A 121,896-nucleotide genomic window follows, 5' to 3' on the forward strand; every position below is an offset into this window, starting at 1 on the left:
TGATACCTAAAGCTTTGATGGTATCATCAAGCTTAATCTCGACACTTGGTTGATTAGTTTTTTCCGAACTAGGAATATTCTTCAACACGTCAGGACTGTTGGATGCCCATTTGTGCATTTCAAATTTCCCTTTTGCCATAGCTTGTGTGATACGACTCTGTAACTTAGTTGCTTGTTCCACGTCATTCGCACCAGTGAGTAAGTCATCCATATAAAAGTCATTACTTATAATTTCAACTAAGTCTGGGAATTGCTCTTTTTCGTCTTGTGCAAGCTGCTTCAATGTGCGAATAGCGAGGAACGGAGCACATGACGTACCATATGTCACAGTTAACAAACGTTTCTCGACGATTTCATCTTGTGGAGATGAGCGCCACAGTATGCGCTGATAGTCAACATCTTCTTTAGCGACGAGTATCTGGCGATACATTTGCTTTACGTCAGCAAGCAAACAAATCTTGTGAGTACGCCAACGAACAATGAGGTCTCGCAAGTCTTGTAATAGTGATGGTCCAATAAGTAACTCGTCGTTCAGAGATGAGCCATTTGACGGCTGTGCAGTTCCATCAAAGACCACGCGAAGCTTTGTTGTGCTGCTGGATTCTCTTATCACAGCGTGGTGGGGGAGATGATAGACTTTGTGAGTTGGCTTATGTTGTGGGTCTACATCTTCTAGATGATTCAGCTTCTGATATTGATCGATGAAGTCCGCATAATCCTTCTGAAATTTAGGCTTGTTTGCGAATCTTTTCTCCATGTGCATTAGTCTCTGTAATGCGATCTGTCGAGAGTCGCCTAAGTTATTTTCGTGATCATCTTTAAAAGGTAATCGTACGACATATCGTCCATCATCTTGTCTATAGTGGGTTTCTTTATAGTGCTCTTCACATTGTTTTTCAAGATGTGTTATCGGTTTCTCATGTGGCTTGTACTCTTCAGTCTCCCAGAATTTGCGTAGGAGTTGATCTACCTCGATGAGTGCGTGGTGAGCTACAATATTGTGAGGTGGCAGATCACTTCGTGATTTAGACGCTCCAGAGACAAACCATCCGAGTTTCGAGTTTTGTGCTATAAGCTTGTCATCGTTATATTTGTGAAGTCCGTCTAGCAAAATAAATGCATAGACCTCGGCGCCCAGTAGAACATCAATAGGTCCCGGCGATTGCATGTGAGGATCCGCTAGTTGCAATTGGGACAGGGCAGGCCATTGTGAGATGTCAAACTCCTTTGAGGGTAACCAACCATTTATCTTCGAGAGTACGTGAGCGTTAACTTGCATTATATAGTGAGTGTCTATCGGTGAGTAAATATCTAAGTTAACGACGTGTCGTGGCAATGATGCTTGATCTTCGAGACCTGTGATATTAGCTGGCTGCAAAGTCTTCTTTAGTCGCAGTAGTTGCACTGCAGACTCCGTAATGAAGGTTCCTTGTGAGCCTTGGTCAATAAGGGCTCTGAGTTGTACGAGAGAACCACTGCTATCTTTCAAGCATATCTGTGCTGTGGCTAATATCACTTGTTTTCCTCTTTGTGAGACCTTCAGACTTGTGAGTTGCTTGGTTTGTGTGTCATCAGGTTCTGTGGGTTTCTCCATAGTGACTGTATTCGCAGTTATACTCTGGTGGTGTAAAAGCGTATGGTGTTTGCGATTACAGGTTCTACATGTTGTGGCTTGTCTACAATTCCGTATGGAATGTCCTTTGACAAGGCAATTGAAGCATAAGTTGTTGTTTCTTACAAATTCTTTGCGTTGATCTATGTCGAGTTGTGCAAATTCCGTGCAGTGGCAGATGTAGTGACTTTTCTTACAATATGTGCATTCCGTATCAACTTCAGCGGTGAAAGATCCCACATTCTTTATTTTAGGTGCAGTAGCTGGTGGTTGAAATGTGGTCTCTTTCTTATCTTTCTTCTGTGTCGCTTGTACCATTTCCATCGCTCTGAATCGTCCCTCTAAGTATGATGTGAGCTTCTTATACGTGGGTAACTCTATAGATGAACCAAGCGATTGCTCCCAAGCTTTGTGAGTTTCACTATCTAACTTGGATACCACAATATGCACGATTATCGAATCCCAAGTAGTTGTATCAATCTGCAAATTTGCTAGACTACTGAGACACTGGTTTGTAGTATCAAGAAGATCCTTGAGGTTTTTAGAGCATTCGTACGTGAGTTTCTTCTGATTGAGCAGGCGATTCAGTATGGTATTAGCTATCACTCTATCATTGCTGTAGCGGCAGACTAAGGCGTTCCAAGCCTTCCCATAATTTGCGGCTGTGAGTTCGAAATGACGGACTACTTGTTCTGCTTCACCCTTCAAGCTTGACCTCAAATAATGATGCTTGTGTATGTCACTCAGACCTGGCTCATTGTGTACCATAGAGATAAACAAATCCTTGAAGTGCATCCATTCTTGGTAATCACCGGAAAATGAAGGGAGGTTTATCGGTGGGAGTTTACTCTTTGTGACAACTTGAGGTTGAGATGCATGAGGCACTTGAGGTGAGGCACCTTCTTGTATTATGACAGATTCCGTCAGTTCCAATAAACTAGTCTTGAACTCCATATAGAAATCTTCAACATCATTATAGAGTGCTTTCAGTTCCTTTTTCTCTTCGACGCTTACTGAAGACTTAAGAATTTCTCGGTGTTCAGCAAGGAATTGATTCCAGTATTCTTCAAGCGACTCTATCCGTATTTTCAAGTAACTTGCTGTATAACGCGTTGACGAAGTTTTCTTGTGATTAGTGTGAAGTCTTTTAATCTGACTAAAAAGTTCTTCTTGTGATGCTATGTTAGCCATTATTGTTTTAAAATTTGCTAAGTGAATGACAGATTTCAAAGTCTATTTGATTCTAAGTTTATTTTTGAACACAATTTTTCAAAGTGTTTTTTCAACCGAAATTACGCTAAGTCCAAGAATTCACAAAATCGACTAAGTCCAAAATTTAAACAAATTATTCTAAGTGTTTTTTCGACGGTTTTTTTCTAAGTCCTAAATTCACTCGAAATTGCACTATGTCTTTTTTCACACGAAATATTCTAAGTGTGTGTTACCGCGAAAATTGACTAAGTCTTTGACACTTCACATTTCCACTGTCACTGTACTCACGATTATCCGGTTCGAAGGACCAATGTTCACTCCCTACACTGCACTGCACTTCCTACCTTTTGTAATGAAACACTTCACTTGACAACTTAATACTCATTTACTCAGAAACCAAATTCACCTTATAAGGGGCTGTAGAAAAATCTTAATAGCGTGAAGTAGCCGATAGAACAGCGACATCTACTGTGAAATTGGGCAACTATAAAAACTAAACATACTACATTTAACAGTGTCACAGTAAAAAGTGCTACTACTGTAAAAAGCAGGGACATTTAAAAAGTGAATGTTGGTTTAGGAAAAATAAAAACAAAGAAAGTAACGCGTTTGTGAGTACATCTGGACAGTTACAAAAAGCACAGTGGTTAGTGGACACTGGGTGTAGTGATCATATGTGCCCTGATCGGGATTTGTTTACAACATATACTCCAGAATTATCGAACAAAACAATCACTGTCGGTAATGGTCATTTGTGCAGTGTGCATGGTTACGGACAGATGGCGGTGCAAGTCTATGACGGCGACAAATGGATTGACACGACCATAGACAACGTTATGTTTGTACCGGAATTAAAAACAAACTTATTATCTGTCAAATGTCTTACAGATCGAGGTTATGTGATGATCACCGATAAAAAGATTTGCAAAATTGTGAAACAAAATAAAGTGTGTGCGGTAGCGTATCGTAATGGACCTATGTATTTATTGGAAGTGCATTACAAACACGGAGCAGCGAACGTGGCTCAGTCGGAATCAAGTTTAATGGACTGGCATAATAAACTTGTTCACCAAAACATGCAACACGTCAAGACCGTGCTTAAAAACAATAATATCTTAGTGAAAGACGATACGGACGTAAAGTGCGAGAGCTGTCTGGAGGGCAAAATACACCGTTTGCCTTTCAGTGCCAGTGAAACCAAGACGACAAGGACCTGCGAACTAATACATGCAGACACATGCGGGCCAATGGAGGTGCCGTCTGTGGGAGGATCCAGGTACTTCGTTATCCTAAAAGATGACTACTCAAACTTCAGATCTGTATACTTTGTAAAAGGTAAGGATGAAGTGAAGAAATGCATTGAAAACTTCATAAACAGAGCTGAGAATACCACCAACAATAAAGTGCTTTACTTCAGATCGGACAACGGACTAGAATTTATGAATAAGGCTGTGCAAGACATATTTTCTAAACGTGGCATAATACACCAAAGAACAGTGCCATACACAGCAGAACAAAATGGAAAAGCAGAACGCGAAATTAGAACGTTGTCTGAGGCAGCTAGAACAATGTTGTGTGCGGAAAGTTTGCCAAAGAAGCTGTGGGCAGAAGCTGTTAAAACGGCAGCTTATGTTTTAAATAGAACCAGTAACAGCAATGAAGTTGGAAAAACCCCATATGAAACATGGACCAATAAACACTACGACATAAATAATTTAAAAGTGTTTGGTACTCCTGTTTATGCTCACATCCCGAAGGAAAAGAGAACAAAGTGGGATTCAAAAGGAGAAAAGGGAATACTGGTTGGCTATGGAGAAGATGTTAAGGGCTACAGAGTGTTTTTCGAAAAGTACAACTGTGTTGAAACCAAAAGAGATGTTGTGTTTCTGGAACAAGGTCAGGAAGAGAAGGGACGGATAGTTCGGCTAGATTATGACACAGAGTTACCCGCAAGTGCTAATGAGGATCAGGAGAGACCTGTGGAAGGAGAGGTCCCACCAAGTGAGAATGTGGAGCGACTGGAGTCCGGAGAGGGTGAGCGGCCATCTGGCCAAGTCGTGTCTAGCCCAAATAAATCCACAGAGACATTAGAAAGCAATGGAAGTACATATGTTCCATGCACCAGCGATGAGGGATCTAGTGATGAAGTTGAAGATCACATACCACGATGCCAGAGAGCTACTCGTGTAAGAAAACAGACTTCATTCTATAATTGCCATCATGTCTCTTCAGAAGTAGGAGAGCCAAAAACATACAAAGAAGCTATGCGCAGGAAAGACGCCAACAAGTGGCAGGAGGCTATAGAAAAGGAACTGCAGACCCTGAGAGACAACAATACTTGGGAGTTTTGTGACAAGCCTGTCACTGAAAAGACTGTAAGTAGCAAGTGGGTTTTTAAAATTAAAAATGGTGATCAATATAAAGCTAGGTTAGTAGCCAGGGGCTTTGAACAAAGTGAAATGATTGATTTATGCGAAATATATGCGCCGGTAGCTAACCTATCTACCTTTAGGTTGTTTGTATCTGTAGCTACAAAATTAAACTTACCCATTTACCAGATGGATGTAACGGGAGCTTTTTTATATGGAAATATTGAGGAAACTGTATTTTTAGAATTACCAGAAGGTGCTTATAGTGGTAATAAAAATGTTGTTAAATTACAGAAATCATTGTATGGTTTAAAGAAATCACCAAAGTATTGGAATGATACATTTAATTCCGTAATAGTGAAACAAGGTTTTGTAAGGTCTCAAAGTGATACTTGTTTGTATACAAAATGTTCTGGTAACACCAAAACTTATGTTTTATTATATGTAGATGACTTACTCATTTTCGGAAATGACGAAATTGAAATATGTGGCCTTAAGTCACTGTTAAATAGCGAATTTAAGATGAAAGACCTAGGTTTGGTGTCAACATTTTTAGGAATACAAGTAAAACAAGATCTGAAAAATGGTGTTACAGAACTAAACCAGAAAGAATATCTTGAAAATGTTTTGAAAAAATTTGAAATGCAAAATTGTAAAGAAATGTCAACTCCTATGGACCCAAATTTTAATACCAAAATCTTTGATGGCAGTGAGTCTGTGATTAATAAAGACATAGAAAATAAATGTAGAAAAATTATACTAATTGTACTAGGCCAGATATTTGTATTGCAATTTCGATTTTAAGCAGATATCAGAATAATGCTAACAGTATGTTGCTAACGGCTTTAAAGAGAGTACTTAGATATATAAAATATACACTAAGCTATTGTTTGACATATAAATGTAACAATGATATGTTAATTGGATATTGTGATGCAAATTGGGGAGGTGATTTAACAGATAGGAAGTCGACCACTGGTTATTGCTTTAAGTTTGCTAACTGTTTAATTAATTGGTGCTCAAAGAAACAGGCTAGTGTCAGTCTGTCTTCTACACAGTCAGAGTATGTAGCAATCAGTATGGCTGCAAGTGAAGCTTGCTGGCTTATAAATTTGTTAAGAGATTTTAATATTGAGAATGTGTGTCCCGTTGTAATGCTTAGCGATAGCCAAAGTGCCATAATGGCTGCAAATACTGACTGTGTTAAGCGTTTAAAACATATAGATATAAGGTTCCACTATATAAAAGAGTTAATTAAAAAGGGTAAATTATTGTTGAAATACATAAAAACAGAAGATCAGACAGCTGATATGTTTACAAAGGCATTAACTAAAAACGTGTTATCTAAGTTTATAAAAAGCTGTGGTCTGTATGAACAATAAGTCCTTTTTCATGTCATGCTAGAATATATAGGTATTGGTAATGTAGGGATTACATTGAGGGGGGGTGTTGGTAGACTGCAATGTAATCTAGTTTAGTCGTTTACTCATTATTGTTATTGTTGGAAATTGTATTCTCAACACTGGCAACACCTGTGTTCATTCTGTCACTTCTCTTCCTTGATGGCTTACCATGATGGCCGCTGTATGTGAGTTATGTTAAACTAATTTAATATTATAATGAATAGTAGAATTGTGTTATCGTGTCTCCTGCTGTTACCCGCCTGACAAACATGAAGTGGATGTATTGTATATAATACAGATTGCTTCATCTGCACTATGTGAGTTTTATTTAAGAAGCCAACCTCCTAGCTAGCCACTAACACGCCGTATTTCACAGCGCCGATCTCTCCTACAGTTTATGGCCCCAGATATGTGGCATATGATTAGACTTATTTGATAAATAAAGAGGCAGAAGGCTATAAGCGATTGGCTGGAAAATAACTTGAAATTCGAACTCACTTAACCTCATTTGCAACGTGCTTGGTGTGGTATAACCTCTAATTGTGTTCGTCGCCGCGCAAGATGGAGAACGCTCATGCTAATCCTATAACTTCAAGCTTTAGCGGCGGAATGCTTATCGAGAAATTGGATGGCCTTGGAAACTTCACGTCATGGAAGTTTATGTGCAAAAATGCATTAATATTGGAAGGACTTTGGCCATCTGTCACGGGGGACGACAACGATCCAATAAAAATACAGCGTGCCTTAGCCAGAATATCTTTAAGCCTAAAACCCACACTTTTTCAATTGCTTCACGGTATAATTTATGGTTAAAAGAACTTACCTAAGTGAATTTCAACCAAAATTTTACGAAATATTGCATCCGAGAGATTTAATTACCATGTAGTCCGTTTTTCGACATACTGCATCGTCACACAGTTTTAGAAATTAAAAAAGAAGACATTATGACCTTTCGATCACTCATCCATTCACCGACCGGTCAGTCGCAACCAATCTTGTTCATTCGTTTTAGAGCTATAATTATTAGCCCAGACTTTTATTCTGCAACATGGGGTTCTATTCTTTGGGGTTGGCGGGATATTAAATCTCTCGGATGCAATATTTCGTAAAATTTTGGTTGAAATTCACTTAGGTAAGTTCTTTTAACCATAAATTTTACTTCAATATTGCATCCTCCAGATTTAATTACCATGTAGATGTTTAGCGCTGGTTGCAGAATGAAAGGCAACATAATAATGATTAATGTTACGTTTATTATTATTATGCAATTGTGTTCAAATTTAATGAGAAATAATATTTCCAAATTATACAAATATTAATGATAATCACAGATTATTCAACTAATCAGTTAAGATAATGAACATACCTAGTTCAATTATTTAAGACCGCTCGAGCAAATATATAATCTTCCTGTGTATTTATTATTGGTCGATTGTAAAAGCGGGCAAAACAAAGAGAATTTCCCGACCAACCCGCTGTTCTTTGAATTATATCTGTGGGAATACCAGATCGGCTAGCTAAGGACGTCGAGGCGTGCCGGGTGCTATGAGCGGTGAACGTCTTGGTGTCCACTCCGCTGTTACTTAGCGTTTGCTTTATCCAGCGGCTGATAGTTTGGGAACTAGCATTATGAATTGGTTTTTTGATTGTCAAGATCAATCTGCTCGAGTTTATAGAGGATCTAAATTTACAAGTTCTTTCTATGTAACAGGATAATGCCGATGCTGGACAAATAGTGACTTTTTCCTTAAAAAAGGGTAGAGTCAGTCTTGGATTATGTTTGTTAGGCGCAGACGTCTTAATAATCTCATTAATGTCAATAATAATACGGGTCTCTTGTATCAGGATATCTGCAACATTTATTAAAGATAACGTCTGCACACGTTGTCCCGTTGACAACGCGAGAAGAGTTACCAATTTCTTTGTCAAATTTTCTAACGTTATCGACTCATTGGGAAAGAAGTTAGACAGGTAATCTAAGACTAAATTAGGGTCCCATATAGAATTATATTTAGGAAAGCACGGTTTACTTTTGAAAACGCCTTTGAGGAACCTCGAAACACAATCATTATTACAGCGGTCTTTATCCATAATCAAGGATAAGCTGGATCGAAAAGAATTTAATGTGCCATAGCTGGCGTTTGCATGGTACTTTTCTGTAAGAAATTTTAAGATGTCAGCAACAGAACCATTATACAAATCAATATTATTCACCTGACAAAACACAAACCATTGTTTTAACCCTACATTATATTGGGCAAGAGTATTCTTTGATAAAGATTGTAACATTATTTCAATACAGTCATCTGGTATGCCGCGTTTTACGTAGGCTTGTCGTATAATACTGCGCACGCCAGGGTAAGGCTGCGCCAAAGGGGGTGACACTCTCTGTAAGGTGACAGTAAAAGATTTTTATTAGGTTTCAGATAGATAATTTCTGATTTAACTAGGGACAGGAACAACGGAAACCATGGCTGTCCCGGCCAATGAGGGACAACCAGGATACCCCTTGCTCCATCGTCGACTATTTTTCGAAGACATTTTAGAACAAGCGCAAATGGAGGGAAAGCGTAAAAAAAAATAATTGCGCCATGAAAAGGTAAACGCATCTATTTCGTAAGCACCGGGATCCCGTTTCCAAGAAACGTATCTTCGACATTTGTTATTTAGACGAGATGCAAACAGATCTATGTCAGGTTCTCCCAAGTGATTACGAATGATTTCAAAACTTTTATAGTTAAGTTCCCATTCTGTGTCAATATTGGTATGTCTAGAGGCTTGATCGGCGTCGGTATTGTCACGCGACTTAATGTAAGACGCAAAAATAAATATACGTCTCTGTTCACACCACTCCCATATCGTTCTTGTGATTTTGTTTAGATGGGGGTACTGTATACCACCCATCCTATTAATATAAGATATAGCTGTGGTGTTATCGATTCTGAGTAACACATTTAAATCACGACTATATTTACAAAATGATTGTAAGCCTAAGAAGGCAGCCAAAAGCTCGAGATAATTAATATGATTTTGAGCTTCGGCACCCGACCAATGCCCCCTAGTAATTTCGCCGCTACAAGCTGCTCCCCAGCCGGTTAGAGATGAGTCAGTAAAGATTTCGAAATGATAAGTATCTTTTTGCATATTATTTTGAGCTTTGGACGCAATATTAGACCACCATTTAAAATCATCCCGTAAACATGATTTAAGAATCATCTGTGAATCGTAATTCTCGTGAGATTGTTGAAGGGCTAAAAATTTTTCACGTTCAAATAGCTTAGTATGCGCCCAACCATACGCCACTGCAGGACAAGCGGCCGTGAGTGTGCCTACGAACTTTGCAAAATCACGTATACTTGTATAAGTTTTAGCTTGCATATTTTTTGTCATTTCTGAGACTTTTACAACTTTATCATAAGGCAATTGTAATTGCATGGCTTGTGAATTAATTACTAAACCCAAAAATTTACATTTTTGAGCAGGAGTAAAAATACTTTTTTCGGAGTTGATCACAAAACCAAGTTTCTCCAAATTGTCTATTAAAACATGTACCGTGTGTTTGCAAGCTTCTCGGGTATTTCCTATACACAAGATATCGTCAAGGTAAGCTACTAATATGTGCCCCCGACTTCTTAGTAAGGATAGAAGCGGTTTCAATAGCTTAGTGAAGACAAGGGGCGCTGAGGTCAACCCATTTGGCAAACAATTGAACTCATATAAGTGGTCATATCTAAACCTTAAAAATTTTCTATACGATGGATGTATTGGGACCAGAAAGTAGGCGTCCTTTAGGTCAACTGTAGCCATGAAGGCGCCTTTTGATATTAACTTAATAGCTGTGCGAATATCTTCCATTTTGAAATGGTGAGAATAAACAGACTTGTTTAATGTTTTCAAATTCAAGATAAACCTAAATTCACCGTTAGTTTTTGGAGTCAAAAATATAGGTGAAATGAATTGACCAGGGTTATTTTCATTACATTTCGTTATGGCTTCTAAGTCAATTAATTTAGCTATTGCTGTATCCATTTCTCTTTTTGAAAAGGGAGGGTTATTGGGTTCGGTGCTTTGTGAAATCGGCAAGGCAATTGGAATTTTATATCCTTGTACAATAGATAATACCGACGGATCGTCGGTGACTAATAACCAATTATTATAATAATATTGTATGCGCCCGGCATGCGGTACCTCTAACGGCGGCTCCGGTCGTTCGCTTTGCTGCTCGAGTAGTGACGCCCGCGACGCTGGCTCGAAGTCGTCCTCCTCGCCGACGTCGAGGACTGAGGCTCGTAGTATCTGCCCGTCGTCGGTGCTGGTGTTGCTTTCGGCTTGTATTGGCGAGGAGGAGCTCTCGCGTTTCCCGGCTGCGCCGCTTGCTTACGATGCTGGAACGCCGGGTTAAATGTGAAGGATTTTTTAATCTGTTGGCCCGATTTTTCTATATCTTTAGAGTTTTTGATTTTATCGCCCAGTTTTTCACCGAAAAGGTATTCGTCTCTTTTAACCCCTTTTATTGTACTCCAGAACTTCTTATCTAACAACGGAACTAGGAGTTTATTCCTGTTGATTGATTCTTCATAATGAAGGTCTAGCAGGACTTGGGTAACTTCCGAGATTTTCTTTGTAAAAGTATAGGGAACACTTCAATAAAACAACGAGATCGAGCAATGACTGACTGTATATTTTTAGAGACAGGTAGACCTCACAAATGCAAATCCGCTGCATACCCACATACATAATATGACATCTTCCCTTTTCAAAACAAAACAAAAAAAAAATTAGTCGCATTCAGCATGCATATATATATATATATAATTTTTTTTTACATTTTAGATTTCAATTCAATACATTAAAGACTTCTGAAATAAATTTAATTATTTTACAGTGTCTATAACTAATAATAATAGTAGGTAATTGCACAACAATAATGGCACATTGGGTTACAAACTTGATTTTATTTTAATGATATTATAATAAAGAATACATTTTCCCTAGTAAGTACTACCTCACTTCCAATAGACTGACAGGTATATAGCGACAAAATACAATAAATCTCATTCAATATTAACTGCATTGATAACACAATAACTGTGTCACTAGGTATTTAAAATATACAATAATGAACTTCACATATTAAGGATTAATTTTTGTTTTTACACAACAGATTATTCAAAACTCGACCAAGTTGGCAATAAACAAGGTTTACATTGCTATGACCTCAAATTTGACTTGCGTACTTCATAATAAATTATTAATATGTACATATAAAATATAATTGCAGGTTTTGTGTACTACTTGGTAATTAAGTTTTAGTTATAAGTTATAGACTATTACATATGACTAAAATGTCGTTCATGCATAATTTGTTGTATTTATAATAATGACATAGTATAGGTATTCTATTTTGATTATTTTAGTACATATAAGTTATGTACTTAGGATGCGTTTCCATCCTCTGTGGAGCACTGACATGTGTTGTTAGATCCAGTCTCCCCATCTATCTGGAGCCCTCACTATCCTGCCGGAACGAGTAACAATATTATTACCATTATTTGGTACAGTGTTGTTTACAAAGCGCGGGGTGGCGCTTGATGACGGGGACGGCATTACGTCATCTAAATCAAAGAGTAGGTCCAAATCAGGCGCGTCATTTCTGTGCGGCGAGTCTCTTATAATATGCCTACGATTTCTTATTATTTCATTACCATTAAGTAACTTAATTTTATAGCTGCGTGGGCCTATAACTTTTGATATTGTTCCAGATGACCAACCTTTTTTATTTGGATCCAATAATACTTTAACTTTATCCGCTACTGATAAAGTAGGCAAGTTTTTCGCGTTACGATCGTAATATTTTTTCTGTATGTGCTTTTTATTAAGTAACTTGTCTTTTACATAATTTTGAATTTTTGGTTTTAGAAGCTCTGGACACATTGGAATTATACTTCTCATCTTTCTACTTTGAAGTAGTTGAGCTGGCGATGCTAAATCATAAGATAAAGGCGTATTTAAATATTCTAGAAGGCCTAACCTGTAATCAGTGCGATTTTCACTTGTTTTAATTATAATATTTTTCACAGTTTGAACTGTCCGTTCTATCTGACCGTTAGACTGTGCATATCTTGGAGACGACATTTTATGTGTGAATTGCCATTCATCAGCAAACTTTTTGAAACTCAAAGACGTGAACTGTGGTCCCCCATCTGACATCACTACACTAGGTATCCCTTGGCGACAAAATATATCCTTAAGAGATGATATTACGTAATCTGACGTTGTTGACAATAACTTTGTAATTTCTATAAACTTGCTATAATAGTCGACTAACAGTAAATAGTCGACCCCATGTATCTGAAACAAATCCACACCTATCTTCACCCACGGTTCATCTGGAATTTCATGTGGAATCAATTCTTCCTTTTGATTATGTTTCCTATGCGACAGACAGATATTACAATTATTTATTAAATTATCTATGTCATTAGTGATGCACGGCCAAAACATTATTTCTCTCGCTCGTAATTTACATTTTTCCTTGCCCATGTGCCCTATATGTAGTTTTGTTAACATATCCTTTCTTAGGGACCTGGGTATAACTATCCTATCACCTTTCCAAACTAACCCTTGTGCCACAGTTATCTCATCCCTATAAGTCCAATAAGGCCTTAATACGTCTACTAAATCTTTCCTATCATCGGGCCACCCTTTTAAAATACATTTTCTTAACTGCACCAGTTCGTCGTCGGTGTCAGTTTGTTTTTGTAGCGCGACAAACTGGTGGTCGGTGAAGTGGTCGTTGGCGACCCCGGCCAGCGCTCGCTCCACAGCACACACCTCGTCGTGCAGCGCCTCGCGGCCAGCATGCTCGACGCTCGCGCTCGGCTCGTATGCGCGCGACAGCGTATCCGCTATATACAGATGTTTACCCGGCTTATATACCAATTTAAAAGTATAACGCTGCAACCGTAATAACATTCTTTGTAGGCGAGATGGCGAGTCTACTATAGGCTTTTTTATTATACTAATTAATGGTTTGTGATCGGTCTCGATCGTAATATCCGATCTTCCATATATGTACGGATAAAATCGCTCACATGCAAACAAACAAGCATACAACTCCTTTTCAATCTGTGCGTAACGTTGCTCCGTTTTAGTTAACGACTTGGAAGCATAGCATACGGTTAGGTTATTTTGCATCAGACAACAGCCAAGGCCACTTTTACTCGCATCTACTGAGATAGTTATAGGCTGATTCATGCTATAATACTGTAACACTGGTCTCTTCATCAAGCATTCTTTTAGATCACTAAAACATTTACTCTGCGACTCATCCCAATGCCATTCAACTTCCTTTTTTAATATTTCTCTTAATGGTTGAGTCTTATCTGATAAATTTGGTATGAACGTTCCTACGTACGTAATAAGCCCTAAAAATCGTTCAATATCCTTCCTATTTGTAGGTGTAGGCATATTTTTTATTGCTGTTATGTGCGAGTCATCCGGGCTCAGACCGTCCTTTGTTATGCGATGTCCTAAGTACTTTATCTCTTCCAAACCAAACCGACATTTATTTCTATTAAGTTTAAGGTTCACTTTCACACACCTCTCCAACACATTTTTCAACCGCTGATCATGCTCCTCCTTGGTACGGCCATACACCAATAAATCATCTATGTACATACATACCCCTTCAATATCATCAAAATTTTCATATATCTTTTTGTGAAACACTTCAGACGCAGAACAGATTCCATATGGCATTCTTAAAAACTTATACCTTCCAAACGGCGTATTAAATGTACAATACCTACTAGTCTCGTCTAGCCGCACCTGCCAGAAACCTGAGCTCGCGTCAAGGGTACTAAAGTACCGCGCGCCTGACAAATTGGACACAATCTCATCGATGGTGGGAAGCCGAAAGTGTTCTCGCTTTATAGCATTATTTAGCTCTTTAGGATCCAAACAAATACGCAAATCTCCGTTAGATTTTTTAACTACCGTTATACTACTAACCCAGTCCGAAGGACCCTCAACTTTAGCAATTATACCTTGAGCTTCCATCTCTAACAACTTATTTTTGACCGCATCCTTTATCGCAAATGGTAATTTCCTCGGTGCATGAATTACCGGTACCGCATCTGATTTTAATTGAATTTTATACTCGCCAGGAAGACAACCTATGCCATGAAAAACATCACTGAATTTCTTTATAAAATCCGGATCATTATCATTAGACTGCTCCACAGACATAACTCGCCTGACCAAATTTAACTCTTTACACGCATACCGTCCCAGTATCGGCGCAGAATTTAAATCAACAATTTTAAACTCTAATACATATAAATTATTTTTGTATCTGACTCGCAAGAAAATCTTTCCTATGACATTAAGACCAGCACCAGAGTATTCAGTAAGTCTTGTATTTGTTTTTGACAAATCCTTACTCGAAATACCTAATTTTGTCAGATAACGTTTAGGGAGTATGTTAACCTCTGCTCCCGTATCTAATTTAAAACACACAGGTACATTATTTATTTTTAATTCCGTGTTCCACTCCTCACAACAGTCACATCGGTTTTTAATATTATTTACCTGGTCCTCAGACTCTTCCACCATGTACACCCTGCACATCCTGGCAAAATGATTTGGTCTGGAACATTTCATGCAGCTCCTGCCATACGCCGGACAATCGTACTTTTTGTGCACGCCGCCGCACTGACCGCACCGCCCTCCGCGATATGCGTACGGCGCGCGGTGCTGAGCGCCGGCCGGGCCTGCAGCGCCCGGCGCGCCACTGCGCCCCGCGCCATGCGCCCCTCCGCGCCCGCGCCATCCTCGTCCGGAACTCATACCACGACTCGATTTTGCTTCGACTTTCGCACCTGACCGATTCAACTCGTACACTTCTTTGTTAGCTACCGCACACACTTCGTTACCTTTTGTCTCACTAGTACACTCGCGTTTAATGTCCTCCGAATACATTTTCGACACTATAGCAGCCCGACATATTTCTAACGCTTTATTTAGCGTTAGGTCGTCTTCGCGTAACAGTCGCTCTCTAATCGCTGCGCTCACGATTCCACATACGAGTCTATCCTTTATTAATCCGTCGTTTAAGTTACCAAACTCGCACGACTGAGCCAACTTTCTCAACTCAAAGACGTATTGGTCTATGGACTCGTGTTCACCTTGTTGACGAGTAAAAAACCGATGACGCTCGACCGTTACATTTTTTTCGCTTTAAAATGATTATCGACTTGACCTATTAAAGCCGCTAATGTTGTACATTTCGTCGTACTTTGTTCTATTATCTCACGGCACTGTTCTCCTACGACGTGTAAAAAAATGTTCATTTGTATTTCTTCTGTTTTCTTATTAAGTTCGCATGCCTTAACGTATATTTGAAAACCATTCTTCCACTTCTCCCAAGATTCACACAAACTGCCAAACGCCATATTGGTTACATTTTCCTCAAACTTAAACGGCAAAGGGGGAGTAAGAACCGATTCCATCTTGTTTTTTTTTTCCGAATTTTCTTACTATCTTCACTTTCTTGTCTTCTGCTTTTTAAATTATGCACTTTTTATCACTTTAACCGGCTGCGCCATGTAAAAGTATAGGGAACACTTCAATAAAACAACGAGATCGAGCAATGACTGACTGTATATTTTTAGAGACAGGTAGACCTCACAAATGCAAATCCGCTGCATACCCACATACATAATATATCAAGTTTATCCAACTCTGATTTTATAAGATCATTTGCTAAATTGGCAAGTCCAGCGATGCCCCGGCCCAGTTGATTTTGAGCTTTTTCTAAACGTATGTCACGATTTTTTGCTGATTCATTAATTACTGCTGCCACCTCCGGATTTAACTTAGGCGCGCGAGCTAGTAAAAAATTACTAGGCATCAGTATTTTATCCACGAGGGACTGCTTCACGTCCTTGGCCAGCCCGTCCGTTAATATTTTCCCCCAGCGTTCAGAGAGCTCATCAGGAATACACTCACCGAGTGGTTCATCTAGCTTTTTTGCCTCTCCCAGTAGACATAAGATCTCTTGCGGGAGTGTGGTTGTAGATTTATCTATTTCTGTGGGTAGTACAGACTGAGCGGGGTTAGTTTGAACCGAGGCGGCATGGTCCGGCGCTGGTACGGTAGGTATTAGCGGCAAAGATGGCGCTGGCGCTGGCGCCGCTGCGATCCGAGGCAAGGGGCTCGCTATAGGGCTGTTCACCACTGGTTGCACCTGAGATGCCAAGCTGCGAGTACTGTCATGAATCTCATCATCCATGAAGGCTTCTTCACGAAGCATCCAGTCTTCGCCATACTCGCTATTTCTGCCCTCAACATCTTCGACATCTGGAGATTGTCTATCATAGTAAGAGTTTTGTGATGAGCCTGACGTCGAGCAGTCAGATCTTCGATCCAAATCTAAAATAATAATAATACATTGTTACTTTCAGGACGATATCACGGTATCATCACTTTAAGAAAGTACATACAATAATTGGCCCAGGGCAATATCTCGTACTACCACATTAAGGAGCACAATAGTTATTGTTTCAGGGCAATATCTCGTATTACCACGTCAAGAAACAACTAATTATTAACTGTCAGGATAACATCTCGTGTTACCACCTCAAGACAATACTTAATTTACGAAACGTATTCACAGGAAAAGTAACAAAATCAAGAAATCAATAAAATTGTTAAAATAACGGGTAGTTTTACCTTTGCGCCTATTGTATCGCAATTTATCCTCCAAACGTTGAATCTTGCGACGAATATCCTTATCATTATGTTTATGTTTACGTTTTCCCATGTCTCGTACGGTTTTTAATGTGTAGTTATAATTCACTATCAGATATACCAGGATACGATGTTGACGATGCTGCACACGAAAAACGAATGAACAAGATTGGTTGCGACTGACCGGTCGGTGAATGGATGAGTGATCGAAAGGTCATAATGTCTTCTTTTTTAATTTCTAAAACTGTGTGACGATGCAGTATGTCGAAAAACGGACTACATGGTAATTAAATCTGGAGGATGCAATATTGAAGTAAAAATACAGCAAAAGATGCTTGGGAAAAACTTAGCTCCGTTTTCGAAGACAAAGGTTTATTTAGGCGTGTGAGCTTACTTCGCCGATTGCATCGAATAGAACTGGGACAGTGTGCAAGCATGACAGCTTATATTGATAATATATTCACATTAGTTTCCCAATTGGCAGATATTGGCAAAACAATTGAAGATGGAGAAATAGCGGAGATTCTCCTCGCAGGGCTCCCGCAAGATTATGACACTTTAGTTTCAGCTTTGGGAACTGCTTCAATCTCACATTCTTTGACATCCGAGTTAGTTCGAGCCAGGCTGCTTCAAGAAGATTTCCGGAGAGTTAGCACAGATACTAATGGGAATAGCGCATTTGCTGTTAGCAATAGTAGTTATAAAAAGAAGATTGTCTGTCACTATTGCCACAAACCAGGACACATTAAGTCAAAATGCTTCAAACTCAAAAGACAGAACAAGAAGGAAAACCATAAAGAAGAAAAGACTCTAGTTGTTTCTTCGTTCATGGCTTCAGCGGAAGAACCTGTTGTGGACTTTATTGTGGATAGTGGAACGACATCTCATATGGTTAATAATTGTGATATTTTTGATAATTTAAAGAACTCTAAAATAAACATTAACTGTGCTGACAAATCTTCCAAATTAGAAAGCTGTGGTGTCGGGGTTCATGTAAGCATTGATGATTCTATTAGAGTTATTAGGAATGTGATGTATGTGCCTCATCTGTCTGAAAATTTGCTGTCCGTAAGTAAGATGTGTGAAAAGGGTTTGGTAGTGGTTTTTAAAAATGATGGCTGTTTTATTTATGAAAAATGTACTTTAGAGGGCAAACCTGTTATGTCAGCTGATTTATGTAAGGGTGTGTACCGATTGCGAGGTATTTATGCAAAGGAGCAGTCGATGGCTACTCTGCATCAAGTGCAGGGATCACAGACTGCAAAGTTAGCTGTGTCAGATGCAAAGAAAGCATCGCTATGGCATTCAAGATTGGGTCATCTTGGTTTGAATGGAATGCGAATGGTGAGAGAGAGTGCTGCACGTGGTGTCTCTTTTCAGATGGGCGATGACAGCATACAGCAGTGCGTCGCGTGTCTTAAGGGGAAGCCAGTGGCCAAGGCTTACCCTAAGGATGGCGCTAGGCGTGCTAGCAAGCTTCTCGAACTGGTGCATTCAGACGTCTGTGGCCCGATGAGTGACGACAGCTGGGGTGGTGCGCGTTACCTCTTGACCCTTACTGATGACTACTCAAGAAAGACCTTTGGATATTTAATGAAAAAGAAGTCTGAGGTAATGTCTTGCTTTGTTAATTTTAAGAATGTAGTCGAAAAGCAGACTGGTTTGCAGATTAAATGTCTACGCTCTGATAATGGTGGTGAGTACTGCAATGAAACTTTCAAGGAGTTTTTAGCAAAGGCGGGCATACTACACCAACTGACAGTACCTTACTGTGCTCCCCAGAATGGTGTATCTGAACGCCAGAATAGGGTGATTTTGGAGAAGGCTAGGTGCATGCTTCTACAGGCAGGTCTCTGCAATCGATTTTGGGGCGAGGCTGTTATGACAGCAATTTACCTCAAGAATCGCAGCCCTACCAGGGCGTTGGCAGGACAGTTGCCGGAGGAGGTCTGGTCCGGACACAGTGTTGATCTTGGACACCTTCGAGTGTTTGGTTGCATAGCATTTTCTTTGTTGCCGGAGCCTACTCGCACTAGTAAGTTGTCAGCTAAGTCAAAAATGTGTATTTTTGTTGGCTATTCAGAGACTACAAAGGGATACAGACTTATTGAGCCATCAAATCCCACTAAGGCTATTTTGTCAAGGAATGTAGACTTTTTAGAAGATAAATTTTATAGGAATTTTAAAAATGAACTAAATAATAATAATTTTATTGATCACTTGATAATTCCTTGTGTGCAATATTTTAATGAATTGAATGGAACTAATAATGATATATGCAATAAGGAAATAAATATTGAACAAAGTGCAAATAATGATTTAGAGTCTAGTCAATCAAATGAAAATTCTAGTCAAAATGTAAATGAATTGTCTGATTCAAATGATGATGAGCAGAACAATACTTATAATTTTTCGTATGAATTTACAGATGCTGAGTCTGGCAAAAACGACAACGGTGAGGAAGAATCCTCTGCCGAGCAGTGGTCACCTGATGCGGAGCTGCTTTCGGAGCCAATGCCCGCAGGAAACACTGCAGTTCGAGGGGAAGGCGCGACTAGTTCAGGGGAACCTGTAACTGTCAGCAGCCGCCCTGTTCGAGCCACTCGTGGTAAACCACCGACTAGGTATGGTGACTATGAATTGGGTATGTTTGCCAGCTCTATATTAGATGAACCTCAAACATATGAAGAGGCGGTAGCATCATGTAACTCTTATGAATGGAAAAAGTCAATGGAAATTGAATATAATTCATTAATTGAGAACAATGTGTGGCAGTTGGTTGATAGACCCACTAACACAAATGTCATTAAATGCAAGTGGGTTTATAAACTTAAACATGACACATCGGGTAATTTTGATAGATATAAAGCTCGCTTAGTTGCTCGCGGCTTTACACAAAAAGAAGGTATAGATTATATAGATACATTCTCTCCTGTCGTGCGTCATTCAACGATGCGTATTCTATTCTCATTGGCTAATGAATATGATATGTCCATAGAGCATATTGATGTCACCACGGCATTTCTGAACGGCGACTTGAATGAGAGGATCTATATGGAGCAACCAAAAGGTTTTGTGACTGATGAACGAAAGGTTTGTTTATTGCGAAAGAGCATTTATGGCCTAAAACAAGCCAGTCGCATGTGGAACCTGAAAGTTCATGATTTGCTCTCTAAAAATGGTTATATACAGAGCAAAAATGAACCTTGTGTTTACATACGTAAGCGTGATGATGATCTTACCATTATAGCTCTCTATGTGGATGATTTTTACATTTTTTCTACATGTAATACAAAGGGTTTATATAATTTGTTGCAGCAAAATTTTAATGTAAAGCATTTAGGTTCATTAACAAGCTGCTTGGGAATGCGAGTCACTAGAGATAAAAATGTATTAATATTAGATCAAAAGGAATATATTCGCAAATTGCTTAAGAAATTTAATATGTCACAATGTAAAACTGTTTCCACTCCTTTAGTACCGAACTGTAAATTAAAGTCAGACACGGAACCACTAGATGATGATGTTTATAAATACAGGCAACTGGTCGGCTGCCTTATGTATCTTTCTGTGTGTACAAGGCCTGATATTACATTTAGCTGTAGTCAGCTAAGTCAATTTTTATGTAACTTTGATAAAAGTCAATGGGTGGCTGCAAAACGTGTTCTAAGATATTTAGCGGGAACTATAGATGTAGGTCTATGTTTCTATAAAAGTAAGAGCTTAAATATAACAGCCTATACTGACGCTGACTGGGCTAACGACTTATGTGATAGAAAATCATATACAGGCTTTGTAGTAAAGTTAGGCACAAACTGTGTGAGCTGGGAATCGCGAAAGCAGCGTTGTGTGGCCTTAAGCAGTACAGAGGCTGAATATTTAGCGATTAGTGATGTAGCGAAAGAGTTGTGTTTTATTAAGAATTTCCTGTGTGAAATTATTGATAAACATTATAATCCAGTTATCTTTAATGATAACCAAAGCGCTCAAAAATTGTTATTGGCAAAGGAGTATTCACACAAACGCACTAAACATATAGACATTAGATATCATTTTGTAAAAGATCTGATTCAACAGCATTGTATAAGTGTAAAGTATCTGCCTACAAATAACATGACAGCCGACATATTCACCAAACCATTATGTACAACGAAACATTACACTTTTATGAAGGATTTAAATTTAAATGATAAACATGACTTATTATGACTTTGATATTTTATTGGAATGGTAATGTTAAGTGGTTAGTTTGCCTGCAAATATTATTTAATTTCTGTGTTATATTTGACATGCAGAATGTTGTGAATTTATGAATACATACATATTGTGTTAGATATATGTATGGTAGAATTTTATTGGGATATAAGTTCATGTGTATGTTTTAAGACATAGTTATTTTGTCTATATGTTGCTATTGTTGAGAATAAGGGGAAGTGTTGGAAATTGTATTCTCAACACTGGCAACACCTGTGTTCATTCTGTCACTTCTCTTCCTTGATGGCTTACCATGATGGCCGCTGTATGTGAGTTATGTTAAACTAATTTAATATTATAATGAATAGTAGAATTGTGTTATCGTGTCTCCTGCTGTTACCCGCCTGACAAACATGAAGTGGATGTATTGTATATAATACAGATTGCTTCATCTGCACTATGTGAGTTTTATTTAAGAAGCCAACCTCCTAGCTAGCCACTAACACGCCGTATTTCACAGCGCCGATCTCTCCTACAGTTATGACATATGGTGGCAGCACTGTCGCGTTTTCTTACTGTGTGTATCTATGGTGGCGGGTTAAGTTAACTGCAGTGAATATAAAGTAAAATACATTTATATTTGTGAAAAGAATCACTTGTTTTACTTAATTATAAAATGTGCTTTTGAGCAGACATCAAGTAAATTTTTTTAAAGTAAATTTTAATGTTTTGTAATACTAATGATTATTGATTAATAATGTGCACGTCAGCGACACGCAGTATTAAGGCATTTTAATACCATATTTATTGGTATAGTGTTGTCAAATGTTTTAAATAAATTTAGGCATATTACTTAACATCAGAAAAATGTAGTTTAAAAAGTTAATTAAAATCCAAATTATGATATAATTATATTAGATGCCATTATTTATTTTAAGATATTAATGATCAGATCATCACAAGTGGTTTATAGCGTTTTGTAACATGCAAAAACATTTCATTGGTACAGAACTACAGACAAGTTCACAAAAATCTTTACAAGCCAAGAATCCAAAAATAATGTTGACTTAATATATTTTTTAAATGTTGGCTTGTAAATATATTTTTGAAACTTTTAACATTCCATGTTTCTTTACTTTTATACAATGTGTATGTAGCTGGAATGAAAGAATTTGTACATTAACCCCTCAACCCCCAAGAGTTCACATGTGAACTTTTTCTAAAAAAATATTGCACACCTGATTCTCACAGATCCTGGTGTTTTTGGGTTCTTTCAAATCAGAATCACTAGCATATTCAATCTTGATGTAAAAAAATGTCCCACAAATTTTAGTTTTCACTATGTCACACTGAAAAGTTTTTTCACACTATGTGACATAATGTAATTGAACAAACTTAAAAAAAAAAATGGTTGGATAGAGAACGCTAACGATTCTGAGTAGAATGAGCCCAAAGTCCAGATTTGTAAAAGTCCGGTTTTCATTATTAATTTTAGAAAACGCCCAAAGTTTTAAATTTAGAACTTCTAGAAATTTTTATTTCTGTTGCTGACCAGATATTAAGTTGGTGGGAAGCATGGGCTTTATAACCTGTATATTTCCATACTAGAATTTCACAGACTTCTTGATAAGTATTTTACTTATTGGACTGATGCCTGTTGTAATGATGTAGTTAAGATCAAAAATCATAATCTCAGTTCGCATTTAAAAAGGTGCTTTGGGGTATCTTTTAGTGTTTGTCATAATTAGCACATACTCAAAGTTATCCCAATGCACCTTACTACCTTTCTTTACGCTTAAATTAAGGAAAGGCAAATCAAGTGCTTACTTAGATCGAAGAGACTTTGAAATAGGGGTGTATTGTCAAAGAAAACATTGTAGTGACATTAATTTATTTTATTTTGTTTTGTTAGGGAAACTTACAGCTTAAGTTACAATAATTATTATGCTTATAATTATGTTGCTTGACAGTGAGACTGGGTTTAACCATTAAACGAGAAGAACAAAAGAGAAATAAATACAATGGAATTGCATATATAAGTGTGGGAGAAATCTTAGTTTACATATTGAACTAAAGCTATCACAGAACAGATCGATGTGATCATGATGTTTGCAAAGCTGATTAAAGGACTTAGCAGCTCTTAGAAAAAATGAGTTTTTCCTATAATTAGTATGAATGAAGGGAATATGGAACATCCGTTTGGTGCGAGAGGATAGGCGTGAATTTACTGCCATCTTTTGACACATAATTAAAACTTTTAGAATGCCATTTGACTTTGATCCTTATTATTTCACTGATATGTGTTAAATTTGTTAAATATCAAAAAGTAGTGGCATCTTACTGGGCATAACGCAAAGGTTAAGGCACCATCGCTCGAAACGATGCCACCATACCTTTGGCCTTTGATCTATTAGATGGCGCCACTTTTTGATATTTAACAAATTAAACACATATGTTAACGGCACCAATCATGGGACATTTAAGAGAAATTTTGGAGTAAGTTTGATATTTCACCGACATCTGCAAAATTTGTACCACTTTATACTTTAAGAGTTGAATGTTCAATTCGTCCTTTATGTTTTCTATGTATTTAATGAAAGCTACTGCAATTGGTTTCAATATTATTAACCAATTAAAACTGGTGCCATTAATTTTCAAACTAACAAATATTAAATTAAACTTAAGCAGCTCTATGGCTCTTGTTTATGGTAAAATGTTGCCAGCGATTAAAAACTGATGGTAATTACTTGTTTCATAGGATTTGTCTATACCAATTCCATTACTGATGCCTGTTCCATTATAGGGGTGTTTACTATATCAGTGAAAGGATATGAAATAAATTTAAGTGGCATTCTAAAAGTTTTAATCATGTGTCTAAAGATGGCAGTAAATTAACTGTGGCTACAAAGTTTTCTTTGACAATCCACCTCTATTTCAAATTCTCTTTGTCAGTAGGTATAGTAATAGCAGTAACAAAGTTAGTTACACAGATATACCAAGTCCACCACCATATAATATACTGACAGATTTTAATAACCCATTCCCGTGGTCATAAGGAACAAAATCTAGACACGCGGTAGCGTGTCCAGCCAAGTTCAAAGAAAAAGAAACTGGCGACGCAACCGTGTGTAATATTACATGAACCATTTTGTACCGTTCGATGAGAGTTGTGGGAGAATTAAAACTGCAGCGTTCATGCAGATAGGTAGTGCAAGACAATTTATTAAAGTAAACAACTATACTCGATGACATTTATTCACTCGCCTCACTGTGACATCCCTCAAAAATCCTTTCAAAATGAAACAATGAATTAGATTTACCGAAAGAGGGAGTGAGACAGACACGCGCCGTGCTTCAATAACACCTCATCGAAAATACGTTAAAAATGAAACACGAAAGAAAACAAGCGTAAGCGTCCGCAAGCTTACATACATATTACGTCATTTTGATCCTAGCATTGCTAAGTTACTTGTCAAAAGCGAAAAATCTAAGTCATCAAAGAACCTACCGAAGAAAGTTTTTTCTCTCTGTCGCACTTGTAATTTCATACGTAAGTGCGACAGCAAAGCAAAACTTCGTGGTTCGCGGTAGGCCTCCATATTTGTTAGCTATTATTGTACTAACGCGCATACCAGTATAACCTGACCTCAAGACTCATATTGCTGGTGTCATGTATAATCTGAATCAATTAGACTGGACAGTGAAATGGTTACTTGATAAGCGATTGAAATGCCAACCAAGTCTCACTGGGCATTTACGAAGCTAGCTTAGTTAGAAACAGTTATCGTTTAAGAGACCAAAATATTATTTAAATTATTGAAATATAATATAGTGGCGTACACAAAATATGATATTTTACATTAGTTTATTAATAAAAAAGTAAATATAATTTGTATAGGTGAAATAAACATGTACATTTTAACGATTTGAATTTGTAATACTTTTTGTTAACGTGCTTCGTATAGTATTTCGATCATTTATGATTTTGACATATTTATAGTACGAGAAACTCGAAAAAGTTGTTCGTAATCTTTAGTTGTGTTTTATAAATAGTGATCAGTGACCATTCTTATAATTATACCAAAATAACAATATATTAACATTGTTTTCGCGATAAAATATACCTGTGGGTCTTTCTTTGTGTCTTTTGCATACAAAAATCAAGTGTATATTACACGCCGGTGGCATTACCGCGCGAACGTTATTGAGGCTTTCGTTTGTTATCATATTACAATGCTATTATTACTGATAAATTATGAGGTGGTAAGTTAGTAATTTCTATATAATAATGGTACAAAAAATATTGGATTTGTTCTCCTTAGTTTGTTAATTGTTTGTCTGGCAGTTTATGGTTAGTATTTATTTCAATATATGAATGTTAAACTTAAAATGATATCAAGTAGCAAGGATTGATACTGAACAATCTAACAATAAAAATAATAAACTGCTAAATTAGAACAAGTTTCATAAAAGCATCATATTAAGTTGCAATAGGATGTATGTACTTTAACTCCTTAGTTTGATTCTTAAATGTATGTCTTCTGTTGTTAAAAGTTCTGTTTTAAACCTCCAGAATTGCACTCCAAGTAAATATTTAAAAGGAAGTTTAGCAATGCCTAAATATGTATTTACATTAAATATGGTTTGCTGCCGTTGGAGTTGATGGAATAGTCGATGCTGCAAAAGTGCTAGTACCTCTCCTCATTTGAAGTAAGACATTGTAACACCTCATTTTAGAGAATGAGGTACTCATACAAACTCATTTTAAATTGATGTCCTACCCATCACTACCCGTAACGCCATCTGTTCGCGGTAATGAGTTTTAATACATAAGATAGATAGGTTCACATGCAAAATTAGGACTTTATAATTATAGTGAATACATAGTAGATGGCGTAAACAACTAAAAGCATTAATTAACTTGAACATACTCCCCCGGAAAGGACGGAGTCCTTTACACAAGGTAAAACACATAATTTAGTTATAGATCTTTGAATAACACCAGAAATTGTCCGTATTTCATATGTCCGAGTTAAGCCATCAGGTCCTGGATGCTTCCCTATAACACGGCCCATTGGCCAGCTTCCAGGCGGGAGTCGTTGATCTTTGACCAATACCAGATCGCCTATGTCCAGATCTTTGGTTACGCGGTTCCATTTAGGACGTTGCTGAAGACGGGTTAAGAACTCCTTCTGCCATTATAATAATAATAATAAATAATAAAAATGTTTATTGAGTTAGCACAAACAAACGTGATTTTGACTGGGCTGGTGCCTCTTTTTAAGCGTACATGACACTTGTGTCAAGAGACACCGCTCTCCCGTAGGTGGTAACAGAATTTTTACATATAGGTACAATAGCTAGGCTTAAGACTTAAAACGAACATTTTTTTTTTGCCATTGTCTCCAAAAATCTTGCAACATCTTTTGCGTAAGCTGCCATCTAGATAGCTGGTGAATCTTAGAGTCCGTATAGTCATCATCAGGGATACTAACAATCTGTTCAGTGGTCAGAAAATGACCTGGGGTTAATGGTTGTAATGAGTCCGGATCGTCATTGAGAGGGTATAAAGGCCGAGAATTGAGGCATCCTTCAATCTGGGCGAGTAACGTCGTCAATTCTTCAAAGGTGAGCGTTGAGTTTCCTATTACCCTTTTCATATGGTATTTGATTGATTTTACGCCGGCCTCCCATATACCACCAAAATTAGGAGCTGCAGGAGGGATATATTTCCATGTAATCCTCATATTATCTAACTGGGCTGCAAACTCATCTGGGATTCTTGCTTGACCTTGACGCCACATGGCTATCAAGTCCTTCTTGGCTCCAATGAAATTTGTGCCATGGTCGCTCCACATCTCTGCGCATCGTCCTCGTCTAGATACGAATCGCCTTAAAGCCGCTAGAAATGCCTGTGTACTTAAACTACTCACGAGTTCGATGTGAAACGCTCTGGTCACCATGCAGACAAAAAGAGATATGTACGCCTTAGTGGATTTTGCTCCACGGCCTTTGCTCATCCGCACATTTATAGGTCCTGCAAAATCTACTCCGCTGATCAGAAAAGGCTTTGCTGGTTTTACTCTTATAGCAGGTAGATCTCCCATTAGCTGATTGCTAGTTTCTCCTCTCTGCCGGATACAAACGATGCAGTTGCGTACATATTTCTTTATTTTATTAGTCATGTTGATTAGCCAGTATTTGGATCGAAGATACATCACCATCAACTGTGGACCGCCATGAAGAGTGCTGCTGTGTGCTTCTGCTAGAAGAAGAGGTAACAGAGCATTGTCCTTCGTGATTATAATGGGGTGCTTCTGTTGGGCTTCTAAATCAGCATGGCGAAGTCGGCCGCCTACTCTCAACACACCCTTTGGATCTAAAAAGGGGGCGAGTGACAACAAACGACTTTTTCTTTTCAGCTGTTTCTTACTCTTTAAATCATCAATTTCTTCTTGAAATTCGATTTCCTGGGTTCGTCTTAAGCAAATGGTAAGTGCTTCATCTCTCTCTTTAGTCGTCAGGTAAGTTGGTAAGTGATCTTTATTTTCTCTCTTTCTTTTCAGATGCAGCATCCATCTTCGACAGTATGCGATTATTCTCACCAGTTTCCCGAGCGACGAGTATTTAGCAATCAAGGTAAGTATTAAATCCTCTTCCTTTTCTTTAGTTGTAGTAACCAAATGTTTTAATAACTTTTCTGCATTCTAAGTCTGTTTCAGGTACTACTGTTCCCGGCAGTTCAAGGGCTGGCTCTTTGAGAAACGCCGGTCCATCCCACCAGAGTGTATTTTCCAAGAGCTTTTTTGGCATAACTCCTCGTGAGGCTGGGTCTGCAGGATTGTGTTTAGTATTGACGTAATACCACCCGTTTATCTCATTCATTTTGTTAATTTCAGTGACTCGATTTTTTACAAAAGGAGTCCATCGACCTGGGTCTCCTTTTATCCATGACAGAACAACTTGTGAGTCCGACCAGGCAAATACTTGATGTTTTTGAACTTTTAATATGCTTACAACGTGTTTCAGGAGTCTACACAGCAGAACAGCTGCGCACATCTCTAATCTTGGCATGGATATTTGCTTCAAAGGGGCTGTTTTCGTTTTAGCCGTGAGTAGAGATACTTGTACTTGCCCGTCTGTGTCGATGGCTCGGATGTATATTACTGCTGCGTAAGCGCTCATCGAGGCATCAGAAAATCCATGAACCTCAATCGAACTTCTGTCTGCATTTGTGTGTACCCAGCGATTTATCTTTACTTCTGTCAGTGCAGGAATCTCATTTCTAAACTTCATCCACTCTTCCTTCACTTCAGCTGCGAGTTCTTCATCCCAACTAACACCTAATTGCCATAATTTCTGCATGAATGTTTTAGCGATGACTACTGCAGGCGCCAGCCAACCCATCGGATCAAATAATGATGCTATATCTGCTAAAACATTCCGCTTCGTGGCTGGTTGTTCAGGTAAGTCTTTCAAATTATTCGTAATTTGCAATTTGTCTTCTTTAGTGTTCCAAATTATACCCAAAGTCTTAATACTGTCTCTTCCATCTACTTCTCTTTGGGCCTTTGGAGATCGTTTTACAGGTTCAATCTCTTGCATGAAGGCTTCACTATTTGAACTCCACTTTTGAAGTTCAAACCCACCCTTTTTGAGAATTGCTGTAATTTCTTTCTGATTTCTTTTAGCTTGCTCTTCTGTTTCATGCCCCGACAGAACGTCGTCCATGTAGAAATCTTCCAATATGATACGCTGTGCTTCAGGATACTCTTGACCCTCATCTATCGCAACTTGACGTAAGGTTTTGATGGCCAAGTAGGGAGCGCAAGAGGTCCCGAAGGTAACGGTAAGTAATTTGTAATCTTCTATCGGTTTTTTAGTATCGGTTCTCCAAACGATGCTTTGATAATTTGTATCTGCCTCATCAACTTCAATCTGCCGATACATTTTAATGGGGTGCGTCCTATAATATATACGCACTTTTGGAATAATTTCAGTTTACAAACGTTAAAAATGTATACTAATCTTATGTATAATAAAGTAAACGTATACTTTCAATTAGTATAACATAAAAATAATATAACATACGACATACATATGGCTGTTTGGTATAATATACATATAAGTTAAGCTCATTTCATATAACTGTCATAATATATACATATTAAAATATAAATATCATCTTATATAATTAAGTAGTAAAATTAGTAGGATGACCTAGAATTTCAAACCTCATAGAACACACTACTAGAAAAAAAACTGCTAAAAGTGGGTTAGGTTAGGTTAGAACTGTGACCCCTTCGATTGCTGTCACCCCTTCGATTGCTGTCACCCCTTCGATTGCTGTCACCCCTTCGATTGCTGTCACCTTGCCGTGGTGAAGGGGCTTGCGTGCTCCAACGACCCTCAGGGCTATGCCGGATAGGGCCTCCCAAGCCGGACAGGCCTGAGGAGAGGGGCCAGACTAAGAGCAGCACACGGGGGGCGGCTCCGCGTGTCCCTCTGAAACCAGCAGAGGGCACAGTGCGAGACGCCAGGTCCCACTGGGACGGAGTTGGCGCTCATAATCAAGAGATGCCATATGTGGCTTAGTCCACCTGGCGCGATGTTGTGGCTACGGCCACCGTCGGGCAACTCGTAACCCGCACTGAGCGGACCGAGGACCTTTCTCACTGAGAGGAGGGTCACGTGGAGTTAACCACTATAAAAAACCCCAATCCTAAGGTGTGGCTGGCGTGCCGATGGGATGCATGGCTGGGGGGAGCCCAGTCCCAAACGTCAGAAGGGGAGCATACCCCTTTAAAAATAGCAAACAAAATGAGTGGCCAGAAATGGAAGAAACTACCCCAGGAGGTTCCAATCCTCTGTGTCACCACAGAACGGGCAAGTGCCCGCGCTGTGGTGACATGCCGCCCACCGTATTCTGGGGGGGCACACCACTCTAGGACGGACTCAAACGACCATGGCAAATGTTTACTGGACATCGATGCATACGGATTGGTTTTAAGATTGCGCGGAGGAGGGGACGAGGATGATGCGACAACATCTCCAAACCCCCCACCGGTGGAATTCCGCCCTGTCCGGGACAACCGAGGGCGTTTCATAAGCCATGCCGTCCCCGATGGCGAGGACGGAGAGGAGCTGGCACCCGTGGTACCGCAAGAATACGTGCGGACTCCCACACCGATACCCACGAGGGTGTTCTGTGGGAGGAGAGCTCGTGCCGCGGAGGTCATCCTCTCACCTGGGAGGGAGGAGTTCTTCTCCCCCACAAGGGTGGACAGCCGTGACCTGCCCAGTGGGGGAGAATTCTTCTCCCCCCGAGAGTCGGACGTCGACATCGGTGATACCGAGGCCCCAGCGGAGACGAGCGCCCCAAAGGTGTACGCAGAGAAGCCTGTTGCGGCACCAGTGCGAGAGTGTCGCGTGTCACTGGAGCGCATCGACATAGCAAATGCGAGTCCCCACGCAACCACGGCAGTCGGACCCACTCGTTTGCTGGAGTCTGACTCTTCTGTGGTTAGCATAGAAACGGGAACACCTAAAGGAGGCCACCCCGCCGGTAAGTACTGGCGCAAAAGGGGGAAAAAACGAGCGGCTGGCGAGAGGACCCCAAGCTCCGAGAGCGATCGCGACTCCCACAACGGGTCTAGCACACCCACGCGACTCGGAGCTAGGAAATTCCTGAAGGCTGAGCTCCGGGCTGAAAGAGCGCAAGCCAAGCAGCTCGAGTCGGAGAAGGCGTTGGTGTCCTTCCTTGCGTCATCCGAAGAGGCGGCGAAGGAGAGAGCTGACCGCCGTGAAAGTAGGCAGCTGCCTAGCCACGGCCAGGAGGCACTAACAATGGTGGCGACCGAATCAAAGGTCAAGGATGCTCTGAGTGCAGTGAAACACGTGATCGCTACGTCAGGTCATCTGAAGGGCACGCACCAAAAGCTCCTTAATCAGTCTGTAGCGACCATCACTGACGCCTTCGAAGTGCTGAGAACACGCACTGCGACGGAAGAGGTTTCGCGCTTGGAGGCGGCAAACGCACAGCTTACTTGCCAGCTGGCGGAGCTGCGTAGGCAGGTGCAAGAAATACGCAGCCAGCCAGCCATGGCCGCCGAGCCGGAAATTAAGCGGATCGTGGCAGAAGCACTGCGTACGAGCCAGGCTCAATTCGGGGACATGCTCGACGCTCGACTGGCAGGCATCGAAAGTCGCCTCCTTCCAGAGTCAAGGATGCGACAACCACTGGCCTCTGACCGGTGGGCTGAACAGACACCTACCGGAACGAGTGGCCAAAACTCGAGTTCCACGCCTGTCCCACTAGGTCCAGCGACGGCAAAGGAGACGAAACTGGGAACTGAGTCTCAGGCCGCCCACCCTGAAGGAAAACGGAGCGCCAAAACCAAAAATAAGCGCAAGAAAGTAAGCCTGGCTGCTAAGGAGGCAGCAAAAAAAATACCACAGGCTCCTACTGCATCCACCGCGCCTACTCCCCCTCCTCTGCAGGATGGATGGAAGAAGGCGACAGGGAGAAGGGGCAAAAAGACGACCGGTGGTCAAGCAGCTGACGCTCCCAAAGCTTCACGGAAGCCTAAACCAGCCGCGACTAAGAAAAGTGAGACGCAAGGTCCAGTGCCAGCGCGACCGAAGGGTCAAGCAGCGCGCAAGCGCAAGCTACGGCCACCTCGCTCCACAGCCGTTGTCATATCCTTGCAGCCTAAGGCTGAGGAGAAGGGTATAACCTATAAGAGCCTGATCGCAGAGGCAAAAGAAAAGGTGAACCTTGCTGAGCTAGAGATCCAGTCAGTCCGGTTCAAGGTGGCGGCCACCGGGGCCCGGATGCTTGAGGTGCCGGGTGCAGAGAGCGGACCCAAGGCAGACAGATTGGCTGAAAAGCTTAGCCTTCTGTTTAGCCCGGAGGAGGTTCGGGTGACGAGGCCCACAAAATGCACCGAACTTCGGATATCTGGGCTAGATGACTCGGTGGCGGCCGAAGACATCGCCGCAGCTATAGCTCGAGCTGGAGGTTGTCCAGACCGGGACGTCAAAGTGGGCGAAATTAAGGCGGACCCCTGGAGCCTAGGTACGGTTTGGGTTCGCTGCCCAGTGGCTGCCGCCAAAAAAGTAGCCGTAGCGGGTAGACTGCTAGTGGGCTGGGTATCAGCGCAGGTCAAAGTGCTTGATGCCCGCCCCCAAAGGTGCTACAGGTGCCTAGAAACAGGCCATGTGAAGGCGAAATGCCCTTCCGCCGTAGATAGGTCTGATCAGTGTTTCAGATGCGGTCAGCCTGGACATAAGGCGAAGGAGTGCTCAGCGACGCCTCACTGCACCGTCTGTGCGGCTGCCAACAAAGACGCTGGTCACGTGGTAGGAAGCAAAAGCTGCTCCGCCCCACCTAAAAGGCGGAAGGCCACGGCTAGTGATGGCTCCCGAGCCCCCTCTCAGCCGACCCACCCATCCACTGCCATCGTGGACGCGGTACAGGAGGAGCCAACAGTAACTGAGGACTAAGATGGCCACAAGGATTCTACAGGCGAATCTTAACAGGTCCGCCAAAGCCCAGGACCTGCTGGCCCAAAGCCTGGCGGAATGGCAGATTGCGGTTGGGATCATTGCCGAGCCCTATTCCGTCCCACCCAGGGACTACTGGGCCGGTGACCTGGATAACCTGGCGGCCATTGTCACCAACTCATCCGCTGGTTCTCCGCCGCTCCAAAGAGTGGAAAGGGGCCATGGTTATGTCGCGGCATGGATTGGCGACACAATGTTGGTTGGGGCGTACTTCTCACCGAACCGATCCCTGGCCGAATTCGAACAGTTTCTGGTCGAAGTCGGGTCTGTAATCGGCAGAAATCGCCCTGGCAAGGTGCTTGTGGCTGGTGACCTCAACGCCAAGTCCAAATCCTGGGGATCGCCGGCGACAGACGTCTTTGGGGCCGAACTGGAGGAGTGGGCTACGTCGAATGGGCTGATTGTCCTAAACCGAGGGTCATCCAACACGTGCGTGCGGCAACAGGGCGGCTCCATTGTGGATGTCACATTCGCCAACGCTACCCTGGCGCGCTGTGTTCGAGGCTGGGAGGTGCTGGAGGATGTGGAGACGCTGTCGGATCACCGATACATCCGTTTCGAGATCTCCACTCTTCCAGCCGACCCGAGCGGCCTGGGGCGACCCTGGCGAGAAAATGGCCCTCGCTGGGCAATCAAACGACTGGACCGGGAAGTATTTGAAAAGGCAGCCATGGTGAAAGCCTGGCTGCCGATTCCCGAGGGCCCTGTTGTGGTAGACGCGGAAGCGGAGGCCATGGGGAGTGCAATGGTGGAGGTGTGTGACGCGGCCATGCCGCGTGCCGGCCCGATTCTCCCAAGGCGAAAAGTATACTGGTGGTCCGCCGAACTTGCGCAGCTACGCGAGTCCTGCGTATCCGCGAGACGCCGGTATACACACTGCCGGAGGCGGCGCATACGAGACGTGCCTGAGGAGGAGCGACTATACGCCGCATACTCGGTGGCCACCAAGCTGCTGCAGGGGGCAATCGCCAGGGCAAAAGACCAAGCCGAGGAGGAGATGCTGGAGACTCTAAACAGCGACCCGTGGGGAAGGCCGTATAAGATGGTGAGGCGAAAGCTCCGCCCCTGGGCACCACCACTCACACAAAGTCTACAGCCGCAACTCCTCGAGCAAGTGGTCAACGCCCTGTTCCCGACGAGCCCTTGCTCCCAAACTGACTGGAGCGGCGTCAGCGCTCAGTCGGCTCCTGCCCAACGTTGGGGGGCCAAACGTGGGCTGTCGGCGGCTGTACGCGGGAGTGGTGAGGTCGATGGCTCTGTACGGGGCGCCTATCTGGGCCGACTGCCTGACTGCCGAAAACCAAGCCCAATTGCGGAGGCCGCAGCGGGTCATGGCAGTCAGGTTAGCGAGGGCATACCGCTCCGTCTCCCATGGTGCAGCCTGCGTGCTGGCGGGGACTCCACCCTGGCACCTAGACGCTGAGGTTCTGGCCGATGTTTATTGGCGTGTCGCCGAGGCGCGGGCCAGGGGAATGCAACCACTTCTGGAGGAGGTAAGGCAGTGGAGGCTTGACTCCTGTCTACTGCTCCTTCAGAAGTGGAAGGAGAGTTTGGAGGCCCCGAGCGCGGGCCACTGGACCATTGAGGCCGTCCGGCCCGTCTTGGAGAGGTGGGTCGGACGAAAGGAGGGGTTCCTCTCCTTCCACCTTACACAGATCCTCTCGGGACATGGCTGCTTCGGGAGGTACCTGTCTAGGAGGGCAGGACGGGAACCGACGACAGAATGCCACGAGTGCGGCGACGCCGAAGATACGGCGCTACACACGCTGGCGGTGTGTCCCGCATGGGCTGAGCAGCGGGCCGCACTCGTGGCCGTAGTCGGAAATGATCTCTCCCTGCCAGCTGTGGTGGAAGCCATGGTCGGCGGTGAGAGATCGTGGAAGGCGGTAGCCTCCTTCTGCGAGGTCGTGATGACGCAGAAAGAGGCGGCCGAGCGCGGAAGGGAGGAAGATCCGGCCTCCCAGCCAATGCGCCGCAAACGCGTGGGGCGGCGGCGGTTGGCTTACGACCGTCGGCTTCCCCCATAGGGGTACCTGTGGGCGGCAGGCTCGGGTCGCCTGTCGCCTACACAATGGTCCCTGCGCGGATGGGTGCATCACAGGACGCATCCACTGAGGAGGACAGAGAGGCATACACAACTCTCCTAAGCCGGGTCCGGAGTCCGGATGGCCGCTGGCGAGGTCGCGGAAGCGTGCTTTGGCGTCCCTGGGGCCTCGCCATATAGCGTGGAGACGGCAAATAGAGGGGTTTTTAGTGGGTACACCATGGGTAGGGAGTCCCACATAACCACCGGGGCCCGTCCCAACGCCTCGGTGGTATGTGTAACGCATTTTCCCCTCTTAAAAAAAAAAAAAAGGTTAGAACTGTGACCCCCTAGATAAATAAATTGTTTCCATAATAGGTAGCAGGTTAGGTTAGAACTCTGAGGCTTCGGAAAAAGAAACTGTTAACAGAAAAGTGGGTTAGGTTAGGTTAGAACTGTGACCCTCTAGATAAAGAAATTAGCACCAGAATTACCCCAGCGCTTATTTTTAATGTATGATATTTGTTTTGTATGTTATATTATTTCAACGTTATACCTTTCTAATGTTATCGTAAACAATGATATATGTAGTGTTTATTATACAATTTACAATTATAGAATTCGTTGTTATACATATTGCATGTTATTGCAATTGAATGTTATTCCGATCAAAATTATACAAATTGAATTTATACATTCAGAGTGATATATTATAGGTTTGTATACGTTCTATTACTTACCCATTTTAATGATGTCTGCGACATATGCGATTTTGTGTGTTCTCCATCTCAGCAGTATATCGCGTAAATCTTGTTGAAGAGTAGGGCCTATGAGTAATGCATCGTTTAAGGTAGCCCCATTAGTTCCAGCACATGAAGCATGAAATACAATTCTCACTCTTGTAGTTTCTTTGTCTTCCCTTATAATAGCGTGGTGGGGGAGATACACGCAATTCTCGGTTATTTTTTTATCATCTACTTTCTTCATGTGTTGTAGTTCTAGGTACTCTTTTAAGACGTCGTTGTAATCATCTTTCAATTTTGGATTCTTATCTAATCTTCTTTCTAGCGACATCCATCTCTTCACTGCTATCTCTCGTGAGTCACGTGGTAAAACAGGTGTATCATCTCTAAATGGCAGCCTGACCACGTAACGACCATCTTCTCTTCTTTTGTGCGTCTTCTCATAAATGTCTTCTGCCTTCTTTTCGTCTGAGGTTAGTGTATGGCTTTCTTCTTCTATGGTTTCTAACTCCCAGAACTTCTTCAGCATGTTATTAAGATCAACATTAAGATGCATGCTGACGATGTTTTTTGTGGCAGTGTGCTCTGTCCTCACATTCCCGCAAATTATCCACCCCAGGTGACTGTCTTGTGCTATAGGTGTTCCTGAGGGGCCATTGATCGCTCCAGGTTTAATAACTTCGCTCCAAATTTCGACTCCTAAAAGCAAGTCGATGTGACCTGGAGTGTGACATGTTGGATCAGCGAGGCACAACTTCTCGACATGTTTCCAGTTTTCCATCTTCACTTCATTCTCCGGCATAATGTCGGTGATGTGATGAACAACGTATGTAGTTGCTTTCATTTTCATTTTCAGCTCGATTCTTGATGAGAACTCTATTTCAGTTACATACTTAAGTGTAGTCTTCATCTTCTCAACCCCTGTTACATGCCCACTGACTGAGGTACGTCGTAAACGAAGCCTTTGTGCCGCGGCCTCAGTTATAAAAGACTCTTGTGAGCATGGATCCAACAGCGCTCTCATCAAGTGTTTTTCTCCGTTCTCAGCGTATACTTGCACTAATGCAGTTGGCATCAGCCGCGCTTTACTCCCCGTAGTGAGGTGAGATATAATTATCTTTTTATTTTTATCTTCTTTTTCTTCCTTGATATCTTCTTTATTCTCTAAAAGCGGCGCTGATGACTCCGGAACCGGCGCAGAGGTCTGAGACTGAGGGCTCCACGTGTTATGCAGCAGAGAGTGGTGTTTTCTCCCACATTGGCGGCAAGAAGATCGATGTTTGCAGAACTTAACTGAATGCCCCGGTACTAGGCAATTAAAACAAAGCCGCCAGCCTTGCACATATTCCACTCTCTTTTCTACTGCAAGTTTCGTAAATTCCTTACAAGTGTATAATAGGTGGTCTTGGTTACAAAAAATGCATTTTTGTTCGCTTTTATTTATATGAAAACTTCTTTTATTTACAGGTGAAGTCGACGACGGAGCTTGTATCATTTCCAAAACACGAAATCTTTTTTCCAGGAACTTGGTTAACATGTTTAGTGTTGGTAATTCACTGATATCTAGGGACCCGAGCTCGAGTTCCCATTCTTTATGTGACTCCGAGTCTAATTTATTTACAATTAAATGAATTACCAGTGTATCCCATGTATCAACTTGTATATCTTGATTCTTCAATTTATTCAAACATTCACTTGTGGTGTCTAACAAATCTCGTAACCCTTTCGATGTTCCCGTAGCTAATTTTCGTTGATTTACTAATCGTGTCAAAATTGTGTTAACAATTATTCGTTTATTGTTGTATCTTTTTAATAAAACATTCCATGCCATGTCGTAATTACTCTCGCTGATAGGTATATGCTTAAGTAACTGTTCCGCCTCACCCGATAAACAACTTTTTAAATAATGCATTTTTTGCACTTTATTGAGTGTGGTTTTATTGTGTATTAGCGATGTGTACATATCGTGAAACGAAGTCCATTCGTGATAACTGCCAGAGTACTGTGGGATATTAATTTTCGGCAGACGAACTTCATCACTCATACTAGTGGCATTTGGAGGGTTATGTGAACTCGATGCACTTTCTCCGCTTCGTGAATTTAACTTCAATAACAAATCCATCATATCTGACCGTAACTCGATGTATTGTTCTTCGACTTCCATAAAATAATCTTTTGTGAAATATTCATACTGTCCGCGATCTTTTTTAGATACTAATTTCAACATTTCCATGTGATTGCTGTGAAACCGAGTCCAATATTCGGTCAATATTTCCATCCGTAACTGTACATAACCACTAGTTAATCTTTGTTTCGGTGATTTCTTGTAATTAGAAATAGCTTTCACCAACAACGCGTACACGTTTTCTTGTTCCTTTATATAGTCCTCCATAATGAAAATATACGCCCACCAACGTTTGTATACACTTATCAAGTCTATTTATCACTTATTATACAGTTTTTTCACTTAAATTTCTTCATTAATCCATTTAAATTCGTTAAAACGTGAACAACATTTGAGGTTAATTTCGCTGTCACACTAAAATAGTTCTTATATCCGTTCGGTAAGGACCACTTTTGTACCGTTCGATGAGAGTTGTGGGAGAATTAAAACTGCAGCGTTCATGCAGATAGGTAGTGCAAGACAATTTATTAAAGTAAACAACTATACTGGATGACATTTAGAACCCGTAACGCCATCTGTTCGCGGTAATGAGTTTTAATACATAAGATAGATAGGTTCACATGCAAAATTAGGACTTTATAATTATAGTGAATACATAGTAGATGGCGTAAACAACTAAAAGCATTAATTAACTTGAACACATTTCGAGCTACTTTTGACCCCTTCACAACTTGAAACCTATTTAACCTACACACATGAAATTTGGCACAGTTATTCAATATAATATATTGCTTCTCTCTTCCTTGTTGTATCCTCATGGCTGAGGGACGTGAAGACTGGGGACACTGTGTGTATGTGTGTGTGGATAATATATTACTAACAGCAACTAACATACTTGCAATCAGACATTTTTTGCATAAAGAACAGAATATCATTTATTCAATTTAATATATTTAATATGTAAGAAAACATACTTGGGAGTCAATTTGTCAATTCTTGACACATTTATGTCACTGTCTGTCAGTGAATCTACCATTGAAAATACGGAAGGTGGAGATAAGGAACGAAATTTCCATGTACCAAAAAGTGTCATCAAAAAACTTTAAATAGGTGGCGCTTTAATACCTAGAGTACTTGAACAAAAAAATCAAATCATAGACAGCGCACTTCACTCCGTCAATAACGCCTAGGTTCTTAGCTACTCTAGTGCTACTCTGGAGAGATTTGGAACTATTATTTATAGCTGACAGCTGGACACTTTTGCAACAGTTCTACCATAAGAGATGTCACTCCTCTTAATTCCACACTCCATAATTGAAAATTATTGAAAGTGACCGATGTAAACATGAAGAAAGATTGTTGTAATTATAATCTATATGTATATCTTATACCTTTAAACGAGCAATTCTTGTATATATATATATATATGTATATATATTTCCGGGATCTCGGAAACGGCTCTAACGATTTTGCTGAAATTTGGTATATGGGGGTTTTTGGGGGTAAACAATCGATCTAGATTAGTCTTATGTTTGGGAAAACGCGTGTTTTCGAGTTTTCATGCCTTTTTCTTTCGACGCAGAATATGATCGCTAATTTCGTGTTGCCGGCCACTGTCCATCTGGTCCAGCGGGTTAAGACGCGGACTGCTAAACGAGTGTTATGGGTTCGAATCTCGCCCGATGACTAACTTTTTTTTTTTTATATGTTCAAGTTTATATATAATTTTTTAATTTTTGTTTTAGACAAGTTTAATTTAGTAAAAAAATGTATATAAGATTATCACCTATATACCACCATATTATTACAATAAATACTTAGTTATAACCGAGCAATGCTCGGTCGCCCAGGTACTAAATGCACGTGTCCTGACTGACTCGTCAACTCAGGAGTCAAAATTACAAATGCTAGCAAGTTGAATTTTACACACAATTTAAGTACAAGAGCTAAGAAGCGATTTTGAGAAATTCAACCCCTAAGGAGGTTAAAAAGGGGATGAAGGATTGTATGGGGTTCAAGTTTTATTTTAAGGTAGGAACTTGATACTTTGTAAAAAGTTATTCTATTTAAATAGAATAAAACTAAATTTCAGCGTTTTTGAAAATTCATCCCCTAAGGTGGTGAAAAAGGGATTGAAAGATTGTATAAGTATTTTTTTGAGTGCGGGATTTGAAACTTTGTACGTAGGCATATTATTAAAACACAAGAAAAGTAATTAACCGGTCAAATGCGAGTCGGACTTGCGTACGAAGGGTTCCGTACCATTACTCAAGAAAAGGCAAAAAAATCACGTTTGTTGTATGAGAGCCATAGACAACGTCAACTATTTAAGTTTAAGTCTACCGGAAAGCTCCAGCTAAAAGTTAAACTTTTCATCAAAGCGTCACCCAAACAATGAGTTATTTAGACCTCTGACAATAGAAGGTAGAGGCAAGGAACGCTATCCACATAAGCAGAACTGATGCAAAATTGTCCAGTTGTCAGCTATAAATAATAGTTCCAAATCTCTCCAGAGTAGCGCTAGAGTAGCTAAGAACCTAGGCGTTATTGACGGAGTGACGTGCGCTGTTTATGATTTCATTTTTTTTTCTGAAGTATGCTAGGTATTGTAGCGCCACCTATTTCAGGTTTTTTGCTAACACTTTTTGGTATATGGTGATTTCATTCCTACCTCCACCTTCCATACCTCTAACTACTGCAGCTATATATGTAATACCTAATTATTGATTATGTATCTGATCTGTGTGATTTGTGGCTTTGCCACAGATTGACAAATTGTCTCTCTAATTTCCTTAAGTCAGTCTTTGTTCATCTAATTCTAAATCAACTGCTATTTTTTGCTGCATCAATTGAAATATGTTCATGTTGAATTACAGCAACTATGGAAGGTGATAGCAAGGAACAGAAACTCCTTAGGCAGAACTGTTGCAAAACTGTCCAGCTGTCAGCTATAATAGTTCCAAATCTCTCCAGAGTAGCTAAGAACCTAGGCGCTATTGACGGAGTGAAGTGCGCTGTCTATGATTAGATTTTTTTTTCTGAAGTATTCTAGGTATTGTGGCGGCACCTATTTATGGTTTTTTGTCGGACAATTTTTGGTATATGGAGATTTTGTTCCTTGCCTCTACCTTCCATAATAGCAACCAACATCGAAATCCCCTTGACTTAAAACTTCATACAATTTGCAAAAAAAGAAAAGTTATGTCAACATTGCTTGGATATAAAACTTATAGGTACGGAAAGGAAATAAATCTCCATGTACCAAAAAGTGTCATCAAAAAACCGTAAATAGGTGGCGCTACAATACCTAGAATACTTGAACAAAAAAATCAAATCATAGACAGCGCACTTCACTCCGTCAATAACGCCTAGGTTCTTAGCTACTCTAGCGCTACTCTGGAGAGAATTGGAACTATTATTTATAGCTGACAGCTGGACACTTTTGCAACAGTTCTACCATAAGAGATGTCACGCCTCTTAATTCCACACTCCATATTATAGGTATCTAATTAAGATGTAAAATGTTCAAAATAAGATTCCACGCGGAAGAAGTCGCGGGCAAGAGCTAGTTAACAATACGTCAATGTGAAGAAAAGATTGTAGGGGTGTTGTAGGGAATTTCATTTATCAAAATTAAATTATGAAAGCATTAACCATAAGGAAACGATGTATTTTAAGATTCCGTACCCAAAGGGGAAAACGAGACCCTATTACTAAGACTTCTCTGTCCGTCCGTCACCAGGCTGTATCTCATGAACCGTGATAGCTAAAATATTCACAGATAAATAAAAAATAAGAAACCCTCGGTGGGCGAGCCCGACTCGCACTTGTCCGTTTTTTTTTAAATATCTTGTCAGGCTTTAATTGTACATAACTAAATACCTGCACTATGGAGGGTACTTCTACCCTCCATAACCTACACACTACTAACTGAACCTGACGGCCAAGAACGCGACCGCTACCGCTCGCACCCATCCCAACCTGTACACGTTCCATCGTCTCACAGACCGCAAAGTAAAGTTGAAGCGAGAATGCAGAATATTTATTTCATTAAACAATACACGATTGTGTTTGAAATTATATAACACAGAACAATAACAATAAAAGACAAAGTTTATACAGAGTAACTATTACACTATATCTATGTCAAAGACTAGGACAAGTACAAAAATATCCAATTTAAATAACAAAAACAGGTCACAAGTAAGAATTAACATATTAATATTTAGATTTAAGCATGCACAAATTACACTAGATTTATATAATTACTTAAATTCTAATGAAACCTACAAATTTACATAATCACTTAATATTAACATAAAGTGTAAATGTTGCTATGGCATGTCAATCAATTGCACTAGTCATAAATTCCTCTACTGAATACAGGCACTGGTTTAGCAGGATTTTTTTAAGTTTATTACCAAATATGTATGAATTTGCTACAGCCTTTAGGTCCAACGGCAACTTATTGAAAAGAGTTATTCCCTGATATGTTTCAGCTTGTTTCACAACTTTTAGTCGAGTGACAATAGAATTAGGCAAGTTTTTACGTCTTGTGGCCAGTCTTAGATCCCTTTCCACAGGAGATTCGATTTCATATAATTGTTTTACCAGGTTTTTGAGTACTACAAGAATGTAGAGACTTGGAACAGTCAGGATTTTGAAATTTTTAAAATATTCTTTGCATGAGATCCACTGAGGAACTTTTGCCATAGTTCTAATTGCACGTTTTTGCAATATAAAAACAGACTGTACATTACATTTTAGACTGTTGCCCCATTGCTTAATACTGTAACGTATTTTTGATTCAATTAACGCAAAGTATACCAGTTTAAGTTGACACAACATCAGTTCATCTCTTAGACTTCTGAGTGCATAGCATGCTGAGCTGAGTGAGGCAGTCAACGAAGACGTCTCTTCTTTCCAGCTCAGCCTTGAGTCTATATGTACACCAAGAAATTTTACTAATTCTACTTGGTCAATCGTAGTACCTTCAAGATTAATGCTCAGCGAATCGTTATTTCTTGCTGTGGTGCGAAAAAGTAGTGCATTTGTTTTTTTGCAATTGAGCCTGAGACTATTAACTTTGAACCATGTGCTGAATAATTCAAGAGCTTTGTTAACCCTCTCACACAATTCCATAATTTTGTCAGCAAATATCAAAGCATTTGTGTCATCAGCAAACACAACTAGCTGAATACATGGCAAGGAGTTGTACATATATTGTATCATATCGTTTGTGAATAAAATAAACAGGATTGGGCCTAGTATAGATCCCTGAGGAACGCCCTTATACACCGGAGCAGTTCTTGATTTAACACTTTTTTCAGTAAAAACTAGCAACCACTTAATTTCTACAAACTGCTTCCTGTTACTGAGATAGGATCGAAGAAGAGATAGCATTTTGCCCCTTACGCCATAGTGCTGCAATTTGAGTAAGAGTATGCTATGATTCACTGTGTCAAACGCTGAGCTGAGGTCCAGGAAGAGACCCGCGACTTTCTTTTTATCATTTAACTGTTCAGTAACATCTTTAATTAAGGTGCTTATGGCTTCGTTAGTACCCTTACTTTTTTGGTACCCATACTGACGAGTATTCAAAATATTGTATTTACATAGGTGTCTTACAAGCCTATCTTTTATTAATCTCTCCAATAGCTTCGATAGAGTAGGCAAGAGAGATATTGGCCTATAGTTATTAGGATCCGACTTTGAACGCTTCTTGTGGACTGGTATTACTTTCGCTATTTTAAGTTGATCAGGGAACGAACCGGCATCAAAGCAGTCATTGAAAAAACAGGCTAACGGCCCCGCAAGTAAGTCAATGTTCTCCTTGATTATTGTAATTGGAATTTCATCGTAACCAGAGGAGGTTTTAGATTTTAAATTTTTCACCATAATTTCTACCTCGGATGGTGTAATTAGACCACATTCTATGTCATTTTCCACCCTGGCTACGTGAGTCTGTAGAAGTGCCTGTGCTTGAGCTGCATTTTCAATCATGTCTGCATTGTCAACCTTGGTCAAATTGATCCAAGAAAGTATCACATATATCAACAGGCTTATCCAATATCATTGTATCACCGTTTTCATTAATGATTTTTAGCGTTATGTTATCTTTAATCCCATTTAGCATTCTATTACGATGCTTATGTACTACTTTCCAGATCTCTTTAGCAGAATTCTTGGCTTTTACGATGTGAGATTGCACTGCCAAGCGTTTAGCATGCCTGACAACACGTCTATAAATACCTACATACTTTTTCTTGTATCGCGCCAAAGATTCAGAAATCGGTCCTTTATTTACGACAAGTAGGCGCTTCATGACACTGGAGACTTTCACCCCTTTGGTAATCCAGTTGATTTTGGACGTACAATGAAAAGAAACTTTTTTCTTACGCTTTACGAAACTTTCCTCAAAAACTTTGTTAAATTTTAAAATAAAGGAATTAATACCAATATTATATAAATTTTCTAATTCTAGTTTTTCACGGAATTGCATTTTTCCCTTCGCATTAAATTTCCTTACAAGTTTCCAAATTTCTACTCTGTTTCTGGCTTTATGATTCTCATTAACGGTAAAGGAACCTAATAGACCAGCATGACCGTCAGCCAGACCATTGTGGTCTACCGTACAGACAGCAGCACAGTCATCAGATAGATTTGTCAAAATATTGTCAAGACATGATTCAGATCCATTGCGTATGAAAGTAACAGTCGAGACGAGCCATCTAAACCTGTAGCATGCTAGTAAAGCTGAAAAATCGGAGACGTTTTTATCATTTCTGAGCAAGTTAATATTGAAATCTCCGCATATTATACATTTCCTGCTAAAAAAGTGTTCCAACAGCAATTCAAAAAGTTCCATGAATTCTTTAAAGTTAGCATCATTGGGACTACGATAGCAGCAAATTACATTGACATTAGAGTTCAGGTCTTTTACTCCACACACCTCAAAAAACTCGTCCTTATGCAATTTCTTACATATAGGTAGATCCTCACATTTCCTACTATTATGTCCTAAAATGAGAGTACCGCCCCTTATTTTCTTAGACCTTGTATTATACGCTACTAGTTGATAATCTGATAAGCCAAAAAGTGGTGCCGATACTGGTGTAAGAAAGTGTTCGCTTACGCATACATAGTGTTGTTTTTCGCTAAGATCGTGCAAATATAGTTCAAGTTCGTATTTTTTGTTCGTAATACCACATAAGTTTTGATGAAAAATACATAATTTTGTTTGTGAAGTTTTCACGGAAGTGTCATTTTTTGACGATGCAACTCTAAAAAAGAGTTCACCTGCTCTACGTTAGGAAGTGGTGGCACTACTCTAGGCTCCTCATAGGTACAGTTAGGAGTTATAGAGTCCCCTAAACAAGTACACACCTCCAAATGAAACCCATTTATAAGCTTTTTAAGGTCCTTAAGTATTAAAAAAAGTGCTTTATTATTTATGAAGCCTGTTGTTTTCCAGTACATATACAGAGGATTTAGCAAATTCCTATTTGTGTCCAAGATATATGCATACTCATAATTAATTATGTCCTCATATAATAGTTTATTAAAATAATCAATTCTTTTATTAAACAGAGTATTATAGTTATTCCAACGAAATGTTGGACAGCCAAGCACTACATTAGTGTGCTTTAAGTATTGGAGCTTTTCCCTAATTATATACACTAAGTCTGGATAGTCATTTGTAGTCAAAAAATCATTGTGTCCTATCAAGATAAAACAACAGTCTCTTTGAGTAAAATCACGAAGTTTAATGTCAATTCCATTCAGCAATTCCCTTACTCCTCCGTTAGTAGATATAAGATGACAAATCTCGGACCCACTGAAAATATTTTCAGCAATTCTACGTACCGAGTTTATGTTGTTGCTACTCACAATAAGTAATTTCGGAGGTGAGACCACGGGCATATCCAAGTCTTCATCTTTTGACGCTTCCGGTTTAGTATTCCTATTGATAGTTGGGCACCGAGGTTTAATAGAGGTTTGTTGTACCTTTTTCTCTTGCTGGACGCTAGATGGCGCTACAGTCGGAGATAGCAAATAATCTGGTGCACTAGGCGAATACTCTGGTTCATTCTTAGGTCTGTCCACGTTGTTTGAGAAGTCCAACCTTGTGCGTTGCACAGATTTATGTATATTATTAGTTTTAGATGACTTCTTTGATGACGTAGACTTACATATATTTGTCAAAAGCTTAATTCGTAAATCAGATTCCTTTAATTTTTTCGTAAGTGTGTAGTTTTCTGAATTTAATTTTTCTATTTCCATTTCAGCGATTTCCAGTTTAGTAGACAAGTCGCTAACCGTTGACCTCAGATCTTCCACTATATCACTGTTATTTAGTTTTAATTCCGACCAACTACGATTTAGTTCACACTTTGGAGTCGATTTTACCGACGAGTATTCCAAGTTCTCAGAGTCTGGCAAAGAGTCAAACGAGTTTTCTGTAGGTATGTTTATTTCATGAACAAGATTTTTAGGAGTGCCAAATAAAGGTGTTGTTTTTTCCTCTTCCGGTTGACGCTCAGCTGTAAGAGGTGGTGATTTCTGCCGTGATCTATCATTCCAAGCTACCTCTGATTCCGAATTTGTGTTCTTTAAACAGGAAGTAGATGCCTGAGGGGTACTAAGAGGATTACTTATACCTCTCCTCGTTGTCTTAGTGGTGATAGTATCCTTATTCAAGTTTTCAGCATGTTTTTTGGTTTTAAATATACGCGAGGAGTTTTTTGCTGAACGACATTGTGTGCATATCCAATTTGTTCTATATTCCGCTGACATAAGTAAATAAAGTCTTTTTGATTTTCCTGCGCATTTTATATCGTATGTATGTTTACATTTCGCACATTTTAATGATTCCTTACATTCTAAACTTTTATCGCATTTTGCACATACAGGTGGCATCTTGCGGTAATGTTGCAGACTATTTCCTCCAAAAGTTTGTGTGCGTGGTTGCACGAGTTGTAGTTTGTTATGCCTACAGTAGATGGCGTGATAAAACCAATGCGCCCGAGTCTGTGGAAGCGCGTATAAATGGTTGCAAATTGACGTATTAATTAGTTGCTGCGATAGATGGCATTGGAGTTCAATAGCTAGTTCTAGTCACCTTTGTTAGATGGCCTCGGATTCTGACAGCTAATCGCACAGCTGATGTGTCGTCACCATATATGACTGATTGTTTACAATTTTAATACATTAACGGTAGGATCAGGAGAGTCATTTTACACATATCAGGCACTTGTTCGATTATTGTACACTGGTCACTGCTTCCAACGTTAAAATAATGACTAAGAAGATCTACTTTTTTCCGCACTTAACACTAAACAGTGTATATTAGAGATTATAGTCCAGTAAGAAAAAAAAAAACACATCACACCAAATTGTTTCTAGGATAACTTTTAACCGTGAAGGTATTTTTTGCAGACAACGCTCCCGGCAAGTGATTAGGTAAAAATTTACACATTTGTCACGTTTTTTCTCAGATATACTACTATTAAATAATTTTATTAAAGAATTTATACGGAGCTGCTGTTGACCGTGGCAGTGGCGCCATCTCGAGATTACCGGTCTCACAGACCTGACGGCCAAGAATGCTACCGCTCAACCATCCCAGGCTTTTCGTGAGACCTCAGATTTATAACAACGCATCGGGCACCTTAAAAGGTCCAAAAACCCTTAAATTACAAGCTTTTATTTAACTTGCAATGTATGTAAGTATGTACCTTTATCTAAATATGTTTGTACGGATTTCCGATGAACCTAAAAATTTTCATACATATGTAAGTCAGGTGACAATGCAACTTTATGGAACAATCGAGGCAAGCTAATGATGGATACATGAGGTGGTCATAGGAAAGTTTTTAATAAAACAACACAACATAATTTTGTTTATTGTTTTGAGAATTGTATAATATCAATTTTATAAGATATTTTTGTTTACAGACCAACAATGTCAAACAACGGCACTCGTAAGCGTTCCCTGCCGTCGGCGCCGCGCGGCAAGCCACGGAAGCCTCGCAAGCAGGTCTCTGAAGACGAAGACAGCAACGACTCGGTGACGTCAGAGCCGAGAGAGCAGCAGAGGACGCCGTCGCCGATGGGGGACGAGCCTACTGTGAAGTTACCTGAGGTATAGCTTATTCCGAAGGGATAGGGTTCAGTTAAGGGCTATTGTTAGCTCAAGAAGACATCAATGACTCGGCGACATCAGAGCCGAGAGAGCAGCAGAGGACGCCGTCGCCGATGGGGGACGAGACTACTGTGAAGTTACCTGAGGTATAACTTATTCCGAAGGTATAAGGTTCAGTTAAGGTTGCACCCGACGCCAACGACCTCGCGCGAGTCGGCAGGGCTTATACCCTTCACCGCACCACTGCAAAACATCGAGCGCGCAGAACTTATGCATTTGAAATAGAATTTTGCTTACTCGCGCTCGCAACGCAGCACAGGTCCATGTTTTTAGGAATTGAGGCATAGTTTTATGAATTTGCAAAAGGCAAGAAAACCAAATCATATTATAGTGTTTAGTGAGAAAGATTGTAAAGTTGCATATATTTTCGATAAAAGTTGCAGTAGTAATAAGGATACAACTGAAAGAAATAGGAGTGACTTCAAGTTTTTTTTTCTTCACTTGTTTAAATTAAAACATATTTCCAGAAAAACTATAGCATTGCTCATATCTTGTAGATTGTTATTTTTTTAGTAGTATTTATTTAGTTTGCGGATGGAAGAACCTTAAGGGCTACTGTTAAAATGTAGTCATTTTGTCAATGTCAACATGTCAATGGAATTCAACGCATCTTGATAGCATCCTGTCAACAGGAATTTGCTCTCGAATAATATCATTTTGCGCATTGCGATGGCATGACGAAATGATGGCATTTTAAAGTTTATAAACTGTGTAGTGAAGTCTTTTTTTTTTCTTTTTTATATGTGTTGACGTGTGCGTAACTGCGTAGCTTATCTCTAGGCTGAGACTTTCCGCCGAGGTTAAGCGGAGAAGACATGAGCGTCGCCAAAGGGTGGCAGTCTAGAGAACAAAATATTTAACTATATGTATTCCCCTTCCCTGGGGCATCGGCCATATGCCTGCTCATCTGCGACTAGTGATATGGCACCCAAGCAGCACATTAGTGAATTTTGCAGCTTATCTTATAGCTTTATGTTCTAAATGAGTGGTTTAACAGTGTTTGATAAAACTTATACCTTTAAACACAACTCAATATTGTATACGAGTTCATCCTGTCACTTGTAGTTGCTTAGGAACGTTTATTGTTTCTACTTTATTACTTATGGTTGGGTAAAGTCGATTTTGCTACTAAAAGTTGCATGCAGGTTTTAATTGTCACTCAATAAGAAGCAATAGTGCTATATAAGGCCCTAAAGTCACTTATAAGCAACTTCTACATATAAGTGGGAACATACCCTTATTTGGAACTTTTTATTCCAAATGACTAGTATAATAGAGTAGTATATCACCAATAGTGGCTAAAGAGATAATTTTACGGCCCTTTTGGAATCTAAAGTGATTGCAACTTTAAGGGCTAGAAATACTCTTATTGCCACTCCAACGCATAATTAAGTCTCAATAGGAGGTTCTTGAAAACCAAAAGCAGTTATTTTCACTTATTTCAAACCACTAACGATCTAACAGTTCCAAAATTAGGTCATATGCATAATATCCTATCAAAAACATTTTCATGAAAATGTTGCCAAGACGAAACCATAAGGCTCGCACTGTCAAAATGTTATCAGATTTCTCGTAGAGACAAGCTTCTAACTCTACAAGCCCTAACTTCAGAAACTCTACAACAAGAGTCAAAATATGTGGCATGGCCGTTTAGCTACTGTCACATGGGCGTAAGGTGCAAAATTTATTCACTAAGTATACTTGTAGTAACGAAACGGCCAAGCCACATATTTTGACTAAGGTGTAGAGTTTGTGAATGAAGGGCTTGTAGAGTTAGAAGCTTGGCTCTACAAGAAATCTGATAACTTTTTGACAGTGCGAGCCTTATGGTTTCGTCTAGGCAACATTTTCCATGAAAATGTTTTTGATAGGATTTCACTTCTTTTTGTAAATGTCTTCTTTGTGTATTGTCATAAGCATGACAATCTTCCATCCCCTAATATAAATGGTAAAGTAAGTAGAGTAAATACACTTTATTGGACCACAGAAGAAAATTCAGTAACAGATTTACAATGTAAATGTAAATAAAGGTAGCAACAGGCGTTCTTATCGCTGTGAGCGATCTCTTCCAGACAACCTTAGGGTAGCAGGATATAAAGAACAAAAAGCTTTAGTGACAGGTAGTGCACGAATACATTACAGGAATAAGAAGATTACACATTACAATGAAATACATACCAATGGGTACAACCAAATAGTTAAATATTTATCACATACATATATAATGGTTGGGGGAAATTTACTATTAAAAATCCCGAAATACGTATCTGGGGGCATCTTTTATACAATCTTCTTTTTATACTGATCCCCCCTACAAACTTTCCTCTATTCCCCCTAATGCCCTTTTCCTTCCCTTTTCACCTTTACGGGTGATTTTGGGGTTGATAACTATTCTATATCCTTCCCTATAGGAAAAACTATCTACACACTAAATTTCATCTAAATCGGTTCAGCGGTTATTGATTTCCCATACAAAATTCTTATGGGTTCCACCCCCCTTTTCACCCCCTTAAGGGCTATAAATTTCCAATTTTTTTATTTCTTTTGTTGTTTGTATACTAATACTATGCTACAATACAAATTTTTGCTTCCTAGGACTTCAGGAAGTACCCCAAGGGTTTTGGTGATCATCAGTGAGAGCTATGCATCTGAACTTTTTTATGCTTAATAAGTCCACTATTGACATTATATCCCGAGAATTTTGTTTATCTGGTATAATATGCGCTTTTTTTTACCTATAAGTTTAATCATAGTCATAGTCATTTATTCAAATAGTATAAATATAAATGATATTGTAAATTATTTATGTAATTGTTTGTTGTTTTTAGAAATTGTATAGTTAATGGTATTTTGTCGAGTATGAGTATAGCATATTAATCTTAATGTTAAACTTGCTTTGCGCTTCAGGGCCCCAAGATACAGGCTTAGCCTAGTTTGGGTTCCACCAGATATTTCTTATATGGAAAAATTGTTACTGGTAAACAATAAAAAGATTTTGATTTTGATTTTTTGAATCCAAACCCAAGTTATGAGGGTTCAAAAAAACGACGAAGCGCTTTTAGAAAAGGTAGGCCATGCGCTTCGCTTTGCTCGTCTTGGCGGGGGCACTACCCTGCCCCCAGATTTATTTTTCCTATTGCGGCGCCTCCTCTGTCAATAGCATTCACTGCTTTGCCACTCGCAAGATACAAATAAGTGATCTTCAGACCTGATAGTTCTAAATAGAGAACAAATAAGTGAAAATAAACACTGTAAAATATTTTTTGTTCCGCCATGTTTACAAATGGAGTCCTTGAAATCAAATTATTTTAAACAGAATTTTATAACACTGACGCATAATCACAGACCTTTGATAGTTGTGACGATGTTACTTTAACATTGTACGTAACCTACAATCATTAGGTCAGGTTTTTAACAGTTTTATTACTTATCAGTATCAATTCCTCATTTGATTTAGCACTCTCCTTTTAAATATTCCGGGATCAAATCAAAGGCGCATCGAAATTTACAAAGAAACCATACTATAGTTTCACAGTAAAAAATAATTCGCAAGGATTTCGTGCTTATTTCAATTCCTGTATAACGTGAAGTTTTCATCACTTTACCAAACAGATATGTACATCCAAAATTAAAATGGCAGATCACATTCACTTTTAAAAAACACAACTTATTGTCTTAATTGTTGCCACGCCACTCAAAGGAAATTGGGCATCTCATTTATCACTCCTTGACCGAACTGAAATTGTAATACATTCATTCGTTCAATATAAATCGTTCACTGCGCATAACTGTCACCCATAGTTCTAATTGCCACTTAAGGTAATCGAGAGATCTCTTATGGATTCAATTTAGAACCAAAAATAGGCTGCAATTTTTCTCCTTTTTGGTCTATATTGGGTCTATATGGGTTCTCTCCACCTATATAGAACTTAGTCATGGCTATATATTTCACTTAAGTATCTAAATAGATATGATATACGAGCTATTTCCCACCCCGTGTGCTACTTGGGCAGCCCTACGGCGCAATACATATAGGTACTTTCAACAGACAATGTTCATAAGATTCTGTTCCACAGGAGCTCCTGAAGACTTTCTACAAGACTCCCGGAGTGCTGATGATCTCCGGCCTCGTTTCTTGGGACCTGACGGCCAAGAAAGAGAACGCGACCGCTCGCACCCATCCCAACCTGTACACGTTCCATCGGCTCACAGACCGCAAGGTATAGTTGAAGCGGACCTGACGGCCAAGAAGGCGAACGCTAGCACTCAAACATACAACTCTACTTGTACACGTTCCATCAGCTCACAGACCGCAAGGTATAGTTAAAGCGAGGTCTCCGGTCTCGCGGACCTGACAGCCAAGAAGGAGAACGCGAGCGCTCACAACCAACGCCACTTGTACACGTTCCATCGGCTCACAGACCGCAAGGTACAGTTGAAGCGAGGTTTCCGGTCTCGCGGACCTGATAGCCAAGAAGGAGAACGCGAGCGCTCACAACCAACGCAACTTGTACACGTTCCATCGGCTCACAGACCGCAAGGTATAGTTCAAGCGAAGCTAGGGCGAGGAGAAAGGGAGGCCCACAGGAGCTGAAGACGTTCTACGAGGCTCCCGGATTGCTGAAGATCTCCTTGTGTCGCCCACTCCCAAGATCGTCCGTTTAAAAGTAATCCTCACCCAGCAAGTAGCTACTTCTGAGTCGACAATAATGTACTATTCTCGCTTTGGAATTTGGAAACTTTAGCTTCTCAATAAAGATTAAAAATAGATAGAAGTCCGAAAATTTGTGTGCAGGATGTTTTTTATGTAATAGGCAGCAAATGAGCAGACGAGCCGCCTGATGGGAAGCAGTCGTCGCCGCCCATAAATAAATAAATATTATAGGACATTATTACACAAATTGACTAAGGCCCACAGTAAGCTCAACAAGGCTTGTGTTGAGGGTACTTAGGCAACGATATATATAATATATAAATATTTATAAATACTTAAATACATAGAAAACACCCATGACTCAGGCACAAATATCCATGCTCATCACACGAATAAATGCCCTTACCAGGATTTGAACCCGGGACCGTCAGCTTCGTAGGCAGGGTCACTACCCACTAGGCCAAACCGGTCGTCAAATAAATAAAAGTAAACAAACAATTTATACATTTTTGGGTAGTTAATATATTTATTGGTTAACCAACCAAATACAAAACTGCCCGGATCTGTAGTGACAGACCTGACTATAACCTACATTATTTGATCATGTAATGGTCCCGACCATCGGCTTCGTAGGCAGGGTCACTACCCACTAGGCCAAACTGGTCGTCAAAATGGACATCGCCCATGGACATAAGCAACATCGGAAGAGCCACTTATGCCAGGCATTTGAGAACCCTAAATGCCAGCCAGGTATTTAGGGTTCTCAAAACCCTAAATACCTGCTTCTTGAAGAACCCCATGTCATAGCGCAAGGGTAACACCTCAGAAGGTAGCTCATTCCACAACTTGCACGTTCTGGGCAACAACGAGCGAGATGCCCGCTTGTTCTTGATTTGTCACGTGTAGAGAAAGTGAGGATGAACTTTGTTTCTTCTTGGGGTCTCTGGAGGCTTTTTAGGGTTCCGTAGTCAACTAGGAACACTTATAGTTTCTCCATGTCTGTCTGTCTGTCCGAGGCTTTGCTCCGTCGTTAGTGCTAGAATGCTGAAATTTGGCATGGATATATAAATCATTAAAGCCGACAAAGTCGTACAATAACATCTAAAAATTTAATTTTTTTTAGGGTACCTCCCCTACACGTAAAGTGGGGGTGAAATTTTATTTTCGCTTCAACCCTAGAGTGTGGGGTATCGTTGGAAAGGTCTTTCAAAACTAATAGGGGTTTTCACGAAACATTTTTTGATAAAGTGAATATATTCGGAGATAATCGCTCTGGAAGAAAAAAAAAATGTCCCCCCCCCCCCTCTAACTTTTAAACCATAGGTCCAAAAAATATGAAAAAAATCCTGGAATTAGAGCTTAAGAAAGACATTAAGTGAAAACTATAGCAGACATGATCAGTTTAGCTGTTTTTGAGTTATCGCAAAAAGTTTCCCCTTCATAGTAATAGACTTACTTTAATTAGATACTGATTATGCAAATTTGCCTATTTGTTTAACTCGGGTGAAAGGTACCGTTTCATCCCTTGGTTAACAATTTACTATACTTTAAGCTCCAGTTTAGCTTATTGTGACGGAAGAGTAACTACGGAACCCTACACTGAGCGTGGCCCGACATGCTCTTGGCCGGTTTTTATTTAACATTTTAAATGTGTTCGTGTTTTAGTACCGCCTGATCGTGAGCTCTTGCAGCGCGGGGCACTCCATCCTCATTGGTGAAGATGGTACAGCATATACATTCGGTAAGTTCATTTCATTTGGACAGGCGTCGGCTAGCTAGCATAATTATTATAATGAAAATGAAAAATGATTTATTTAGGTATCAAAATTGCAGCTTATTACACAGTAGAAAAACATTACATTTTTAGAAGCATTATATTGTTGGAAAGCCTAGGAATAGTGTCCTGAGCCCTAAACTAGGTAAACCTGTCTTATAGGGATCAGGGAACCACCCTTGGTACACAAATCTAAAAATTGGGTAATCGTTTTGCTTAATTAAGTATATACGTATACAATATCAGCTATTGTTTGTGACAACATTTTCAACTACCCGTATTATATATGTTTATATATATATATATATATATATATATTAATTTATATTATTAAATTTGTAAATTTATTGTATATTTTAGTGTAGTTATTCTTTAGTGTCTATTTCTATTATAATGTGTGTGTTGTGTATATACTGTACAAATATGAGCCAAATAGCTTGAAATATTTTTATTTTTTTTCAATGATAGAAGAGAAATTAGATTATTTTATATTTTGATTATTACAGTAGATCCTCGATCAACCAATCTAATTGGGACCGAGACTAGTTCAAATAATAAAATGCTCAAATAATAATAGGGTTGTTTCCATCTACAAATCTTAGGGCAGAATTGTATCCCAATAAATTCTTTTGGATTATAAGAACATGTTAAACTACTTTTAGGGGACCTGTAATGACCATATTTTTGTAAATATTGCATTTAAAATATCTTTTGTCACACGTCACGTGACCAAACTCGAAACGTCATTGAAGATTCTGATGACGTCACAACTCTCGGATTGACACTGTTGACAGTTAGGCGATAAACAACAAATGACAAATGTCAGTTGACAGTTCGTATCTTCTACGTGTGTAGTTAGTTATGTGTCAAACCGTAAACTGTGACGTCACACAATTTTCAAAGAGCGTTTTGGGCGCGAAAGCATCCATCAAAATATATTTTGTTAATTGAACATATTTAAAGCCGTTTTTAGTATAAAAGTTGAATTGTAGGGCAACTTTTAGTTAATATAGAACGTAATACGAGCATTTCAAAAAATTGGAAATAACCCTATTGTTGGTTTTGAGAGACGTGATCATACAATAATAGCTCATTTTACAAAAACACGGATAACTGAGGGATCGCACAATCGAAGTTCTACTATGCGAGAGTTAGGAGCGAGAAACGACTCCACACAAATTCCATAATAGTTAAAAATTCGAAATAACCGTTATAGGGACCGTGCGCGTTGGAGGGTCTGCCATCTTGTGGTCTGAATCGGAACCATAAACATGCACATGTACACGTCACGTGTTTTCTTGTGTATAGCAGGTTCTGCCATCTTGTGGGCTACATCGGAACAATAAACATCAAATTTACGCCTCGCGCCAAAAATCTGACGGCTCCTGTGCTGCCTCCTACAGTTCATGCACGCTCTCTATACCATCCAGGTCGCAACGGCAGCGGTCAACTAGGCTTTGGGGACACAACCACCCGGAACGTGCCTGAAGCCGTGCCGGCTCTGCAGGGCATGAACATCATCCACGCGGCCGTCGGGCGACACCACTCGCTGTTCGTCACAGGTACTGAATACTCCAGTTTTACGCTCGGGTATTGTAATTGTTAAAGATTATTAAACCTATCAACATCCATTGCGATCTATTTATTATTATTGGAGTTTGTGGGCCTTTGAGTGCCACGTCGACCAGGCAGTGATCTATTGTGACAGCCCTTTAATAGAACATTACTATAGAGGCCGGGAAACGTAGCCCCGTTTCTCGCCGAGATTTGTATAGTTAGATTTGTATGAGACGCAAGTCGCTTGAGAGTAGCCTCGTGAGCGGAGGGCCTTAGTAGCATGGCGTCTAATTAGCGTCTGATTCCTAGTTATGAAACGAGAATGATCATTCCTATTAAGTAACTATACTTGACAAATTCCTAGTTGGCAACTATAGTTGTGTAGCAAGAATAGACATTCGTCTTTGGCAACTGGTTGTCTAACAAGAATATTCAATACTTTTCAGCAACTGGTTACCAAACTCGGTTGCCATCGCGGCCGGAGGGGCTTTTCTCAAACTTGCAATTAAAACAAAAATGTAGTCAATTTGTTTTGTGGCGAACTACTCGGCTCGCCACTCTGCCAGCGGTGCCCTACGCGCGTAAGTCCGCGCGCCTGCGCGATGCGCACCGCCGTTGCTTAGCAACGAATATGCACAACAAATCACCGTACCGTACCTATATTTGTTGATGGTTGAATGCCAAGACGTTGTGTCACAATTTGACGTTAAAAAACAAAAGAAGGTTGCTTTACAGTCCTAGGTGTGTAAGGCTGTATGAAATTCCTTTACATATCATCTTCACTCATCGCACCTGATATGTAGTTTTTCCGGACCTAAATTGATGTAAGTCATGTCATCATTTCATAGCAAGTTTGAGAAAAGTTCATTACTAATACCCATTCAATCCAGGAAATTCCAGATTCTTTGGGCCGTAACGTTCTGTACCTCATAGGGTTGCAATACGTGCCGCCCTAAGTGGGTACTTCTTTTTGACATTAATGGTCCACAGGAACAGAGAATGTGCATTGCAGTCTCCTCTGACTCCTGGCAGAACCTGCATGTCGCATCTTGTTTCTTTCCAATTTGAAACATGTTTGTTCAACTTACATTGTCCAGTCAATCTGGGTATAGGTTATGTGTCTTGCTACCTAATTCACGTGTTTTTTATTTTATTTTATTAAAAACTGATCGGCGATTGGCTCTAGTCACACCTGATGGAAAGTGAAGACAGGGCCTAAGATGGAGCTCACCGGTTCAGTAGTAGCCTATTCACTCTTGCTTTAAAGAGACCGAGGTCATATTTATCAGGGAATACAGATGGCGGGAGCGCATTCCATTCTTTAGCCGTCCGTAACAAAAAAGAGGAGGCAAACCGTTTAGTGCGAACAAATGGAATGTGTACCACGAACGGGTGCATTCGCTCCCCACGCCTGGACGTCCGATGATGGAAAGGGGAAGGTGGGATATCTATATATCTTGCCACTGCAGGACACCGTCACCACCAAGGGAGTGATGTTTTATTTTATTTTCTTTATTAGGGGAAAAAAACCTATGTCTATAGGCAGATGATACAAAAAAGAGGATATTGATTTTTATATTATAAGTGCAACCTACACCCTGAGACAATTCTCACTAAAATTTATGAACTAATAATATTTAAGTGGCATTGTCCTCGGATTGAGGTAAAATAGGATTGGTACACTGACGATAATATTAGTAATTACAGTGCTGACAAGATTTAAACATACAACATTCAAAAAGCGAAACAAGGGACTACACATGTATACGAGTAATGATAAATTTAAGAAGTGTTTCGGCGGTTCCGGGGCAACTTGCCGAATCCTACGCCGAGTCAGACGACGCTAGGAGCCACGCCGGTACGTCGTCTAAATCCAATGTTTAATGTTAATTCTTATATATTTTTTATTTTTATGTTTTGTAGTTCGCATTGATTTGGTAGTAATACTGTAATGCTGTGTAACTAATTTTAAATATATAATAAATAAAAAATCTTCAGCAAATATTTAATGCATCTGAAAGTTCGAATCGGACCGTCACATTTAGTGCTAACTGTATGAGCTCGCAATAAACACTAATCTTTTTTTTTTACTAATCAATGTGTAAACAGGCCCCAATATTAGGCCAGCGCCATTATCCGTATGCCACACTTACCCGTATTGACCTTACACATTTTCTTTGCATTGAGCGTAACTTAGATTTTATCGCGGGGCCCATATTCTAGTGACAATCCTTCGAATGCCACGCCTATCGTCATTGTGGACGTTGTAGGAAAGCATGAAGGTTAATATTTTGTCTTGGCGGTACTTGAGTTAATCTTACCTTATTCTCCCAGCACCTATAATCCTAACTATATTCCAGGAGCGACAGCAGCAGCCAATACTGGATGGGTGCCGTCCGAGACCCGCAGGACCCGAACAACTGGAAATGGGTGAACGGGAACGATGTGTCCGTCTCTTTCTGGAACAGCGTGCCGGCGGGGGGCGAGGGGTGCGCGCGGTTCGACGGCAGCAAGGGCTGGCTGTGGGCCGACACCGACTGCCACGCCAAGTTGAACTTTATCTGCCAGCACCGTAAGTTTATTTTACTTTAGGCTAAAGATATTGTATTTATGAAATCATTTCGTGAAAACAAACATATGAGCGCACTTTAAAATACTACGATTTTGGGTGTAATGTTTAAAGGCTTGAGAGGAAAGGGGACGGCCGCTTCTCCGTACAAACGTTGTCCCCATTTTCCTCCCTGGATTCTGACATGGATTTTTTTTACATAATTTAATGTATATTAACCATAGCTATGCCCCTTACTTTTTCGATTTTTTGATTATTGTATAAATGAGGAGCAAAAAACAAATTTCATACAATTTTTTAAATGCTCCTAACTCTTATAATAATTTAACATTCGAAAAAAATCTACCGTAGGAGCATAGCAGTGGTTGATATACAACGAATTGAGTCAAAATAGTTTCAATTATGTTAATATCCAGAGAAGAAAATGAGGTCTACGTTTGTATGAAAAAGCTATTTTTATTTACTAATTGGCTGTGCCAAAGTAAAAGTGGATTTTCATGCATTCACAGATAAAACTAAAATAGTTTTTACGACAATTTATCAGTAATTAATCTTTTGTATGCACAATAAACACAGGACCTTTTCTATCGGGCAATTTACTGTTTGTCATAAATCGAAAATGCTTTACTATAATACATCTTTTGTTTATGGCGTTATTCTATTTGCTAGCGAATATTCTATTTCTTATGCTGCGTTTGCGATTTTGCGATTTTTGTTTTTTAATTTAATTGGCATTTTTAATAATTATTATTAATTGTTTATGTTTTTACTCTATATGTAACCACAGAAAAAATTAAAGTACTAGTGTATGACTAAATAAATATTATGTTAAAAAAACATACGGCGTACAGTAGGTACATGGCCGATGGGGGCACAGCAAAGTGTGAGGGTGTCATCGTAATAGTTATATTTTCAATTTGCCAATTATAATGACCTCTTAAACTTGTCATTAAAAACCTATGTAGACCCTTTAAATACCTGTACACTCCTTTTTTGAAGAACTCCATACTGTAGACCCCCGGGAAAACCGCGGCAGGGAGCGCGTACCAGTCGAAGCGTCCACGGGAGGAAGTTCCTCTTAAACCGCACAGTACGCGACCATTTAGGTTCTAGGGTGTGAGGATGAACACCCTGCCGACGGCGGGCGGTGCGGTGATAGAAAGCGGCCGTTGGCATCATGTCAAACAATTCTTCAGAGCATAATTAACCCACTGTACAGGCGGTAGAACACACATAAGGAGGCAGTCTCAACATAATATTTACTGTCATATTCTAGTACTTGAATGTCATTTACTGGACTCGGTTTCCCTAGACTTCTCAATACCTAATATTAAACAAGGGTCCAAACTTATCCGACCGGTCTGGCCTAGTGGGTAGTGACCCTGCCTATGAAGCCGATAGTCCCGAGTTAAAATCCTGGTAAGGGCATTTATTTGTGTGATGAACACGGATATTTGTTCCTGAGTCATGGGTGTTTTCTATGTATTTAAGTATTTATAATTATATCGTTGTCTGGGTACCTACAACAGAAGCTTTATTGAGCTTACTGTGGGACTTAGTAAATTTGTGTAATAATGTCGTATAATATTTATTATTTATCTGTCAATAACCTCTTCCCCAGAGCCGAAGGCCTGCGGACGTCCAGAGCAGCCCCCCAACTCGACCATGAGCACCGAGTCCTTCGAGGTGGGCGCTGCGGTGCAGTACTCCTGCGACCCGGGGCACCTGCTGGTCGGGCCCACGGTCCGGACATGTCTGGACACCGGGTTCTATACGGAGTTCCCGCCCGTATGCAAACGTGAGTGAAACCGAAGAGAACATTTAGTAATAATACCTACTTAAAAGTTAGGTACCGAAGTTATTTTTTTTTATGGTAGAGGAGGCAAACGAGCAGACGGATCACCTGATGGTAAGCGATTATCGCCGCCAATGGACACCTGCAACACCAGAGGGGTTGTAAGTGCGTTGCCGGCCTTTAAGATGGGAGTACGCTCTTTTCTTGAAAAAAAAAAAAAAAAAAGGGGTTTGAAGGTTATGGCGCTTAGTTTAATGAGATTCTGAATTAACATGAGAAGTGAGATGGACATTAAAGTAATATATATCTAGAATTGTAATACAAGTAAAATTAGAGCGAGAAGAAGTTTTTACATAGGTAGAATACTGTTGGTTTTATGAACCTTGTCACCGAGCTAGAATGGTGTTCGTACTAGACTAGAGAAAATGTACTCAATCCGCCTAGATATACATTCGTGACACGCACACATTGAAACCGTCCGCCATTGCAGTGTCACAGCTGGTCGTCAGTGGCGCGGCCTCCGTCAAATTGTTCCTCTATGGAAAAAACGATAAAAATAAACGAACAGTCACTACATTTTAGCTACTCAAAACAGTAAAACTTAGACGTTTATGTACAGTTAAATTTACTGCTTTTTTCGATAGGCTCATATGGAACTGTTTAAAACATTAAACGTTAATGCCATTTCAATTCGGAGTATTACTCCAATGTTTTGACGCCAGAGTGCTGCACTAGCATCTTTCATAATATCGATATTTGGCCAAACCGCTATTCGTTACATCTCTAGACAGAGCTACCTAACGGACCTACCTATGGTTCCGAAGGTTTAGCAATGCCATTTTACGTTCCAGGAATCGAATGCGGCTACCCAGCTGAGATCGCGCACGGCACGTACACGCTTCTGAACGACTCCGTGTCGTACCTGTCCCACGTGCAGTACGAGTGCACCGAGGGCCACGAGATGGTGGGCAGGTCACGACTCGTCTGCGATATCGACGAGAGATGGAATGGGCCCCCGCCGCGGTGCGACGGTACGTTATTAGTTGTGTAGGCAGGTCACGTCCAGAGAGCCTACAGCAAACCACGTTTGATGTCTTGCCTCTCTGTCGCACTTGTAAATTCGTATGTAAGTGTGACAGGAAGGCAACAAGTCGAACGTGGTTCGCGGTAAGGCCCTCAGGAATCGAATGCGGCTACCCAGCTGAGATCGCGCACGGCTCGTACACGCTCTATAACTACTCTGTGTCGTACCTGTTGCACGTGCAGTACGTTTGCACAGATATAGTGCATAATTGTTTTCCATCGTATTTTCTCGAAAACTTTCGTATGCTACTTCAATCAACCTCCGTACTTTTTGTGCCGAGACTGACTGAAATAGCAAGACACGTTCGTACGTTGCCGTGCAAATACGATGGAAAATAATTATGCACTACATCTGTACCGAGGGCTACGAGATGGGGGGCAGATCAGGGCTCGTCTGGCGATATAGAAGAGAGGTGGAATGAACGCAATTGACGAAATTCTATTTTCGCGGTTATAGCCCTGTTCTTCATTTACAGTTGTCCACTGCGAGCCCCCGGCGCAGGTCCCCAACGGGCGCGTGACGCTGTCCCACAACGCGTCCGTGTTCGGCGCCGTCGCGGAGTACGCGTGTGTCCGCGGGCACCGCCTCGTCGGCGCCCGGCGCGCGAGCTGTCTAGCGAGCGGCGTTTGGGACCAGCAGCCGCCTAAATGTCAACGTAAGTAAAAAAAAAATTAATATTCTGTAACTTAAAGTAAACAGTTCAATATCCATGCTGGTGCCTGTATTTAAGTATTCAAGATACCTGTATTAAGAGACAACCGCTCTTCCACAAAAAGTGAGTACTAAATAATAAGGTGTTTTCAAAATTTTTGAAACGGTTGTAATACGTTCTATATTAACCAAACGTATGTCCTAAAATTCAACTTTTACGCTAAAAAGGCCTTAAATATGTTAAATTAACAAAATATCTTTAGATGGATGCTATCGCGCACCAAACGCTCTTTGAAAAAAGTGTGACGTCACAGTTTACGGTTTTACACAACTATGTACATACATACGTAACACCAAGGTCTGTTCACACACATTTACCTATATGCACACATACACAGCTTGCCCATTACCAAAATGGCGACGCTTGAGTATTCTCTAAAGTCTTCTCGATGGGCATTTAAATCTTGCACCCTAAAAACCAACATTTATCCTCCAAACAATACGTCCGTAATATTTGTGTTATTATTCATCCCACAGCCGAGGAGCGCTCAACAACGACCACCACAACGCTCCCTCCCCCCACCACGGCCGCCCCCACCACCCGCGTCACGTCGCGCGCGCCGCCGACGCGGCCGCGCTCCACGCCGCGCCCCGCGCCGACTCCGTTCGTCACGCCGGAGACGCGCCGTCCCCGCCCAAAGACCACGGAACGGCCGACCACGAGATATGAAACGAGGGTCACGGACGCGCAGGAGTCGCCGACCAGCCATGTGCCGCATATTATTGTGGCCAGTCATCCTAGGGAGAACCAAGTAAGTACACAAGGTGTACAGTCGAGTTTTTCACCTTAATCTATTGCAATAAGGTGTAAAATGTATACCTACATATTTATGACCTCGACTGTAACAAAAATATTGGGGATCCGTTCACAATTAAGGCGTTATTAGAGTGACAGAGAAAGACGCCCGCAATTTGCGCACTTCGGTGTTCGCGGTATTGTGTTCTGATTAGGAAAAAGAAAAAAAAATGTTTTTTTTTTTTTTTTTTTTTAATATTATTTATTTTATAAGCCATACATCTTAAGATTAAGTCGGCTTAAAAATAGTAACATTGATACTTAAACTTTAGGTGTTACTTAAAACATTAGGGTTACTACTTAAGGAGTATTTTTATAATATTCAAAACTAAACAAAGTTACTTAAACTTTAGATGTTACTTAAATAATTGGGATTACTATTTAAGGAGAGTTTTTATAATATTCGAATCTAAGGTCCAATGACTGTATGATGAAACTTAAAAATCTACCACTATATTCGGCAGTGAACCCTGAGCTTTTTGTCGCCAAATTTTTATTTTTCTGTTCGTCTACTGTAATGGTTGAATTAAGACTTCCAGAATACCAAACTGAAATATAGTTTTCACTATGGGTTCCTGACTCAACTATAATATTCATAAGCAAACGTTGTAGTCAACTATAATGAATTTGACCAATCACGTGTCGCCGCGGTAGATAGGACGAAACAAAACGATAGCTCAAATCATTATGTATTTTAAGTTCTATAGTAACAACTATTGCTTCATAGGTTAGAACGCGTATGTGGAACCCTTAAAAAAGCAATATCCATAGATTACGAAGACCGCTTTTCGTTTTATGTTAGTCTCTACAGGCTACTGTGGCCAAAATCGAGAAAAAAAAACTGTTCAAAAATTGAATTTAGTAAGGAGTAAGTACCAGGCCCTCATGAGTTACGAGAAGGTGTCGTTAACCAGCCCGCCGGGCGTGTATAAAGGTATTATGGCTGCTCGCGTATTTTAGCTGTATGTTTGTTTTCCTATATACAGTAAGTATTACGTTAGGTAATTTTAGTATTGTTTACAATAATCATATAATCAAGCTTTTCAATCTCGTACACTCAGTTGGCTGAAAGCTTCGTCGGTTGACTGAAAGCTCTTCATTATATCCCGATTGTATAAAATACTATTTTTCCATGGGGTGTTTCAAGTCAGCCAACCTTCCATACAAAGGCCTACCCCGTAAAAAAAAACAATTTCGTTGACATATGATTTTTTTTTGCAGAATATTATCTTAAAAAGGTATTAAAAAAAATATAAATAAGTAAATCTTTTAATTTTGAATCTTAATCATGTCATTGAATTTATTTTTATGAAACACCTGTAACGTCTCCTCAGATTCTCGGCAGCGGTAACAACATCCGCGCCGAGCAAACCCCCCGTGTCAACGTGCCCCAATCAGTGGACGGCGAACGGCGGGAGACTGTCGGCGCGCGCCTCAACCTCGGCGCCGTGGTCGCGCTCGGCGCGTTCGGCGCGATCGTCTTCCTCGTAGCGATCATCACTACCATCGTCATATTGGTGCGGAGGTGAGTTTCAACGGAGTCGGCGTGAGTTGATTTCGAACTGTATGTTGTAGAGGTTGAATCACAGTTTGAATTGAGTGGCTCCACCTGTAAAAGAAGCGCGAGCATGACCTGAATTCCGAAACCCGGAGCAAGTAACAATTATAATATTGTTTTATTATGAATTGCTTAAACGATCATATTATTCATGTGAAAGGCCAGCGATGATCATGGTATTGAGATTCACTCTACCAGTATTTTTAATATAGAATTAGTATATATGCATAATATAAAAAAAAACTATTTATGTAGAGCTTTGTGATTCAATCTCTACAGTGGTAAATAAGTGATAGAAAAAACATAACTAGTCCCCTGCCGCGTCTGTCTGTGTGTATGTATGTTTGCGATAAATTCGAAAACTATTGCACGGATTTTCATGCAGTTTTCACCAATCAATAGAGTGATGCATGAGGAAGGTTTAGGTGTATAATTTGTTTGTGTAGCCAGTGCGAAGCCGGGGAATGTCCCTAGTTAAATATAGTAAATAAATGTATGTTATTCTAGTAGATATTTGTCAGTGTTGGAAAAAATATATACACACTTACGTTATAGCTACACACACAGAAAAACAAAAATTAAGTTACTGGTATAATTACTTAATACTTGTTTCTGTAGATGTAGGTATGTACCAAAAATGTGAGCATGAGTTTCATCAATATTCGTAACTTTTGGTAGTAAATCGAATTCTGTGTGTGTACAGTCAGCATCAAAAGTAGCGGATGAAACAACGTGCCAAAAGTATCTGATATTCCGGATAACTTTTCCAAATATAGATAAATTGTTAAAATTTGCGCTCAAAAGTATATCTTTTACAGTCTTAGTTGTTCTATATTAAAGACGACACTTTTTGTTAAGCTATTACAGAATGGTAGATACTTATGAAACGTTATTTGATCCGCTACTTTTGCTTATGCTGACTGTACGACCAAAGCGAAAGCAATAGCATAAAAATAGGCATAGGCAGCGTCACTACCAACCAACAAGGCTAGAATACCGTTTCGGTGTTTAGATATTTTATCGGTTACGGCGTGGTGAGTGCAACGTGGCAAAGTGTTTTGTACCCACACTAAGTTGAACATAAAATATAATCAGATTAGATTAGATCAATTTTATTTTTATTGAAAATTGCATGGTATTTTACAAATGTCACAATGTATCTAAACAGCGTGAATTCACAAAAAGATCGCCGTAATGAAAAATATAATAATTAAAAATAACACTATCTGATAATCATAAACAGACCGGGCAGTAAGGTACGAGTATATCTAGTGATTAGGAATAAAGGGAAATGCTTGGAACACATTTGAGGACTCCGTAAATTTGTTTGGACTAGTTATTTTATTTAACTTTATTGGGTAAATGGGAAATTGCATATCGTGGCTTGGAATCTAGCACGAGATCCAAAACAACACAGACAGCATGCACACAGCATGCTTTACAAGTAAGCGCAAATGTTACAAATGATTGAACACCATATCAACAAATAAAATAACTATCTAAACATTACACTATAACAGAGTTTACTTTACATTATTAAGATTTAACATCGCAAATGAGACAAACCCAAGTCAAAGCTGATGTCATCTGTCAGTGAGAGGAGAGAAGGATGTCGGCCAAGCATTTCTTAAACCTAGCAATGTGGGGGTCAAAATCACCGGCAATGATCACCGGCTAGTAGGTCATTATATTGGCGACACATTCTTGTAATTGGATTATATATATTATTATATTAATATATTATAGAACATTATTACACAAATTGAGTAAGTCCCACAGTAAGCTCAATAAGGCTTGTGTTGAGGGTACTTAGACAACGATATATATAAATTTTATATATTTATAAATACTTAAATACATAGAAAACACCCATGACTCAGGAACAAATATCCATGCCCAACACACGAATAAATGCCCTTACCAGGATTTGAACCCGGAACCATCGGCTTCGTAGGCAGGGTCACTATCCACTAGGCCAAACTGGTCGTCAAAATAATTATAGAATGAAGTATTGCTTTTGTATACTGTAAGAGCGAAAAGTTGTAAGTTAGGAGGGGAACATATAAAAAAGAACATATTGCGATTTCAGGGTTTGTTCCACAGCAAAAGTTACTCAGTATGACTCAAACATTAATGGGTCTCTTTCTTTGCCTTTCGTTCTGTTCCATAGGGACCGTGCACGTTGGAGGGTCTGCCATCTTGTGGTCGGAATCGGAATTATATACATGTACATTTACACGTCACGTGTTTTCTTGTGCATAGTAGGTTCTGCCATCTTGTGGGCTACATCGGAACAATAAACATCACATTTACGCCTCGCGCCAAAAATCTGACGGCTCCTGTGCTGCCTCCTACAGTTCATGCACTTTTCCTATATTGTATATAACTGGGTGACCCAGCAAAATTTGTTATATAATGTCAAGAAATACAATATTACAATCAATGTAAGATAAAATTCCAATGTCAGCTTTAGAAAATTGAACCTACTACTAGCATTTTCAGAAAGTATCATGTGAGGTTTAATTGTGAGTCTAGCGGGATGCAAGAACGCTTCAATGATCTGACAATTCACTCATTTCCTTCCTGACTCGTCTTCATAATCTAAAGACATTTATTATTATTGGGGTTTCGGGCCTTTGATGCCACGTCGACCAGGTAGTGATCTATTGTGACAGCCCTTTAAAGTTCATTACTGATGCCCGTTGAATCCAGGAAATTCCAGATTCTTTGGGCCGTAATGTTCTGTACCTCATAGGGTTGCAATACGTGCCGCCCTAAGTGGGTACTTCTTTTTGACATTAGTGGTCCACAGGAGCAGAGAATGTGCATTGCAGTCTCCTCTGACTCATGGCAGAACCTGCATGTCGCGTCTTGTTTCTTCCCAATTTGAAACATGTGTTTGTTCAACTTACAGTGTCCAGTCAATATTCTGGTCACCGCGCAGGTTTTATGTCTTTTGAGCTCTAAGAGCTCCTTAGCAAATTTGTTGTTGAACCCTTTGATTAGAGCTTTCGAGTGTTCTTGTCCTTTGACGAATTTCCACCAATCGATTGCTCTTGTTTTTTCTAAGTTGCTGAGCAGAGAATATGCATCCCGTTTTGTGATTCCACAGAACGGTTCTGGGCCGACCAGGGATCTAAAGACATATATACTGATATACTGTGTAGGCGAACAGCATAAAATTTCAAGTAATTTACTATATCTTAAAATGAACTTTTAAAACACCTTTTACGATTTCCTTATCTTTTTGTTTCTTACGATTCTGTTGGTGACGATCAGCCCGTCTAATAATTGGGACTTTTTTTTCTGTATTTAAACTGAAGGAATTTAAATAGCTACTTACCTACTATAGACATTAAATCGTATACTCGCATTATACATTCGCTAGATCTATAAGATAGGCGTCGCAAATTTCACCAAAAACTGAGAGAAATAATTGTAGTTATGTTCTATTCATATAGATGGCATTACTTATTTATTATAATGTCCTTTTAACATTGCCCGTACTTATTAAAACGATCATCATTGATTGACTTTCTGGACCGCCGTCATAAATACAATGAGACTCGAGGCGTTGTGTCGATGAATAATATTTTTGATGAATTTATTCTGACGATATTAATATTATAACTTTGCCCACCAGGTTAATATGAATTATAATACTACAGTATAACTTCTCAAACGTAGGAGACGTACCACCACATAACCACATAATGCCATCTAACGACGCATTCCCACAAATTGTGAGAAATAGGTATATCATTATAGGTATCATACGAGATTGAGCGAGTCATACATTTAGTTTGGTATTTTTCATATGGGACGCCTAATATATTAAATGCGATAATTTCGCTAGGTGACAAATAAGTATATCATAGATATGAATTCCGTATTTCGTTTTAAAATCAATAGCATAATTCTATGTGTGTGTGCTTACCTACTGATTTTAGCGCTACCGAAGATATGTCTTTGATGATTACAGTGTTTAGGCATGACTCCACCAGTGTGCAGCACAAGCATTTTTGTATTGAATATGCTTGTGCCGCAGCGCAGCAAACTAACGGAATCCCGCTTTTAAACCTACCTAACCACCCAGTAATCTAAAACTAGAACTTGTCACTTATGGTTTGCGACAATAACTACCGTATACATTCCTCACTGGTTATCGGTGACTTAGCAAATAGTTATAAAACAACACCATTTAGCGACATATACCTTAACTACGTCGGCCATTGGTTAGCGGCGGCGCGCGACGAACAGCGGCGCCGGCGCCGCGTTGGTGCTCGCTGCTGGCGCTCCCGTTCCCCGACCAGCAGGTTGGGCGGAGAGAGTTTGCGCGTGCGCACCGCCATGTGCGCGCAGGACGGTTCAGCAACCCGCTGTAGAGGTACATACTGAGCTACTGGCGTGGCGGGGTCTCAGAGAGTTAATGATTGTAACGCCTTGGCCACGTAACGTTTACGTCAACGTTAGCGTTGAGCGTTGACGCACGGAACGTGCGTTCCGTGGCATTTGGGTGAAAGTTAAGTCTAAGAAAAATCTTGTCAGAGTTTGACAGATGACAGTTAAAAATCTCTTACTTAGAACGTTTTTATAATCGACCCTCTGTCGGGTGTCAAATTATGAATATGGGAAAGTAAAATATGTGCTTTTGTATGTTCATTTAATTATATAACAATTATTTAGGTAAATCTCAAAAATAATAAAACGGCTTTGATGTTATGAAGTACTCTCAACCAGCTGACTTCCTCTTTGATCAATACGCCGTCCAATATCGGAGCAGAATGTGCGAAAACGCTCCGTAAAGATAAAATTTTCAAATAAGTCAATGAATAATGTCGATATTATGTTTTGTGGTTACTGGATTGTCAAACGGCAACTTTGACCACCTGAGTGACGGCATATTACGTAGCTGGACAGCGCCATCTACATCAACTGTCAGATTCGAAGCAACATTTTTTTCTAAAATTTAAAAAATCTTCTACAATCACTAACTCTTTTCTCATAACTACTAAAGATGTTAAAGTACGGGAAAAGTGAGGAATCGTCTTACCAAAGGAATCAAAACTTTCTGTTACGGAACTTAAACTTAGTACGCGTCTTTGTATTCCTTTGTCGATGCTTAAATAATATGACCTATTTAGCGTATGATGGTTGCGTTTACGTCTTTGGAAAAAGCTACATATTCCTATAATCGTGTGAAGTATTTAGCACAATTATTTATTTCTCTGATTGCTTCGTACGATTGCCGCATCAGTGTATACATGTTTTTATTTTATTTTTAAATTAGTCCCAAATACATATCATCCCAAAAATATATTTACAAATTCCTCGTCTTTGCCCAACCTGGAAAGGTATCCAATATGATATGTAGACCTGATGTAATTAAATTTATTAAATGTTGTTGTCATTAAGCATTTGTGTCTTTATCTAGGACAGTAAACGCCCACCACACGTTCATACGCCAGTAGCTATAGCTGGGAGTCGCGTGACACGCCTAGTCAAGTTGTGGTTAATCGGTAGCTTATGGATCATTGCTGTCATTTTAAAATTTTCGTGCATAGTCAAACCAAGCGTTTGCAATGATAAAGTGTGAAAATATCATTGTAGATGTCAAAATTCTGAAAATATGATACGACAGTAGGTAAACATTTGAAAATTTGTCGCAACATGTTATTTTAAAAGTATGCCCTATTAGTTTAATACATATATTGTTAAAAATACTTCAGTACTCATCTAGCTAACACAAGGAAAAAACTGAAAAGACAAGTCTTCAATACAAATACAGCAAATTTTAGTACCTTTACTTTACCTAAAATTTATTCAATAGCTTTGGTGATTCATAAGTTACCGTGGAATTCGGCCCGTCGCCAATTTCGGCAACTCAGCGACGACACGGCAAGTGATAAAATGCCACTTTGACTACCGTGATAGAGGCCAATTTTGCCCAGCAGAAAGAAAGTTTAATGTCGCTCTTTTGTCGCCGTTGCGTCGCTTGAATCAACGACGTGCCTTTCGCTAGGTTTACAGTGTGTAAGGTTGACATGGTGGCTGATTTTGACAAACAGAAGCACTCCCAATGTAAAGAAAAAGGTAAAGAAATCGTTTTTAACTATAAGAGTTATCTAATTACCAGTAGCAAGGCATCGATATTTACTATTAGTGCAGGGAAGCGCTGACGTAGGAATTCAAGCATAATCTATAAATTTATCGCAGTCGATATGATAAAAAATAGAAACGATGTCGTGCGTTCGGACTAGGTAATCTGTGCATTGGCGGTCACTTGAAACAACAGCGCTTTTACAAATACAAAAGCCATCATGTCATCCACTGCACACGCACAGACTAGCACCGCTCACACGCCATCTTGGAAATACTACACGTTTTATAGCTCACCGCAACACAAAATACGCAAAGGAAAATCACAAAAAGCACATGGTATCTAGCCACGGATTTACAACACGTATTTCATTTGTACATACATACGATTACGCACATTTTTGACACTTCTGCGTTCTTTTTAGAAACACCATGTATCGCACAAACGTTTCGAATGATCTACCTACACCAAACTTCGCATCGTAGCAACGTTTCGTTCTGTTTTATTCCTTAAAAGAATATTTCACAAAAACTTACTGATTCTTGTTAGATACTGTTGTTTAATCGCACATCTTTTGTTCTCATAAAATACTTAAAAATCTAAGGTTTTATTATGTGACTTCGGATGCTACAATACCGCCATGTTCAAATTACAAAAAAGAATCTACCATGGATGCAACAAACAAATGATTATGATTAGCTTTTACAGAAATAAGGTGGGTTAAATACAAATAAACAAACGTCACATATAAAAGTATTCTGGCTAAAACGGAGCATCCGCAGTCATGTCTTAAAACCAATCCTTCCCCTTCTAATCCACACTTCTCCTTGCAGAAAGCACCACGACGGCAAACGCTACCGCCACCACGTGTCCCCCGACTGCAACACGGTCGCCTCCCTCGACTCCTCGTCCTCGGAGTCCCGTTCGGGCCTGAACAGGTACTACAGGCAAGCTTGGGAGGAGCTCCACGAAGCAACCGGCGCTAAAGGTAGAAGACACGACAGGGAAGCGCCGAAAGACGGGTCGGAACTTGTCGTGTCAGACGTCTACCCAGCCCCGAGGGACAAGAGGAGACATCATCATCACCACCATCATCGCCAGCCGAGGCATCCGGATTGGCATTCGCCGCATCGTCCACAGCACAATCATAAGCCTAGGTATTAACTAGCTGTTGTAAAAATCATTTCAGTCTGACGTTTTTTTCGCTAGTGTGTTGTGCATAAAACAGTCACATTTTGCAGTGTATGTATATGTTATTTTCATTAATATGCAGTACTCATAGAACTTTTTTAGATTGACTGATGATAGAATGATCAGTTTCTGATTTACGCTCGACAGAAAAAAATCACGAACATAAGCACTTTAAAAATGTATAACAAATTTTCCACAATAGCTAAAAATATGGAAATTGCTTGAAAAAAATCGTCAATATCATGTTTGATCACTTAATGATTACTTTTTTTAATATCATTAAAACATACAAAAAAATTAAAATTCATAAACATGGTATCCGCGGTCCCGAGCGCGCACAACCATCTCGCTCAGAGAGAGGGAGAGAAGAACACTGGACCTCAAGAAAATACGAAGGGCGCAATTTGCAGGTAAAATAAATACAGTTGTTTTTAACTATGATTTAATTTAACGCAACTTTGCCCGGTCACTTGAGTATCTACATTCCACCAAGTGCAAAGTTAGACGTTGTTATAACACTCAGTGAAATGCGAGGTTGAAATTATTCACCTAAACTATGACTGAAATGGTTGTTAGACACCGTAATTTAAATATTGCTTCCATTGGGTCGAAATGGCGTTAGATTGTAGATGATGAACGTAGGTATGAAATGTCAGAAGTCCTTTGTTGGCTGGATAAAATAAAATATCAGGTTAACAAAGCGCAGTGTGACGAACAGTAGGATGACACGACTTTGTACAAAGCTCGTCTGTTAATAATTACATAGTACAGCTTCGTGTAGGTAGCGAAAACGTAGTCGTCTCGTCGTCGTACCTATAAATGTATACATATCTATTTAAGTAACGGTTTTTCCTGTAGACATTTACGTAACTTTATATTTGTTTTCTTTTTATTACTCATCAGAACGGCACATCTACCAAGCGAAATAAAATTATAAACTGAAATGAATGTCATATAAAACTAAGAAAAAGAAAAAGTTTAAGGTCTCCAGTGCCCCAGGCAGTGCACGGCGGCATAAGTCGATTTTTTCCAAGTAAGTACCTATATGCATTTACTGAAGGCTTATGACGCCCCCTGGCCACTCCTAAGGTAGAACAGTATGGTTCGACCTTCTAACTGAATTGACTCAGGTGATTCCGAGCTAGCGGGATAGATGGCGCTAATAACCATAATAGAATAGAATTAACTAAAGCAGAGCTAATTTGTATTCTTTATATTTCGGATAATTAACTAGCACTATAGTTTGTATCTTTAGGTATTTAAAATAATGTAAACAAACTACAATTAGGTATTTTATTAGGCAAGAAAATTCTTCAAGTCAATTAAACTCGATGTGCCAATACTTACAGAAGTTTTACTACGATATATATCTTACTCGACGTAACAACGAAGCTGCTGTAACCGTGCTATTTTGTTAATAGGAAGGTATCGGGATGATAAATGATACGATTTCTGATTTCTGGAAAGGGAATTGAGATTATTATTTATTATTATAGATTTCATTATATACTTATATATAGCTGCATTACTCGTTTACTTATATGATTTAATGATAAAGGACAAGCTATAATTATTAAAAAAAAAAAACAGAAACGTCTGCGAACGAGTGAGTGAGTTGAGTGAGTTCAAGTCTCATCCAGAACAGTAATTTTTCCACTTATAAATTTATTCCAATCTATAGTTATTTATTAAACAGTCGATGCTTTGTACAGAGTCTAGTACTGAACCAAATAGCTATTTAAACAATTGTTATTTGTTAATTATGTTTAAACATTAATATAAGGGATTTAACGAACAATACTTTCTATAATATAATTATCAATAAATGATTTCATGACGTATACAACGAAGTAAGATATGAGACTGTCATTTTTATACATTTCAACTGTCATAATTCATAGTACTGTAGTATACATAGTGTCATTCACGAAGACGCGCGCCTTGACTCCCATTATCATGTTACTAAAGATTAGATTTGACAAATCTGCGAGTCATCGTGAATGGCACAAACTATAGGTATTTTACTTCACTTATGGAATCTACTTAATAATTACATTCTCTTCAGTAGTTGAATATATAATAGATTTAATTATATGTAATCGTTTATAGACACATGCAGTTGAGATCTATTAATTACTAGCTATTATTTTAGTAAAAAAACAAAGGAATAAGTACTAAGACGCATGTAAGTAGTGAATAATATTTACAGCTGCTCTAGTTTGACTGCTGAAGTATATAGCGCTATACAGCATCATACATTATGAAAGAAAGATACAAAGCAAAAATAATACATTATATTATGTAACATTTGTGACTTCAAAATATTACACGACTGTTATTAAAAAGCTTCTACAGACGTTGCAACGAATGGCATGCGAAATAAGATAATTGCTAGCTGAGTAAGATCAAAAAAGATCAAGAAAGAAAGATTAAATAAACTAGGCGAGCCGTCTCCACGTCATGTCAGGGTACTGCCAGATTCTTACTGCAGTGAGGGGCCCATTGCAGGTTACAAATATAAAGTAAGGCCCAGAAAAACTACGAGGTCCAGCGTTTCGCCATTGTGTTGATAGCTTCAGCTTTTCTCGCAGTGAACAGCGACATTTCGTCTTTTTCGCATTAAGAAGTAAGTTATTTGCTGTGAACCAGTCTAGTACCGCTTCCAAAGCTTCATTGTCATGGCTATAATCGCTCAAGTTTCAGCAAATAAGACTATTTCACATTTATGCTTTACAAGATTCGCGACATTTCCATCTTCACCACTTAGATCCAGTCCTCAACTGTGCCTTTCTCCAGAAACTTCCTACCTCACACTACTAAACTGTGGAATGAACTGTCGCTTGCGGTATTGCCGGACCGATACGACTATGGAGTGTGGAATTAAAAGGAGTGCAATCTCTTATGGTAGAACTGTTGCAAAAGTGTCCAGCTGTCAGCTATAAATAATAGTTCGAAATCTCTCCAGAGTAGCGCTGGAGTAGCTAAGAATCTAGGCGTTATTGACGGAGTGAAGTGCGCTGTCTATGATTTTATTATTGTTTCCAGTATTCTAGGTATTGTAGCGCCACCTATTTAAAGTATTTTGATAACACTTTTTGGTACATGGAGATTTCATTCCTTACATAGATACGACCTTCAAACCTTCAAGAAAAGAGCGTACTCCAATCTTAAATTCCGACAACGCACAACCCCAGTGTTACCGGTGTCCATGGGCGGCAGTGATCGATTACCATCGCTCCTATATCATATATAAAAAAAGGATCGAGCAACGGATTCAGAAATCGTTCTGCCAAAGCAGCAAAGTATTGCAAATCGCATGCGATTATCTGTGACGTTTGGAGAGGCCATTAGTATCCCTTTGTATTTAGTAAAATTTTATATTAAACGCTACGACTATGATTACCTTGATCTGTTCTTATTGTTTATTAGTTAATATTATATTTCTCATTTACACTAGTTTAGTCAGTAAGCAGTTATTCTCCACTGTACATATTGTAGGTTAAGTTCTGTAAGACTAGATTGAAGTTAATCATCGTGTTTCGCTCTTTAATAAGCTACCTGTATTTGTAATTATCATATTTTGTTAACTTTGCCCAGGTACAAAACTAGACTCCGTCTAAGCTAACTGAACAAAGTGAGGGCGTCATTATAAACGTCATACTTTCATAGAAATTTGACATAAATGTTGACATTGCCACACTATGCCATTACAGAGTTTGCTTGATTCGATTCTACCCTATTGTCAATATACTTTTAGTTTTAGTATTTTGATATATTTCCGGTGATAAATTCAACATCAGCTTTGTCGAATTTAATAATAAAATAATTTTAGGTACATTCCATTCCATGAACAACGCACCTTTTTCTTTAAAGTTCAATTTTCACCAAAGTTGAATTATACAGAAATACGATACTTTTTATCAGCGGCGGCATCATGGTTCCATTTTTATCACTTGTCACTATGCCCGTCACTTTCGCACTTACGTACTTGTTAGAACGGGACAGGTATGGTGACAAATGATAAAGAGCCGACCATCTTAGCCTTACTGTATTAAGATAAAGATGGGCAAAGTTACAATGCTTACCGTTTCTATTAATTACGCTATATATTTTTTTCTTATTTTATTATATCCTTTTACACTTCCACGTGTGGTACAAAGTAATATTAATTAAATCGACTCGTGAGTAGTACAAGTCACGTGCTTATTTTGAATATAGGTATATGAAAAAACAATTTGTATGAAAATGTGCCATGAACGGGCAGACATGACGTAAGATGATCTGATGGTGTGTAATAATTTATTACTGTAATTATTTAATATATACTGTGTACGAATAAATGTATTTGTAAATAATTTCACGGATTACAGTTGGCGATTGATGTGTAGGTATACTTATATTATTTGAATTCAAACTTAGAAACAATCATACTTCATTTTAGCTACCGACATGTTTTGATGACTAATAAAATAAACTAAATTCAATAATGTATTTTTTCAAGGGATCAATAGTCAGACCAAGCTAAGTTGGCACTTGGCAGTGATTTTGATAGCACAAGGTGCAAGTGTTATTTTAAACGTCAAACTTCTATGAAATTATAACTTGCACCGTCTGGGCTATCAAATTCGCTGTCATCTTAGCTTGGTCTGACAATATCAACACGTCAAAATATATTTGTTGCCGACTGTACCAGCCTGCGATATACTTATGTTTACGGTTGTATAGATGTCCGACTTGTATCAGAGTATTTTAGAATTAAATATTTTGTGATAAACAATATTTGTTTTTGTCCCTATCTATCTATAGGGAGTATTACTGCCATGTTCTGCCGCCAGAGTGCAGCACTAGCCCCTATCGTAAACCATAGAGTAACTTATACATACAGCATAGGGACCGTGCGCGTTGGAGGGTCTGCCATCTTGTGGTCTGAATCGGAACCATAAACATTTTGCTTTAAAATCGTTACCGGGCTTTTTTTTGATCGCCAAGAACACCTACAATCGTCGTCACTAGTCGTGCCCACAGCGCCAAGGACACCTATGTATAGGTGTTATGGCGGACGCTGTCAAAGTAACCTTCACACTTGAAAGTTTAATACTCCACCGAACACTGTCTATGACCGTAATATGATAAGATTCATATTATGGAGTGTGGAATTAAGAGGAGTGACATCTCTTATGGTAGAACTGTTGCAAAAGTGTCCAGCTGTCAGCTATAAATAATAGTTCTAAATCTCTCCAGAGTAGCGCTAGAGTAGCTAAGAACCTAGGCGTTATTGACAGTGAATTGCGCTATGATTTGATTTTTTTGTTCAAGTACTCTAGGTATTGTAGCGCCACCTATTTAAAGTTTTTTTGATGACACTTTTTGGTACATGGAGATTTCGTTCCTTATCTCCACCTTCCGTAATTCATATACTAGCCGTGTCTTATCCAACCTCGACATTGGTAGAACCATCAACACCTTGATGGAGCCATAACACGAAAAATTTATTGATTGAAGTAAAGTTTACATTCGCTCGCTTGGCCCAGCCATTCAGACGACGATTTAGACGACCAGTTTGGCCTAGTGGGTAGTGACCCTGCCTACGAAGCCGATGGTCCCGGGTTCAAATCCTGGTAAGGGCATTTATTCGTGTGATGAGCATGGATATTTGTTCCTGAGTCATGGGTGTTTTCTATGTATTTAAGTATTTATAAATATTTATATATTATATATATCGTGGTCTAAGTACCCTCAACACAAGCTTTATTGAGCTTACTGTGGGACTTAGTCAATTTGTGTAATAATGTCCTATAATATAGTGCAGGGAACACAGATGATTTTATTTTATTTGAAAATTGAACGAAACAAAACAAATGAAACACTGTTCCAATGGAATACGGTTTATTTTTCCTTGAACTGAATAAGTAAAGTTAAGTAAGATATGATGTAAAGTTGTTTTATAATCGGTTTGCTGTACAACTTCAATCTCTGATTCTGTGATTTTCTAGTCTAAGGGCATGTTTCACAATGTTCTTTCTTTATCATATCTTTATTGTGAAACGCCAAAATTGACTTTATTCGTCAGATTCGTAAGTGGCAAGTAGCTTATTCAGGATTTTATTGGACATTGTGAAACAGGCCCTAATTGGACTTCCTCCCTTTGATTATCATTTGGGATGAATTCTAGTAATCAATATAATGTACTTCCTTAATTATGTACTCACGACTACTAACACAAACGTTATTAATTCTACGATACATTTACGACTATCAAATGGACGAACGTTATATTAAATCTACTTTTTTTTTAATTCAGTCTTTGACCATCTTTAGAGAAATAACTTAACCTACAGTTGAACATTGCAACAGCTGCAACTGAAACAACATTCTTAAACATAATTACATATACTATAGGTACGGTCACTAATGAAAATATCGATACGGACAAAGTGCCATAAATATGTATAAACTACCCTAATATATGGACCATAAAGTCGTGTATACATATTTTTGGCACTTCAATCGTGGCGTTCAGACGTGACTAGACCCCGTCTTTTAGCATTGAAAGTAAACAATCCTGACGTGTTTATAAAAAAAAACTTGAAAAATAATTTACATGAAGTATGTAACAATTTATATGCAGATGGAAACGCCGCCAGCATCCTTGGTAAAGTCAACACATTCACTGCCAGACAAAAAACGGCGCACTACCCCAGAAACCGGTGGTCTATAGCTGCGTACAAAACAACCCGCCCAGCGGGTTGTCCGGCATCTGAACAAAGTTCACGAGCGCCCACCAGGTGGGTCCCCTGCAGTGAATGTGTTAAATATCGATACGGACAAAGTGCCAAAAATATGTATGCACGACTTTATGGGCAACAGCGGCAACTTAAAACTACATTCAATACGCGACCTTAATGCCAATACATTAAGGTAGTGTGTACATATTTTTGTTACTTTGTCCGTATCGATATTTATTACCTTGATTGCACAATGCCTCAAGGGCCTATTTTAGATTTAACCTAATTATAGTAACACCTCGGTATATATCCATTATGTAAATAAATAAATAATAAATAAATAAATATTATAGGACATTATTACACAAATTGACTAAGTCCCACAGTAAGCTCAATAAGGCTTGTGTTGAGGGTACTTAGACAACGATATATATAATATATAAATATTTATAAATACTTAAATACATAGAAAACACCCATGACTCAGGAACAAATATCCATGCTCATCACACGAATAAATGCCCTTACCAGGATTTGAACCCGGGACCATCAGCTTCGTAGGCAGGGGGTCACTACCCACTAGGCCAGACCGGTCGTCGAAACATTTACTTATATATATTTTATTATCATTTACATTAATTTGGTTTCATAAGTACCTATATATAAGTAAATTCCGAGAGATGGGCGCCGACGTGAGATGATGGCACACCAAGAAGACTATTTTTTTAAACGTTTTTTTATTAAAAAGGCACGTCAAGATTGTTTATCCTTTTTCTAATGCAAAAAAACGAGGTATATTAATGGTGGGTTATTCATAATTAATATTATTATGTAATCGTTTTTAACACATTCACTTCCAACGACGCGCTAGGCGGGTTCTCTGTTCGCAGGCGTTTTTCCCTATAACTCTGTATCTTTAGGTATTTAAATAAAATTAAACAAATCATTTATACATTTTCGGGTAGTTATAACATTTATTGGTTAACCAAAACCGCCTGGATCTGTCACTGAACGATCTGACTTTAACCTACATTATTTGATCATGTAATGTTTTCATCTACCCTCTACTGGCTTGAGGAGCCATTTGAGGGTAGATTTTGTTTACTTTTATTTAAATACCTAAAGATATTACTACCTTATCGGCTTGCGCTAGCACTGAATGTGTTAATATCTGTACAGTCACGTCTCAAAATGACGATACGGACAAAGTGCCAAATATATGTATACACTACCTTAATATATGGCCAACAAGTTCGTCTATACTATTATTGGCACTTTACACATATCGATATTTTTAGACGTGATTGTAATCACTTGTACTTAGGTCATACTGAAAGCTCCTGAAATCTTTTTTTTTAATATTTATAAAATCCCTGACATATAATTTTCAAACAGCATTCCAAAAATACAAATCATCACCGAACAAATTGTATCTAAAAATATACAATTTCCAAACAAGTTATATTTTCAAGATTTTCATTGCGTGACCTCTAAATGGCTCATTCCAGAAACTTTCAGTATTATCCACGTACTAAACTATGTACAGTCCACTGTAGATAGTTCAGTACTGACGACCCTTGTTACGCTATGGTTCATGTTTTTCGCTATCTTACGTTTTACATTACTAAACTTAAATTAACTTAATGTTACACATTTACAACATTGAAAAAAAGTAGATTTCGCGGAATAGGTTACGCAAAATTCTGCGTAGGCGCCACTAGCACAAACTGTAAATCAACCGCCGTAATACATCAATGTCATATTTATTTGTAACGAATGATCTGCGAAAACTTGTCTATAAACTGTTTAATGCATAGTATACAGGGTGACCTTAGCCATTGGACAAACCCTTAACCTCACCCTTACCCTTGGAGCTTATTAGTATCATAAATGATTACTCTGTAGTGGAAAAGCGTCGAGGATTTTTCGATGAGGAACTATGATTTTTTTTTATTATTATATATATATAAGGTAGAAGTACTAGTGCTCGACGCTGCACTAGTACTCGACTTGGGCACTTTATGTCAAAGTGACAAGGATTAAGATCGAATACAGAAAAATCTTCGTTGTTCAAATTTAACCTATATTTCCATGAAATAAAGTGCCCATGTCGGTGACTAGTGCAGTGTCGAGCACTAGTACTTCTACCTTATGTCTTTTTTAATAAATTCTGATTAATAAATCGTTTAACGCTTTATTTTTCGGATTGTAGGTACCTACTGCAAAGTAGAATTTTCGTAAAAAAAAAAATTAAATGAAAAATGCAAATATGCATATTCCGTGTTTGGTATTAAACTTTGTGATGGTAGTGTATGTTACTCTATGGTTTACGGTATGTGCTAGTGCTGCCCCTGGCGGCAAATTGCACTATTACTATCCCTTTTAAAGCTTTGGACGTAAAGCCCCCGGTTCATTTTATGAACTCCTTTTATTCATGAACCCCCTTATTCATCAACGTGTACTAAAGTTACGATGCCGCTGATCATCGTTTGTCCCTTTCCATCATACCAATACGTCGGAAAGGGACGAACGATGATCAGCGGCATCGTAACTTTAGTACACGTTTATGAATAAGGGGGTTAGTGTTAAACCCCGCCATATACGAAGCTGGCCCACAAGTACGATGCCATACAATTTGTATCATTATTTTTGTTTTTTTTTTCTTACACGTCTGGGGTCATCAGTTTATTACATCGCATGAATTTTTGCCTCCTTGTTACACCTGGTCACATTAGGCAACCCTCCCCCCTGGTGTGTCGTCACATATTTGTCAATCTCTTTAACGAAATAACTGAAATAAGCAATTAGAATGAAGTATTATTTTAATAAAAAAATATTTTTATTAATATCAATTTAGAAATTTTATGACACGAAACCGATGAGGAATAAAATGTCACGCAATAAAACTATATATCGTTGCAAAAACTAGTTATTTAGCTGTACAATTTTTGTTTATATGTGAAGTTAAGTGACGTCACAAAGCTGTTCACTCCCCCCATGTCACATGTCACATTTTTTGTACCCCTCCCTCCCCCTCGTGTGATGTTATTAATGGAGGACCCCTATTTTAAAAAATAACATTATAAATGAAAACTAAATTAAATTAATTTAAACAAAAAGTATTATTTTCTAAATATTCTTCAAACGCACGTTTGTTAAAATCAAAAATCATCAAAAATAAGGTATGTCCCCCCCCCATGTCACATTTTTGTACCCCTCCCTCCCCCTCGTGTGATGTTATTAATGGAGGACCCCTATTTTAAAAAATAACATTATAAATGAAAACTAAATTAATTTAATTTAAACAAAAAGTATTATTTTCTAAATATTCTTCAAACGCACGTTTGTTAAAATCATCAAAAATAAGGTATGTCCCCCCCCCCTGTCACATTTTTGTACCCCTCCCTCCCCCTCGTGTGATGTTATTAATAGAGGACCCCTCTTTTACAAATTACCATTATAAATGAAAACTACATTAATTTCATTTAAACAAAAAGTATTATTTTCTAAATATTCAAAACGCACGTTTGTTAAAATCATCAAAAATAAGGTACCTGCTCCAAATAAGGCCCGTTTTTATTTTGCTTATATTTTACGTGAACTTGTAGTTTTGTCTATGACACTAGCGAATACGGACGCAAAATTCACACTTATGGTCTGTCAAGCAATTTCAGTCAGTAGAAAAAAAGTGGCATATTTAAAAAATGTATGCGCGAAATGTTATCGTCCCATAGACAATTTGAAATCCGCGCTTTTTTCTATTAACGAACTTGTTTGACTGATTTCACAATAGCAAACCATATTGGAAGTAGGCCAGTTTAAGTACCCTTTGGCGTAGGTACCTTATGCGGTGCGCAGTTTAAAAAAATGGCAACGTTATCTCCCGGCTTGTAAGATGGGAGGCTGACGATACAAACTACATCCCGAATCCCGCGGGATCGGAATCCCACAACAAGTGGGACTAAATGCGCGGGATCCCGGAATCGTAAGCCCTATTCGGCCTGGAAACATCAGTGAAGGGGCTCCGGCCGTTCCTGTCGACGGCTGCAGTGTGCTCCTGAGGCATTTTGAGTGGATGCACTGGTTTCGTCTAAAAGAAAATATCGCAATTTTTTTAAATAGACATAATTTTAACAAGCTTTTATTTACTTTCACCTGACCGTTGTCTGTAAACAAATCTTGCAAGTTAAATTTGACCAACTTCCCGGTTTCCGATTGAGCTGAAATTTTGCATACATATGCAACTCGGGTGACAATGCAATATTATGGTACCATCGAGCTGATCTGATGATGGAGACAAGAGGTGGACATAGGAACTCTGTGATAAAACAACGCAACCTAATTTGGGGTTTTTAGAAAAGGCTCGATATTATCGAATTAGTTCGTACAAAATTTCACTTACCCCCCTCGTTGCACAATGTACTATTGGGAGAATCAACTTTTTAGCGTCACTCGTTGCCATGGTTACGATTAGTTGTCCAGGGGACAAAAGTTCATTGAAATACTGATTCTATGGTACTTAAATGTATTAAACTTGCGTTTTTGTGGTCGTTATAACCAATGTCCATAATGGGCCCCCTACTAAGCATGTTAATAGAACGGCATACAACGTCTCTTCAAACAAACTGTGCCACTGTTGTCCCTTGGACAACGGGACAGAATAACAAAACAAAAAAAGTTGATTCAGCCTATTACTAATGACTTCACTTTAGACTGAGAATTGAAGAGGGTTACATAACATGTATAAAAAACACACCTAGCTATCTCGGATTTGTCTCAAAATTGAAATCTTTCTTAATCCAGAAGGTCTACTTTTCCGTAACTGGACTTCTGACTGAATAGCTTTAAAAAACCAATAAATTTTTGACATGAATTAATATTGATATTTTATTTCTTATTTCTACAGATTTTTATTATTTACTCCTTACCTGTGTTATTATTAGGCACAATTTATTGTTTTATGTTAATAAAATAATAATAATTCAGCCTATATACGTCCCACTGCTGGGCACAGGCCTCCTCTCATACGCGAGAGGGCTCGGGCTATAGTCCCCACGCTAGCCCAATGCGGATTGGGGACTTCACATACACCTTTGAATTTCTTCGCAGATGTATGCAGGTTTCCTCAAGATGATTTCCTTCACCGAAAAGCAAATTAACTAAGTCCCACAGTAAGCTCAATAAGGCTTGTGTTGAAGGTACTTAGACAACGATATATATAATATATAAATATTTATAAATACTATTTAAAAATGATATTTCGTACATAAGGAAGCGGTGGTGGCCGAGTGGATATGACGTCCGACTTTCAATCCGGAGGTCGCGGGTTCAAATCCTGGCTCGTACCAATGAGTTTTTCGGAATTTGTGTAGTAATGTCCTATAATATTAAAAAAAAAAATGACAATGTATGCTTTTTTTTTATACTACGTCGGTGGCAAACAAGCATACGGCCTGCCTGATGGTAAGCAGTCTCCGTGGCCTATGTACACCTGCAACTCCAGAGGAGTTACATGCGCGTTGCCGACCCTAACCCCACCCCCCTCGTAAAATAAATGTGAATATGACTGACCTCTACTCGGGGTCCGCGTGGGCGCTCTGGTCGCCGGCGGTGCGCGCGTCGAGCCGCTCCAGCATCTCCTCGAGCGCGGGCGTGGTGAACGACGAGAGGAACTCGAGCGTGTGCAGATCCACGTTCTTGTGCTTCCTGGTCTCCAGCAGGCGGAGCGCGTGCTCGGGGCACACGGCGGACTTGCGGCCCGTGAGCCCGGTCACCTATACAATAATAGTTATTTTCATCACACTTGCTCGAAAAAGATCTTATTTCATATATAGTCCTCCTCATCGATTTCGATGACGGCGACCTCAGCAATTACGGATTACGCCGATTATGGGCCCTAATGTGGCTGGCCAGGCCGAACTTGGTCTTAAAGACTCTTTTACAGGTGTTACAATAGAGTTGGCCAGACGCGTTGTATGTATACGTGTAAGAGGGCTTCGGTCTCTCTTTACGTTGTTGGCGTTTGGTATCTAAGGCATTGAGGCGGTTTTCCTCAAACGATTTGATGTGGTTAAAAATGGTGGACCGCCAAGATGCTCTGTCTGCAGCAAGCTCCTCCCAGCGCTCAGGGTTGATGTTGCAAGCATTCAGGTGTCGTTTGAGCACGTCCTTGTAACGCAGATGCTGACCGCCGTGCTTGCGTTTGCCTTCCACCAATTCAGAGTAGAATACGGTTTTGGGCAACCGGCGGTCATCCATACGGAGGACATGTCCACACCACCCTAGCTGTCGCTGCATTAGTAGAGCCTCCATACCATAGAGGCCAGAACGACGCAGGATTTCAGAATGATGGATTGTGAAGAAAAAGCTATAACTCCCTAGCGTAATATGGTAATTTTCGCACTAGTGCTATAAAGTAGCTCCGGGGGTAAGAATATTGCAAACTCGAGTCTTAGATTATCACCCTCGTGTCCAAAATTTCACTTTCCCCCCTCGTTGCACAATGTACTATTACAGTACACATGCTGCTACTTTTCCGCACTAGTGCGTAAATTAACACATTATGTAACTATGTCGAAAAGTTAAAGGGTTGTAATCGTAGTTATGGTAACTGCTACATAATAAAAGGCATTAAAATACGCGAGTGTGGGTTTAAGAAACGAACGAAGTGAGTTTCTTAAAAAGATCACACGAGTGTTTTAATGCCTAATTATGTACAGTTACGTACACTATTTTATCTACACGCATATTATAAACTTTCTATGAAATATTTACTAACCCAAATAACAGCCAAATATCTGAACACACGTCTATTATCAAGGCGTTAAAAGTGCGTGTTCAGATATTTTTGAGCACCTCGACCGCTCCGATATATCTGATGGCGACTGTACATTACGATACAAGGGCGAAAAATAGGAAATTCTCACATGTATCGTACAACGTTTTACAGTAAATATGGCCCTTTAAACTTTCGACATAGTTACGTAATGTGTTAACAAGACGAGTGTTGTCCTGTACGCGCGGAACTTGAGAAAATGATTATAAGTGCATGGCTATAAGGCCGCGGAATACGTGACCGGCGGTGGCGGGGTGTGATACTGAGAGCTACGTTTAGTGATGTCTAACCTTGGACAGGAACAGGGTGGAGCGGCAGTACTCGCACTCGTCTTGGTAGCGAGTGTTCCACGCGCGGACTACGTGACCGGCGGTGGCGGGGTGTGATACTGAGAGCTACGTTTAGTGATGTCTAACCTTGGACAGGAACTGCGTGTAGCGGTAGAACTCGCACTCGACTTGGTCGCGAGTGTTCCACGCGCGGACTACGTGACCGGCGGTGGCGGGGTGTGATACTGAGAGCTACGTTTAGTGATGTCTAACCTTGGACAGGAACAGGGTGGAGCGGCAGAACTCGCACTCGACTTGGTCGCGAGTGTTCCACGCGCGGACTACGTGACCGGCGGCGGCGGGGGTTGATACTGCGAGCTACGTTTAGTGATGTCTAACCTTGGACAGGAACTGCGTGTAGCGGTAGAACTCGCACTCGACTTGGTCGCGAGTGTTCCACGCGCGGACTACGTGACCGGCGGCGGCGGGGGTTGATACTGCGAACTACGTTTAGTGATTTCTAACCTTGGACAGGAACAGCGTGTAGCGGTAGAACTCGCACTCGTCTTGGTCGCGAGTGTTCCACGCGCGGACTACGTGACCGGCGGTGGCGGGGTGTGATACTGCGAGCTACGTTTAGTGATGTCTAACCTTGGACAGGAACAGGGTGGAGCGGCAGTACTCGCACTCGTCTTGGTCGCGAGTGTTCCACGCGCGGACTACGTGACCGGCGGCGGCGGGGGTTGATACTGCGAGCTACGTTTAGTGATGTCTAACCTTGGACAGGAACAGGGTGGAGCGGCAGTACTCGCACTCGTCTTGGTCGCGAGTGTTCCACGCGCGGAAGTACGACGTGTTGAGCGGCGCCGACGATGGGGGACGTTCTTGCACCTGCAAATAAAATGTCGGAATAAAGAATCAATAATTAATTCAATCATCTCTTAATCCTCCTTTTTTGAAGTCGGTTAAAAATAAAGTTTCCTTTTATCAAAATGTCCTATGTCTTATATCTAAGGTTTCCCTCGATGTCCCATAATGTGGGGACGGCCTGTGTACAATGCAAGCATCGCACATTTCTCGCGTCAGCGTTTAAATTAAATATAATGACTTTATAATAATTGCTGTATTTGCGATTACGCCATACATCGATTTATGAATTAGTTTACGTTTATACGTGCTCCTAGCTAGTACTCATATACCTTGGTTATCAATAAATGCATATACCAAAATCAGTGTTTCCATCAAGACCACAATCAACCATCAAGAATCATATCAGCTCAGATGTACGACCCGTACATCTTTTGGTCCTTCGAACCCATCAGTGACTGTGACAGTGATTTCATCCCATCGGCCTCCCACAAGCGGGTCCCGCCGTGCGGATTGAATCTATATACACTTAGTTTTCTCAGACAGGGCAGGGACGTATTCTGTGCAACACGGGCGCGTTACCTTGAGCCCCTTGTGGTCGAGGGCGCGGCGGTGCTCCAGCTCGGCGCTGAGCAGCGTGGCCAGCACGGAGCACACCTGGTGAGGGGCCGAGGAGTCGGCGCTGCCGTTCAGGAGGAGCTGCTCCAGGGAGAACATGGTCGGCTCGCAGCTGTTGCGCAGCTCCTGTTGCCATAACACGTTATTTTCGTCACACTTGCTCGAAAAAGATCTTATTTCATGCAGGTGTGCTGAAGGACAAAGGCCTATTTTGTTCCCGCGGGAGTTATGGATTGTCAAGAAAAAGCTATAGCTCCCTAGGGAGTTAAAGCTTCTTTTTTAATTATGTCACTTATTCATACAAACCGAGTAGCATAAATGAGTTTTACTCTTAAAATACTAACGTTTATAATTTAACTTTTTTTGTTTATGTTTAAAATTATTTAATTTGATTAATTTAACAGCCGTTTAAAATATGTTTATATAATTTTCAATCGTGGCTGAATGCCGACTATGTCTGTGCCTTCGATGCCTCACCTGCCAAGAAATTACAAAATGGCGGACGAATGTTTGATATATCACCGTATTTAAGAATTATTTGGCTTATAATTTAGTTTTTTCTTCGCAAGTGTGATGAGAAACATTGTGTGTAACTCCGGGGGTAAGAATATTGCAAACTCGGGTGGCTCCAGCCTCCGGCTGTCGGGAATTACCACCCTCGTATCCAAAATTTCACTTACCCCCCTCGTTGCACAATGTATTATTATTTCATGCAGGTGTACCGAAGGACAAAGGGCTATATTGTTCCCATGGGAGTTATGGATTGTGAAAAAGAAAAAGATAACTCCCTATTTTTTTTTATTATGTCATTCCCTTTAAATAGCAACAAAAAAAACTCACTTGAAACAGTTTAAACACATCCGTCAGCCAAGCGTTTGATGCAAAGTATACACTCTCCGATATCCCGAACCCAGTAGTTATTGAGCAGGAATGGGCTTCGGGGAACACCAGGACATATTCCCCGGGCCGCTGCAGCAGCCTTGACAGCTTCACTCCATGCTCGCTGAGGATGTTGGGTGGCACCATGGTGATCTCGGAGGCCAGCCAGATGGACTTGTTCTGACAGTAGGCGGGGCACAGTGTTTCTACTGCGCGACGGAAATTTGCGCTTTCGTCGCGAGGGATGCCGTACCTGGAATAAAGCCATGTGGAGACTGGTCTGCTTCAACTTCAACATTTATTCAGCAAATAGGCCACAAGGGCACTTTTACACGTCAACATGGAATTTACATACAAACAAAAACAAGCACATCAACAATTAAGTATAAAATACAATTACAAAAAAATTACTAAAATAATAATAATAAAAAAAAGGGATACAAAAAAAAACTGAAATTATCCAGAGGTGTAAATATCTCTAAATGTCAGAACTAAATGACTTTTATCAAATTAGTCTTAGAGAGACACCTCATTCGGTTCTCGTATGTTTCTTTTATCCTGATGAATGTTTTAATTATACTGAATTTTTGACTCTTAGAGACTCTTTACATCTCTAAGGATAATTTGATAAAAATCATTTAGTTCTGACATTTAGAGATATTTACACCTCTAAGTAATTTTAGATTTCTTTTTGTATCTGTTTTTTTTTTTTTTGTAATTCAACATTTAGAGACTTCATACATCTCTAAGTAATAATAATAGTTTACTTACTTTTTTCTTTAAACAATAATACTTTATTTTGCATTAATATTTTCAATTAATTGTATTTTATAATTGTTGATGTGCTTGTTTTTGTTTGTATGTAAATTCCATGTTGACGTGTAAAAGTGCCCTTGTGGCCTATTTACTGTATAAATGTAAAATTGAAAAATTGTAATCGAAAAGTTATTCATTACTGAATTATGGTCCTTTTTGAGTGCCACGTCGATCTGCAGTGATCTATTTTACCAAAGAGAAATTGAAATAGAGGTGGATTGTCAAAGAAAACTTCGTGGCCACAGTAAATTTACTGAGATCATTCGACACATTATTAAAACCTTTAGAACGCCATTTGACTTAGATCCTTATTTTTTTTAATCATGTGTTAAATTTGTTAAATATCAAAAAGTGGCGCCATCTTACTGGGCACAACCACGTATTTAAGTAAACAAAATCTACCCTCAAATGTCTCCTTAAGTTGAGGGTATATGAAAACATTACATGATCAAATAATGTAGGTTAAAGTCAGATTGTTCAGTGACAGATCCAGGCGGTTTTGTATTTGGTTGGTTAACCAATAAATGTTATAACTACCCGAAAATTTAGACATTGTAGTAGTAGTAGTAAACACTTTATTGCACAAAACAAGTACATAACTCAGAAAAAATACGGTAAATGTGTACAAAGGCGAACTTATCCTTTTAAGGGATCTCTTCCAGCTAACCTTTAAGTGAGAGAGATACATAAGAAATGGTAGTCAAACTAAAACAATATGTACATGACGGCAAGGCTAAAGAAGTAACTAATCCTACAAACGTAACTAAATACTACACGATGCATTAAGTGCAAAGGCATATATATATATATATATATATATATATATATAAAACTACATATTTATAAACATATTAATACATACCTAACATACACATTAATAAATAGTAAATATGACATATTGAGAAAAATTATAGAAAGTAAAATAGAAGGTAAAAGAGGTAAGGGAAGACCTAGAACAACATGGAGTAAAAATATTTGGGATTGGACCGGTACCAAGAACGCCGCCACTCTTTCTAGAACGGCAAAGATTAGAGAAAACTTTCGCATGATGATCGCCGACATCCGATAGGATATGGCACCATAAGAAGAAGACATACCTAACTACATATATAAATAAATACATACAAATATTTTAAAATATGTAACCTACCTACGTTTCTTCCAATTGAAATTAATTTTGATTAGAATAGTTAGGTTACTTTTATTTAAATACCTAAAGATACAAAGTATATATGGCAGTCACTACCTACTATAGTTGATACAGAATAAGAATATTTTATTTGCTATAAACATTACCACGCGCACGCACGCACGCACGCACGCACGCACGCACACACACACACACGCACACAAACACACACACACACACACACACACACACACAAGTGCACGCACCATATCTTCTCGGCCCCGCTGTGCATGTACTCGGTCCAGGGCAGGCCGTGGGGGTCGCGGTGCCAGCACGAGGTGCTGAACAGCATGCTGAGGTGGAGCGTGGGCACAGTCACGCCCAGCACTGGGCCGAGGTAGCGGAGCACGTTGTTCGGGTTCCGCGCCAGGACCTGTGAGGAGGTCGAGGGTTCGAATGCTGACACTGCCAGGAACCCACCAGGTGGGCGCTCGTGAACTGATGCCGGACAACCCGCTGGGCTAGTCTTTATACAGAGCTACAGACCCCCGTCTACGCCAAAGAGCCCACCTAGCGAGCGCACATCGTCACGGCTATATCGCCCGGACACCAGCAGAGAAGATTTATTTATTATAATTGAAGTAAACACAAAGACAGCTGGATATAGACTGATTTATTATTTTTAAAAACCTACCCACACCAATACATATTTATGAATATACTACATCTCCCTCTTAATGAATTGTTGAAGTAATCCAATTATTACAAGTTTTAACCGATTTGGATTACAGTAATTATAAGTTATTGTAACTCCTTACAGTATATAATTATAGCTAGTACATTTCATGAAGAGCCTTGATTTTCACTTTTATTATTATGTTATCAAAGTCTAATTTCGCTAGACAGCTTACCTTCGTGAGATGCAGTATCTATAATCTTAATCTTACATATTGGCCGCACAGTTATGAACATAACATACTAATTTATAATGTTTATCCTTCCTATCCTTGTGAATTATTGTTGTGATCATACGTATGCCTAAACTTAATTGCAAACTTGTGTTAAAATAACAAAGCAAGGAATAAATGAAATGAAATTAATTAAAAACAGTTAGATATTTTTAAATTTGCTTGTATCAGGTCCAACTTAACATTAAGATTATTTGTTTAGGTACATACTTTAACTATTACATTCAATAATCGTTCATATATAAAAGTTCTCATATACATAAGGTTTATTTTTGCTAACACGAGGAACTGCAATTACGATATACATGATTGACATAGGTAAATATGTAATATACCTATTTTATATATATTTAACATGGGTTATTATTGCTTTAACTTTTTTCTGGCCTCTATAGCAGCAGCCCTCGGCAAGCGTTGATAGCTATTTTCATTACGCCCTGAGACAACAGGCTGACCGGTCTGAGAACGCGTATCCTGAACCGCGGTGTCGGGGGCCGTATCGAGTGACTCTCCTACGTCGTCGTAAACCCTGTCATCGCTTGAACACCCTGCATCTTCACCGTCCAATATCTCGTGATGAGATGATGCGTGAGATGCAATCTCGGGTTCCAGCTTAATCAGATGCCGCCTATTTCTTCGGTAACGCTTGCCTGAGGCATCCGTTACGAAGTACGATCGCGGCTGTGACGCCCGGCCCGTGACCCGCGCCGCGCGCCTCCGGCCGCCACTGCCGTCTAGTGCGATGACGTCATCACCCGGCTGCAGCTCCGGCAGCGCTCGCGCCCGCTCGTCGTGCCATTGTTTACTCCGCGCCTGATTACGCACTATGTTATCATAATTTATTTATTTATTTATTTAATCTTTATTGCACAAAAGAAAACAATCTTATAGTACAAAAGGCGGACTTAATGCCACGAGGCATTCTCTACCAGTCAACCTTAAGGCTAAGCAGAGAGATTGAGAGCGGTGCTACAATTACAATAGCAAAACAAATCAAGCAAAAATACATGAAATAACATATACATACAAACATAATACACACATACATATATAAATAAATATGTAGATATATATACATATATATAAATAAAGACGAAACATCTGAAGCTAATAAATAAATACATTAAGAATCTTTCATTCTGCTAGCAAAGAAAGCACGTAATGATTTTTTGAAAGCGAACTTATTTGGCGCATTTTTGATGTAAAAAGGAAGTCCATTCCAAAGACGCGCCACCTGCACGGTGAACGAATTTGACATGAACCCAGTCCGGTGAAGAGGGATGGACAGAGACATATTGCCAGAAGAGCGAAGTTGACGGTCGCGGGTAACGCCATAATATTGAAAGAAGGATTTGAGGTATTCAGGAGAATGTGGATCGTTAAGCACAGAAAAAAGAGTGGAAAGCAAGCGAATATTGCGTCGTTGACGAATGGGAAGCCAGCCAAGTTGTGCGCGAAAAGAAGAAACGTGATCATATTTGCGGAGGCAAAAAACGAAGCGAATGCAGTTATTAAGCAGGCGGTCCAATTTATCGAGCAACTCTTCGTTTAAGTCCGGATAACACACATCACCATAATCAATAATGGGCAGTATAAGGGTGTTAATTAGCCGTGTTAATCGACCGTGTTGTCCCTATCCGGTACTAATTTATCCTCATGAATTGGTAATCGCGTATTTAATCTCCTACCCATTAGCAGTTGTGCAGGACTAGCGATTCCATCCCGCGGCGTGGCTCTAAAATTCAATAAACCTAAATAAAAGTCTGAACCCGTGTCCAATGATTTTTTTAAGATCATTTTCATTGTCCTTACCGCTCGTTCGCTGCGACCGTTTGATTGAGCGTAGTTGGGAGATGACGTGGAGTGCCTAAAGTCCCAGACTTCTGCAAATTTCTTGAATTCCCTCGACGCATAGGCTGGGCCGTTATCTGAAATGAGCTCCACTGGAATTCCGTGTCGGGCAAATTGATCCTTTAGTGCTAGCACTACAGCGGCTGAATTTATAGATCTTAAGGGACATACCTCGACAAAGTTTGAAAAGTAGTCGACTAAGAGCAAGTAGTTTTTACTCTTGTACTCAAAAATATCCGAACCAACTTTGGCCCATGGTATGCCCGGTATGAGGTGCGGCACCATCGGCTCCCGCTGCGGCGCGGGCGCGTGCTGCGCGCAGGTGCGGCAGCGGCGCACGGCGCGCTCGACGTCACGCGACATGCCCGGCCACCACATTACCTCCCTGGCGCGCCGCTTGCACCGGTCTATGCCGAGGTGGCCTTCGTGCACCCGCGACACCATCTCTGTTCGGAGTCCGGTCGGAATATACACCAGATTATTCTTGAATAAGACGCCGTCTGTGTATTCAAAGCATTCCCTGCCGTCCCATAATGCTCGCACACATTCATCAGACTCGTGTTTTGAGGTTGGCCACCCGTTTTTGATGTAATTTATTAAAACTTGACATACCTTGTCCTTGCAAGTGACTTGTCTTATTGTATCCATCTTGTTATCACTTATGCGCACCGACCGCAACAAGAAACAGGTTTGATCGTCAACTTCCTGTGAGATCTTATCGCTCATTAAGTCTGGAAGGGCCGCACGTGACAAAGTATCCGCGATGAACATGTACTTTCCGGGTTTGTATACAACAGAAAAATCATACCTCTGAACACGCAACATCATACGCTGCAACCGAGCCGGTACAGCATCCAGGGATTTCTTAAACAGCGCTTCCAAGGGTTTGTGGTCCGTTTCAACTACCACGTCTGATTTCCCGTATACATACTGATGGAACCTCTCGAGAGCAAAAACAATCGCCAACATCTCCTTCTCGATCTGCGCGTAGCGTTGCTGCGTGTCGGTGAGCGTGGCAGAAGCAAACTCAACCGGACGCTCCTGTTGCAGGACAACAGCTCCTAGGGCCTGGCTACTCGCATCTACGGAAAGCACGCAGGGACGATCCGGCGCGAACAGCGCCAGCACCGGCGCCTCACACAGCGCCTGCTTCAACGCGCGCACCACGTGCTCCTCGCACTCGCCCCAGCACCACTCACTGTCTTTTTTAAGGAGGTTTCTAAGTGGAGCTACTTGTTCCGAATAACAAGGAATGAACTTGGCAACATAATTGATCATACCTAGAAACCTTTCTAGAGAGTGCCTGTCACTAGGGCTCGGCATTTCTTTAATAGCCTTTAATTTTTTGTCATCGATTTTAATCCCTTCCGAATTAAAAGTATGACCTAAATATGTTACCTCACTCACACAAAATTCACACTTTTCCTTATTAAATTTTATACCTACTTGTCTCGCTCTTTCAAGCAAACTTCGTAACCGACTGTCATGCTCTTCCTCCGTGGCTCCCCAGACGATAACGTCATCGACGAACGAATCGACACCTTCGAGGTCCTCCAGCAGCTGTCTTATTTTACTGTGAAACACCTCAGAAGCCGAATTAATTCCATATGGTAAGCGTAAAAATTGATACCTACCATATGGCGTGCCAAATGTGCACAGATCGGCACTGTCATCGTCTAACTGGATCATCCAGAACCCGGACCTGGCATCTAACTTACTGAAGTAACGCGCTCCCTTTAACTTTGTCGCTATCTCTGTTACCGTAGGCAACGGGTAGTGCTGACGACGTATAACGCGGTTCAATGGTCGTGGATCGAGGCACACTCGAAAACTCCCATCTTTTTTAGCAACCATAACTATAGCATTTACCCACGAGGTGGGGTGCGTAACCTTACGTATGACACCTAAACTCTCCATGCGAGTCAACTCGGTCAACAACTGATCCCTGACACCTAACGGTATTTTGCGTACAGGACAAATGCATGGACACGCGTCGCTTTCAATAGGTATCTTATACTGACCTGGAAGTTTACCTAGGCCACTGAACAAATCAGTAAAGTCGTCAACGTTTAGCGAATAGACACGTTTTACTAGGCCTAATTCTCTCAGAGCGTATTTTCCAAGAATACTTTGATATTCCCCCTCCGCTATAATAAATTTCAACATAAATTCCTGTTGTTTGTATATGCATTTAATAATACACGAGCCTATAAAGGGAATATAATTGCGACAATATGATTGCGCTTTTATATTGTCGGCGCTTATATCCGAGAGACTAAAGCCTAATTTCACAAAATTAGATTTAGATATTACATTGAGATCTGCACCAGTGTCCAGTTTAAATTTATGTCTTACTAATCTATCTGAACAAAGTAACGGTAATGATTCATACCACTCTGAGTCCTCAATGTGATCGACGTTTTTGATAGTGTCCAAATAATACAGGTCGTCGCTGTCCTCCTGTAGTTGATACACTTTGTTCGATTTACGCGCCGGACACACTTTTTTAAAATGACCTCTGTTTCCGCACAAAAAACACTTAACACTTTTAGCCGCGCAACGAGCCCCGCCGTCACAATAGCTTTCAGCACACGATGCACATAATCGCTCCCGAGCGCTCCCGGCCGCTCCCGCGCCGCCGGCTGCCGCGCCAGCGCCGCCGACGCCGCCGCCGGACGCGCGCGCGCCGCCTCCGCGGCCTCCGCGCCAGCCACGACGCACCGACCCACGCCCACAGCCCGAGCGATTCCTCAACGCATCTACCGACATACTCACTGACTCCTTCTTCACGCCTTCGATCTCCCGGTTCTCTTCACTCGTTATTTCACTAGACTGACATATTCGTATAGCTTTTTCTAATGTCAACCCGTCTGTGCGCAAGAGTCTATCCCGTACTACGCTATCCTTAATCCCGCACACGATGCGATCGCGTAGCAAGCCATCTTCGAGTTTATCAAACTCGCACTGTTGACTAATGATTCTCAAAGCGGTTACATATTCATCGATGCCTTCACCCGGCTCTTGACTGCGTGTGAAAAACTTAAATCGCAGCATAATAACATTTGTTTTTGTGCCAAAATGCTGATCAAACTTTTCAATCAACTTATCAATGTCGTCGCGATCCTCCTCTTTATCAAACTTGAACGTTGTGTACACGTCGTATCCCTCGGACCCGATAAGATTTATTAATAAACTCGCTTGTACATCCGAAGGTTCCTTGTATACACCAGATGCCTTTAAAAACACTTTAAACTGCTTTAACCATTTGCGCCATGAATCAGCACGATTCGCCGGGCCGCCTTCTAAAGCTAATTCCGTAGGAGGACGCGCGTGCTCCATTGTTAAAAACACGTATTTACTAACAGTGCACTTGTATTAATGTTAAAAGTTCACCGCACGACACTTAATAATGTAATTTATTCGATATTTCCGAGCACCGCTGCCACCATGAAGTAAACACAAAGACAGCTGGATATAGACTGATTTATTATTTTTAAAAACCTACCCACACCAATACATATTTATGAATATACTACAATAATATTATTTACCCCGATATGCTCGGAAATGTTCACCTTATTGTACTCAAATAAAAAAAAAACAGTATTGTCGTGTTTTAGCGGACGGCATACAGCCAATTAATATAGCCGCGGGCCGCGTCTACACGACCCGGTCAGCGTCATTTCAAGATATAGGATAGAGTCGTGTAAGACCGACGTGTATGATCGTGCGAATACTGCTTAATAAAATCAAAGACTATATAACTTTTATATTTTTTTAAGGATCTCATGCGTGCAAATACAGCTTATATTGCACAATTATATTGAATGAGCGAATATTGAATGGTACTGAATGGCAGAATAGTTGTGCCTTTAACTTTAAAAAAATAATTAAAGAGCGAAATTGATTTTAACGTTTTTGATGTGAAGGCTCGATTTGAGTGCTGGTTCATGTTTAAATTATGATTATTTTACCTGATTTCCTCGCATGTTTGGAGAAAAGCACTATATATGCCTCGGCAGGAACAGCAATTCGTGGATTCGTCTTCTTTGTCGGACTCCGCTTCGCGTCGTCCGACAAAATCAAATCTCATCCACGAATTGCTCTTTCCCGGCCTCTGCAATAATGTACTATTATAGACATGCAACAAGTTTTTAATATCATAAATTACGAACTGGAAACTAACTTCTGTATATTTTGAAACCTATATAATGGTGTGGTGTAAAACCAATTAATACGTAAAGTAACACGAAGAATTTTAATAATTGCTTTATAGTCTCGATTAATATTAGTTGTCTGTTGATATAAAAGTACAGTCAGCGATATTTTTTTTAGAAACCTACCTTGAGATTCCAGGGGTGCGCGCCGTAGTCGGCCTGCGGGTCCTTCGGGAAACCATAACCCTCCTCTCCCGTGTCTATGGACGCCGTGTTGGCCACTGAACAAAAAAACATAAATATATTAAATTATTAACAAACTAATGAAACACTACCCATTAATGCGTTTGAGGCATCTACCGGGTGTTTCCTGTAACACGAGCAAATAATTAAACCATATATTGTACTCCTAAAACGATATAACTTTTGATTAACAACTTTTAAAACAATATAGATCAATTAATTGCTTTTGGTAACTGTAGTTACCAACTGTCACCCTTATTATATTATAATAATAGAGGTCACTGAAAAATATGAAGTCGATAAATTGACATGAATGTAATTTGTAATCGTATGTTGCATAAATAAATAAATCTATATCTTATACCTTTAAACGAGCAATTCTTGTATATATATATATTTCCGGGATCTCGGAAACGGCTCTAACAATTTTGCTGAAATTTGGTATATGGGGGTTTTTGGGGGTATACAATCTATCTAGATTAGTCTTATGTTTGGGAAAACGCGTGTTTTCGAGTTTTCATGCGTTTTTCTTTCGACGCAGAATATGGTCGCTAATTTCGTGTTGCCGGCCACTGTCCGTCTGGTTCAGCGGGTTACGACGCGGACTGCTAAACGAGTGTTATGGGTTCGAATGTCGCCCGGTGACTAACTTTTTTCTTTATATGTTCAAATTTATATATTTTTTTTTAATTTTTATTGTTTTAGACAAGTTTAATTTAGTAAAAAAAATAGTTAAGATTACCACCTATACACCACCATATTACAATAAATAGTTATAACCGAGCAAAGCTCGGTCGCCCAGGTACTATAAATCTAAATGTATACCGATGTGCTCGGTGCCAAGCAGCACGGCGCGCCAGTACGCCTTCTCGACGTCGACGGCGCCCGGCGGCTGCTTGGACGGGTCGAAGTGCGCGTCCATGAGCGACGTCGCGATCTGAAATATGATCACATTATTTATTTTACAGTACATATGGGGCTACTTTATAGCACTAGTGCGAGAAGTAGCATATTACGTTACTGTGTCGAACATTTAAAGGGCCATATGTACTGTAAAACGTTGTACGATACATGTGCGAATAGGTAATTCGCAACTCGTGTCGATTTAAAACACTCCCTTCGGTCGTGTTTTAATTTATCGCCACTCGTTTCGAATTTCCTATTTTTCGCACTTGTATCGTAATGTACTATTTCATCACACTTGCTCGAAAGAGATCTTATTTCATGCAGGTGTGCTGAAGGACAAAGGCTTATTTTATTCCCGCGGGAGTTATGTATTGTGAAAAAAAGCTACAACTCCCTAGGGAGTTATAGATTTTTTATTTAATTATGTCACTTATTCAAACAAACAGAGTAGCATAAATGAGTTTTACTTTTAAAATACTGACGTTTATAATTTAACATTTTTGTTTATGTTTAAAATTATTTAATTTTTATTAATTTAACAGCCGTTTAAAATATTTTTACATAATTTTCAATTGTGGCTGAATGCCGAATAGGTCTGTGCCTCACCTGTCAAGAAATTATAAAATGGCGGACGAATGTTTGATATGTCACCGTATTTAAGAATTATTTCGCTTAAAATTTAGTTTTTTCTTCGCAAGTGTGATGAAAAACATTGTGTGTAACTCCGAGGGTAAGAATATTGCAAACTCGGGTCTTAAATTCCCTCGTATCCAAAATTTCACTTACCCCCTAGTTGCACAATGTACTATTAATCTCTCCTAATCGGAAAGTTCACCTTTCATAGGCTAATAGCCGGGTGGAAAATTGCATTTCCCACCCTAGGGTGGAAAGTATTTTTTTAAAATTTGTAATTCGAGCAACGGCTAACAGCCATATAAGCCATATTATTCAGTTAAAAGCTCTCAAATTAGCTTCCGCATTTTCCTACAAAGTATTATCGAAATTAAATGTCAATTGCATTATCAAAAAAATACACTACTTGTATTTTATATTTAAATGTATGAAATAAACATAAATATTTGTTAATAAATCAATATGAATGTTTAAAATATTATCATTACATTACATTCATTCATTCAGTTTCACTTTTTTAAGGCGCGTATTCATGAAGGCCGTTTCAGACACATCCCAATTTAAGATCGGATTGTCTATGGTTTTAGATTTTTTCCGATCAAAATGTAAATGGCGCCAATTTCAGTCATAACTCATAACCTACATTTCTTGTTTGTGTTTGACTTTCCTCATAGTCGAAATGAAAAGTAGAGTGTTTAACTCGGGTAAAAGTAACCATCTCACCCTCGAAAATATCTCGGGTGATATGGTTCACTTTCCACACACTGTTTAACAATCTACTGTTTTTATTCTATTGTATTATGGCAACAAAGAGTCATTACGTCAAAAGATATAACATCCTACTCAATCAGTGTATCTTTTCTACAGTGAAGACCGTATCCGTTTTGAATGATTATTACCATACATAGAAGTTATTGTGGCAAAATAAAGTGATTGACAAAATCAAATATCGACATTTCTATTATCGATGTTACCTTAGCGTTATTAGTTATTTGTGTCCCAAGGGAGGAAAAGTAGGAAATTGCGTGCCGCGTGTAAAATTGTTACCCGAGCCGAAGGCGTGGGTGACAAACACGCGGGATGGAATGTCCTACGTTTCCTGCCGTGGTGCGCATACTATTGTTCTGCTAGACGGAGGCGGAAAGCGGCAACTTCGTTTAGCGCAGCGGGAGCAAAGTCCGCCCGGAGGGCAGAAAATATATTTTAAACATTGTATAAAAAGATAGCTACCGCAAAATACACAGCACGTTCGATATCTTCTTTGATACAGCCAATTGGTAGTTTCTTATTTTTTGGCACAGTATTCTACATTTAACGTTTTTATTTTTAAATACTTAATATATGTATTAAAGAAATTATGGTCCGATTTATAATTGATTTGCATTCTTGAAATTATTAATCTATGACTGACTTATCTATAACATATTTGTCGATGTTTCATTTTCTCAAGCACTCGTTTTTGCCACAATAAGTTCTATGTCTGATTATTATTGAAAAATACCTCAGGATTCTCGCTAATATAAGAACCCCCGATAATTGCAGACGGTCCCATAAGAAATGTATGTATGTAAACACTTTTTTCAAATTTGTTAACAATTTGAATAATGGGGTCCCAGCGCGCACAAGCGAAACGTCTGGTTGACGTAATTGGTGAGGTGGCCGAAGAGCTGGCGGCTTCCTCGCACAACTTATCAGTATTGCGATACAACGAGGAAATGCCACCAGCATCCTAGGTACAATGCCTCAAGGGCCTATTTTAGATTTAAGCTAGTTATAGTAATCCTCTGTATATATCCATTATGTATTTTGTTAAAAATATTTAATAGTAAACTGTTTTTATTATTACAGGTCTGTTAACTAAAGCTGGCGCGATCAACACATTTACACATTGCGCTTGTGTAGTGTCTGTGAATAAGCGCGCGGCGTGACGTCGCACTGCATACGCAACATGAAATGTCTGCCCGTCTCTCTCGCGCGCGGTCTATCTTATGAGCGTGAAGGAGACAGTTATTGTTTTTCTTTTGCTACTGTTTATAAATACAGCATGATGTTATTGTAAATGTTAGTGTCAGTCAGTCACGTGTGATCGACGCGCGGCGCTGTGTTGTATTTGGAGGTTTATTTTTAAACATGCTGTATAGTGAAATTGCATAAGTGTGAGTACTGTGAACGCGCCAGCTTTAGTTAACAGACCTGTATTTTCATTTATATTAGTTAAAAAAATAGTTCGATTATGTACTAACTATCGATTTTTTTGGGTGTGTTTATTTGTCCTCAGTCCCATGTAGCGCACCAGCTGAGTTCCCACATTTTCCCCTTCGTCATCAGATTCTGACTTACCTTCTTGAATGTGACGAGGTTCATGGACCGCCCCTGCACTATGCAGTCCTCAGCGTCATGTAGCGCACCAGCTGAGTTCCCACATTTTTCTCTTCGTCGTCAGATTCTGACTTACCTTCTTGAATGTGACGAGGTTCATGGTCCGCCCCTGCACTATGCAGTCCTCAGCCTCATGTAGCGCACCAGCTGTGTTGCCATCTTCCACTTCGTCGACAGATTCTGACTTACTTTTTTGAATGTGACGAGTTTCATGGTCCGCCCCTGCACTATGCAGTCCTCAGCCTCATGTAGCGCACCAGCTGTGTTGCCATCTTCCCCTTCTTCGTCAGTTTCTGACTTACCTTCTTGAATGTGACGAGGTTCATAGACCGCCCCTGCACTATGCAGTCCTCAGCGTCATGTAGCGCACCAGCTGTGTTGCCATCTTCCCCCTCGTCGTCACTTTCTGACTTACCTTCTTGAATGTGACGAGGTTCATGGACCGCCCCTGCACTATGCAGTCCTCAGCCTCATGTAGCGCACCAGCTGTGTTGCCATCTTCCCCTTCGTCGTCACTTTCTGACTTACCTTCTTGAATGTGACGAGGTTCATAGACCGCCCCTGCACTATGCAGTCCTCAGCGTCATGTAGCGCACCAGCTGTGTTGCCATCTTCCCCTTCGTCGTCACTTTCTGACTTACCTTCTTGAATGTGACGAGGTTCATGGACCGCCCCTGCACTATGCAGTCCTCAGCGTCATGTAGCGCACCAGCTGTGTTGCCATCTTCCCCTTCGTCGTCAGTTTCTGACTTACCTTCTTGAATGTGACGAGGTTCATGGACCGCCCCTGCACTATGCAGTCCTCAGCGTCATGTAGCGCACCAGCTGTGTTGCCATCTTCCACTTCGCCGACAGATTCTGACTTACTTTTTTGAATGTGACGAGGTTCATGGTCCGCCCCTGCACTATGCAGTCCTCAGCCTCATGTAGCGCACCAGCTGTGTTGCCATCTTCCCCTTCTTCGTCAGTTTCTGACTTACCTTCTTGAATGTGACGAGGTTCATGGACCGCCCCTGCACTATGCAGTTCACAGCCTCATGTAGCGCACCAGCTGTGTTGCCATCTTCCCCTTCGTCGTCAGTTTCTGACTTACCTTCTTGAATGTGACGAGATTCATGGTCCGCCCCTGCACTATGCAGTCCTCAGCCTCATGTAGCGCACCAGCTGTGTTGCCATCTTCCACTTCGTCGTCAGATTCTGACTTACCTTCTTGAATGTGACGAGGTTCATGGTCCGCGCCTGCACTATGCAGTCCTCAGCCTCATGTAGCGCACCAGCTGTGTAGCCATCTTCCACTTCGTCGACAGATTCTGACTTACTTTTTTGAATGTGACGAGGTTCATTGTGCGCCCCTGCACTATGCAGTCCTCAGCCTCATGTAGCGCACCAGCTGTGTAGCCATCTTCCACTTCGTCGACAGATTCTGAGTTACTTTTTTGAATGTGACGAGGTTCATTGTGCGCCCCTGCACTATGCAGTCCTCTGCCTCTTGGAGCGCACCAGCTGTGTTTCCATCCTCTCCTTCGTCGTCAGATTCCGACTCGCACTCGGTGCCCAGCATCCGGTTCTGACGCTGGAAGGGATTGCGGGCCCGTTCTAGCATCTTCTGGTACTTGGTGGTCCAGCATTTTTCCACTTCCGCCATTATACTTTGGCGTTCCTCTGTGAATGGAAAAAGAGCTTAAAAATTGCTACTTGCTAATGAAACAGTAGTTTGGGCTCGGTTTAAAGATTATTTTCACCACAATAGGTCGTAAAAGCTCTCTTAATTATTCAAAAACGGATAAGAAAGTTGGATTCTATCCACATGTGTTGCAAAGTAATTTAATTTAAATTTTGCGGTTGTTTTCTTATGTTGGCTGGTAGAATTGACTTTTAAATGATAAATATTTAATGACGTTCACTTTGGATTGATTTCGTATGATGGTTTACAGTTACGAGTAGTATTTTCCTTGCGTTGGTGTGGTGGTAAAGCAAAGTTTGTTTAACACACGTGCCTTGACACCCTCACAACGCTCTAGATTCGATTTTGAAACCTTCCCATTACTCGGGTATCAATATTAGCACGAGCGGTTAAACACAACCCCCTGGTAAAACAACTACTGTTCTCATACATTCAAGGTTCACATTTTGCATTATATGAAATAAATGATTGATTATCTTAATAACTTACGATCGGACAACGTGGCGTAGGGCAGCAGATATCGCATGTATATGGGGTCCAGCTTGCGCTCCGGGTGCTGCAACTTGGTCAGCTTCATCTCGTCGGCGACGCGGCCCCACCGCTTGCGTTGTATGACGTTGCTGAGACCGCCGTTGCGTTCCACGGCGTGGTATAGCCTGGGGAGGTTCACTTCGCTGCCGTCCAACTAAAACAGTAACAGGTTTTTAATCACACTTGCTCGAAATAGTATTTTATGCAACAGTTGTATAAGAAGGGTCAAAAAAGGCGAGTGGCGTGAGTTACGGAAGTAAAGGAATACGCCACGAGCATTTTTTGCACTATTTATACAACGTTGCATACAATGCTTTTCCTAGGAGTCAAAAACAAAAATAATACTAGAATAATACTAGAATCATATAGGTAAACAAACCAAAAGTATACAGCTAAGATACACGAGCATACCTTCATACGCGCCCGGAACCGAACCCAATGTAGCATACTTTTGGCACACAAGAGGTGGCCTTAAGAACTTTGTGATAAAACAACGCAACCTAAGTGTGTTTGGGGTTCTTAGAATTGTCTATTGTATTAGTTGCCTGTGGAAAAAAAAGTACAGTCAGCGATAAAAGCTTGTACCAAAAATGAAATTTTGCCAAAAGCTTATTTATTTTTATTTACCAACGACGCTCTGGGTCTCCAGGGCAAGGGGGCCCAGCGGCTGTACATCTTGGAGATGTACTGGTATATGACCGTGTCGCTCATGTCTGAAGTCGTCCGGGGGAACTATTCCTAGGAGATACTTGGGTCATGTCGCCTGCGGGTAGAGGGTGTACTCTTTTATACTACGTCGGTGGCAAACAAGCATACGGCCCGCCTGATGGGAAGCAGTCTCCGCAGCCTATGTACGCTGCAACTCCAGAGGAGTTGCCTTCGAGTTGGATCATGTCGCCTGCGGGTAGAGGGTGTACTCACGAGGGGAGACCGCGCGAACACGACGCTCTGGGTCCGCAGGTGCGCCTTGATGGCAGCCAGCTCCCTGGACACGGGGCCCCAGCGGCTGAACATCTTGGAGATGTACTGGTATATGACCGCGAAGCGGATCGTGTCGCTCATCGTGCATGTTGGTTTGAAGTTTTCAGGGGGAACTATTTTGCAGAGGCCGTATTTTGAGGCCTCGGGGGCGATTTTGTCGTAGTATTTTATCGGATCCTGTAAATAATAAGTTAATAATCATATACACATAATTTCATGATAATAAACATTGTTAAGTGGAGATAAAAACTTAGTTTATTTTGCAAGACGCAATAGAAAAAGTATGACGATTCTCTACAAGTGTTTCTCTGCCCCTAATATTTATTTTAACCGATCTAACATGATTTATTCGAAGGGGGGAAACGAATAATGCTACCATAGCTATCGCGTGGAAACCGGACGGAAGCCGAGGCTCGGGGCGTCCTGTACACTCTTGGCAACGGTCCGTCCTAAGAGAGTTACGAGCGGTCGGGTTGAGCTGGAGCGAGGCCAGAAGACGAGCTGAAGATAGGAAGGCGTGGCGCGAGCTTGTGAAGGCCCTTTACACCTCTGGGGTGCTTTAGGACAACAACAACATGATTATAATGTAAGACTAGGGTAAAAGTTGCGTTACTTAAACTCAATTTTAACTAAGCTTGTGAAAATGTAATATAAAGTTAAGAAACGAATATAAACAGATTAGAGATGCAACGAATATCTAATTACTATTCGGTATCCGGGCAATTTTTTACAATACGGCCGGTTTCCGGATAGTGCTGCTTAGTATCCGGCCGGATTCCGGATAGTAATTTAGCACGATATTTATGAATACAATATGCACTAAACACTACTAAATCTTATAAATAACGAAACAAAGTTAATAAATCTGCACTCGCTATGAAAATATTAAATCAATAAAATAAAATAAAATAAAAATCATTTATTTCAGACCTTGGTCCATACAGTGTTAGTACGACTTACTCTAAAAATTATATTAAATTATTATTGAAATAAATTAAACTTACAATATTTTAGGGTTTAAACTTACAATATTTTAGGGTTTAAACTGGAGCCAGTCACATATACTAGTAATAACTACATACACTCATGTGAGCCATGTGTATGTAGCTACCAGTGAGTGTACCCTGGTCCAGTGCACAAGAAGCTGACTGTCAAGCCTGTCAGCTATAATTGCCAGGAGACTGTTGCGGCTGCCCCGCAGGCGCCGCAGCGCGCAAAACACTTACGAAGAAAATTGTAATTTGCGCTATTCAATTCTCGCAGTATGTGAATTTAGTTTACTTATTTATAAACGGCTGCCTATAACTATAAATAAGTTGCAACCTGCATCGAACTTTGAGCAAGCGCGCTATCTAATTTAATTAATTTTTGACCAAACTTTTAGCCGGATATCCGGCTTCCGGATACCGAATATTCGGCGGATCCAGCGGCCGCATATCCGGTATCCGTTGCATTTCTAAAACAGATTTAAATTCTCAGCCTTAGGAAAATACGTAGATCCCGCTAAGACCGTCTCTGCCTTCCCCAAATACGCCTCTTTTCTCCCAGTCCCTTCAGTGACCAAGCTCCTCAGCTCATTAAGAAGTTCTGTTCAGCAGTGGATACAATAAACACTAATACATTACCTCAAACTCCTCAGCCGTAGGATAGTACGCGGTTGCTTCAAGCACCGCCCCTGCTTTTTCCTCTAAAGAAGCCTCTTCTCTCCCAGTCCCCTCCGTGGCCAAGCTCCCCAGTTCATTGAGAAGTTCTGTTCAGCAGTGGATACAATAAACACTAATACATTACCTGAAACTCCTCAGCCGTAGGATAGTACGTGGGTGCCTCTAAGACCGTCCCCGCCTTTTCGTCCAAATAAGCCTCCTCCCGCCCAGTCCCCTCCGTGGCCAAGCACCCCAGCTCATTGAGAAGTTCTGTCAGCAGTGGATACAATAAACACTAATATATTACCTCAAACTCCTCAGCCGTAGGATAGTACGTGGGTGCCTCTAAGACCGTCCCCGCTTTTTCGTCCAAATAAGCCTCCTCCCGCCCAGTCCCCTCCGTGGCCAAGCTCCCAAGCTCGTTCTGAAGTTCTGTCGGTAAGGAGTTGAAAATCTTGTTTAACAGCGCTGGACTATTCGTCAGATTATCTATCAAATTCTTCCGCTTCTTATATATATCGTCCTCAGGTACCAAGCTGACACTAAGTACGTTCCCAACTTCTTTTTTTTTTGTATTAATTTTGGCTAGTTGAGAGCTTGTAGGGCATATGTCCATGTATTGTATGCTTTCGGGGCTCTGCGCGGGGGGTCGGGGGTGGGCTGGTTGCGGCGGCGGAGGCCCGAGGGAGGCCGAGAGCCTTCTAGTTCGTCGAACTCGTACACGTCCGGGTTTGGCGGCGGAGGGTCGCGGGAGCTGGAAAAATAGGTTCTATAAGTATATACCTGTATCATATGAAGGGGATAAATAAACCCGGGATTTACCGTAATCCCCAGAATATGCTTATTAATTTACTTATTTAACCTTTATTGCACAAAAGAAAACCTTACAGTACAAAAGGCATTCTGTACTCTACCAGTCAACCGTAAGGCCAAGCAGAGATCTTATCATACTTACTTCCTGAGAAGTCTCGTGTTGGTGGCCACCTCTTCCTGGGCAGGGGCTGCCTTCGCCGCACGCTTCGGTAACGTTTTCTTCTCTTTGACCGGAGCAACTTTCGGTTTCCTGTATTTAAAAAAAAATACAAGCGTAACCTTTAACATACACAATAATCTTTAACCCTTTGAATGCCACATCTATCGAACGCGGCGTGTCATCGTGAGCCATATGGGAACGCACGAAGTCTGATTATCCTCGGTCAAAAGGTTAACAAAAAAAAACTGACTTAAACGGGACTTAATTTTTTTTTTATACTACGTCGGTGGCAAACAAGCATACGGCCTGCCTGATAGTAAGCAGTCTCCGTAGCCTATGTACGCCTGCAACTCCAGAGGAGTTACATGCGCGTTGCCGACCCTAACCCCACCCCCCTCGTTGAGCTCTGGCAACCTTACTCACCGGCAGGAACACAAGTAACACAACACTATGAGTAGGGTCTAGTGTTATTTGGCTGCGGTTTTCTGTAAGTTGGAGGTACTTCCCCAGTTGGGCTCTGCTCTAGATCTGGAATGACATCCGCTGTGCTGTGCCCTACCACACAAGGCGAGATGACATTCACATTGCCCATACCTCTCTTTTGGACAAAATATTAATAGCGTAAAGTTAAGTTTTTAATATACCTCCGACGTTTCGAGGACAAGTCTGTGGTTGCCGAGCATTTACTAGTCAAACAAATCACTGGATTGAGCTGCATAACCCTAAAATCATTTCTACGGATCGTAGTGAAGCCATTGAAATTAAAAAAACAAATCAATTTCAATCGGAAAGATGGTTTTAGGATCTCATTCAATTGTAATCCAGTCATTAGTAAATGTATCAGCGAAAACAATATCGTGAGTGTTGTGTGTCGAGTGATTAACATCCCTAGTGCGCAAAACGGGTGCGGGTAGCACGAAAAACTCGCGCGGCTAAAACATTGGTGTCAACTTTAGCTAGTATTCTCCGAGGCCACGGGGACAATGCCGTCCTCGAAACGTCAGAGGTAAATACTGCCTCAATCGAGCAATGGAGCTGCAGAAGACATACACGAAGCTTCATGATACATCTTCTTTCACTACATTAATAATAATAATCCAGCCTATATACTTTCCATTGCTGGGCACAGGCCTCCTCTCATACGCGAGAGGGCTCAGGCTATAGTCCCCACGCTAGACTATGCGGATTGGGGACTTCACATACACCTTTGAATTTCTTCGCAGATGTATGCAGGTTTCCTCACGATGTTTTCCTTCACCGAAAAGCTAGTGGTAAATATCAAATGACATTTCGTACATAAGTTCCGAAAAACTCATTGGTACGAGCCAGGATTTGAACCCGCGACCTCTGGATTGAAAGTCGGCCGTCATATCCACTCGGACATCACCGCTTATTATAGGACATTATTACACAAATTGACTAAGTCCCACAGTAAGCACATTAAGGCTTGTGTTGAGGGTACTTAGACAACGATATATATCAATATTTATAAATACTTAAATACATAGAAAACACCCATGACTCAGGAACAAATATCCATGCTCATTACACGAACAAATGCCCTTACCAGGATTTGAACCCGGAACCATCAGCTTCGTAGGCAGGGTCACTACCCACTAGGCCAAACCGGTCGTCAACGTTGACGCACGCGGCCACAGCGCCCACAGCCCATATTAACTTTCGTCCATTCCGAGAAAGTTCACGATGACCACCGCACACTATAGCCGTGGCGTTCAAAGTAAATATTACTTTTTATGAGGAAATACCAGATTTAATAATTTTAGTTATATATCTCCTTCGCACTGACGAGGCTCCTAAAATGAGAGCGATAAGGACAACTGCAGCTTATGCGAAAAATCCAGCGTAAAAATCTTTGAAATCGAGGTTTCGTTCTCGCCATTTCCCCCCTCCAAAACTTAAGCAAATTGTAACCATATTTTCTCACCTCACGTTCTAAACCCACATTTTCTATTTCCTCCTGTGGCACACAGTATGCTAAAAACTCTTTCTTTAGGCGCACTTGTTATTTGTATAATGAATCTCTTAACGATATAGATATTTTTGTTCATAGTTTGTCCGTGTTCAAGAACAAAGTTCGGCAAATTTTGTTTTCTAGAAATTGATCAATTTGGTTCCAGTCATATTTTTCATACTTTTGTATGTTTTCTTAACTTACTTGCATGTAGCACACAACTAAACCGGTAATTTATAATTGCGTAATTTACATTTCCATGTAATAGTTTTCTTAGTAATGTAGGAAACTTTAGGCCTATTTTTAGTTGATTTACTTTAGACATATTTGTAAAAGGCTGTTTGTTTTCTAAATAAATTAAAATATATATATAGATATATATATATTTTGGAAAAAAAATGAAATAGTTATTTTCATCACACTTGCTCGAAAAAGATCTTATTTCATGCAGGTGTGCTGAAGGACAAAGGCCTATTTTGTTCTCGCGGGAGTTATGGATTGTGAAGCTATAATTCCCTAAGGAGTTATAGCTTTATTCTTTAATTATGTCACTTATTCATACAAACCAAGTAGCATAAATGAGTTTTACTTTTAAAATGCTGACGTTTAAAATGTAATATTTTTGTTTATGTTTAAAATTATTTAATTTGATTAATTTAACAGCCGTTTAAAATTTATTTACATAACTTTCAATCGTGGCTGAATGCCGAATAGGTCCTCACCTGCCAAGAAATTACAAAATGGCGGACGAATGTTTGATATGTCACCGTATTTAAGAATTATTTCGCTTAAAATTTAGTTTTTTCTTCGCACGTGTGATGAAAAACATTGTGTGTAAACTCCGGGGGTAAGAATATTGCAAATTACCACCCTCGCTTCCAAAGTTTCACTTACCCCCCTCGTTGCACAATGTACTATTGTACAACAAGAGAGCAAAGTTTGATATTTCTTCGAGTGCTTATTTTAATTAGTTAAATAGTGATGAAGACGGATTAGATTTTATTTTTCGCAGTAAGGGACTCAAAAGCGCACGAGATGTAAATAACTTTGATCTCGTGTAGTACACAAAAAATTTCACGACAGCAGTGTGAACATATTTGAAAGGTAAAAATACAACCTGAAAAAATGTAATCCGCCTTCATCACTATTTCACTCATGTTTTATTAAGGTATTCTAACAATTAAGTTTAATTACCGCAATAAATCAAAACGAAAGAAATTTCAATTAAATAATACCTACGGAAATAATGAAGTAACGAACATCAATTGACAGTTCAATCGACAACTTTTTTTTTGGAAAAAAAAAACTTTGTAAGATACGGTCCGAATTGCGGATACAACTAATTGTCAAGTATAGTAGATATCGTTAAAAGTAGAATTATTTACTTTGCGTAACAATTGCGTATTTTTTTAAGTTCAAATACGTAAAATATGGTTTTTTTATTAAATTTTTATTTCAATTAATTATTACGATTGAGGACTAGTAGGGTGTTTTGGAACTATACGGTCTGACTTATTCGGGGGTCTAATATTGTCATGATTTATATATGTTCACATTTAAGATAGCAGTTTAATTATAATTGGACTGTGACAACATTGTTATTTTGCCCCGATTGATACAGGGGTGGTTGGGAAAATAACGTTATGCTGTTGGCAACACGGTAGTTTTAGCAAGTGGTGGGGACACGGTAAATGTTGGACAGGCTCGTTCACTTGGATTGGGGAAGTCAAAGAGACGACATATTGATGGTAACGGGTTGAGCAAAGTAAAGAGGCACTTCCATTTTATAATTAGAGCAATGGGATATATTTATAATATTTCAGAAGTGTTAACGTACCACTAACCCACATTAGGATTTTTAGATTCGGTCGGTAGATTAAAAACGTAAGTTGTCTTTATTTCATTAGTAAGTACCTACTTGATATGAATCTTGAGTGATTTATGTGTTTCGAATGCAGTTTGTTTAGCCGTAAGAAGCTTAGAGTTTCATTATATTGTTGCTTTGTCGTGATGTTTTAAACTATCAAAGTTTTATAATACGTGAGTGATAGTGTTATTCAATTTTATCATCAAGGACCAAGTAAACTTTACAACATTCAATTGTAAAAGTATTGAATTCAGTTTGGTTTATTTTGATGAAGGTAGTACCTACATTTTGCAAACAGAAAAATAGTTAAAGTTAAGTAGTCATATAAATGGGTGAGTAAGGAGTATGATTTAATTGGAGTTAAATGTTTGACAGTGTTAAAATTAGAGTATCTGACCCAACTACGTGTTCGTTGCAAAAGTATTTGGAATTTAAGAATAATTGTCGATTTAAGTATTTGAGTTTTAGTACAATTATTTTGATCGGTTACGATTACGACACTTACCTACAATGGAATAATAGGTAATTATTGTAGTATTAAAGCGGCAGATTTTAGATATTGGAATGAGTTGATAGTTATGTACCCTATGGCTATTGAACACAGATTATTGTTTTATATACAGTTATTATCTATAAATGATCAAAATTTTTGTCATCAAATTGCAGCGTCGTGAGAAAATTTATACATTTATGAGTATTTGAAATGCCTATTATTTTGATCTTATTATGTTTTCACTATTACAGATTCTTTGATGTGTGGATTTGTGTTGATGGCCAATTATCGGAATCTTATTCCTTTCATTAAATATAGGACATGCCCAGCAGGTCGAGTTAAATTAAAACGGTATAAGCTCTGTTCATGGAGATTGATTAACTATTTAAAGTGTACATATGGCGTGGAGGCGTCATTTATATGACATGGAGGTGTCATTTGTGTATGACGTGGAGGCGTCATTTGTATGACATGGAGGTGTCATTTGTGTATGACGTGGAGGCGTCATTTGTGTATGGCGTGGAGGCGTCATTTATATGACATGGAGGTGTCATTTGTGTATGACGTGGAGGCGTCATTTGTATGACATGGAGGTGTCATTTGTGTATGACGTGGAGGCGTCATTTATATGACATGGAGGTGTCATTTGTGTATGGCGTGGAGGCGTCATTTGTATGACATGGAGGTGTCATTTGTTTGTGGCGTGAAGGCGTCCTTTATATGACACGGAGGTGTCATTTGTTTGACGTGTTGATGTCATTGATGTTGATTTGTATGACGTGTTGACGTCATTGATTTTGTTTTATATGACGTGGAGGCGTCATTGAACTTATTTGTATGAAGTTTAGATGTCATTGATGTTGTTGTGTATATTGTAGTGGCGTCATCGGAGTTGTTTTTATGCCGTTGAGACATCATTGAAGTCGTTTTGTATGACGTGGAGACGTCATTGAAACATTTTTTTTTTGACGTGGGGACGTCATTGATGTTTAATTTCAGCATTCGTCATTGGAGTTTCGTGTTGTATATTGGACACGCGGCTAATGAAGTTGACTTTTGTACAGACCTATGTCGGATGAATTTGAGAATGTTGAGATACGTTTGGCAAAAGTATTACATCATACATACATGTATACTTGTATAGCGCGCGTGTACGTTGTTGAAGTTCAGTATACCCATGCCTGACCCAAAGTAAAAAAAAAAAGATTTGGCGTAAGGGTCTGACTGGCTGATGTTTATAGTTTATTGCATGTCATCTTAAAATGGTTTAATTTGTTTCTTAAAAAAATATATATGTCGCGCGAGTGCGACAGATTTAGGTATGTCGATGTCGAGACAGCTCAACAGATTGTTGAGTATTTTGTGATATAATGCATTTTAAGTCTATTTAAGACTCTAAATATGGGCGGTTGTAAAGACATGAAAAGGGTGTATGATTTTTTTTCTTCTCAACATATCTTTCTTCAATGCAGCAGTTTTAGTTAAATCTATACGAAATCAGTGAATTGGTAATAGTAAAATAGAATACCCTCGTTGGACAGAACTAAAATGCGAAATAATTAGTACCTATTTATAGACATATTTTTGTCGAAAATTACCTACGTTTACAGTGTTACACATGTTATCTGTAAATTTTACTCCAATTTAGCTAAAATTATATGAGACTCATAGTTTCTGCTAATAAAAGCTTTACAGTTGAAAGCAGGCTAGCATAAAAATATAAGTAAATACAGATACTTATTTAAAGTAAGCTAGTGTACAATAACGTGAACAAGCGTTTTGTGTAGTATATACTTACGTAGTTTTAATAACATGAGTAATATCAAGAGGGTAATATTAAGAGTTTGGAGGTGAAACTTGAGATAAATAGAATAACAGATACATAATGTGAGCGTACATTATGGTAAATTTACATGAGCGTATGTAAATTAGATGATGATAGTTCTTCATAATGTGAGCGTACATTATGGTAAATTTACATGAGCGTATGTAAATTAGATGATGATAGTTCTTCATAATGTGAGCGTACATTATGGTAAATTTACATGAGCGTATGTAAATTAGATGATGATAGTTCTTCATAATGTGAGCGTACATTATGGTAAATTTACATGAGCGTATGTAAATTAGATGATGATAGTTCTTCATAATGTGAGCGTACATTATGGTAAATTTACATGAGCGTATTTAAATTAGATGATGATAGTTTTTCATAATGTGAGCGTACATTATGGTAAATTTACTTGAGTGCAAGTAAATTAGATAATGATAGTTCTTCATAATGTGAGCGTACATTATGGTAAATTTACATGAGCGTATGTAAATTAGATGATGATAGTTCTTCATAATGTGAGCGTACATTATGGTAAATTTACATGAGCGTATTTAAATTAGATGATGATAGTTTTTCATAATGTGAGCGTACATTATGGTAAATTTACTTGAGTGCAAGTAAATTAGATAATGATAGTTCTTCATAATGTGAGCGTACATTATGGTAAATTTACATGAGCGTATGTAAATTAGATGATGATAGTTCTTCATAATGTAAGCGTACATTATGGTAAATTTACATAAGCGTATGTAAATTAGAAGATGATAGTTCGACATAACATTCTGACGTTTCATTATAGTAATTTTAAATGAGCGTTTGTAAGAGATTAAGAGTATACGAGTATTACGAGTATAAGAGTTAACAGTTTAAGAGTATACGTCTTAGAAACAAAATAAATTCGTTGCCTTCCAAAACAACGTTATTTAGGAAAAGTATATTTGGAATGGCTCCAAATTTTTTTAGTATAATTCCTAATGAGTTGAGAAATACAGATGATATGTTTAGTTTTAAAAGTAAATTATTTAAATTTTTAGTTGACAAAGCATATTATAGTATAAGTGAATTTTTGTTAGATGATTATTAATGCTAACTGTGCACAGCATGCAGTCACAGTCCTTGAACGAAAAATTGTACGCCTTACGGCACAACATAGTGATATGATGATGATGTATATGGGACCTGTACAATTGTATACATACCTATGTTGGACAAATAAATGCTTTTGACTTTTGAGATCTTAATGAGATATAAAGAGATTTGTTACGGGCTAGAAGCCTGAAATAGTCAATATTTTTTTTATTAATGAGATAATTTAATTGGGTTAAATGACACTATATGCATAATGTGAGAATGGATTTTAACAGTGTTTAAATTTAAATGCATTGATTCTAAATCACTTATTTAGTATTAAACGACAACATAGAACTTGGAAAGAAGTTATGATAATTAAACTCGTGCAGAGTTTGTGTAAAATTGCTATCCGAGATGGTCTACCAGTATGATTCGAAGTTACGCAGGGACACGATATATAATAACAATGTGAGAGAGCATTGTGGCAGCTTAACATAAGCGAAGGTAACTTAAGAGAAGTTAACTCGAGCTTTTGTATGACAATAATAAATAATATATTTATTAGCATGAGAGCGAGTATTGAGAGTTTGTTTTATACAGAACTATTCAGTGTCAGTGCCAGATGATAGTTTTGTTAAAGACAACAAAGAGCGAAAGAAATATAATTTATAACGAATTTGTTTGTTTTTTGAAAGTGATGAAAATATTTTTATTCAATTAAGTTATTTAACTTTTGTTGGACGTGAGAGTGCGTCTAAAATTTGAGTATTGTTTGTAGTGAGCGTGCGTCAAGGAATCTAAACATTAAAGTACGTGAGAGTTCGTCTTAATATTTTATTTTTGTTTGACTTGAGGGTTCGTCACGGATGTTGAGAATTAGATGAAATTGTTTGTTTTTTGACGGAAGTGTACATCATTGAAATTGAGAATTATATAATGCGAATGTGCGACTGGTCAATTCTGTATGAATAATTGCTAAAGATTTGACTATGGCGGTCGCGAGAACGCGACGGATGTTTTTTTTTTTTAGTCCAAATAAGATGACTAATCTTTTCTTTGATTGTTCATAAATTATATCCTAACGTGACATTGCAAGTAATATTAACAGTATTAAGTACGATGACGAGAATGCAACTGGTTATGGATGGAATGATAATAAAAAAAAGTAATTTGTAGCTTATATTGATTTTTAATTCCAACAAGCATACCTATGTATTGATTAAACGGAGATACAGAATCACAATAGTGACTTGTGAGAGCTGTGAGTAAAATATGAAAAAAAACGTAACGTTTGTAGGGAACGTTCGTTCTCTTGAAATGGTTCATATATTAATTTATTTCTTTATATGGATGAAATTAAAATAACCCTGAGCATAGGCTTCAAATTTTGGAGAGGTGAATTAAACGAAAGATGAATTAGTGAAATTACACTCTTATGACGATAAGAATTATAGATTTTTATCGACGCTGGCAGTTACACGACTGTTGTGTGTGTATGTGTGTGTGGAGATATAGATACGCGATTTTTTTAGATATAGAATTTACAGTGGTCTTGTGAGAAGAGAATATAAAGTATAAGTGGTTAAAATGTAAGACAGCGTCTTGATTACAAGTTAGATCGAAATTAAGTTTGATCTCTGTTGAATTCTATAACACAGAGTATCAAATATTTTATTTTGTGAAATAAAGTAAAAAAAAAAAAAATTTTCAAAACCTAATGGTTTACATCTACCTAATGGTAGATACTATTAATAGATGGTAAAATTAAAAGAGAAATAAGTTATACATAGAATACATATTGTATGTCTGTGAGCACTGTCCGATTGAAATGGTTAATACTATTAATAGATGCTAAAATGAAAAGAGAGACAAGTTATACATAGAGAACAGATACTGTATGTCTGTGACTATTGTTCGATTGAAATGTGTGTTAAAATAAATATTTTTTACAAAAATGTTTTGTTAGAATTTGGGGAAGTTTTTCTTTTTTTCTAGGAAAAAACATTTGTTTGAATTTCGGGTGTTGAGCCAGATGAAAAACGTAATTGAACATGAATGCGTTTAATGCTTGAACATTGATTAAGGCTCTTGAGTTTGATATAATGATCCAAAACTAAACTGCAGGAATTTAAACCGTCGTAATGATATAGTAGTAAGTACGTAAAGTGACTGAGTTCTAACACAGATCGAGGTTTTCTTTCTTTCTTTCGAGTAAAGAGATTTGCCTTTAAGCAGGAAATTGAAAAGTATCGAGGTACTTAGGTAGGTAAGCAGAAGCCGGTATCTAATGATTGGTGTCGAATTATTCTTAAAGTGACTAGAGATAAAGATTTTTAAAGTTTATACGAGATTGATAAATATAACAGAAATTAATTGTCATTTGACGGGATAAAGAGATTTATGATAGATAGACCAGAGCAGTGTGAGTAGTCTTTTTGAGAGGTGGACAAAATACAAAGTGAAAATAGAATAGAAATATTTTATTGACAAACTGTATACAGGTGATGTCATTACAGACTAAAGTATCAAGTTACCCAGTTTGGGCAAGAAATTAACCACAAGCTAGTGTCATTTTTATAAATGAGTTCTGGGTTTTCTTAATGCAACCGATAATTAAGATACGAAACAGTATTGCAAAAGTTTGCTGTAGTTTGTTAGCTTACTTATAGTAGAACAATTCGTGATCTCTTGTGAGTCAATAGTGAAATGAGAAACAAAAAACGTAGATAATGACATAAACAGTAAAAAAAAAAGAGAGGCGACAAGATAGAGGTAGAATAGAAGATTTGAAAATATGATGCCTAGGAAAAATGTAACGCATATGTTCGAACAATAGGATAACTAATAAATAAGTGTTGAACGTAGTAAAAGAAAGGAATTCTTGAAATTATTGAAAATAGTCAAAAACAATAGAGTAGAGAGATTGGGTATGTTATAACATACAGCCGTTTCTTTATAATTGATATCGAGAGGAATATGGAACAAATTAGGAGTATAGAAAGATGATTGTATCTTATCAAATAATTAAAAGACATGACACGATTGACTGGCTCGAGTTAGCTGATGATCAGGAGTTTATCAAACGAAGTGGATGCTAATAAACCTATCCACGTTTAGTTGAGCTTTTGTAAATATAATTTTGGATAAATAGTATACACGTCGCTTTATTGATGTAAAAATAAACTTTTGTTCAATTAAATCCACTCAGAACAACATAGTTGACTAAATGACTACTTATACGCAGTCTTGACGAAAGATACATGTGTTAGAGTTGTAGCTCCTTTTTAGTATTCAACAAGCTAAATGTGATAGTATTAAAAATAGTAAAATAAAATTGTGATAACATTTGACATCTTATATTGGCTATGGATGTTTAGTGTTTTTTGACTGTACGACTTAAATAAAGAACAAATATAGTATATAGAGTAGACTTCAGACAGTACAAGGGCATCTCGGGTAAACAAATTTTGAGTAATCGAGATTGTAAAGTAAACAGCAGATCGAACATATTGCAAACGATTTGTTGTATCCATGGGATTTGTGACAAAGGCTAACATGTAAAAAAAAAAAAGTAAGCACTTGAGTGTAGATGATGGCAATTGCCCTAAATATAGATTACGTAGGGAAACAGGGAAGATAAAGGAGCAATTATTCAGACAGATCAATAGAGAGACGAATATTTTGTTTGCAGATTGAATGGTGATTATCTAGAATTGGTTGGAAGTTATATTTACATAATTAACGTTTTAAACTTAGCAAATGCGGTGTTCAGTTCGAACGATTCAATATAAGTTGTACTTGTAGTACCTATGGGAGTATGCGTTGTAGTCGTAACAGCATCAGTTAGTAGCGACGTTAAAGTTAGATAATTACGACAGGACAGATAAGATAATTGAGTTGAACGCAAATGTACATGGTCATATTTCGCAAGTTGAAAGTATAACAATTTGATACAGATATCCAGAAAACGTTTTAACCTGCTACGTAGTTCCCGAAATTCAAAAGTGGATGTAGTAAAAAAACGATGTATAATTTATTAAAAAAACGCATGAAAAAGAGATGTGCAGTGCATAGACGATAGAGATTTGACGTATCTGTAGAGTTATTAGTAGCGTTACAAGGTAAATACGCAATAAATTGTATGTAATAAGCTTAATGAGGATAGTTAGTTAATAAAGTTAGTATTTACCTGACGATAATAACAAGTAGCGTCCAAATAAGCTATAAATATAGGTTTGACAGAAGAGTTATTTATATAATCTTTATTGCACAAAAGAAAACCTTATTTATTAAAAGGCGGACTTAATGCCATGAGGCATATTTGGGGTTATTGTCCTTTTAGTAAAGATATATCTGTTATGGTTTGCTACTTATCATAATTTATATTATTTACAAAACTAATACAAGATATTGGATGAAAAAGTTAATAGCAAGGCAAGCAGTTAAGGCAAGAAAATGTTAATAAAAATGTGAACTTAGAGCAATGATATGAGCAATATATTATGGCATAGATGTAGTCGTAAAAAAAAATAGATTTTATTGGATATGACAATAATTTGATTTGGTAGTTTCAATCATTGTTACAATTAAATGAACTTAAGTTTTTAGTGATGACACTTGTCATTTTACATTGATGTCACAGGCGCATCTAGCAGTGCTTTAGTCACCTTAAAAGTAGTATACTGGAATCTTATGTTACTGTATAAATACAACATAAAACCTGAAACCTGATAATATTTAAACTGAAACTTTTGCTAAAATAGTTGGCATCCTTTGAAATTACAAGGCACAAAATTTAATTACCTCAAGGACACTTTAGTATCACCTCTAGTAGAGAGTTGTATAATAGCCTCTGAAAGTGGCATTTGAATAAAGAAATTGTCGTGTGTTATTGTCATACGAACACATATTATGAAATGAGTAGTATTATTAACAATCAGAGCACCTTTTAAATAAAAAAGTACAAAAATTTGAACATTGTTACAGGTGACAAGTTCCAATTATACGTTTATATAAGTTTGGCACTTCACGTGCATATATGGATCCAGAGACATAATATTGTACATGTATAAAATTTCAACTGAACTTAATAGTTTTGAGCTGAACACAGGACTAATCACCATTAAGATTGTCACGTAGACTTCAGAGTTAAAACCATTTAGGGGTTAAATATTATATCTTAGCTGTTACTACGTTACGTAACGATTAATACGTGAATGGAGTAAGATGAAGTCTACATTAACGCAGTGTATACAATATTGGGTCAAGAAAGGTTTGATTGTTAAATGTAGAACTGAAAAAGATAGTGCTGAAGTCGAACCACTTTTGACTGTAAAACAATGGGTATTGAATTAAATCAAAGACAAGTTTTAACGGACAAAAGTAATGTTTGGTTGTTTGAGAAAACAAAACAAACTTTATACATAATAAAAACTGAGCTTTGTTTTTTTTTAGTTATTATACGAAATTAACAACAGGTATTAAGATTTTTCATTGACATAGCAAAATGCTAATGTCACAGCATAGCAGTAAGTTATATGAACAAGGCGAAACAGAAGACCGAATGTCATGATATTATTTTCATGTAGAGATACATTATAATTTTATTTAACACATTTCCTGATTATGTAAATGTATCAATTGTGATAACTTAAGTTTCAATTGACTTCATTGGAAACTGTTTTGACTCTTTCAATAATTTTTGACGGTTGGTGTAAGATTAAAATGGATCTAGCTTTTAGTGAGAAGGTTCGTGCGCCGGAGTCATGCACGAAGTTGGATGGCCGAATGTCATGATTTATATATGTTCACATTTAAGATAGCAGTTTAATTATAATTGGACTGTGACAACATTGTTATTTTGCCCCGATTGATACAGGGGTGGTTGGGAAAATAACGTTATGCTGTTGGCAACACGGTAGTTTTAGCAAGTGGTGGGGACACGGTAAATGTTGGACAGGCTCGTTCACTTGGATTGGGGAAGTCAAAGAGACGACATATTGATGGTAACGGGTTGAGCAAAGTAAAGAGGCACTTCCATTTTATAATTAGAGCAATGGGATATATTTATAATAATATCAACCGTCAATATACCGTTGAATTACGTATCTTATTTTTGTCTCTTTCTTTTTGCTAATGACGTGAAAGGGACAAAGACAATAGAATCCAAATATTTCGAACTTGTATCAGGCCCTGCACGTGAAATGACATTCGAATATAAAGGTTACTTGAATGTTATTTTGTCTCACTCGGTGAGCAAAATGCGATTTTGCAAACTGTTTTTAAGCAGAAAATTACCCTTGTTCCAGCTGCTGACGTGAAAAATAAATTTGATTTCTTTTCATGTTTTGATTTTTGCGTTTATTGTTGCAGATTGTATGCTAAACGTCTGTTCACGGAGAATTAATTTACCTGTGTTTAGCGTTGTTTGAAGTAACCTAGTTCTTATAGAAACAGGAATATCAAAAAAAAAGTACAAATATAGTTAGTGGTGATATTGAATACCTATAAAAAAGAGCTCATCTCTTTTTTATAGGTATGACCACAATACAGAGAACGTATGAACGGGAAAATCACCACTAATGTTTCCACTTAGCCGACCATATTAACAGTTAAACGGATAATCTATACATACCTGCCCCTTGTTTCTTTCTGCACAGTTTTCTTCCCCACTCCCTTTCCTTTAATCCTCTTTGTTGCATCGTCTGGTTTACTGATGTCATCGTTTTCCCTCTTATGTTTCTCTCCTGCTTTCTTGTCTTCTTTGTCCCTCTTATTTTTATGTCCCGCTTTCTTCTCTAATTTGTCTCCCTCACCTGACTGTCCCGCTTTCTTCTCTATATTGTCTCCCTCATCTATCTGTCCGGTATTTTTGTCTTCTTTGTCCCTATCATCTTTATGTCCTACTTTCTTGCCTTCTTTGTCCCTCTCATCTTGTTGTTCTACTTTCTTGCCTTCTTTGTCCCTATCATCTTTATGTCCTACCTTCTTGCCTTCTTTGTGTCCCGCTTTCTTGTCTTCTTTGTCCCTTTCATGTTTCTGACCTGCTTTCTCACTGTCCTTATCTGTCTTAGCTTTGTTTGTATTTTGGTTCTTTTTCGCTTGTACATCAATACCTGAATCCTCATTATCAGAAACGTTATTTTTTTCTGAAGATTTTTTAGATTTCATTTCTCTTTTATCTGAGACTTCGAATCTGATTTCTTCAAGTTCTTTCCTAATGTTTTCGTCCATTATTTCCTTTTCTCGTACCAAATCCCCTTCGGACTGTGGGTCTTGGAACTCTGGGGTCGCGGTCCACCCTGGTGGAGTTCCAAGCCAGATGATGTCACTGCTGATGTCAGACAGGGACTTGAGAGACCGCGATGCCCTACACATGGCACATGGCATGGCTGGGGGTAAACACCAGTCTTCCACTCTGTGTAACAAACGATAAGTGTTGCAAAATGTTTCATTTTATAACATTTCTTAGTCTAACCCTTTGAACGCCACGCCTATCGTGTGTCAAAGGGTTAACAACGTAACAAAATTGAGAATTAAACGATGTGAAAATAAAACGAGAAGACCGAAAACTTCTATATT

At 39.4% G+C, this 121,896-nt stretch overlaps 8 protein-coding genes across 10 annotated transcripts in view; 2 read left to right on the plus strand and 6 right to left on the minus strand.

Moving 5' to 3' along the window:
• Nucleotides 1-2,803, minus strand: part of LOC133533930 (uncharacterized) — a 6,462-nt gene extending 3,659 nt beyond the window's left edge. The window contains exon 1 of the mRNA XM_061873019.1: nt 1-2,803. This exon is cut by the window's left edge and continues 73 nt beyond it. Coding sequence (XP_061729003.1) covers nt 1-2,803 — 2,803 coding nt within the window.
• Nucleotides 2,804-10,642: 7,839 nt separating this feature from the next.
• On the minus strand, nt 10,643-17,669 carry LOC133533931 (uncharacterized). The gene is made up of 6 exons (XM_061873020.1): nt 17,331-17,669; nt 16,317-17,030; nt 15,189-15,784; nt 13,219-13,553; nt 12,168-12,276; nt 10,643-11,215 (listed from the first exon to the last, which is right to left on the minus strand). The coding sequence occupies exons 1-6, from the start codon at nt 17,419-17,421 to the stop codon at nt 10,787-10,789; spliced, it is 2,274 nt and encodes a 757-aa protein (XP_061729004.1). The 5' UTR covers nt 17,422-17,669; the 3' UTR covers nt 10,643-10,786.
• A 16,910-nt stretch (nt 17,670-34,579) lies between these two features.
• LOC133533932 (uncharacterized) lies at nt 34,580-35,134 on the plus strand. Its single transcript, XM_061873021.1, has one exon. The coding sequence runs from the start codon at nt 34,580-34,582 to the stop codon at nt 35,132-35,134; it is 555 nt and encodes a 184-aa protein (XP_061729005.1).
• A 116-nt stretch (nt 35,135-35,250) lies between these two features.
• Nucleotides 35,251-38,265, minus strand: LOC133533933 (uncharacterized). The gene is made up of 3 exons (XM_061873022.1): nt 38,164-38,265; nt 36,028-37,254; nt 35,251-35,445 (listed from the first exon to the last, which is right to left on the minus strand). The coding sequence occupies exons 1-3, from the start codon at nt 38,263-38,265 to the stop codon at nt 35,251-35,253; spliced, it is 1,524 nt and encodes a 507-aa protein (XP_061729006.1).
• A 22,129-nt stretch (nt 38,266-60,394) lies between these two features.
• LOC133533935 (complement decay-accelerating factor, GPI-anchored-like) lies at nt 60,395-72,907 on the plus strand (the record flags this gene model as incomplete). Its single annotated transcript, XM_061873023.1, has 7 exons — nt 60,395-60,554; nt 61,403-61,582; nt 62,111-62,290; nt 62,824-63,098; nt 64,477-64,667; nt 66,379-66,381; nt 71,634-72,907. Coding segments are annotated over 7 exons (1,320 nt in total), but the record flags the coding sequence as incomplete, so codon positions are not given.
• Nucleotides 72,908-77,860: 4,953 nt separating this feature from the next.
• On the minus strand, nt 77,861-89,022 carry LOC133533955 (protein Jumonji-like). 2 transcript variants are annotated; one of them, XR_009801948.1, is made up of 4 exons: nt 88,146-89,022; nt 87,270-87,431; nt 84,288-86,711; nt 77,861-82,806 (listed from the first exon to the last, which is right to left on the minus strand). XR_009801948.1 is itself a non-coding variant. In XM_061873046.1 (3 exons), exons 1-3 carry the CDS (start codon nt 88,329-88,331, stop codon nt 86,583-86,585), a joined length of 477 nt encoding a protein of 158 aa, XP_061729030.1. In that variant the 5' UTR covers nt 88,332-89,022; the 3' UTR covers nt 77,861-86,582. The 2 variants fall into 2 exon arrangements, 1 of the variants encoding a protein (XP_061729030.1); XM_061873046.1 differs by having other exon boundaries at nt 77,861-86,711.
• A 17-nt stretch (nt 89,023-89,039) lies between these two features.
• On the minus strand, nt 89,040-106,748 carry LOC133533954 (protein Jumonji-like). 2 transcript variants are annotated; one of them, XM_061873044.1, is made up of 7 exons: nt 106,413-106,748; nt 104,403-104,639; nt 103,440-103,635; nt 102,699-102,928; nt 98,174-98,285; nt 97,292-97,386; nt 89,040-90,562 (listed from the first exon to the last, which is right to left on the minus strand). In XM_061873044.1, exons 1-7 carry the CDS (start codon nt 106,719-106,721, stop codon nt 90,293-90,295), a joined length of 1,449 nt encoding a protein of 482 aa, XP_061729028.1. In that variant the 5' UTR covers nt 106,722-106,748; the 3' UTR covers nt 89,040-90,292. The 2 variants fall into 2 exon arrangements, with proteins under 2 accessions (XP_061729028.1, XP_061729029.1); XM_061873045.1 differs by lacking the exons at nt 97,292-97,386; nt 98,174-98,285.
• A 308-nt stretch (nt 106,749-107,056) lies between these two features.
• On the minus strand, nt 107,057-121,692 carry LOC133533936 (putative uncharacterized protein DDB_G0292636). Its single transcript, XM_061873024.1, has 2 exons — nt 120,950-121,692; nt 107,057-107,168 (listed from the first exon to the last, which is right to left on the minus strand). Exons 1-2 carry the CDS (start codon nt 121,690-121,692, stop codon nt 107,057-107,059), a joined length of 855 nt encoding a protein of 284 aa, XP_061729008.1.
• Nucleotides 121,693-121,896: the final 204 nt, after the last annotated feature.

The sequence above is a fragment of the Cydia pomonella genome, unplaced genomic scaffold (genome assembly GCF_033807575.1).
Source record: "Cydia pomonella isolate Wapato2018A unplaced genomic scaffold, ilCydPomo1 PGA_scaffold_29, whole genome shotgun sequence".
Lineage (NCBI taxonomy): Eukaryota > Metazoa > Arthropoda > Insecta > Lepidoptera > Tortricidae > Cydia > Cydia pomonella.

Coding starts and splice junctions, on each gene's coding strand:
- LOC133533936 (XM_061873024.1), bottom strand. CDS start 121,692: ATGTGTAGGGCATCGCGGTCTCTCAAGTCCCTGTCTGACATCAGCAGT. Junction 107,169..120,949: donor CAGAAAGAAACAAGGGGCAG/GTATGTATAGAT, acceptor TTTTAAATACAG/GAAACCGAAAGTTGCTCCGG.
- LOC133533931 (XM_061873020.1), bottom strand. CDS start 17,421: ATGGGAAAACGTAAACATAAACATAATGATAAGGATATTCGTCGCAAG. Junction 13,554..15,188: donor TGGAAGAGTCTGAGGACCAG/GTAAATAATATT, acceptor TTACGGTTGCAG/CGTTATACTTTTAAATTGGT. Junction 11,216..12,167: donor CAAGCGCCACCCCGCGCTTT/GTAAACAACACT, acceptor ACTTTTACAAAG/AAAATCTCGGAAGTTACCCA.
- LOC133533933 (XM_061873022.1), bottom strand. CDS start 38,265: ATGGAGGACTATATAAAGGAACAAGAAAACGTGTACGCGTTGTTGGTG. Junction 37,255..38,163: donor AAAGATTAACTAGTGGTTAT/GTACAGTTACGG, acceptor TACACTTGTAAG/GAATTTACGAAACTTGCAGT. Junction 35,446..36,027: donor AAGACAAAGAAACTACAAGA/GTGAGAATTGTA, acceptor TTTTTTTTTAAG/AGGGGAAAATGCGTTACACA.
- LOC133533932 (XM_061873021.1), top strand. CDS start 34,580: ATGCAACCACTTCTGGAGGAGGTAAGGCAGTGGAGGCTTGACTCCTGT.
- LOC133533954 (XM_061873044.1), bottom strand. CDS start 106,721: ATGGACATATGCCCTACAAGCTCTCAACTAGCCAAAATTAATACAAAA. Junction 102,929..103,439: donor CTACGCCACGTTGTCCGATC/GTAAGTTATTAA, acceptor TTCCATTCACAG/AGGAACGCCAAAGTATAATG. Junction 90,563..97,291: donor CGCACCCCTGGAATCTCAAG/GTAGGTTTCTAA, acceptor ACCTCCTCACAG/GTCCTGGCGCGGAACCCGAA.
- LOC133533955 (XM_061873046.1), bottom strand. CDS start 88,331: ATGGTGCCACCCAACATCCTCAGCGAGCATGGAGTGAAGCTGTCAAGG. Junction 87,432..88,145: donor ATGTGTTTAAACTGTTTCAA/GTGAGTTTTTTT, acceptor TTATGGCAACAG/GAGCTGCGCAACAGCTGCGA. Junction 86,712..87,269: donor TCGACCACAAGGGGCTCAAG/GTAACGCGCCCG, acceptor TTTTATTTGCAG/GTGCAAGAACGTCCCCCATC.